Below are 142,563 nucleotides of genomic sequence, written 5' to 3' on the forward strand. Positions count from 1 at the left end.
AATGAAAATTATAAACCGACAGAGGCTGAATTCAAAGACACCTCGAGACACAGCAAAGCTTCCAGCTATGACACGTGTTCAATGTGCCACAGCTGGAGAAGCTGAACCTGTGCAACCTCTGGAGGGTCCAGTATCACCCAATGCTACCAGTAGAGACACTGACCTTACCAGGATGTCAAACTGGTGAAAACAGACAGAAAAGAAGAGGAGGAAACAATGTCTGAGACTTTCACCTGTAAAACTGTTCCTGTGTTGGAGGTCGTCTCATTGTTGCCCCTCTAAGTACTCCTGCTGCTTAACTGTGCATCAACATCTCACCTGATGCTAGACTCTGAAGTGCTCCTTTAGGTTTGTGGAGCAGTGTACATGATATTAATAAATAGTATGTAGAGTCGATAATGTTTGTTTAATAATTGCATCATGACCTCGGATAATTATTCTTTGTCCTGCTTTTCCAGCCAACCATCATCTGTTTGTTTTGGGGATCCGAGTACTTGTTGTGTTCGTCTGCAGCCTTGTTCTCGTCATCATTTACTTTATTTGGAGACACAAGTCTAAAACACGAGGTGAGTAAAGTAAAACGTGCCCAGAATCTAAAACAAGGTGCTGTGGTTTAGCTGATTTATGTATTTGTTTAGACACTTTATCCTGATCAGTCTCACACCTTTGTTTCATGTTCAGCTGAAGTCTAGTTTAGTTTCCTGCCTTCACTCTGTCTGCTAACAGCTAACACATTAGCCACCTGGGCTAGCACGGTTCAGCTAACAGATCTGAATTTTGTTTACGGGACTTTTTACTCCTTCTTGACATTTTGTTCACCACTGTGCACAGATTTCATTCAGTAAACGAAGAGTTTAATAAAACAAATTTTAAAACTTACAATAAATAAAATATAGGGTGGGTGTGCTGTTAGCAACTTAACTTTGCAGTCAAGCTAAGATAAGGTGACCAAAAAAGAGGACCAGTCATGAGGAACTTTAATGATACTGTTTGCTTAAAGAAAAATTTAACATATTTAAACGAGGCCTTCTCTGTGCGGTTAATGAAAGGTGAAACAAAAAACCTCATATAGGCTTTTATAAGTCAACAAGAGCAAAAAAAAACAACTTAAAAACCTCTGGAATTAAATAATGGTACAGCAATAAGGCCTCATCTGTATAAGAAAAATTTACCAGTACTGGGACAGTACGAGGGAAATTTCTTTTGCAGTTCGTCTGAAAAGCTGCAGTTGCCCTTTGGCATCTTTTAAACATCATCAGGCGCTTTGCTGCGCGCTTTCTGTCCCATCTGAGTGCAGAACAACAACTCCCAAAGCAGCAGCTCGGGGATGACGTCACATATATTTCCTCTGTAGGAAAACATTTTCATCAATCTCAAAAATCCCCCTGGACGCTCCGGACAGAACGTGAAAAGTGGACATGTCCGGGGAAAAGAGTAGTTTTGCATGATTGACTGTCCAAAACGATTCATTTTAATCTCACGCTGGACCTTCTGCAACCCTAACCCACGGCATGAGAACAGGTTGAGATCCAAAATTCTAGGTCACCTTATTCATCAGCTGAAAATGTTCAATATCATTTTAAAAACTGAATGCTGACTCAGTTTAACAGTAAAAGCTTCATAAGCAGCCACAGTCCAGTTTAACTTCAGTTATCAGAGCTTGACGTCATCACAGGCAGCGTGTTTTAAACTTTAAAGGAGGAACTGACTCTGATGTGTCTGCAGGGGATGACAAACAGCTCCACGTCTATGATGAGACACCAGCTGCAGCAGAACTTCATCTTATAAATGGTGAGACGTGAGAGTGAAGCAGCTGTGACTGATCTAAAGCTGAGCCCCACACTTTCATCTTTGCTTCTGTTACACTTACAGTCTGTGTATTATTGCACGATCTACTGTACAATATAAAGCGCCTTCAGCCGACTGTTGTTGTGATTTGGTGCTTTATAAATAAAATTGAATTGTGTAACATCACTGTTTTGAGTTGGTAGTTACTGATTAACAGATTCCAGCAACAAATAAACCGATTAAATTCTTCCTGCTGATAGTTAATCGTGTTAATTAATTCAGCGTTCTTTCTCAGGAGCAGCGCCTGCATCAACACACTGACAGACCCTCCAGGTAAATGTGGAGTTGTTGGTTTGATGCTGCTGTTCATAAAAACACACACTGGATGGTTTATTAACAGTAAAGGATTAAACTGAAGAAAACATAAGGAAAAAATGGATTCGATTTTTTAATATATTCTTTAACACATAGTGAGTGAAGAAGAAACCCCCATTGCATCATGGGAATCCCCGGCAGCCTACGTCTATTGCAGCATAACTAAGGGAGGATTCAGGGTCACCTGGTCCAGCCCTAACTATATGCTTTAGCAAAAAGGAAAGTTTGAAGCCTAATCTTAAAAGTAGAGATAGTGTCTGTCTCCTGAATCCAAACTGGAAGCTGGTTCCACAGAAGAGGGGCCTGAAAACTGAAGGCTCTGCCTCCCATTCTACTTTTAAATACTCTAGGAACAACAAGTAAGCCTGCAGTGTGAGAGCGAAGTGCTCTAATAGGGTGATATGGTACTACAAGGTCATTAAGATAAGATGGGGCCTGATTATTTAAGACCTTGTATGTGAGGAGCAGGATTTTGAATTCTGGATTTAACAGGAAGCCAATGAAGGGAAGTCAATACAGGAGAAATCTGCTCTCTCTTTCTAGTCCCTGAAAATAATCTCTCTTGTTTAATAGTTGTTTCAGTTTTTGAGCAAATCAAATTCAGGACAAACAACATGAGCAGTTATTGATGAGTCTGAGTGCTGCAACCCAGAGAAAAGCACTGAACTGTGAAGTCATGTTATTTATATGATTCTTACACACTCGTCTCACTTTTGCTTATGAATCACTGACTCAGAGTTTAATCTGTGAATATCTTTCAAAATGTACCAAATCTAACAGCTTCTCAGTAATCATGTTTGTGTTTTTATAAACTCCTCTAATCGACTGCAAAGCAAAGAGAGCTTCATGTGGAGCCAAGAAGGAACAGAGTAAAACACAAGTTTGACACATCTCATCATTTAATGTTGTTTGTTTTTACTACACAAACTGAAGACACCAGATACATGAAGCAGGATATCTGAATTATAAAGAAGATAAATCTAAATATGTTTTATATTTCAGATTCCTGGAAGTCGTCACCGTTTGCTTTGAAGTCCGGTTGGTATCATGTCAGTCATCAGTGTGACTCAGTGATGACACACCTACACCACACACAGCCTTTGCTGCTTCTGCTCTCTCATAAATATAGAAAATGACCTCATTTTCCCTCCTTATGGCTGCTGATCTTGGTTTTTGCACCATATTAAAGTCCAGTGTGTTCTGTGCTGACAGATATTTACAGTGAAACTGAAAAATCTTCAGTTTTTTCTTTTGGGGGTTTTATTGTTGTGTAAAATTAAAACACTGAAGCAGTCATGATACTGGCTATCGGGCAAACCGTGCATTTGCCCGGTGGGCCGATGGTGATTTTTCGTTTTTATGGGTCGATGGGTTTTTTTGTCTTTTTTTTTTCTGTAACGGTATAAAAACTGAGAGGTGGTGGATTGGCCAGATGCTGGCCGGTGTGTTAAAAATAACTCAATTGTTTGGTGGTGGCTATGTTGGAGCTTCCACAGAGGCCAGCAGGTGGATGAGGGAAAGGGGAGGCAGGAGGAGGAGAGACCCGAGGCGGCCGCCGGTCCGAGTGTCAGGTGAACTGAACTTCAGGTAAGAAGTTATGACCTGCAGTCTATCTGGGTCAGATATAAACCAAGTTTAGGTGGAGTTTATTTCCATTGTGCTGACTTTTTACAGTCAGTTACAATAACTTGTACTGCGTACTAGCTAGCATGAAGGAGTTTCTATACAGCTGGGTGGGTGCTATGATGTTACTGATAGTGAACTTTATTTTATTCATGAGGTTAGTTAGTAGAGTTGCCAACCGTCCCCTAAAAAGACGGAATCGTCTCGTATTCAGAGAAAATATTACGCGTTTCGTGTTGAGCTGAAAAGGAACACAGTTTGTCCCGGACTTCAGAAACACACAAAGCTGGATTTATTCTGTCTTTGCTGCACAGCTGTCTCTTCTTCTCTCATTCTCTCCCCTCCCTCTCCTGTTGCTACTTCAATCATGAAACTGATTGTGAGAGATACAGATATTGACGGGGTCGGGTTATATTAAAAAGTATAAATTGTTATACTTTGTTCATTGGTTCAAAGGTACCCCACACTTCTTTTTTTGCTTGTTTGTTCTGGTGTATTTTTCATTTGAACTGTTATTCTGCCAGAGCACTCATATTTACAAGACGGCATTGAATGCCTCATGGGTGTGTCAGGAAATCTCTTGTGTACGTATGTTCCTTGAAGGGGTTTTGGAGTCGTTCTTTTTCCACCGCAGCCAAGGGCTAGGAGTTGAAGAGGAGCTGCTGTTTTTGTCATTTATCTGATTGTGAAAATAAAGCACATGCAGTGAGAAAGCAACTCCCGGAGTCATCCCTGCCTTAAAGCTGCAACATATCATGGCGAGCCAGCCAGGAGGAAGGTTTGAAGAACTTCCAGCGCTTGAGTGAAGCAGAGGCCTGGTTAGCACCATTAGCGGCTAAAGTTAGCGCTACCGCACCGCTGAAGAAAAACCTTTCTCCAAGCACCGGACCTAAAATCTAACGGACTAAAGACAAGCTTGTGAGTACCCACAATGGAGGTAGAAGCCCTACGAGATAAGATCACCGCCACACTCTGCCAGCTAAGTCGTGATCAGCTCATAGAAGTGGGTTATAATGTGAAAGGCTTTGCTACACCGCTAGATGAGCCCACAAAAGACACTTCCAGACGCCACCTAATGAAAGTTATAGAACATAAACTGGACGAGGTGGAAAACAGTTATACACAAGACGATGGTGTACAGTTTGTGAAAGAACTTTTATTGTTTTTGGGCGAATATAAAGCTAAAGACAATGCGGCCGAGAGTGATTTTTCCCGCCTTTCAGACGAAAGAGACAAGTATGACGAGCTGCAGGAAGAAATTAGAGCAATAGGGCAGAAACTCAAGATGGCAGACGCTGCCCTGAGCCCCAGCCAGAACCTGCCGTCTTCTAAAGTACCAGAGGTGACAATTCGCAGGGAGTTTCGCATCTGTGGCCAAATAGGAGAGGGAGGGCAGCGCGATTGGCTGTCCTATACCAACCTGCTGCATCAGATGGAAAATGGACTCCGCAAGGGCCACAGTGAGTCAGAAGTTATTGAAGCAGTGATAAGAGCCATCAATCCAGGTCTCAAACTGCGTGATATGCTTGAAATAAAGACTGATTTGACACTCACACAGTTAAAGACAATATTGAAAGGACATTACAGAGAAGATGACACATCTGATTTGTACCAAAAACTGATAAATATTTCTCAAGATCCAAAAGAGTCAGCTCAAGACTTTTTATTCAGAGCCATTGAGCTTAAAGATCGCCTCCTGTATGCATCCAAGGACAAAGAAGCAGAACACTACAGTCGGGACCAGGTAAAAAGGAAGTTTTTGAGATCAGTGGGTACTGGGCTGCAAAATGACAACATAAAGTTCCAGATTAAAGCCCTTCTTGACAACCCAGATGTGACTGATGAAATGCTGATTGAGAAACTAAATGAAGCTGCAAATCTCGAGACGGAAAGACTGAACAAGTTAAAGAGGAACAATACAAACCACCAAGAATCAATGAGCTGCATACTAGAGATGAACCACACAGCAGCTCACAGATCCCCGCCACCAAGCAAGACAAGAAAAATCATCCTCCACCCGAAATGCACGACCTGGTGAAAGAGCTGAGGAACGAGGTTGCAGAGGTGAGGCAGATGGTTCTTGCCTCCCGGAACGCTGGCAAGTCGCAGGCTACAAAGAGGACATCAGATGCTGCCGCGGACACCCGGAGGAAGAAAGGCTGCAGGACCTGCCAGAGCAACGGAGAGGGAGACAACTGCACCCACTGCTTTAAGTGTGGCCAGCCCGGCCACATCTCCAGGGGATGCCGAGCTCCACTTCAGCTGCAGGGAAACGCCAGAGGGCCACTGCCACGGGACCAGCAGTGACCCCACCACCACATCAGGAGTCCCGCCGCTGCGGTTGCTGCCACCAGAGGGAGTCGGTCAGCACCCCACTCCAGAGGTGTGCAGGCTGCTCATCTGTCAGTTACTGTTCTAAAGCCTGTCAGGGACAACACTGGCACCATCACAAACATGTATGTAGAGCGGTGAGGCTAGTTGAACAACATTTGAATGAAAGAGAGAAAAAGGGGTGGTTGTCACACATGGGATATTCTGACCTTCTATCAGATAAGCAAGGACAAAAACTAGTGAAACTGATTGGTAGGCGGAAAATGGTGAGATGCACTTTTGATAATGTACCAGTCACTGCATTGTGGGACACGGGTACACAGGCTACAGTAATAAATGAGAACTGGAGAGTTGAGCACTTACCTCACACCACTATCAGGGGGATTGATGAACTCTTAGGATCAGAACCATTAAATGGGCTTGCAGCTAATCAGACAGAGATACCATTTATGGGGTGGATCCCTGTAGAGTTTAGACTGACTGGGGTGGAGACAGCCAGCTCTAGCCTCCTAGTGCCTGTATTGGTCTCTAGTGACGCAAATGTAGCTCAGGATCCTATTATTGAATATAATGTGATAGAGGAAGTCATCAACGAGCAACTTAAACAACAGGGCGTTAAAAACAGTGACTGTGCTGCAAACATTGTGAGTAGTGCTTTTGGTATTGACACCGGATCTGCTAAGACTTCCAGTTGATAGAGACACATCGAACAGCCGCGGAAGAGATCCAAGTCAAGACAGGGCGGAGTAAAGTTGTCTTAGGCCCTAGTGAAGCTGCTACCATTCGCTGTCGCACACGCATACAGGCTGACGAGGACACTGTAATGTTATTTTGCCCTGTTCTGAACCCCAGCCTGCTTGAGGGGCTTCATTTGCAGGAAGTACTGTTTAAAGTAAAAAGGGGCAACTCAGCCATGGTCCCAGTATCTGTCACAAACACCACATGCCATAATATTACTGTAGATTCGCGTGTTGTCCTGGGGCACATTGAGGGCGTAAAAGCAATATACCCAGCTGCCCTAAAACCTGTAGAAACGCCAACAACTAAAACAGCAGACGATGCAGGTATTGAAGTCCCATTAGCCCCCACAGGTGACACAAGTGGTGTTTGGGATCCTCCTGTAGTTCTAGACCATCTAATGAGCGGGCAACAGGCGGCGGTGAGGATGATGCTCAGGGAGGAATGTAAAGCTTTTGCCAAAGATGAAAATGATGTAGGCTGCATTCCTAGCCTTCGGATGCACATCACTCTCAACGACCAAACACCAGTTCAAAAGACTTACAATAGTGTGCCTAAACCTCTGCATCAGGAAGTAAAAGCTTACCTGCAGGACTTGATCAATAGGGGGTGGGTCACAAAATCAAAGTCGCCTTATCCGTCACCGATAGTCTGTGTTAGGAAAAAGTCCGGTGACCTCAGACTTTGTGTGGATTATCGAGAACTTAATCGCAAATCGGTGCCTGACAGACATCCTATTCCTAGGATACAAGACATGTTGGACAGCCTTACTGGTAGCTCCTGGTTTACAGTACTAGACCAGGGAAAGGCTTATCATCAAGGATTCCTAGACGAAGACAGTCAGCCACTCACTGCATTCATCACCCCCTGGTGTTTGTACCAGTGGGTTAGAATCCCATTTGGACTCAGCTCCGCCCCAGCGGAGTTTCAGAGGAGCATGGAGGAGTGTCTTTGGGGTCTGCGTGATGATATCTGTCTACCGTACCTTGATGACAATTTGGTCCACAGTAAATCTTTTGAGGACCATGTTGAGCATGTAAGAGCCGTGCTACAAAGGTATCAGAAACATGGGGACAAACTTAATGTGAACTGTTCAAGCCTAAGGTCAGGTTTTTGGGTAGAGTGGTGTCAAAAGATGGCCATAGTATGGATCCAGCAGAGGTCGCCTCCGTGATGTCACTTAAAGAGAAACACCCTAGTACAGTGGGGGAAGTGAGACAGATTTTGGGCTTCCTATCTTATTATAGAGCCTATATACAGGACTTTTCATGTATCGCCAAACCCTTGTATGAACTGCTAGCAGTCCAAACAAATGCTAAAAGTAGCCCACAAGACTTAAAAACACAGAACAAGAGAAGGAAGGAGAAAAACAAACAGGCTAAAGGACAGTTGCCTTCATCAGCCCCTGTGAAATGGACAGAGTCACACCATCAGGTTTTGTCTTACTTAGTCAATAAACTGGCCAATCCTCCGATCCTAGGCTACCCTGACCTAAACCAACCATTTGTGCTTCATACTGATGCTTCCCAAGCAGGGTTAGGAGCAGTGCTCTACCAGCACAGTAATGGCAAGTTAAGGGTTATAGCTTATGGATCTAGAACGTTAACCCCGCCAGAAAAAAATTACCATATGCATGCTGGCAAACTAGAGTTTTTAGCTCTCAAATGGGCTGTCTGTGAGCGCTTCAGAGATTATTTGCTGCATGCGCCATCTTTTGTGGTTTATACAGATAATAATCCACTCACCTATGTGTTAACGACAGCAAAGTTGAATGCATCAGGTCAGCGTTGGGTGGCTGAGCTCGCAGATTTCAACTTTACGATAAAATACAGGCCAGGAAAAACAAATGCAGATGCAGATTTTTTATCCAGGATGCCCCTCGATTTTGAGGACTATATGAACTGCTGTACACAAACGGTTAACCAGGACGTGGTTGCAGCCTCACAGCAGGGCGTATTAGTGCAGCAAACAGAAGCTCTGATGTTTAACGCTGTCTCCTTCCACACCCTTCAGCATCACACACGAGCAGAGGAACTGTTGGACATGATTCAGCCAATACCGAGAGAGGAAATCTGTGCAGCACAGCGGCAAGACCCTGTGATAGGTAAAATGTATGAGTCTGTAGTGCAAAACAAAAGGCCCACCACACAGGAAATTAAAACTGAGAGCACTGAGTTTAAAGCATTGGCTAGAGAGTGGAGCAAACTAAAAATCAGAGAGGATGGAACTATGTTCAGAGAGACTCGACACAAAAAACAACTAGTTCTCCCCTCAGTTTACCACCCACTGGTGCTCAATGAACTACACAAACAGATGGGTCACTTGGGATCAGAAAGGACCCTAAATTTAATTCGGGATCGTTTCTTTTGGCCCAAGATGCAAAGAGACATTGAACACTTTGTCAGTAATGTTTGTGAGTGTCTCAAACAGAGGAAGCCAAACAGGCAGGCGAGGGCACCTATGTTGAGCATAGAGACCACTCACCCATTTCAGCTGGTTTCAGTTGACTTTTTGCACCTAGAGGAATGCAAGGGGGGGTGTGAATACATACTTGTAGTTATGGACCACTACACCCGCTTCGCTCAGGCCTACGCAACTACAAATAAGTCAGCTAAGACTGTAGCAGAAAAACTATTCAATGATTATTGTCTCAGGTTTGGTTTTCCAGAAAAATTACACCACGATTTGGGGCGAGAGTTTGAGAATAGACTATTGCACCATTTAAAAGAACTGGCTGGTGTTAAAGGGTCACACACTACTCCTTATCACCCCCAAGGAAATGGGCAGACCGAAAGATTCAACAGGACTCTGCTCTCTATGTTAAGAACCCTAACAGAGGAACAGAAAAGAGACTGGAAAAGCCACCTCCATAAAGTGGTACATGCCTACAATTGTACTGTTAATGAGGCCACTGGCTACCCTCCTTTTCTCCTAATGTTTGGTAGGTCACCACGTTTACCGGTCGACCTTCTCTTTGGCATTGAGCAGGAGGACAGTTCAGGCTCCTACCAGGACTATGTTGACAGATGGAGAAGGAGAATGGCTGAGGCTTACATGGTCGCCTCCAAAAATGCAGCTAAGTCGGCTGATCGAGGTAAAAAGCAGTACAACAAAAGTGTGCATGGTCCATCACTTCAACTAGGGAGTCGTGTCCTTGTTAGAAATGTTGTGGAGAGGGGTGGACCAGGTAAAATCCGCTCCTACTGGGAAGACAACATCTACATCATTAAAAGCCAAAAGGGGCAGGACAGTCCTGTGTTTGAGTTAGAGCCAGAGAATGGTAAAGGCAGGACAAGGATTTTGCACAGGAATATGTTGTTGCCTTGCGATTTCCTTCCACTCCAAGCAGATAAGGAGGCAACTGTAACTAGTACTAAAACGAGGAAAAGATATTATAACAAACGGAAACAAACATGCATGACTCAGACACAAGTGAGGAGGAGGAGGACACAGATGAGTTTTCTGATGCAGTTTTCACCTGGCCTTATCCTGAGCCTCAGTGTTCACCTACATTGGACCCCACAGCAGCAGAGTTTATGCCACTAAGGGACGGGGGTGAGCCAGATGAGTTTCCTCACATGTCAGGAGATGGCCAGGGGGACCCCAGCCAAACTGATGAGGGGAAGATGGACAATATGGAACCAGAGGATGTGGCTATTGTGGGTGCAGGGGAGGTGGACAGCAGCTCTGATGTCGAAGAGGCTTTGGAAACAGACCAGCCAAGTCCACACCCAAAGAGAGAAAGGAGGAGACCACAGACTTTGACCTATAGTAAACTTGGACAACCAAGTCTTGAAGAAAGAATAGTGGCCACCAAATGTGTAAATATTCAAGGTTACTGGCGACCTTGGTAAAAGGGGAAGATATAATGTTTACACTTTGTACCCCTATTTCAGATGGTAACAAATGTACCTATATTGACTGAAATATTGTGACACATGGATTGCAGGCCGAACATGTGTATGAGTAAAGGGAAGATGCTTAGTGTTGAGATGAGATGTCGACAACGTTAATGCCCTTACAGGAGAGTACAAATAGCATGGTAATTTGATAGATTGAATGTTGGACTAAAAAAAAAGCTGTACTGATTATATCAGGAGTATAGTGAACTTTATTTTATTCATGAGGTTAGTTAGTAGAGTTGCCAACCGTCCCCTAAAAAGACGGAATCGTCTCGTATTCAGAGAAAATATTACGCATTTCGTGTTGAGCTGAAAAGGAACACAGTTTGTCCCGGACTTCAGAAACACACAAAGCTGGATTTATTCTGTCTTTGCTGCACAGCTGTCTCTTCTTCTCTCATTCTCTCCCCTCCCTCTCCTGTTGCTACTTCAATCATGAAACTGATTGTGAGAGATACAGATATTGACGGGGTCGGGTTATATTAAAAAGTATAAATTGTTATACTTTGTTCATTGGTTCAAAGGTACCCCACACTTCTTTTTTTGCTTGTTTGTTCTGGTGTATTTTTCATTTGAACTGTTATTCTGCCAGAGCACTCATATTTACAAGACGGCATTGAATGCCTCATGGGTGTGTCAGGAAAACTCTTGTGTACGTATGTTCCTTGAAGGGGTTTTGGAGTCGTTCTTTTTCCACCCCAGCGAAGGGCTAGGAGTTGAAGAGGGGCTGCTGTTTTTGTCATTTATCTGATTGTGAAATAAAGCACATGCAGTGAGAAAGCAACTCCCGGAGTCATCCCTGCCTTAAAGCTGCAACATGATCAATGATCAGCTGATCGTCTCTCTTGCTTGTTTATCGCCCACTTTGCGCCAGAAAGAGGAAACCAGTGGATGTCGCGCTAAACAACAGCACGTTTAAGCTTGATCAGCTGTTGTTAGAATTTATTTAATATTAATTTCTAGTATCAGCTGATGTTTGCTGGAGCCACAGCTGTAAAGCTGCTGGTCATGATGTCGGTTTGGATATGTGGTGAGAGGGAAACATGAAGATGAAACCAGGAGATGTCCTTACTGAATCATCAGAGCTGAACAGGTGATGGAGAAACAGGTTTACCTTTTAGGTGACATGAATGAGTTGAAGTTATGAACTGTTTCTGAGAGACAAATAACACCAGGATCCTTTTCTAAGTAGCTGACAGCTGGTAACTGTGCAGGGGCGGGTCTAGCAAAGTTTAGCCAGGGGGGCCAGGTAGGGCATTAACAGGGAAAGGGGGCACAAAGAAGTACTTTCTTATTCTCATTTAAAATGTCTATATTTTTTTTTTATTAAATAATTATCCGAATCTTACAACAAACGTTTTCATCTGATGTCAAATGTATAGAAATCCATTATTGTACATAATAATTTTTTTTCAGGGTCCCATCATAATTTCTTCAGAAGTAAGTACTGTATATGATGCCGGTATTTTCCCACATTTTCTAGATTCTGTACCAGTACTGTGTGTAAAATGCCATCAAAAAGTCAATTAAGTTTTATTCTTTCTCACCTGTCTTTCTGTCGCCTTTCACTTTTTAAAGGCTGCCATGTTAGAAAAAATATTTTACCCTGCCATGCTGTTTATTGATAAGATAAGATAACCTTTATGATTTCATTCACCATTTTGATGTGGTAAATGAATAGTTTATGAAAATATCTCTAAATCTGTCATTTATTATTTTTAATATTCAGTAATGATCATGTCTCACCTCCAGTCTTCTCTGTCTTAATGTGAGGTTTCCTCCATGTGTTTCCACCAGGAGGTTAACTCGACCAAGCAGTCTTTGGGTTTCGGCCAAGTACTGTTTAGAATACCAGAATAGGGAGGATGGTGTAGGTTTAGGTTTATTAGACTGATACATATATACCAGCAAGACAGTGTACGTCACTGTCACAACAGCGTTTGTTTTCATTCAAAGGCTTTATGGTTTTAATACCTGGTGGGCGGGTCTCTAGTCAAAATGGCCGATTTTTGGTCCCAGTCCAGCCCTGACATCAGCTGTAGTCTAAAGAAATCATTTCTGATCCTTCAGCAAACACATCTGTCTGACATCATCGGAGATCATTTTTTAGGTTCATTTGTTTCCACTGTTGTCAAAGGTGTTGAACTGTCACCAGAAAACAGTGTGGAGCAAACAAGTGTGCATGAGTGTGAGGAAATACACACAACGGGAAAAGCAGAAATGCATCTTTATATTTAGAATTCACACGTCAGAGTCAAAGAAGTCTGTGTGTGGGGTGGAGTGCTATCATTCAAAGACACAAGTCTGCAGCTTCTGTTGTTTAAAATGTGAGCTGAGGATGAGTTTAATTACCACGACACCAGGTGCCATTAACGAGGAGGTTACATTAAAAAGAGCGTCCTGTGTGAAATCTTGGACAAATCACACGTCAGCGATAAAAATGAGGTCATGCCCCGGGGCGGTACTCTTTGCAGGGTCCTGCCTCCAATCAACTCACCTGTGAGTCGTGAGCTCGTCAGCAGCCGCTCCTCCAGGTAGCAGCTGCTGTCAGTGTGACGATCCAGGGAAGACCGTGTCGTTGGTGAAGCCTTGACTCTGGACTCTAATGTTGTTTCTCCTCCCTGTGCAGAGCTTCCCAGGATTTCCCTCCTGACTGGGATGATCCTGCCTGAGCGTTGATACTGGATGTCTGCTTCTCCCTGGAGCACAGCTTCTATTTCCACATTTGTATGAAGCATGTTTTTGGTGAAGTCACTGTAAATAAAGGCTGACTGTGATTCTCCTGAGTGTGAGTCCACTTCAGTGTCCATGACATTATGATACCAATGATAGCCTGTAGAGACCAGACTGATAAAGCTGCTGATATCATGGAGGAAGGTAGATGTGTGATGTGTGGACGGGAAACAAGGCCGACACTGGAGGTGGATGCTAGCTGTTCTTCCATGGTGCAGATAGAAATGGAGTAGGGGAAACTTTGAAGGTGGAGCATGTGAACAGTGTTGTGGAGGGTCAGACAGGATCATATAGCAAGCGCTCCCCGCGGGACGAGTGGTGATTGAAGCAGACCTCTGACATCCAGGTGCAGGGAACAGAGGTGACGCGAGGTGTTGGATGGGCTTGGTGTTGCAGAGAGAAATGCAGAAGGACAGAGGGTGGATTTATGGAAATGACTGTGACGGACATGTTTGTAAGAGGGAGGAACAGGGTGGAGGTGATGTAGGAGGAAGGTGCACACAGGTGGGCTACATCTAATGCAAAAAAAGGAGTGTGAAAACTAGGAGACTGTAAGGTGGTGTCAGGGGAGGATGTATATCTGTGCAGCATTGGAAGGTCGTCTGTAGGATGAAGAAGAGGAAGTGAGTGAAGGTTGATAGCTCGGTGGTAGCTACAGCAAAGACGACGGCTTACAGTGACCTTTATGGAGAACAGAGATTGTATTTGATTGGGTAGACAGAGATCACACTGGAAAGGAAGTGCAGCAGGTTGGAGCGGTCAAGGATGGAGATGGAAATGTGCTAACGAGCGAAGGGAGTGTGCTGAGAGAATGGAGCTAATGAACGAAGAGACAGAGAGAGGAGGACAGATGGAGGATGGATCAGGAAGTTCAGAGGACGAGTAAGGAGGATGTGAGGGCAGCCATGAAGAGGAGGAGGCAGCTGGTCCTCATGACATACCTGTGCAGGTATGGAGGTGTCTGAGAGAGAGGGCAGTGGACTGTTTGACCTGATTATTTAACCTGTTCAGGAGTGAGGAGGTGTACTGGTACACAGAGGGATAAACTGATGGTACCATGAAGATTGTGGGAAACACAGCTGTTGTTGAAGCTACGCTAAGAAGACATGAGTCCTTCTGCATTTCTCTCTGTAACTCCAAACCCACCCAGCACCTCTGTTCCCTTCACATGTGCGACAGTAAAATGGAGCCATCATCACTGCTGCTGGTGCTCCAACTGATGAGGTTTGTGTTGCAACATCATGAGACACAGGCAGCAGCTGACAAAGCAGCATTATGCTGAGCAGGAGATTACCCTTCAAAATAAAGCAGGAAGCACAGTGGGACACAGGAGGAAATGCAGCCACACTCATCGATGTGTGAATCAGTGACTGGTCTGAGTGTCCTTCAGCCCCTCACAGTTTGATTTCTGATACACAAAGATACACACACACACACACACACACACACTGAAGCATACAGCTTTAAAACACAAACCTGTATCGTTTCCAGCGCTGACCTCTGTGACCTCTGTGACCTCTGTGCTGTGGTTGTTTTCTTGCTGCAGTTCTAGATGAACCCACAGGGTTGCAGCTGATAACACTCTGCTTCCTCTCAGTGTGTCATCAGTTTGACTCTTCTAAAGTTCACAGACAGCTGTTGAGAAATCGTTGTGTGTGCTCTCTCACTTTTACACTTTGAGTGTATTAAACTTTGGGTCAGGCTCGGCTGTCGGGGTCCGACCCGAACGCAGGACTCAGAAAGCCAGACATGAAACTCAAAAGCATAAAATTTTCATTGTTGGGCTCGACTACGAGAGCTTTGATGACTCCGAGTTTACAAAAATGCCACATTAAGCTTTTTGTGTCACTTGGATAAGATCTGTGCTCGCTCATGTTCCCGTGGTTTTTCTTCATCTCATCACTTCTGCTTTCCCACACTGTCACACTCTGACATCATCACTCTGATCATCAGACTCTGCTGGTCATTGTCTGATCGTCCTTCATCCCACACTTCACTCTCTTTCTCCTTTAAGACAACTCTCTTCTTATTGGCTGTCCCTCACAGACAGTCATTTAATCAGTGCATGGGCGGGTCATATTATTAAATATGTAAACGCAGCTTAGACACACTGCTGACCTTTGTATGTACACACAGCCCTCCTTCAGCCATCACATTATCCAGTGTCAGTGACCCCTGCCTCACTGACAACATGATTTAAAACAAACCAAAGTTGTGATTTTATTATTATTTTAATATCATGTTTGATCCTCACAGCGCTGCGTGGCGAAAACTCACTGATGTAACTGATCTGGTTTCTACAGTAAGACGGGAGATCAGACCACCCAGAGGACCCCCACCACCCACCACCCACCACCCCACCCTGGATCCTTCTACCTCCGACTACATCATCTTATATCTGTGCATCAGCCAATAACACAAAACTGTCAGAATTTAAATTACGTCATACTCCAGACTATAAAAGGAGCATCTGTATTCATTAACCACAAGAAGTGAGCAGCAGGAAGAAGAACAGGCGTGTTCACAGAGAGTTCCTGTTCTCAGATCACACAGGAACTATTCAGACACTGTGTCAGGATGAAGGTGAACATCTTCTGCTGCCTGTTAGCCTGCACTCTGGGCTCTAACGTCACTGCAGGTGAGACTCTTTGAGCTTCTTCTGAGTCTTGGATGATTTAGAGCGTCGTAATTCTTCCTGATTTCTATCAGAGTTTAATTTTATGAAACTTTCGGGTCGAAACTTGATTTAAAAAAGCAAAACATTAAGGAAGTCTCCAGTTATTTACATGAGGATCCAATTCAAGTGTAATGTTACCGTGTGTCCACAGCATCCGAAGGTTTATGGATTTCTGAAAAACTTTTTTTGCAGGTTTAACCCATGAAGTATTTAAGGAGGGGACACAGGTCACTCTGCGCTGTCCTCACTCTGTGGAGGGTAATGTGACGTGGAGCAGAGAGAGTGGAGGAAGCAGAGCTGACATACTTACAGCTGATGGAGACGGAACTATAAAACACATCAATGATCCACAGAAACGATACGATTCACAGGCTGACGGGTCTCTGATCATCCTCAGAGCTGCTCTCTCAGACTCTGGCAGATACGTCTGTAAAAATCAAACAGCTGTGGAGCTGACAGTGATCCCATCAGGTAACATCAAACATTTTAACAGTTGACCTGTTTCCTATTTAAAAATCATGCGTCTTCCATAAAAAAATAATAACTGACTCAAACTAATTCAGTGATAATGAAAAGCTGCATTTCAGACGTGTTTTTAACTTTAGTTCCAGCTTTGTTTTGTCACATGTGCTTCCTGTAGATGAGTTTCTATATAAAATAATAACTGTAATGTTCTTCATGTGTACACATCAAATACTGCAGTAACCAGTGAGCAGCTGTGAACAGCTACATAATAATAAAAGTATTATCTCTGCTCTCTATAAACTCAAACCACAGTGTATCTGAACTTTAGCTGATCACACTGAAAAATGTTAGTTTGGGTTTTTGTGCAGTGATCAACTTTATGTTGATGATGTCATTCTGTCTTTGCTTTAACATGAAAAACCTAAAATCCCAGCAGAGATAACCGGGATCACCACCGTGGTTATCGAGTCAGAGCGCAGACTTCCTGTTTCAAGTGCCGGCTCACACAGCCTGTAGTAGCTGTGTGCTGCCTCCAGGGGGCAGTGCACAGCTTCTATCACAGATGAACTAAAAATCTAAAACACAACCAGCAGATGTTTCCATTTAAATTGTGACTAAGAAGCAAATTCTAAATCAGACAAGCTGGAAGTTTTTGATAGAGGAGAAATATCTTAATGATCTTCAGATGTGATGAGATTTTTACAAACTACAGCACAGAGATGCTGACTGTGGGCGAGTATCAGTCATTCCAGGACGTTCACAAAGCTCGAGCAGTTCTGGACATCTCCACAGACATCTTTACTGCTCTTAGATTGAACTTTGAAGAAGTAAATGTGACCTTCTGTCCAATAATAAAAGCTGTTACAAAAAGATACAGCTCCACCCACGAGGCTGTTTTTTCTATATGTTTTTAGTTTTCTATGACTCTTAGGTTTTATTCTATTTATTATTATTAGTGCTGTCCTGGGAAACAAATGTCCTTTTTTCATGTTTTCAACATGTTAATGACAACAAAGGACTCAGTCAGCCAGTCTGTCTGTCTGTCTGTTTATTTGTAACTCACCGACACATCTGTGTTTCAAACTGGGCTGTCCACACAGCGCCCAGGCTCTGTGTCATAACTGGTTATAAATACTTTGTGGGGATGAATCAGTAAACTCATAAAGGTCAACCTTCAACACGTTTCCATGACAGCATCAGTCAGACAGCATCCAATCATTGTTTACAAATCACAAAATATTATGTAAAATTCTTCAGTTCAGTTTTTTACTTTTAGTTTTAGATTTTGTGTTTTTTTTATGTGGAGTTTGTTTTTAACCAACTCGTATATTTAAAGTTCAACTGTTGATTTTTAAGCTGTTAATTTCTATGTATCTATATTTTCTTTTTTCTGTACTCAAGAGAATAAGACAACAACAAATACTACAACAACACCATCAATTACTACAACACCACCACCACCAACTACTGCTACATCTCATAAAGCATCAGTAACACCTGCATCACCCACTGAGGCTCCATCAGGTATGATTGCATCGAAGAATCTAAGCAGTGCAGTTTAACAGATTTAACTGTATAACTGTAAACATGTTCATCTCTTCTGGCCTGTAGTATAAATGACAGAGTGAAGTCTGATGTGTTTATATATGAAATATTACAGAGAGTCCATGTATGTGATGCATGATCCATGTTCATCACTCTGACCTTGTCCAGCTTTTCCAGTGCAGACTTTCCTGATAGGAACTGGTCTTCTTCTTCTCTCCATCCTCATCCTCATCACTGTCTACTTCATGTGGAGATGCAGGTCCAACAGACGAGGTGAGTAAAGAGAAACATGACCAGAATCTGTGGTTTACATGATTTATTCATTGGTTTACACACGTTAGTCGCATCATTCTCACATATCTGCTGTGGTCTAGTTTAGCTTCCTTCACTCGGTTCTTTTGAAACATCTGTTAGTGGCTGTGAGCTGCTGTCTGTCTGTCAGCTCAGCTCAAAGGTCATGCTAACACATTAGCCACCTGAGCTAATGCAGTTCAGTCAGCTGTGCTCTAAACTTCATTTACAGGATGTTTTACTACTGTGTGTTAACCCCTGTACACAGGTTCCATTCAGTGAGTGAAGATGTGAATAAAGTAATAAAATAAAATAAATTAGCGTCTGCTGTTAGCAGCTTAGCTAACAATAAAGCTAACACAAGTTCAAAGGTTACAGTTTCTTTTCGGAAGGTCGCCGGTTCGATCCCCGGGCTCTCTGTCCTGGTCCTTGTGTCCTTGGGCAAGACACTTCACCTACCGCCTACTGGTGATGGCCAGAGGGGCTGATGGCGCGATATGGCAGCCTCGCTTCTGTCAGTCTCAGGGCAGCAGTGGCTACAACTGTAGCTGCCTCCACCAGTGTGTGAATGAATAGTGGAACTGAAAAGCGCTATATAAATGCAATCCATTATTATTATTATTAATTTTACATTCTGTGGACTTTGTTCTGGTGCAAACACCAAAGACCAGCCTGTGTTCTTCGAGGTGAGAGCAGGTTGGTCACTGTAAGTATTTCAGGTGAAAGGACAGTCATCAGTATTTCCTAAACTCTGTGCTGACTCGGTTTAACAGTAAAAGCTTCATAAGCAGCCACAGTCCAGTTTAGCTTCACTTTCATTTTCACAGCTTGACTTCATCACAAACTTTAAAGGAGGAACTGACTCTGATGTGTCTGCAGGGGATGACAAACAGCTCCACGTCTATGATGAGATACCAGCTGCAGCAGAACTTCATCTTATAAATGGTGAGACGTGAGAGTGAAGCAGCTGCGACTGAGGCTGATCTACACACTCATCATCGTAGCTGCTTGTAGTATTGAGCTGATAGTTAATCCAGTGTTTGTTCTCAGGAGCTCGACTACGACCTGCACACTGCCTGATGGAGCAGCCAGGTAAATGATTTCCCCTCCTTTTGTTTCCATCATTAGATGTTTTGTAGATAATATTTTAAACTGAAAACTGCACTGAAATCTTGTAAAGCTGATCGTAGCTGTTTTTTATATTATTATTTTTACTCTGTCGTTGTCTTTTAGTTCATTCTGTAATTAAGCTGATAGAAGTTGGGAAGTTTGGGTTGGCTGTAGCTCAGGAGGCAGAGCAGGAGGTCGGTGGTTTGATCCCTCAAAGTGCTGTATAAGAATCAGTACATTTGGATAACTTTACCAATTCTGAGGCTCATCAGCAGTAAAACAGGAGAGTGATGTGTGTCAAATAAAAATGATGTGAACTCTTACTGAGACTGAGACACGACCAGTAACACCTGTGCTGCCATCACTATTTACAGTCCCATGTAAATGAGAGGCTCTGGTGATAAATTTAAATGTTGTATTAATTCAGTATATTTCATTTCCTCCTGCAGATTCTCCATATTCTGTGATTGGTGCCACGTTTAGTGATGGAAATAAAAAAGGTAATTTTAATGATCAGCACCTCATTTTACATAAACTCACTGTGAACACACCAAACCTGCACAGGTGTGTTTGTTACACATACAGCCCACTCAGACTGATAATGTTTATGATCCACAGGTTCTTCACAGCCCGTCGACAACACGTATTTCTTACTGGAGAAACCCAAAGCATCAAGAAGCAGGCCAGACCAGTTTAGTTTCACCTGAATGCTCGGCTGTCAGGAACAATCTCACTCAGCACAGATGTTTATGGGAACACAGTGTTTAACATATGTATAAGGATGGGTATCGTTTAGGTTTTATCCAATACCGGTGCCAAACCGGTACTTTTGAAACGGTGCCGGTGCTTAAACGGTGCTCAAACCGGTGCTTAAAGAATGGAGAACACAAAATTGGTCCAAAAACCTCTCATGTTTAGCTGTTTTTTTTGTAAAAAGATAACAATGTTAGCCTTTTCTGCAGCTATAGGGCATATATGGCATCACTCTATCAAACAAGAAGACAGCTGCATGTAACTACGACGGTGTTTGCTAGTTCACCTTACATGTATTAGTTTAATAACGTGGTTAGCCTACTCAACGTAAATTACACATGAACAACATTAAGCTACTCACGCAGAGAAGAACGGCTGCTGCTGCCATCATCATCCTCATCATTTCTGCTACACTGGCAGGGCTAGGGGCCAGGACTCTACTCTTCGGGTTCTTGGGGGATGTTGCTAACTCCGGGTCCGATAACAGGCACCACACCCGCAGTAGATGTGCCGGTGTGAGGTCTTGCAGCAAGCTATCAAACACGGCGCATTTCTCGGCTTTTAAAAAAACGCTATGCGTTGCCAGGTGTTTCATCAGATTTGAGGTGTTACCTCCTTTGACAGTATCACAGTATCACCTTAAAGCACTTGTTGCAGGCTGTTGAGTTTGCATCTTTTGCTGTGAAGTACAGCCAGACTTTGACCGCTTCACCTTGGGCATTTTTAATCTGTAGCTCTGCTCTAAAAGAACGTACGTACCTGGGCCCGCCTACTATCCTCGGAAACGTAAAATGATTGGCTAGAATCCAAAGTGTATGACATCTCAAGAAAATAAAGCACTGAAATGTGCGCTGCTTTTCGGTCTGGTTACTACCGTTTCTGTCAGAACCATAATGGTTCCATAATGGCACCGGATACTGGTACCCATCCCTACATATGTAGAGTATTATTGTAAAACTGTAGCTGGTGAAATCGACCCAGGAGGCTTTGTTAGTGTGTGTGTCTGTCTTTAAACACTTACACTAAAAAGCTTAAATAAACTCTGATCAAACTGTGCTGAGGTGCAGAGTTCATGGTCACATCCACTTATCCAGCTCAGGGTGGCTGGGGTGGGGGGTGGAGCCTATCGCAGCTTTCTGAGGACTCGTGGTAACGATCCTTTAAAATCTGTCCTCCATCCATCGACGTGTTCGAGGTTCATGATTCATCTGTGGAAAATTGACAAAAAGCTAAAAACCTAGATTCTTACAGTGTGCTGTAGATTTAAATACTGTGTTTGACCTTTGACCTTTCCTCCAAAGTCAGTAGATTGATCTGAAGGTCAAAGTGATAAAAATCCTTTATAGACATATTTATAAAGACAAAAGCTTGTAAGAGAACAAATGTTGGCCTGAGATAGTTTCTGAGTGCAGTTGATTCACGTTCCTGAATAAAACCTTTAACTTAAACTGTTTCACTTGGTATTAATGACTAAACATTTAAATGTCAGACGTCTGCTGTAGTCACATTTAAAACAATGATTATATTCAAATGTAAATCAAGTAAACTTGGAAAAAAGTAAATAGATTTGTGTTGACTGACTTTGTGTTTGACTCATGTTTGTGTGCAGACGAGTGCGCTGAGCTTCACAGACGTTAGCTTCAGCTGTTCACAAAAAGCACAGACGGCTCATCAGCTGCTCAGCTTCCTTCTTGTCTCACCGTCATCGGTCTGTTAATAACACATGAATGAACCATTCAAACACAGAAGCTTCTCGCTGTGTTCTTTGATTATATCACTCTGTGATTCAGGGCTTTCTGCTGCTCTCGTCTCTTCCAGCTCCTTCAGGTATTCCGTAGTATTCTTGGTGATTTCTAGTCTTTAGGTTTTGTTAATGTTCCTCACCTGTGTTTCATGTTACGTCCAGTTATCCTGGTTTCTATATCGGTGTGTTTCCTGTTTTACTTTGACAGTCCTGTGTTAGGTTCAGCTGTGTTGCGTGTTCCCTTGTTAGTATTTACTGTGCGTGGTTTTCTTTGTTCCTCGGCGGGTCGTCTCATCCACTGCGTATCGCTCCTCGTGTCTCCGAGTCCCAGGTTTCTTCAGGTCTCAGGTTCTGGTTGTTCTATGTTTCTCAGGTTCCTGTGTTTAGCTTTTCCCAGTCTAGGTTGTTGTTCCCCTTTGCTTGTTGTTTTTTAGTGTTTTTGTGCAGCCAAACATAAAGACTCACCTTCTGTTAAACGTCCAGCTCCATCTCCGTTTGTCTGCATTTGGGTCGGCACGCTGTCACCTCCACGCTGTCACCTCCACGCCGTCACCTCCACGCCGTCTGCAGACGTGAAACAGGGCTACAAGAATAAAAGAGATAAACCTTCGTTATGCAAGCCAGAGTCACACAATGATGTCATTAAAACGACTTTAATGTTAAACAACTTTAACATTAAAGAAACATACATGTCAGGTTTAAATGATTTTTAATGCAGTGAAGTTAGAAAAACAACAGGAAACTTTTAAACTTCACACATTTGTAGCTTAAAGATTCAGGATTGTGGGACCTGAATGTGGAAACTAGTTGGACAGTCTGAGTTCATGAATAATAAATAAAGAAGTCCTGATGTCACATGACTGCAGCGTCCACGGCCTGAGTGCTTCATCTGTTTCTAATCATTCAAACAGAGACAGTGAGCGCAGCAAACACGTGATCATGTATGTTTCTGACATTTATCAACACTGACCGACGAACACGCTGAGCTGATCAGAAACATGTTGATGTTCCTGTTGTGAGCCCATCACAGAGTGTGTTCATGTTCCTGTGAGCTGATGACGTCAGTCAGGATGAAGCTGGACGTGTGCTGCTGCCTGTTAGCAGCCGCTGCTCTGGGCTCTAACGTCACTGCAAGTAAGGAGACTCACGTTTCCTGACTTTATTCACCTGTCAGCAAACACCACACTATAAGGTATCCATGGTAACAGACGTTTATTTCATTGCTCCACAGATTTCATCCATAAAATCCCTGAAGAGAAGCAGCTCATCACTCTGCGCTGTCCTCACTCTGTGGAGGGTAAAGTGAGGTGGAGCAGAGAGAGTGGAGGAAGCAGAGCTGACATACTTACAGCTGATGGAGACGGAGACACGAAACACATCAATGATCCACAGAAACGATACGATTCACAGGCTGACGGGTCTCTGATCATCCTCAGAGCTGCTCTCTCAGACTCTGGCAGATACGTCTGTAACCATGAAGCAGCTGTGGAGCTGACAGTGATCCATCAGGTAACATCTGGCTGCTTTATCTGGTTTCCACATTAAATGTTTCATGTAGAAGTGTGACTTAGATTTACAGTCAAGCTCAAAAGTCTGACAAATAATCCTGATAAATCCATGTAAAGTGGAAACAATCAGGAAGTTTCAGAAACAAAGATACAAACAGTTCACAGCAGTCTGACTGATTATTGTTGGTATTTGATGCTGACCGCTGGTTTGTAAAGCTCAGATTTCCCTCTGTGAGTCCATCTGTTAAAAACGTGACTAATGTGAAGATCTTGAAGTTTATTGAACTTTCTGAGGAATCAAATCGACATCAGTTTGCATACATGAGCTCTGATTTGTAACATTTTTGCTCACAGTTTCTTTATGTCAAACAAACAAGAGGCTCAGGCTGAGAAACAGACATGATTGTTGGTTTCTAATGTGGGACTCTGCTGCACATACAGTTTGCTGACTGCTGTAAAAAATTTTGTGAGCAGCTAAAAACATGAACCGTGATGGAGATTTGATCCCAAACCACCTCCATGATGACTGTAACAGACACAGTAATAATCTCTGAGCTCAGCACTGAGCTGATGATGGTGAAACACTCTCTTTGTATTCATGTACAGGAACTACAACCCTGAGCGCCACAGTAAGGAGCAGCGTCTCTCTGCAATGTCCTGCAGACGTGTCCGAGTCTCCAACATGGACCAGGCGGATCGGTGCAGACACCACGACCATCTTTGGTCACAGCGAGATGGAGGAGCGCGCTCAGCGTTCACCCGTCGAGAACACGCTGACTTTAAGAGACGTTCAGCTCGGCGTCTCTGGTCTGTCCTCCTGTGCTGGGAGAGCAGCGGTTTATCTGAATGTGACCAAAGACCTGACTGACACATCGGAGAAAGGTGCTGTGGCTGCTTTAAAGAGCAAATATGATTGGCCGAAGCTTTAATGTGTCTAACAATGACACATAAAGATGTTTATTTGAAAAACTCTCCCAAAAATGAATCAAGTTTCATTGTTTTGTCTCCTTTTTTAAAATCAGCAGATGTAAATGAAAGCATGTTTATTCAGCCTCTAATATCAGGCACATCAGTAACAAGCTTAACGTGTGGCTGCTTCTTTGGTGCTTTCAGGTGCATCACGTTGATCTGAGCTGCGTTACTGTGTTTTCTTCCAGGGGCTCATTTTGAGCAGCCCCCTCATCTTCATCACGCTCATCCTCCTCTTCATCACGTGGAGATGCAGAAATAAAAGAAAAGGTGAACGAGGGAGATGAATTCAAAAACAGTTCAGTTTGTCAGAGAAAGTCTAACCCTGCTGATCCTGGTTCATCACTGATCCTGTTGTTTCACAGAACGAAGTGAAAGTGTTTGTGCTGAGATGAAGCTGCATGTCTCTGTGTGATGAGACACACTTTAAACTTATGCTAACTTTAAACTGCTGCAAGTCTGAGTGCAGCAAGGTCACGCACAGGAAACCAGTTTGAGATGATGGGAGCTTTGAGTCAATGAAATTCCAGCTTTTCCAGTATTTTTCTCACTTCCATGGAATTAAAAAGAAAAAGACAAAACTGTTGAGTGAACAAAAGCTTGTTTTTTCCTAAAGGTGGATCTCATCAGGGTGATGTCACGTACTCGCTCATCGATCGTCCTCCAGCTCTGGGAAACACACCTGTTAAAGCCTGACTTCATTCAGCTCAGAGATATTTGAGGATATAAGGAAATATTCATGTGTGTCTCCTGCAGCGCCGCGAGCCAACACGTGTGTTTACTCTGTGATCAAACTGCACCGACAGGAAGCCTGAAGGTGACTCTCTCCATGTTTCCATGCATTAGTCCGAGTCGTTGATGTTTTAAAGTGATTCCACTCTGCAGGACTTTCACCTGATGATAACGTCACAGAGTCACAGGTGTTTTCTAACCTTCATCATGTGACTTTTCTCTAATTGCAGGAAATCCTCAGGCTCAAACCGTCCACGCCTCCTGCTGCGAGCTTCTGCGACATGTTTCACTTTCAAAATCATTTTGATTCTTGGAAATCAGTCAAATCAAATTAATATTCATTGTGCTGGTTAATAAAACATAACATCGTGTTAACCCTTTGTTTGACTTTCACACAAACATTCAGAGGAACAAAGAAATATCTGATTAAAATCTCAGCTCGTCCTTTAAATCTTCATCTGAGAGCTTCCAGCTCCTCATCAGATCCATGTGACACAGCAGACCTGCAGCGGGAGCACGCCTCTTTATTTCCAGGCCGCTGACGCTCCCTGAGTCACTGAGGACGAGGAAGGAGAGGAAGAGCGGTGCAGGGACAGACGAGCGGTGCAGGGACAGACGAGCGGTGCAGGGACAGACGGGCTCGAGGCGCATCGACAGCTCTGCAGCTCCACGTTTGTTCTGAACATGTTCACGCTGCTGGTCTCCTGTCACGTTTGGTTCCTGCTCTCAGGTCTGATCGGCTGCACGGAAAACTCCACAGGTACCAAAACCTCCCGTTGTTCTGTCCTCGTCACACTTTCAGGGAACGCTTTGGTCGGGGAACCACGAGGAAACATTAACACACTTATTCTTATTCATGAGTTTCTTTTGTTGGGTTAAAGTTGGACTGTGCGCGCCTCAGTTTACTTTAGTTTTCTACAGTTGTTGTTTCCAGTTTTGCAAACTTGATCAAATTCACAGTTTGTTTGCACTGTAATCAAAACATCTTTTTGTGTCAAATTTCCATAAAAACATTTTTGATTTACTGAAAATGTAATAACTCGCATGTTGTTATAAAAGTGTTCATTGAAAGACGATTATTTCTTTATTGATGCAAAGGAAGTTAAAAATGAAAAAGCTGCTCCTGTAAACATCATAAATCCACAGTTCATAACTTTATACGTGTTTAAAGTCAGTGAGTGTAGATTTCCTCTGACAGAGACATCGTTCATCGTCGTGCTCGATAAAACTCTTTCCAGCAAACATTTTGCACTATTTTTGTGTGTTTCCAGTAACGTTGTAATTTTAGACACAGAGCATGTTTCCATGAGATAAAAGAGGAAATAAACTGAAGCCGGAGCATCAGCAGGATGTGAGTGTCACGCAGCTTCATCACATCATCTAAATATAGAAGACGAATAACTAAATGTGTCAAAAAATGAGAACCTACACGAGACTGTATATAAAAGATGACCACAGCAACATTTAAACCTTTGCACTGTTTTACATTTGACTTTTAAAGTGTTGTGGACGTCGTCATCTTCAAGTCTTTCAGGCAGAAGTTACCTGTGCTAGCTAGCTTGGTTAGCAAACAGCCTCTATGAGAAAGTGATGGACGCTCTGTTAGTGTTTTGTTAACCTCACAGTAAACCACGCTAAGCCTTAATGCAACCTAACCAGGTGAGCTCACCTGTGTCCTGTATTAGTTCAGTCACATTAGAGGACCTGCAGCTGTGTTTAAAGTACATTTACTTTGTCTAAAGTACATTTGTACTGCTTGAGTTTGACAGTTTCAGATGTGTGACCCCGTCCTCTCCCCCAGCAGCGATCTGGTTTTCGGTCCCTGAGAATCACCACGTCTGTCTGCCGTGCAGCAGCTCTGGCAGCTCAGACGTGATCTGGACTCTGCAGGATCAGGAGGTCCTGGTGACCCGACGAGGCGGCTACAAGACCAACAAGGACCGCCAGCGCTACCTCCTCATGGTTAATGGCGGCCTCTGCGTCCTGCATCTGGAGGAGTCGGATCATGGAGGATACCGCTGTAACCAGCAGCTGGTGGCTGAGCTGCAGGTGCTGACAGGTATGCTGGGGGTGGAGCCACCAGGGTGGGTGGGGTTGGGGGTGGGAAACAAATAATAAATCCAGGGAAAGACGAGGAACAGGGAAAAGCTTTACGACAGCCTGGCAGTGAAGGGAAACAGGACAGGCTGCACGGGAGCAGCTGAGGCTGTTTAAGTAGCACAAACACAACCTGGACACCTGCAGTCGTTCAGCCCTCACTCTGCCACATGCTGTTATCTCCTGGTCATTCATAATCGAACTGGGTTTCCTCTCATGTGATTCTGTTCAGGCTTAAATCAGTTTGACGTTTGAAGGCTCGCAGCGACAAAATAATAAATCACCTCAAAACCGTCCAATCAAAAGTAACGAGCTTGTTTTCAAATGTAAGGAGCAGGAAGCACTGATATTTGTTTAAACATGTAGCGAGTAAAAGTGAAAAGTATAAAAGAAAACAACTACTCAAGTAAAGCACAGGAACCTGAAAACTCTACTAGTACAGTAACAAAGTATTTGTACTTGGTTCCCGCCGGGGTACCAGCCGGCTGGGAGCCAATGACTCTGTCCTATCAGAGACAAGTTACACAATGCAAACCCCACCGTCTGCACACAGCAGGCAGATGCATGTGTGGCAAACACTCCTGTGAACTGAGCACTCACTTCTCCATCAGCTCCGTCAGTGCACAAATGTCTGCTTATCGCTGACGCAGCCTCGCCAAAGTAAGGAAGTGAGTGTGAAACCTAAAGTCTGCACACTTACACAGTCACTAACGCTTCAGACTGAAGAATCGATGACAGCACAAAGTGCCTTCACACTGATGCAGACACATTATAACCACAGAGAGGCTCAAAGGAAGCGAGCGGTTTGAAGAAGGACGTGTCGAAATGATCTGTTTTCTATGTAAAAGAGAAGTGGATGGCACGGAGGCACCGAGTGGGAGTGATGTGAAAATAAAAACATTTCCACTGTCTAAATTTGTCACACACACACCTCCAGAAAGATGACTGGATATTAAAGTGGAAACGATAAAAACAGGAAATCTGTGGCCTAAATATGAAACTGAGCGAGCAGAAACAGCCGGCTTATCTCTGCAGAGCAGCTCGTCATTATCACACCATCTTTAAATAGGTCATTGAGTCTGTTTGCGTGTTATTCCATGCTATAATCGGTGACCTGACCGCGAGCTTTAGCAACTCTGCGGTGAAGCATTCACACACCATGGCAGTGTGTGAGGAGCTGCGCTGCTCATCCTCAGATCTATGAGCTCAACACCTCCAGCATGAGTGCAGCTGCAGAGAGGGAGACGAGTCCACTTTAGTTTGCAGAGGCTGTAACGGAGGCGATCATGGCTCAAGAGTTGGGCGTTCGCCTTGTAAACGGAAGGTTGCCGGTTTGAGCCCCGGCTCCAACAGTCTCGGTCGTTGTGTCCTTGGGCAAGGCACTTCACCCGTTGCCTACTGGTGGTGGTCAGAGGGCCCGGTGGCGCCAGTGTCCGGCAGCCTCGCCTCTGTCAGTGCGCCCCAGGGTGGCTGTGGCTACAATGTAGCTTGCCATCACCTGTGTGTGTGAATGGGTGGATGACTAAAGTGCTTTGGGGTCCTTAGGTACTAGTAAAGCGCTATACAAATACAGGCCATTTACCATTTAACCAGCAGACACCACAGCAGCATCCTCTCCAACAAAAACCTGCTCCTCACACAGAAGGTACCACAGCGACGCACAAGCACCACGACAACGTCACTACATCTGAAACTCGTCACTGTAGAATAAAATCGGCGCAGGTCTAACAAGAGGCCATGAACAATATCACAGCTGCTCAAGTACAGAAGGTCAGCAGTGACAGCACGAATGTCTCTGCGTCTTCTCCTCAGGTTGGGACTACACGGTGTCCGCAGGCCGGACGCTGCTGCTCCCCTGCAGCGGCTCCTCCAAACCCAAACAGAGATGGTTCCAGCAGAGGGAGGGCAAGAGGCGCGAGGCCGTCCTCACCAAGTACAGAAACGGTACGGTGAAACCAGAGAGGGGCGGCGGCCGGCTGAGCTTCACCAACGACGCCCTGCAGATCCAGGACCTGCAGCCAGAGGATGCTGGAGAGTACGTCTGCAACGGGGTGCTGCAGGCCAGAGTCACGGTCCTCACAGGTGGGTCACAGGTGGGTCGGTCCAGCCTGGACTCACCTGCTGCTTTCATTTTGTCTGTATTTTACACATGTTCATGTTTTGGTTTTTTATGTGTGTTTACAGGTAAACAGCAAATATTTGAATTGAAATGCATGTTTTATGAGTTTTGTATTCATGTTTGTGTAAAGCAGGATTTAAACATAGAAACTGTTTTTATTCCCAGCACACGCAGAGACGAGCAGCCAGCCTCCGTCCACCAGCACGACTCCATCACCTGCAGTCGTGACAGCAGGTAACACCACACACATCATCATACATCTACACTCAAACATGTAACAGCTGTGAAACAGTGCTGCTGTCTTCAATCGTACATGGATTTAACAAAGCTGTCCCATGTGCTGCGTTATAAATGGATCTACGTCATACTTCCTTAAATCTGTCTGTGGCTGCAAATGTTGTCTTTATTTAGTTGTGTGTGAAATATAATTGACCACAAAGGAAAATACTCCACGGCACACAATCTTAATCCTAAAGTTAGATTTCTTTGTTTTATTCATTGTGATAATTTGGATATACTTTCACATGATCTTTAACTTTTAAACGTGGTAAGTGTGTGACCAGTGTGGGTGTGTGCGTCCTCTCGTTCTCTTTATTAGAAGTGGAAGAAATAAAGAAGAAGAGCAACACGAGACCTGAGAACGGTCAGTCCTGCTATAAATCACGTGTAGTTTTCTGCCAGATGTGTCACATGTTCATGGACCAGATGTTGTGTGTGCTCTCAGTTCTGCTGCTGGTTGCTGTCGTCAGTGTGGGCTTGATGATCATCTTCTTAGCTGCTGTGTGTGTGTTGCTGACCAGCATGAAGTGCAGGAGGAAGAAACGCAGAGCTGCAGGTGAACGTTTGTGTTTCACTTCATTTTAACTGGAAACGTTTGGATTTAAGTTCCTGGGTTTAAATAATCGGCCAGCACAGCTCAGGGTGTGTGCAGGTGGATGCTGTTAGAAGTAATCCTGCCTGAGACTATGACACTGCGCCACCTTCTGGCACAGACTGGTATTACACAGAGTGCGGCCGTTTCCTCTTGTTTAATTTTAGTTTGAGTGAATTTAATGAAAGAGTAAGTTATTTTAAATGTCATGATAAAAAAAGAAGAAACTATGATTTTAGGGACGTGAGAAAGTTTTTATCATCAAAGGTTTTTTGATGAATTCATTCATTTATTTATATCGAATATTTGATTTAAAATATTTATATTTGATATCTTCAGATTATTCACCTTCACTGCTTCAGTTTTTCATACTGAACTTTTTTCATGTATCATTATCAGTATTTTTAATTATTATTTATTATTCAGTGAAAGTCGACATGTTTATTATATTTCATGCAGTTTGAAGCGTGTTGGCTGATTCATTTATATGTTTAAAAGGATTTGATTGATGAGAGCTGACTGATTCTTTTCTGCAGCTTCAGATAAACAAAGCTGTGTTTGTCTTTAAAACATGAATCCGCACATGTAAAAATATGGATGTTGCTATGGTAATAGAATCCAGTATTAGACTCAGCGTGTTTTCTGATGATGCTGCGCTCTTCATCTCTTCATCATCACCTCTCCATGCAGCAGCACCGACACGTGACGACACGGAGCTGCAGCCGTGGACGACGTCCAGCGCACCGACAGGTAACCTCACCAGGTGTTTGATGTCCTCGCATCAGTCTATGAGGGATTAAAACGGTGTGTCCGTCTGCAGAGGGTGAGGACTTAGAGACCCCGCCCCTCTGTGGAGAGACGATCCACTACGCCTCTCTGGGCCGACAGAACTGGAGGGAGAGACCCAGCAGGAGTCCGCCGGAGCAGAGCCACCACAGCGTCATCTACTCCTCTGTCATCAGCAGACCTGCAGCGAGAGCTGAGCACAAACTCTGAAAGCTAAAGTCTGAATGTACAGTCGTGTGACGGGAAGCTTTAAAATCACATCCCTGTGTGAAAGTGCAGCTTACTTTCACTTTGGCAAAAATACACCTGTAACACAAGCTGTTAAAATCCTGTCAGTCAGTTTGGTTTGCATGTTTCACTTTCACCCTCTGCTTCAGCAGAGCTGGTTTCACCGAGACTTTACATGTTACACCGAGGAGTCGTTTACAGGCGTCCACGTGTGGAGCGTCTTTGTAAGCAGAGGTCAGGACAGATCGTGGTGTCAGAATCAGTTTATTAGTAAAAGACAAAGTGTGGAATCTGTTCATGCAAGCAGAGGAACTCACACAGACTCAGAGCAGCACAGCAAACATATTTACAGCAGCAATATTCAGACAGATGTTTAAACACAGCAATAAAACAAACTCACAGACATGAAGATTAAAAACTGACCCGAGGGAACTATTCACACATTTATGGGTAAAAAGCAAGTCTCCCTGCTGTGGCAGCATTTACATTTATGGCTGTTACTTTATTATTAACAGGAATGTTTTACAAACATTTTATTTTCTTTGCAACTTTCAGGATATTTAACATTTAAAGGTTCTTAAACTCTCTGAGGTTTTCTGCTCACTGAAAAAGAAATCTTCATTGTTTCCACAAAAAACACAAAAAAATAAACTAAAATCTAGATTTTGAAATCTACTAATCAAATATATTTTCACAGTTTTATTAATTTAAAAAATTCATTTACGCTCATTTAAAGTGCTTCTATCTGTGGTCATGTGATGCCTTTGAGTTCTTGCACATGTTCACTGTTGAGTACAGGACCTTCTCTTCAGCCAATCCGGTTCCTCTCCTGGTGGTGGGGCGGGGCTTGTCTGGATGCTTCAGGCTGGAATAATGCAAAGACTCTTCCTGCAGAGATACAAAGAGTAAAAAATCTGATTAAACTGCAGGTTTGCTGCCAAACTAACATGATGAGTGAGTTCATGTGTGAGGTCACTGCATTTGGCTTCCCTGCACTTGGTCGTGCTCAGCACAGACCTGTGAATCCTCTGAATCTCAGAGTTCAGCCTGTGCTGAAGAAAAAAGCTGCCAAATATTTGTGTACATGTCTCAGTGAAAGCACCTTTTCCTATTTTACTGGCAAAACATAAAGAAATGAGGGTTGGCTCAAGACTTTTGCACAGGTCTGCATATGGAGCTTGTTTTTAGACTGCAATAATAAAACAGAATAAATGTTTGAAACTCACAGACTGAGAGATTCACTCATTTTAATTATTTGCTCGTAAAGTAGGTAACGTGATTTTTAAAGATTGTTCGTGTGAATCGACACTCGTGACCTCCCACTGACCTCTGTGACCCGGTGATCGGCGTCCTGTCTCCGTGGGTTACAGCAGGAGCAAACAGACGGTTTACCTGCAGAGGAAACGAGACGTGGGACAGGTGAGGAAGACGAAGCTGACACAGAGCGAGCGATGTGACTGTGAGGACATCAGAACATGTGATCGGCCCTGATGTACGCCCACATCAGAGCTCAGCACAGGCAGCATAATTAACTCAATATTAAATCAATGAAGGGATTTTATCCTGTTCCACTTGTGTCACACATGACCAGCTCCTGTACAGGTCCTTCTCAAAAAATATTAATATTGATGATTTTGGCATACATAACTCATGAAAACCCAAAATTCCTGTCTCAAAAAATTAGCATATCATGAAAAGGTTCTCTAAACGAGCTATTAACCTAATCATCTGAATCAACGAATTAACTCTAAACACCTGCAAAAGATTCCTGAGGCTTTTAAAAACTCCCAGCCTGGTTCATTACTCAAAACCGCAATCATGGGTAAGACTGCCGACCTGACTGCTGTCCAGAAGGCCATCATTGACACCCTCAAGTAAGAGGGTAAGACACAGAAAGAAATTTCTGAACGAATAGGCTGTTCCCAGAGTGCTGTATCAAGGCCCCTCAGTGGGAAGTCTGTGGGAAGGAAAAAGTGTGGCAGAAAATGCTGCACAACGAGAAGTGGTGACCGGACCCTGAGGAAGATTGTGGAGAAGAACCGATTCCAGACCTTGGGGGACCTGCGGAAGAAGTGGACTGAGTCTGGAGTAGAAACATCCAGAGCCACCGTGTACAGGCGTGTGCAGGAAATGGGCTACAGGTGCCGCATTCCCCAGGTCAAGCCACTTTTGAACCAGAAACAGCGGCAGAAGCGCCTGACCTGGGCTACAGAGAAGCAGCACTGGACTGTTGCTCAGTGGTCCAAAGTACTTTTTTCGGATGAAAGCAACTTTTGCATGTCATTCGGAAATCAAGGTGCCAGAGTCTGGAGGAAGACTGGGGAGAGGGAAATGCCAAAATGCCTGAAGTCCAGTGTCAAGTACCCACAGTCAGTGATGGTCTGGGGTGCCATGTCAGCTGCTGGTGTTGGTCCACTGTGTTTTATCAAGGGCAGGGTCAATGCAGCTAGCTATCAGGAGATTTTGGAGCACTTCATGCTTCCATCTGCTGAAAAGCTTTATGGAGATGAAGATTTCATTTTACAGCACGACCTGGCACCTGCTCACAGTGCCAAAACCACTGGTAAATGGTTTACTGACCATGGTATTACTGTGCTCAATTGGCCTGCCAACTCTCCTGACCTGAACCCCATAGAGAATCTGTGGGATATTGTGAAGAGAAAGTTTTGAGACGCAAGACCCAACACTCTGGATGAGCTTAAGGCCGCTATCGAAGCATCCTGGGCCTCCATAACACCTCAGCAGTGCCACAGGCTGATTGCCTCCATGCCACGCCGCATTGAAGCAGTCATTTCTGCAAAAGGATTCCCGACCAAGTATTGAGTGCATAACTGAACATAATTATTTGAAGGTTGACTTTTTTTGTATTAAAAACACTTTTCTTTTATTGGTCGGATGAAATATGCTAATTTTTTGAGATAGGAATTTTGGGTTTTCATGAGTTATGTATGCCAAAATCATCAATATTAAAACAATGAAAGGCTTGAACTACTTCAGTTGTGTGTAATGAATCTAAAATATATGAAAATCTAATGTTTATCAGTACATTACAGGAAATAATGAACTTTATCACAATATGCTAATTTTTTGAGAAGGACCTGTATTTTGATTGGCTCTGGTTTATCAAATCGAACCATGTGACTCCCTACTGACACCCACAGGTGACCCGCAGAGGTGACAGAGTTACATGCGTGACTTCATCCTCCAGCATGACCCCCACAGTCAGCTTGTACTGTGCCAAAATAAGACTCAACACAAGGGGGCGCTATAGCTGCCCTCACAGCAAACAGTGACTTTTTGTCATGATAACGGAGATAGAGATAACTATTTATTACTGTGACAATACAACAACTCATGATGATGAGTTTCAGTGTACACCCCCTCCATCCAAAAACGAAAAAGGTGTGTTTGCCTTCAGTGAAACTGTATGTTAAGCCCCGCCCCCGCCCCGCCCCCCGGCTGTGTGTAAGTGAAAGCGAAAGTTTGGGGAGTCCGGGGGGCAGACGTCGAGCTTCTCTTCTGTCTCTGCTCGTTTTTCAGCTCGGTTCCGACCTTTGGGTCCTCAGAGGGGGGCAGATATTTGTCCTGTGAAGCCGGAGGACCCCGCCTGCTGTCACACCGTCCTCTCAGCAGCAGCATGCCGGACGTCAGGCTGTGCCTGGAGGCCGTCTCTGCGCTCCTGGGCTGCAGAGCCGAAGCGACCACCGGAAGCTCCCAGTTCACCCCGCAAGACCTGGCCAACGTCGTGGCCCTCAAAGAGTTTTACAAGCAGGAGGGCTTTAAAGAGCTGGAGTACCCCAGCTTGGGGACGCTGTCTCTGCACGAGTTAGACGAAGCCGACATGTACAGCTCCCCCCCGGCCCTGGAGGCGCCTCCGGACAGATCCCAGTTCACTGTGGAAATCAACACGGAGAACTTCTTCCATCCTCAGTACGACTACGACTTCACCAACGTAAAGGTGAGCTGCACGGGCCTCTCGGGTTTCTCACACAGCTGATTTTCCTCTCAGACTCACCTGCAAGATGATCTTTAACTACACGGTGACATTCACACTGCAGGTCTTAATGCTGAATTTCTGTCTGCTTGTTCACACTACAAATAAAACAGCAAACGCTCTCCAGTGTGAACCCTCAAAGCGCAAAAGATGTCACACACAACGCGTTCTGTTTGGACCCAGAGCAAACAGGATTGTTTGACTGATGGCCTTAATATAAAGACTTCGGACTTCACGTTTCCCAATTTTTGCTTTAAGTTATTTTGTTATTTACATAATAATGTAAATAACCTAATAATGATCCTTATTGCTGTTTTAGAGGAGCGGTGCTTCTAGTTGCAGATTTCTGTCAGAATCTGCAGATTATACAGGACAAATAAAATGTTCACGTTTCTCCAACGTTGTCTTCCCAACAGTTTCATTAACATCTGCACCGGATGGCCAGGAAGCGTTCGCGATGTCTTATCGGGCGCTGATAATTGGCGTCTGTCTTGTGTCAGTGACGTAAAAGACGGATTTAATGCGACCTGACCGTTCAAACAGCAGTCGCTTTGTAAAACATCGGATATGTATCGGATTCAGGACCACATACGAAAGTGACCCAGATCGGATTTGAAAATATCGGATTTGTGCCGTTCACACTGTCATACCATGATCGGATATGGGTCGCATAGGGTCAAAAACTTGCGCTTTCGCCTGCAGTGTGAACGTAGCCTATTCAGCACAGATCTGTGCTTGCTGTTAAACACGGAAGTGACAGAGGGAGGGTCACATTCAGCGTGGAAAAAAACAAACCCATAAAAATAAAATACCTGAGCTTTAAACAAAGGCAGGAAGGTCAAAGGTCGAGCTTAAAGGGCCAGACTCACACGTTCTCTGTGATTGTCATTTTAAACAGAGCGCTGGAATAAACTCTGACAATCTGATCAACTCTAGATCGATGGTCAACTTTTAGAAGTAAACAAATGAAAGCAGCTCAAAGTGAAACTCAACCCTGATTCCTGAGCAGCTCCAGACTTTCTGGAAATGCTGCTGCACTGAAACTGAAAGTGTGTGTGTGTGTGTGTGTGTGTGTGTGTGTGTGTGTGTGTGTGTGTGTGTGTGTGTGTGTGTGCAGACTGAGAGCGTTTGATACTCAGAAGACAAATTTAAACGTAGACAGCTCCTCTGCTGCCTGCAGCACTGAGCTGTGTCTAACACACCTGTGTAAGTGTGTGATAAAGCTGCACAAACAGAGCGAGCAGCCTTCATCAGCAGCTCGGTGTAAACTTCATCGTTCAGACTTTAGTTACAGAGTCGTGCTGTTAGAAACAACCTTCAATGAATTACATTAAAAAGAAAAGACCATCTTGTTGTCATGGTGACGGCGTTTGCTGCTGTTCGTATCATGTCTAAATATAATTTGTTGTTCCTGTTGTCAGGCAGATGTGAGCTTTAAATGATTTCTGACTGATTAGTCTGGTCACAGGTTTGATTCTGCTGTGGGTTACATATGTCACAATGATAAGGAGTGTGTCTGCATGCAAACACGCTTTGATTCTCGCCATGCTGATCAGATGTTGTCCTGAAACTGACTTCAGCTCTGACCTTTGACCCCTCTGTTCACCTCCAGGATGGAGATAAGAAGTTCACGCGTGGTAACGAGCAGTACGTCCGCCCCTGCGGGTGGAACCGCGTCGCCCTGCGGGTCGTGCAGAAGTACAGCGACGGGGACAAGTGGCTGGGGACGGGGCGGGACGCCTGGCCCGTGTCCTACCAGGGGAAAAACATGGACGGCTCCCTCATCCTGACCCACGGCGGCAAGCCCGACGACCAGCCACAGTTTCTGGATGCCGCCGCCGCCTCTTTGTTAACGGAAGGGACGAAGGGCCGAGGGGTGTACTCCACGCCGGACATCAGGATCGCAGAGAAGTACTGCAAGAAGTTCAAGTCCGGAGTGGACGGGAAGACGTACCAGGTGGTCCTCCAGAACCGCATAAACCCAGAGAAAAGGAAGTCGTGCCAGAGGCAAGGCGTCTGGTTGGTGTACATCCCCGAGGACAGCAGCGACGTGAGGATGAGGGCCATCGTGCAGGAGTCCATCCGCCCGTACGGGCTGCTGCTGAAGCAGGTGTGATGCAGCTGTAACGACCTGCCGTCACTTCAGCTTCAGGATTTTCACATTGTTAACAAAACACTGAGAACATGCTTCAAATTCCCACGCGTGGGACTAATACAGGTATCTTATCTTATGCTTACTCCGGGCTCGTGGGAAGACGGGCTCCTGAAAGCTCTTTATTGGGAGGGTGTGGGAATAATAAGCAGAGGTCACAGTATCGTCTCTTTATCCTCACAGTTTAGTAAAAATACGACTGTCTGATCAAACCTCTCTGATCCGAGCTGCCTTTGAGTCTCCTCACAGCTCCGAAAATTCCACAAATCACAACATTAGATCCAAACCCCCATTAAATAATCTATCATATCAAACACAGGAGGCGGGAACTGGCAGCACGGTTAGCGGCGTCCTGCCTCACGCTGGGATCCTTTCACTCGGTGTCAGGGTTGGAGGTCAGACCTCTGAATCCCAAACTTCTTCACATTCCTAGTTTTTAAGACTCGATAGTGAGGCCGGATCAGAGGGGCAGACACCTGTCAGTCACAGGTGAGCGCACACACACCGGCTTTAAGATTTTACTAATTAAACTTCATGTTGTTATTTTTAATAAGGCTAAGATACAATAGATGGATCCAGCAACGACTGCAGGTTTCATTTTTCGGACCTCAGAGCTACATCCAGGTGTGTTTCCAGTATAGGCTGAGGGTCGTCTGCAGAGACGCTGAAACTGCTGATAATAAGTGGCATTAGTTTGAATTCTCGTCCTGTTTTCCTTCCTGTCTGATCAGCAGCACTGGATCCACTCTTTTATTTGATGTGTCAGAGATGGAGATGATTTTGTTTCAGTGTTGTTCTTATTTCATGTATCTGAAAATGTTGCTGTGAGGTGTGACGCCACAGGTCTGATGTTTTTCATGGCATCATTTTAAATGTAAGAATGTTAATGATAAAGAATCACTTATGTTTAGCTTGTTCGGGGTCTCCACACTGCCATCAGCTGTGAGAACAGACGTTGTCCTTGTACATGTGAATTTGATTTGTTTGAATGGAATTAAACTGAGAGTGCACTCATCTGTGTGTGAAGCCTCTTTTTATGATATTTATAAATCTGAAAACCAGGGGTGTCAAACATAAGGGCCGGGGGCCAGAATCGGCCTGGCAAAGACGCCAGTCCGGCCCCCTGGATGGTTTGGAAACGTGAAAAATGATTAACTGAATTTAAGTTTAACAGCTTTTCCTTTAAATAAAGAGACCTGCACTCATGCACGGATCCTTCCAGAACACAAAGGTCCTTCACAGTGTTTGTTTGATCGAGCTGGTAAAACCTGTTCATGCAGGACGCTGTCACCACGATCACACACACCTGACCTACAGACCTGCCACACATCGTTTCAGTTTTCATTTTTAAGCTTCAGTTAAGTTTCATTTTGCAGGATTTGTTATTAGCTTTCCATCTGCATCATAATCTGAAGCTGAGTGACAGTGTTAGCGTGATATTTAAAAACACTACATTTGTGTCAGTACTGCAAACACCTGTGTAAGCATCGTGTTTGTCAGCCGACTCCACAGACTCGTGTCCCGAGTTTAATTTAACAAACATGCAACAAACAATAAACCTGTAATATTCATATACGCACCTTTGAATACAGACAGGAAGTTAGACTCACATCACATTATGAGTGAAGCTGCTTCATTACCACACGCTGTTGATATGTTTGCTCATTACCTGCAGATTCAGTGTGAACTGTTTTATGGGCAAAGTGCTGTAACTCCTGCCTACCACCAGAGGGCAGTGCAGCTCCAAGTAAAAGTGCAACAATCCCACCTGAACTTTCACCTCAGATAAACTGAGCTTGACAAACGTGCCACAGCTGAGCTGAGGAAGCATTACAGGATACATGAAACACACCTGACCACAGGTAGCATCCAGCCACGCAGACGAAGCAGAGGGCGAGCAGCGCCGGGAGAAGGCAGAGCCCCAGACTCAAACACGGCTGCCTCATCCGGTCTGTGGACGACCGCCCGGCACCTGCAAACACACAAATACACACACACCATCATTTATTCCCCGATCCTGCTTCTTTTCACATCGTTGTGCCAGCCGTATAAACCCACACACTGGCTCACTGTGTGGGTTTGAAAGGTTTCACACTGATTACAGGAAACTCATAACTGGAGGAAAAATGAGCTGCGGTGGTGCCATGGGGGCGGAGACTCGTCTTTAAAGGTCAGCGGGAAATCCTAAAAAGGCCTTGGTGGTGTTTCTGAGAACATTAAAGCTCCTCCTGGTGCTGTGATAAAACAAACCACGAGTGACGGTCAGCTGAGCGCCCGACTATCAAGAGAAAATACATTAAAATATATCAAACTAAAAACCATTAAATACATAAAAACTATCAGATCAATACAACAAAAATAGAATATAACATGTAGTTTTATTTCACAGTATATCCTGATGTAACATCTCATTGCAGTTTCTTTCACACCTTTGTTCCAATGACACAAACTCTTATGATATTCATGGAGATATTAAAGGTGTCAGCGCGCACACGGAAAGCTTCACGTGTTCATGTTCAGCTGCTCGGCTGCAGACACGTGGACTCTTGGTGTGAACATTCAGGGGGGGGTGACTCAAACCCTCGGTGCTGTCCTGCCTCTTCACCCCACTCGTTTTTCCACACGCGTGTGACGTGTAGCATGTTTGTCACAAAATGTCAGTTCATGAGACCCCGGCCCCGGGGGCCCCGGGGGCCCCGAGGGGAACGCTGCCTCCGTTCTGCTGTGGGGGGCAGCTTGCTGTCCCATCAGCTGATAGACAACACAAAAATCCTAAAACAGAAGTCCTACTGCTCCTCTGCATCAAACTTTGTCAACATCAAGTTTTCTTCTGATCCACGCGCCAAAAAGTAAAATCGGTGCGTTCGTGGTCGGAAACAAGTCTGTGTTTTTGAACATTGCAACATTTCGACTTTTAGACACAGGAACGGTCCCCGCCTTCTTCAGATCAAACAAAATTGAAGTCAAATGTTTGTGTTGGTTTGTGATGAACGAGCTTTTATTTATGGAGTTATTGTAAACTTGAGACTCGACAGTTTCAGGTCTTTAGCTGCTCTGAGAGGAAACGTGCCAACATTGTTCTGATGGTTTGTTTTTTTCTGAATGCATACTGTAGTTTATTGGAAGTATTAAAAATATTTTAAGTTAACCCCGTTTTTTACTTTAAGAGTGTGATCATGATAAAAACTATCCAGCACTGGTTTATGTTTCACAACATTTTCATAGTAAAGAAACGGGCAGGGTGACTTTGGATGAACCTAGAAACTTTTGTTAATGTCTTTAAAACAAAATCAGCACAAATGCAGCGCACACGTTTCACATCAATTTTGTTTGATCTGAAGAAGGTGGGGGCCAACTTCACTCAGGTCTCCAGCAGAGATCCACAGACCCGGAGGATCGATGCCAAGAACTGAAGCTCGCTCTAGCCTAACTAGACTGAGACACAGAGACGCCGACTGAAGGAAAAACTCAGTGAAGACAAAAAAAAGTTTGGGATCGAATCCCCAGCTGTGACCACAGCCGGACAGCTGCACATGCTGCAAACAGAAACACGACATCCAGCTGAAGCTCTGTAAGAGATCAGGAGGTCACGGTCTCAAAGCATAATGCTTACTGACTGGCGCCACCTACAGGTCCACGCTTGATATCTGCTCCTCTGAGCCAGAAATCATACAGAACATCTGATTCCTGGGAAGTGTTCATAAATCATTTTAAAGAAAGAATCCACGGTCACTGCCTCACTTTTACAAACATTGGTCCCAGCGCTCACTCTCATGTTCCACTGATCTGTTCCCATAGTCATCCTCAACTCAACATCTAAACATTTGATCAAATACTCTCAAAACTGTTTTAGAAAATCCAGAAAATGATTTTAAATCTTTCAGCCTCCTGACCAAGCCTGACAGCCTGGACCAGGAGGCAGAACAACACAAACATTTGAAAAAGGAAATCTTAGATCTTCATCGTGTATCATGAAATGTTCCTGCTGTTTAAAAATCTTCATCCTCAACAAAGTTTCTGAGCACAGCTCAGCTCGAGCTGACAGGAGAAACATCTGATCGTCTTACCGTCCACAGTCAGCTGAATTCCTCTGTTAACGTGCATCTCATGTGCAAACCTCCCGATGCAGAAGTACAGCCCAGCATCCTCCTCCTCCACCTCCTGGATCTCCAGGCTGACCAGGCCGGTCTGCAGCGTCCCGTCACAGTTCATGCGATGGTGGCTGTTTAGGTGATGGTCAGTGGTGTTACCAATCCTCCCCTCTTTAACAGTTAACAGAGGCAGCAGCTGCTCTGAGCGCAGCAGGTACCAGGTGATCTCATCGCTGGGCGTCACGTTGCAGGGCAGAGAGACGTCGTGGCCCACCTGCACCACCCGGGTGGAGCTGTGAACAGGTGAGGCTGAAGACAGGTGACATCCCACAGCACCTGAGGAGTGAGCACAGGTTAGGACAGCGTGCACCTGAAGGCTCCTTCATATCACAGAAAACACAACAGGAACAGGTCACAGGTGTGCGCTCCACAGCTCGATGGAGCTCACAGTTCCTGCTTTATGGTTTTTCACAGAGAAACCGTTTTCCCATGAATACTGTTAATTTTACTGCACATGCTCACAATGAGTCAGGCTGAGGGTCGTGATCGACATGGAAACTGCTGTGACTCCCTTAGTGCATATTTACAGCTTTAGAAATCTTTTTTATTACAAAAACATTTTTTGACAGACTAAAATTGATCTGAAATTATATTATCACACAGAAAATAACTGTCCAGCCTCTAAAAATGTTCCCGTTACTCCAGATAAACATGTTTCGTTATAAAAAAAATAATAATATGGATAATATAAAATAATAAAAATAAAAAACACAATTTTCCATAATTCACAAAGTCTCATCAGCAGCTTTGAGCCACAAAAAGATGCTGAATGATGCTGTTCAGGTCCAATAAAACATCAATAACTTTAAATACTAAAATCCATCACAGTCTGAAATGCTGCCCTACAAAAACTCAACTGCAAATATAAACAAACATTTATAAAATTAATTTCTCATCACAAAAGATAAAAATAAAAACAGGAAGACTGTGCAGACACAAGTATTAGTATGTCTTTATTAATATTACTATAACAATAATAATTATACATATTTTCAGTACAATTACTATGATGAATATGAGCATACTTTCCTTTAAAACCCTGAGGATCGCTTTCTATTTGTTTATCTGTTTATCAATCTAAATAAATACATGTACACATCAAAAAACAAATTTACAATATCTAACTATAGTTTAAGATTTTTTCAATGCTAAAGTCTGAAAAAACAAAAAAATCAAAAACACCATCAGGTTATCGAACACAACAGGAAACGAGCGAAACGAGATTATTAATCCAAAGAAATGAAAACAGATCCTCGTCCAACCTACCCGAGTCTTTTAGTATTATTATTATTAGTAGTAGTATTGTTGTTGTTGTTGTTGTTGGACAAAGCCTCCAAAAGAACAAGCGCAAATCTAAAACTTGTGAAACTTGGAATTTCTCGGTAAAGATAAGTGAAAGAAAAACGCGTCCAGCTACAGGGAGGGGTGAGCCCCAGGACACCCAGGAGGCCTCAGGTCTGCACCGGGGTCAGGGACCAAAGTCAGCCTGCAACCCCTCCGTGTGGGGCGTGTCCCGATTCACACCTGTCCGCTCCTTTCACTGGTCATTTAACGCAAACACGCGATCACCACGGGACAAACTAACGAGCAGAAACACAACAAACACCTGCAGGAGACCCGGATCCCTCAGGCCCTGGAAGGTCTGCATTCTGACCTGGAGACTCACTGACACACCCAGGAATTCCATAACGAGCCTGGAATTCCGCAGCCATTCTGAGAGAGTGAGTCCTGGGGTCCGTTCTTCGTACCTCGCTTACTACATCCAAGATCAAATCATCGCGCTAACCTTGAGCTCGCTAATCCGGTTCTCCGAACACACCTGTTGTTGACGATTAGTATAGCTGGATGAAGTAATCTGAGATCACTGGGTGGCTTAAAAGGGGCTACGCATCGATAGTAGAAACATTGATCGGCAACCCTGTGATTGGTCGGCGAAGATGTCGAAGGAGCGCACTCAGTATTTCACGGCAGCAGAGCAAGAACTCTTGATTGAGGGATTTCAGGAGTTTCAGAGTTTAATTAAAACGCAAGGGAACACTGCAAAGACTGCAAAAGCAAGGAGAGAGGGCTGGCAGAAAGTTGCTGACAAATTAAACTCGTAAGTAATCTATTATATCATATTACATGATACCATATTATATTATATCATATTATATTATATTACATTATCCTCTTTCACATTAGAGCCACAACAGGACCCACTAGAACATGGGAACAAGTAAAAGTGAAATATAAGAATATTCTACAGAATGGTAATATTTATCACTTATATTGCTTTTAGTCTCTTGAAAAGAGACCCTGCAATAATCTGTTTGTTTGTTTATAACAGCAACCAAGAAAAGGGCAGAGCAAATAAAGACAGGTGGTGGTCCTGCACCCCCTCGTCACACCCCGGCAGAGGAGCTGGCCCTAGGGTTGAATGCCACCAGACCCATTGTGGAGGGCATCCCTGGGGGCAGCTCTTCCTTAGACCAGCAGCCGGGGTGCAGTAGCAGCAGCACCTTCATAACTGGTAAATGAGCTCATAATTCTATTTGTACAATGTAAAATATTTGGTTGTTGCCTTAATTAAAATGCTTTTTGTACTGTGTAATTTATTGGCATTGTGTGTTTTTTGTGTGTAGTTTCACATAACACTCCATCACTTTTACCTGTTCCTGAAACGTGCCACTCGCAAAGAAACGCAAGGCAATGCACACAGTTTGTGCAGTTGTTAATGCCCGACTACGGTGAGTGGAACTCTTAACATAGGGATCCAACAAGTTGGTTAAGTAAATAATACCCTCACGGGAAAATCGATATGTCTCTATGAGCACACTGTCGCGCTGAGCTAAAGGATCCTGTCTATCCCGCAATATACGCTGAATTCTGAAAACTCTTCTTATCAATCTTGCACCTTCCGCAATGGGTTGCTCGCGTACAAACGGACAGGACATGGCTGCGACAGACTTCCCAAATCCACCTTCGCTTTTATAGCCGTGGTCTCTCATCTTGATTACACGAAGTAATTTACTATTACTACTCTAAAATATGAATTACATCTGAAATAATCAAATACATGAAATAGAATGATTAATAATACATTTCCCTTTTTTTTCGGAAATGACCTGTATGTATCTGTATGAAATCAATAAAAGCATCAAATGCTGCATTATATTTAGTTACATTGATAATATTTATTTATGGTAAAACAGTGGCGAAATATCGCTGTTGCTTTCATATAACTGCAGCGGACATACCTGAGTGGCCGCGATCTAATCCTGTTTACATAAAGTAAGCCTGCTCCCGAGCAGGTTTACGCTTACGGATCTGTTGCTATGACAGCAAGTCCCAGATGAGCTTCGGAGAACCGAACGATCCAAGATCACGCGAAATCGTCAACAATCAAATCCGGCTAACTTACTTAGCGAGGTACGAAGAACGGACCCCTGGACAGAAATCGAAATAAAAACAAACATAAATAAAATAAAACTCACACAGAACGGTCAGGATCCACGTGACACCCGCCATCATTTAGATACAGATCAGTTTTCTCCAGGTGTGCTGCACGAGCTGTGTGCAGCGCGAGGAGCGGTCAGCTCACAGACACACAGACACACAGACACACACAGACAGACGGCGGAAAGTGTTTTTAATGTGGGACGGGAAGTGAGCGGGACTTGACTGAGCAGCAGCAGAGACCACCAACATTTCTGCTGGAGCGTCAAACGGAAGGCACGCGCTGTTCCCGCGAACTCACACCGAGGCGTCAGCAGCTTCACGCGCTCCGCTCAGCTGAGCCGGTAAGTTTCGTTTCTGCAGAGCTGCGCGCCACAGCTGCACTGTGAGCCTTACGTTTGCTTCAAAATAAAAGCCCAGTGATAATATGAATCAGATAATCTTCTTTTCTCCGCTTTTTTACAACGTTTTTCACAAAATGTGAACTACAAGCAAGAATGCTATAATAATGATGATGATGATGAACAGCACTCGGCACCGAATTGGATTCCGTGCTTTTATTTTGACAGGTTATCGCAGGAAATCGAAACGCACGCGCTGGGTTGATAAGCCGTCAGAGGACCCGAGAGTAAACAGAGTGGAGAAACCGCACGCGGGGGACGCAGAAGAAGACTGAACAGAGTTTCCACGAAGCGGACATCATGAAAACGGTCACCGAGCGGCTCCGGTACGACACACTGCACTTCCGGTCTGAGCAACAGCTGCTCCTGTTTATTTTATTATTTATTTTATTTAATTTTTATTCAGCAAACATGCAGGGTAATATCTAAACATGTTGTTATTCAGATATGAAAGCATGAGTGAATTCAGACTGCGTTTAAGGGGCATTCTGCAGGAGAAATAACCATAAAAATATGATTATTAATATTATTATTATTATTATTATCATTAATGATGATGATGCTGTGTGAATGCCTGCTGCGGACCTGCAGGGCGGGACCTGCAGGGAGATCGCTGCGCATGGCAGTTTCGTTACTGAGGAAACGAGTCCGTGGGTAGAAATGAAACTTTGCCTGGTCACGTGATCCGATCATGTGGAAGCTGAGTTTCGTTTCTGAGCGCCGGTCAGAGTTAAGTTTCAGGTGTCACTGCAGCTCACACACAGGACAGGTGCAAACAGCTGGCTGGACAGATTCCACATTACAGGCGTTATAGGAAGTGTATGGCATGTGGACTTCTCATGTCTCTAATGTGTCTCTAATGAGCATTTAATGTGAATAAAGAGAGCCTCATGACTAAGCTCATCGTCTAACCCCGTTATGATGTATTTTCTTGTGTTTTTTTAGGTTTTTCATACTCATACAGTGTCTCCAGACTGGAGCTTTAGTTGGTGAGTATCAGCGTCACTCTCTGAGGTCAGAACTGGTCAATCCCACAGACTGTATAAAAAAGATGCACATCCGTGTTCACGAGGATGTTCTTACTGTGTTTCTTTCTGCAGACTCCTCTTCTCTTTCCTCCGCCATGCTGTCCATCTCCTACATGGCGGGGGACCAGGCGATCCTTCCCTGCAGCTGGAAGTCCCACCTGGGTGAGGCGGCTCTGCCCGTCTGCCACGTCCAGTGGGTGACCCCGTCCGACACGGTGTTCGAACAGCGCGGGAACGAGAAGTGGCAGGCGCCGGAGTTCGAGGGCCGGGTGAGGGTGCCCGAGGAGAAGCTGGGGTCGGGGAATTGTTCCCTGATCATCAGCGACGTTCAGCTCGGAGACACAGGGCGCTACGACAGCTTCATGGTGGTGGACGGAAAGAGGTCCAAAAGGACTCGGGTCTTCATTCAGGGCGTCAGGCTGCTTGTGAGCGGTTAGTGTTTCACATCGTCTCCTTGGAGTCTCGACAGTCTCCTTCTGCTGTCGTTCCTGGAATATTTCATCTGTTTATTGATGACTCTTTTGTTTCAGATCATAAATCCTATCAGTTCCATCAGCCGGGCGAGGACATGGTCCTGCAGCTCTACACCCGTCACTCTGTCAGAGTGGTCTTCCAGGCCAGGTGAGCTGCTCACCTGCTGACAGGTGGAGACGCTGGTGGTGGATTTGTTGGTTTTGTTTTGTCTTTTTTATCATCTCCCACCCTCACGCGTCCTCCCCTCAGCTCTTTATTTCCCCCGCTGACGTAAAAGCTCGCCTACTGCTTAATAAAACGACAGTTTGTGTCTCGAATCAAAGGCTACTGGCTGCTCTGACTCATCCTGTAATTTGTGCTGACAGAGACAGAATGTGGCGTTTGGGGAAAATGATTCGTGCAAAGCAGAAACAGATTTCATTTTGGGATAAACCCACAGATGTGCTGCTGCACGGAGCATGCAGGATGCAAGGGGAGGGCGGGGGTGGGGGAGCTTTCTTGTCAGATTGCTCCGGCTCATCTTCTTACAGGGAGGCAGACGTTTGTGGCTCGGTGGGCAGACTGATCGCGTTGCTATTTCTTGTGAACTCTGAGGACGACGCAGCGTTTTTGTTCTGACAGCATTTACATTCTCCACAGAAACGGCTCGGAGTGGTCGGACCTGTGGATGAGGGGCGATAACAACAGTCAGCGCCTGGAGAAACACCTGCTGCTGGAGCAGCTGACGGTGAAGAGGTTAAAACCATCAGATGAAGGAATCTACAAAGTCCTGGACCAACATGGCCTCGCCGTCAGCACCGTGCAGCTCTCTGTGGATGGTGAGCCTATCGAATGATCTTAAATAGGATTACCTAGATTACTTTAAATGAGTTAGTACTGCAGGTTGTACTCCTGAGAGTCGCTGAGTGCACGCCCTGTGGACAAAAAAACTCTGACAGCAGCTGCTCGGCCGTGGAAACTCAAACCGTGAAGTTCTTGTGTGTGAACGCCACAGGGCTGAAACGCTTGTTTGTCCACACGGTGAATCTGAGCACCAGCGTCGTCTACGATTAACAGCCCTCGACACTGAAGCGTGGGAACGCTCCAGTTCGCCGAAAACAGAGAATTCAATTACAAACTTAAAACAGGAAATGGTTTTTTTGGACCGCGTCGGCGTTTCTGCTGAAGAAGCAGAAATAGAGAAAGTTGAGCCCCGAGCGTCCAACAGAGTCGCGCTGACGACATAGAATAACTGAAGCAGCTTAACCTGTGCTTTTACTGGAACCATCATGTGCATCATCATCACATGTACCTGTCTGTCCCACAGCCCGTCCTGACCGGAGAGTCCAGGAGAAGCTGGAATACTTTCCCACAGGTGAGGAAAGCAGCTGCATGGTGCCCATGAAACAGGGTCTGCATCTGAAGAGTGATTTTTAAGGACATTAAATAAAAAAAGCCTCTGTGTTCTCACTTTGATGTCTTTCCAGATGTTGCTGCCAAAAGCAGCTGTTCAGCTCTTCTCACCCTGGCGGTTCTCGTCCTGAGTTTCCAGACTCTTCAGCTTCTCTGAGTCTCGTCTGTACGAGCTGCACACGTGACTCCTGCACATTACAGCCAGCAGATGGTGACAGTTCACCAGTTTGAGAGCTGTGAATCTAAACTGAGCCGTGTGTGTGTGTGTGTGTGTGTGTGTGTGTGTGTGCGCGTGCAGTGCCCGGTGTTCAAAATGAGTGTGACAAGAAAAGACGAGTGTGTTCATTTTTTCTTGTGACCCTCAATCATCGGCCGGCTTCTTAGAAACGCAGCCGCGGCTCAGACTGCGACGCAGGAGGTTTGTTCTTAGATGTGAAGTCAGATCGTGTAGATTGACACTACGATGGATGGAAACCTGCAGCCTGCCTCTGTTTGTTCACCTCTAAATAAGCCGCGCTCCGATCCTGATAAGGCATCATTTATAAAAGGCACCTTTTAGGTTGCCAGAGTTGAGAAAATCCTCCTCCATCATGACTCTTTGCCTTTTTAGCTCTTTATTTTATCATGGAGACCCCTGCAGTGGAGTGATCACCTCTGTTCTAGAGAAGCACCGAACCTCGTCACCACGGAAACCACTGCCGATCCAACAGAGACACAGATGGAACAGTTTCAGTCACTTTCCAAGCAAACGAGTGAAAGATTCAAAACAACATATCAATGAATCAGAAACTCTGACCTGTTTCAGCACAAAACAGTCAAACAGCTCAGTGTGAACGTCTGCATCTACAGATCCCGTTAATAATGAAAGCACCACCACATAGCAGAGTCTGATCCAGACTGTAAAGTCATCGGAGCTCTAAAACACTCAGAAGACGAGCAGAAAATGACCTGAAACGTTTATGTTTGGGTCTCCTTCACTGACCGTGGGAAATCAGCACTGCCCAGGGGTCAGAGTTTATTGGGGGGGGGTGTCACCGTGATAAAGAGGTAAATGAATGAGACAAAGTGTGATGACGGAGGGTGGAGCACGTCAGCAGCTCATTAACCTTTTGGAAATGGTGCCTTATGAGGAAGTGACTGCTCCGGCCGAGGATTTCAACAGTTAAGAATGTAAAGATATATATATATATATATATGTAACATGTAAAATATGTTTTGTTAAATGTATTAAATGGACAAAAACCACTGTCAGATTCATCTACGTGTGAAGACTGTCTAAGCACAAAGGGCGGAGCCACTGCAGATCAAACGGTCAGATAAATCCAGAGAAGATGAAAAGAATTTCAATGAAAGTATTAAGTTCAGAATAAAACTCGAGTGTTTCTGGAAACGTTACATTTGCAACAAAACGATCTTTTTTTAATCGCTCGTTGCCCCGTGTCCAACACGACCATGGCGCCAAAGACGCCGCCCGCTGTGGATGAACACATCAGCTGGTGTTTCGGGCTCAGAGGCGTCTGTGGTGTGATGAGCTTCGTCCAGCCTCATTGTTATCCACTAAAAAACACTTAAAGTTATTTTAATCTTCTTTTGCCTTTTCTCGTCACTTCCAGGACATCTCTGCACTTAGAAAGGCCTCGATGAGCTTCACAGGAAGCCTTTATCGATGTGGTTGATCAGATTTGTTGTCCTGCTGTAGCTTTGGGTCGTAGCTTTAAACAGTCTTTGATTCTGTGTCCAGTCAGACGTAGTTACATATAATCAAACGATGTCCGAGAGCTTCAGTTATCAGTCTAGTCACACCGTGGTGCGTTTGAGGACGCTGTGATATTTGCTGTGTTGTGGTGTTGGTGACATTCAGACTGCTTTCCATAGTGAACTATAATCATTTAAATTATTACAATGATCTTTGTGAGATGAATAACAACAATAAATAAAGCACGCAGACAGACTGGTGTTGCACTCTCATTGTTAGACTTCACAGATTCACATCAGTAACACGACAGCACCAACACACTGTCTGCAGGAGGATCCTCATCTCCTCACCAACAAATCTATTAAAACACTCTCCTGCTCCCACACGGTCAGAGAACCACATGTGGATTCATCCGCCGCTGTAAATAGTTCCCATAAAACCGCACCATTCCCCAGATTGTACAGTATATAACGAGATCAGTATATAGATGAAAGATGGATGATGGAGTGGGATCATGTGACGAAGCTTAAATATGATTGTTGGATAAAAGCATGGAGCCACAGCACACAGGTAGCTGCAGATTAGTGATCAATAACATTCAATCTGAAAATCTTAGAGTTTCACTCAGCAGATCTGGAGCTCAGACTTCTTGGACGCCTGTGAGCACGATAACCTCATTGGTCCAGAAGGCCGACGGCCCAGACACGGTCCAGAGGTCCAGTCAGTCAAAGAGGCCACGCCCCTAATCAATTAGAGTTTAAACAGGTGAGTTATAAAATACAGTTTTGTAAACCTGTAACACGGTGCTCACTGCTGGGAGTCGGCCTGTGGTGGTCGTGGGAGGAACTGCAGTTTTTCACAGCTCCACACTGGCTGGAGGTTGAACTAAGCAGACCTGCTAATCTAGTTTAACTATAGTTTTTATAATGAAGCTGGTGGGCGGAGCCACACAGACAGACGGTGGGTGGAGTCAGATGGTTCGAGTCTAAACACTGGACCTGCTGAACAAACGTTTTGTCCTTTCAGCGTCAGTCTCAGTAACATGTTCCACAGACGTTCTCCCATCTGATTAGAGCAGCGTTGCTAATCAAAGGAACCAATCAAAACAGCTGATAGATTATTGATCGTCTCACAAACAGCTGACTGAAGCTCAGTTACTGCTCACTGAAAGCTGCACAGCCTTCATCGCTTCTATCAGGGATCATTTCTACTGCTTTTACTCCAGTTTTATTCTTCATTCACGTGATTATTAGACATTCATTTACATTAGGTTGAATTAGCATTGAATTGGAAGTTTTTGCTGTTGCCTGTAACAGAAGCCAAAAAACCCTGCACACACCCACAGTCACTGTAGAGCCAGGAGGGCCAAACGTTTCCCTGACAGTGACAAAGTGGCCGAGAGCGTCCGTGGTTCACTGGTTTCTTCACAGTTTTTAAAGTCATGGAATTAAAATTCCCTCTCCTCCTCTGACCTGTGACTCGGCTCCTTCATCTGGAGACAAAAGTCTTTCTTAACGCTCTGCAAACTTCACAGAAAAGAAGATGAAGCAGCGGTCGGCTGCAGAGAACTGTCACCTCCACCCGCAGGAGCGTCGGTGCGTTCGCCGGCTCTCTGACCCCGACCCCGACATCCCGTTAGAAGTTGGGTTTGTGCTTCTTGACCTCCACCATGAGGTGGTGGAGGTTGATGAGCTCGGAGCGGACGGCCAGGCTGCGGAACGTGGGCTGGTTCAGGACTTTGTGGAAGCCGTGGTAGTACTGGATGAGCTGCGTCAGGGCGCCCTGCGGGAGGAGGATGTGACTCACGTTAGTAAAACTAAACACATAAGCTGAAGTTCAAACCGATTCTTTACAGCGTGTTTCTTCTCTGCTGGAAGAAAAAACAAGCAGCTTGTGAAGCTGAACTAGAACCACAGGTTTGTGTTCCCACTGTGTCTGAAGCAGGCGTCACATCCTCTTATTAATGTGAGCGCGCTCAGAGCCTGAAGCAGAGAGCCGGCGAATTAGAGCCCGGCTGTGCTGGTCGTGCATCCCGCTGGTGTTCAAGGTCAACGAGACAAAAAGATTAAAATGAACTGTAAACTTATGATAACGTGTCACAGCTGTGCCCATCGCTGCCTCTCAGCGTGTCCCTCAGGCTGATCCACTCCAGCACTGATGTTGCTGTGACTGTGCAGTGAGACACATTCATGTTTACAAACATCGCGCTCATTGTTCCAGTTTTTTATTCACTGATTTCTGCTTCTCAAATATGAAAATGTGCATGTTTTGTTCTCAGTTTAATGTCCTTTAACATTGTTTAGTGTGTCTCGTTTCACTCTCACACGCCTCTGCAGGTTATTTTATACTTTTCTGACCATTTTCTTCACTGTCTCACTGTTTTGCATTCGTTTGGAGACATTTTCTCCCTTTTTTGGACATTTTGTGTCGTTTTTGTCGTCGTTTTAAATCTTTGTTTTAAATTTTGTGTCACTTTGTAGCCAGTTTGTATGTTTTTGTCCCTTTGTGACCCTTTGGAAACCTGGTGTCACAGCACAGTTAGCCCACAGAGGCTGTGTGGCACACCTGCCGCCCGGCTCACCTGGATGATGCTGGTTCCATTTTTGAAGTTGGTGAAGGACCTCATGACGTCCTGACTCATCGCCTCCACCGACTGTTTCCATGTGCTGGAAAACCCCCGAACCAGCTGAGTGATTCGAGCTGCACACACACAGACACACACACACACGTTAAGTTTCAGTTTCAGTGTGCATGCTGACTCTCGGTTTCCTCGCCATCATGTTGCTGGGGTCAGCTTCCTGTTAAACATGCTGGTCAAACAAAACAAAGAAACACAGCGAGCACACACGACGTGGTGAACAGGAAGTGGGAACCTGACTCTGACTGACACGAAAGCACAAAGACTGAAAGAGAAATAAAGCTGCTGGTTACTCTGGAAAACAAAACCAAAGGCTGAGGTGAGAGAAGCACGCTCGCTCTGCCGCTCAGACACAACCAACTGAGCGACTCTTTATATTCACAGAAACATGAAACACACAGGGCGGGCTGGGACTTCCTCTAAACGTGTCACAGATTCAGAGCTCAGGGTGGAAAACACCTGTGGTGCAGGTATGCAGGAAGTTGAACTAAACGAAGCCGCCTGCAGCTCAGAGGTACGTCCCAGAAAGCTTCATGTTTGGTGACAGCAGCAGACGTAGGAGGTGATGCAGAAACGACGAGCAAATTAATAACAGCTCGATTTAATCCTGAATCTAATCTGGTCACATCATCGTTTTAGATTCTGACATCATGGTGAGCTAACTGCCCACATTTGTAGAAATAACAGACAGAGAGGAATTGGCCAATCAGACGAGAGCTTTCCTCACATCCTCTTTCAAACACAGCAGGGCAAAGCACACCTTGTCACAGGTAACACCTGAACCTTCACAGCAAAGGTAAAGATATTTTCTCACCTTCTTCGTTCTTCAGCCGGTCCAGCTGCCCTTTCTCCATCAGCGCCTCGGCCTCCTTCACAAAGGCGATCATCCCTCCGAAAGGTGGAGAGAGAATCTCCTCGATGAACTCCTGCAGAGGACGAGAGGAGGAAGACGACAGGATCAGGAACTAAAGTGTTACAAAGTTACCTAGAAATCTAGTAAAAGTACTTTTCAAAGCTTAAAACAGCGTCCAAGTGCACGCTGACTAAAACTGTAACAAGTTTATAAAGTGTGAAAATAGTCGTTTCACCACAGCAGATCACCTGCTGCCTCCACCTCCAACCCTCTGCATGTCCTCCTTCACTACATCCTCTGAGGTCCTCCTCGTCTCCTCCTGCCTGGCAGCTCCATCATATCCACCCTCCCTCCTCTGCACATGCTCAGATGCTCAGTCCCTCTGATGGACTCATCTCCATCGTTCTCACTCTCAGTGAACATCTGAATATCTTCAGCCCGGCCTCCACCGTCTCCAAATCCCCACAGCAGGTCTCACCACCATCTTTAAACAGTCTCTCACCCTTGCTGCTCTCGTTCTGTCACTCGTCTCCACCCGCTCCACCCTACCTGCACTCTGTTCTTTGTCTTTCTTTGGAAAGTTGAACCCAGGTATTTAAACTCATCCACCTTCTCTACCTCTGCTACCTGCATGCTCATCTCTCCACTCTGGCTACACATCACAGTGTCGTCTGCTCCACCCTCACAGACTTCGTAACGTGCTTCGTACTTCCTCTGTCAGCAGCCAAACTGAATTATTATACAGCAATGCCAGTGTTCACAAGATGCTTCCAAAGGAAACACACACACACACACACACACACTTTAAACAAAAGGGACATAAAACTATTCAACTATTCAAAGTTATTACTTGCCGAATAGAAATATGAAAGCCTTCTGAAATAACCATGACATCAGAAACCTGAGTGAAACAGCAGAGTGATCCACGGTGATGATGATGTTTATATTTACCTGAGTTCTAGCCAGCAGCAGCTGCTGGAAGCCTTCCACCTCTTTACTGTCGTCTGCTGCCCTCTCCTGGACACAGCAGAGAAACACCAGTAGCACCATCAGCCACAGAAATCCAACTTTTCTTTTCCATAAACAGAATATTTTCCCCACATCAGCACAGATCCTGAGGGGAGTGTCGTGTTGTTGACGGTTGTGGCGCTCACCATGAGGACGCTGAGCATCATGTCGTAGTTGTTGATGAGGAAGATGAGCTGATCTCTCCTCGACGGGAACTCTGCCGCCATCTTCAGCACGAAGTTTTCAACCTCGATCTGGAAACAGAATCACAACAAATCACTGAACACAAATTCAGTCTGTCTGTCTCTGTGTGTGTCTGTCTGTGTGTCTGTGTGTCTGTCTGTCTGTCTGTGTGTGTCTGTCTGTGTGTCTGTCTGTCTGTGTGTGTCTGTCTGTGTGTGTCTGTCTGTGTGTCTGTCTGTCTGTGTGTGTGTGTGTCTGTGTGTCTGTTTGTGTGTGTCTGTGTGTGTGTGTTTGTGTGTGTGTGTCTGTGTGTGTGTGTTTGTGTGTGTGTGTGTGTGTCTGTGTGTGTGTCTGTGTGTGTCTGTTTGTGTGTGTGTCTGTGTCTGTTTGTCTGTGTGTCTGTTTGTCTGTGTGTGTGTCTGTTTGTGTGTGTGTGTGTGTGTGTGTGTGTGTGTCTGTGTGTGTCTGTCTTTGTGTGTCTGTCTGTGTGTGTCTGTTTATGTGTGTGTGTGTGTGTCTGTGCGTGTCTGTCTGTGTGTGTCTGTGCGTGTCTGTCTGTGTGTGTGTGCTTTTGTGTGTGTGTGCGCGTGTGTGCTTTTGTGTGTGTCTGTCTGTGTGTGTCTGTGCGTGTCTGTGTGTGTCTGTCTGTGTGTGTCTGTGTCTGTGTGTGTCTGTGTGTCTGTCTGTCTGTCTGTGTGTGTGTGTGTGTGTGTGTGTGTGTGTGTGTGTGTGTGTGTCTCTGTCTGTGCGTGTGTCTGTGTGTGTCTGTGTGTGTGTGTTACCTGCAGCTGTCCCAACAGAGCGTTGGTCCTCTCGTTGGGGAACGTCTGGTTGATGCTGACGATGGCTGAGGAGAACTCTGCGTAACGGCGAGTGATCTGAAACCACACACACACACACACACACACACACACACACAGAGCTGTGTGAGTGGAGTGTGCAGCAAACACAGTGCTGTAGGATGTGCAGTGTGTGTACGTACGTAGTGCGGTCTGGTGTCCAGCACTCCCAGTTTCTGAGGGTCTGTGTTTCTGATGCTGCTGATGTTCATCTCCAGAATGAGCTCAAACCTCGGCCACAGCAGCTCCAGCACCGCCTCCCAGTACCTGACAAACAGCACCAACACCATCAGCCTCCATCAATCTGAACACCTCCCTCTCTGCAGAGGAAGCGTCTGTACGCCGCCCAGCAGCAAACAGCCGCGTGACACCAGCTGACGTAACCACGAGCTAAACAGGAGATGGTGTGTTCAGGAGGAGGTGGAGACACTGAAAGAGTCAGAGTACAGCAACACTACAGGAACAGAGGAGACTGACTTGTCGAGAGCTGGGATGCTCCTCTTGGCCGTGATGGCTCTGAACCGGAGGATGATGTGGATGCAGAGGAAGACGGCGATGCTGTCGTAGCAGTCGGACACGTAGGTGGACATGCTCTTCTGCAGGAGGAGACAGAGAGCGGGCTGACACACGCTGCGACCACACGCTGCACGACTGTCGCTCAGGAGCTTTTTTGGTTTTTATGACTTTAAGTTTGGTTTCATGTAACCTGAACTCTGACCCCCAGAAGTGTTACCTACAGGAACAGCAGCATCTTCAGTAACACCGTGGCTCCACTTAAAAACATCACTGTAAACTCTTTCCAGGACTGAGACGTTTGCAGATTGCAGAGTAAAACTCAACATTTCCCTCCTCTCTGCTGAACATGTGTTTAGTTTATCACACGAGGATTCTGCTTGGTGACAAACTCACGGAGAACACAGCTGTTTATACGCAGCGCGTCCTGTTACATCACTGCTTTGAATATCTGTGATAGCAAAACATAACACGCTGCTCATGATCCAAAGTCTGATATTTGTTTATGATGAAGTCAGGTAATAAATGTGGTTTGAATTGACCAAAGAAACGTTTCTGCTGGAGAGGAAAGCCTGCAGCTCTGACAGGAGGCGGGGTTCTCACCAGGAACATGCTGAGAGTCTTTCCCATGATGCTGTTGAAGAGGTCGAGGGCGGAGTTTCCAGCCACCATGAAGAAGTCAGACAGGAAGAGGTATTCTCTGCAGCCGTTGTCGAGCAGAGCGTAGTGCTGGCTGCGAAACAGCGTCTCATAGGGATACTGTGAGAGAGAGGGAGAGTTAGACCTCAGACGACCTCTGTGGCACCGATCGGCTCCACAGACTGTAGATAAACGATGGACGCGCTGTGATGTCACTCATTAGTTTGTGAAGTCTCGTGTTCAGCGGCGTGACTGTCACCATCTTGGAGTCTGAAACACAATTTGCTGAGCACAACAACAAAAACTACACGTTTCTACGGCAATGACTTGTCAATTACAGAGGACACGCCCCTGAGCTGTCGTCCCCTTCAGGTGACTACAAAGACTGCAGACCTCTGCAGCTGTTTCCATCTTTGTCTATGACGAGGTCACTGCTCCCAAACTTTCCCAGCAGTGAAAATTAAACATCTCTTAATCTGCCACAAGATGTCAGCGCTGAGCAACAGAGCTCAGCTCAGCTGTAATTTAAACTGGATCCTAAAATTATTCACATCTCATTAAAAGTGAGGACGTGCATCCTGTTTGTCCTGAAGGGGGCGTGTCTCGTGTTACAGACGCTGGTTTGGTCACTGAGAATTTTATTTTCTTGTAAATGGCAGATCTGCAGAACGCGTTTGGGTTGAGCGGCTCGGTCTGTGACGGCTCCGTCTCTCACCCTGCTGTCTCCTCTCTGAGCCGTGTGCGGGACCAGGATGGGCCCCTCCAGCTCGGCCGGGCTCAGGATGGCCCCCCTCTGGCCCAGAGTGAAGATGGTGTTCCTGCTCTTCAGAGACGGTTTGGAGAAGAAACCTGCGGCCGCGAGTCAAGGAGCTTCAAACAATCTGAAAATGTGAAGCAGGCAGAGCGCCCGAGCGCAGCGCACACGGTGAGCAGGCGTGACACAAACCACAGACCGTGAAGGATATCTTTCTTGGCTGTGTCCTCGACTCCCATCAGGTCGTCTTTGTCTGCCACCTCCTCGTACTGCGGGACACACAAACATCAGCTGTTATCCACACGAAGACGGCGTGCAGCCGCATCGACACAAACGCAGCGAGGGCGTGACCCCGCTGCTCACCCACCTGCACTTTGAGCAGCCTGCCGCTGTACGACTTGAAGTAACTGTAGTAAATCTTGCTCATGGTGTCCACGTACTCGTCTCTGATCTCCTTGGCGACCGTTCTCTCATTGGCCAGAAGGAACTGGTAGAAGAACCTGCAGTGAAAACAACGACAGCATCGATCAGCATGTTCACTTTTCAAAGTTTAGGTCAGAATGGTAAATGGTAAATGGCCTGTATTTATATAGCGCTTTACTAGTCCCTAAGGACCCCAAAGTGCTTTACATATCCAGTCATCCACCCATTCACACACACATTCACACACTGGTGATGGCAAGCTACGTTGCAGCCACAGCCACCCTGGGGCGCACTGACAGAGGCGAGGCTGCCGGACACTGGCGCCACCGGGCCCTCTGACCACCACCAGTAGGCAACGGGTGAAGTGTCTTGCCCAAGGACACAACGACTGAGACTGTCCAAGCCGGGGCTCGAACCGGCAACCTTCCGATTACAAGGCGAACTCCCAACTCTTGAGCCACGATCGTCATTGTGTCGAGAAATAACTCGACACAATGACGAAAATGTGTCGAGTTATTTCTAACGCACAATTAAAAACAAGTTCAACACAACAAAAAAAATAACAAACAGATGGTAAAAAGATGGGTGGAGCTTCCAGGTCAGGAAACAGAAGGTGGAAACGTGATGTCAGCGAGTGATGTCGCCATGACTACGTCCACCTTTAAGTTTAAAACCTCACCTCAAATAAAAAACTAATGCAGACGTGTGCACAGATTTATTAACAGTCTAACATATCGAATAATTAAAATCAATTAAAAAATAACAGAATTTAAACAGATTTACTAAGTGTAGTGGTGGGAAACAGATGAATACACCTGAGCGGAGAACAGAGGAGTCTGCACAGACCTCACCTGGATCAGCGAACGATGCGGAGCGCTCAGGATTCTCCGTCATGTGACAAACGAGACGCGTAACAGAAACAAGTGTTTTTAAAGACGTTTCAGTTACTCGAGTGTAAAAATGGACTTCTTGCTCTTTAAATGGACAGAAGCAACAAAGAAAAGACGTCTGCAGGTTCAGTGTGATGCAGACTCGCTGCTTTACCTGTGAGTGGACCCAAACGCTCATATTTATGTCAGAAATGTGCTGAAGCTCAGCTGTGCTCACCGGTACTTCAGCAGAGTGTTCTGTGGGATCTGGTAGTTGGTCATCGGTTTCCTGAAGGAGTAAATCTTCTGAAGAATGAACTCTCTGATCTTTGACACCGCCTGAGGGGAACAAAGTGTGTGGATATAATCACAAAGATATAAAACCTGATTACTAGACAGAGGAATGAGTTAAACGCCTTCGTGTGGCGCGGGTACATTAAGCGCTCTGCCCTGAAACACCTCAGGAGAGCAGCTCAGCAGGATCTCTGACTTATTAATGAGGATTTTCCCTCATTTCCTGTTTGTTATGGACTGTAAACGTGATTCCAAAGAGTCGGGAACTTTCCTCCTCGGGCACCTCCCGCCCGTCTCTCACCTTGAGTTTGAGGCGGTCGACGATGTCCTGGATGTCGGAGCAGGCCAGCGTCTCTCTGAAGCTCAGCTCTTTGGCAAAGTTGATCTTAGTGTTGAGCTCGTGGAGCTGCTCCAGAAACTCCTGCTCCGTCACAGGACTGTCCAGGATGGTGCTGCCAACACACACGACCAGCAGATAAGTCATGCAATCACCACAAACCACTGATGGCTGGTTAATCCATCAGGAACAATTCTGAGGTCTCTGCAAACTGAGTGCAGCGACAGCCGTCAAACCTACGAGATCATGGCTCCGGGCACCACCAGCTCGTCCACCAGCTGGCTGAGGTGGCTGCGCACGGCCTGCCGGTTCTTCAGCCGCACGTTCATGCTGACCGACTGCTGCTGCAGGGTCTGGATCTCACTGCTGATGGAGGACAGGTCGCTCTGGAAGCCGCTCAGCATGCCCTCCATACGCTGAGAGACACACAGCCGTGAGGTTAGACTGAATCTGCTTTAACACCAGGAAGAGGACAGCGCTCCGATGACGGTTTGAAAAAGTGCCCGCCTCTCATTTCCCCACTTGAACTGGACCCACCTAAAAACTTAACTCAGCACTGAGGACAGAAAAGAATCCACTCAGATGCAGAGAGGCCGAGTAACCACAGCAGCCGTGCTGCTTTTAGTGAGCACACTGTGACGTAAAGCACCTTTATTAAAGCCTTTTATTACTTTAAGCTTGTGTGCAGAAAACTGAAGTAAGGGTGCAAACTGACAGGAACGTGTGTCTCGGGTACATCTGTCCCGCCTCTGCACAGCTCCACAGTGACGACGTGTTCTTCTGCTGACGCTTCTGTGAGAACTCAGCTCAGAAAATGTGACAGGGAAACAAAACACGTCTCGACTCATTCACACTTGAATCATTCTCAAATATCCACAAGAGTCCGTCCCAGCATCCCTCTGTTACCTGAGTTTTCTGGACATTTTGTATAAATGTCACACACATGATTATTTTTAAGCCTGTCTGTCTCAGTCCTCTCACCTCCAGGATGGAGTCACAGGCAGTGATCTGGTTGTGCAGCAGGGCGATGTTCTGACTCTCTTTGATATCTGCAGGACGAGCGCTCAGGAAAACATCATCAGTGACGGGTGTTAGTGTGTGGTTATACATTATTAGGTGACACTGTGAAGGATACAGTCTTTGATGGAGGCTTGTTCAATCCTCTGCAGCTCTGCCTCCACCTGTTTGGAGTACTGACGGAGGTCGACACCCTGAAAACCGACGGGAGGAAACTGAAATGTTTTATCTGTGCTTTGAAAGAGGAAGTGTGGAGGTAACAATTATTTTATAGTACCTTTCAAAAGAAAAGTAACAAATCCCTTCACATTAAAAGCAGCAGTTTAACTCTTTGTTGCCCCGAGGAGCTCGGAGGCTGTCGAGTCGTCTTCTTCCTCGCAGCTTCAAAAGCAGACGTTAACTGTCACAGCTGACCTGCCATGAGGCTAAACGTTATCTTTCAGCTGAACAGGTTCATCTCAGAGATGTGGACTAACAAACTACTACAGCACACAGCGGTCGAACAGCAAGATCACAGCAGAAGGTGTGAATTTGAATTACAAAAGCACTCTGGATGGTCCCCACCCTCTGCTGCACAGGCTCAGAGATATGAGGCTGACAAACTGACAGCCAACAGGCCAAATCCTCCCACAGAGAAAGAAAAACACCTGGCCTGATGTGTCCCCTCCACACAGCAGCAAACCAACAACATCACTGCTGCAAAGAAACCACAACTGAGGGAGACCGAGAAGAAGCAAGACACAGGAAGGACGGGACATCAGCCGAGGACGTGTCATATATTATCTATCTGTTAGACTCGTGACTCTTTCAGTTCTCACCGTTTTGAGCGCTTCCTTCACCAGGTCGTCTTCCAGGTTGGCCTGAATGTGAACTGCAGCAGACAAAAGGGAACAACAGTTAGTGACAAGCGAAACCTTTGAGCAAGGCAGCACCGAGAAGCTCCAGTATCACCCAGGAAGCTGTAACAAGCGCCACCTCAGCCGAGCTTTAATATGAAGTCTTTTCCTTACTGTCCACTTCATCCAGGATAAACTCGTCCGTAGTGATGTCCAGCTCTCCCAGGTTCAGGTTAGCCATGTCTGCTTCAGTCTTCTGGGGGAAACACAACCAGTGTGTCTTCAGTGGTGATAATTAACAGGATTTATTCCAACCAATGAGAAAACATACAATTACGGGCCACTTTGTTAGGTACACCTGTTTGTCTGTCCTTTAACTCAAATATCTAATCAACCAATTGCATGGCAGCAACTCAGTGCATGTAAACCTGTGGACATGGACCTGCTGAAGTTCAAACTAAGCATCAGAATGTGGAAGAAAGGTGATCCAAGCGACTGTGAGGATGTTGGGCTGAGTGTTTCAGAAACTGCTGATCTGCCGGGATTGTCCCACATAAATATCTGCAGAGTTTACACAGAAGCTCTGAAAAAGAGAAAATATTCAGCGCGCGGCAGTTCACTGGAGGAAAATGTCTTTGTGAGGTCAGAGGAGAACGGCCAGACAGCTTTGAGCCTGACTTACAACCAAGGAACAGCATAAGCAAATGGGCTACAGGAGCAGAAGACCACAGCTGGTGTCACTCATGTCAACTAAGAGGAGGAAACTGAGGCTACAGTTCACACAGACTCACCAATACTGGACACAGAAGATGAAAAAACATTTCCTGGTCTGAGAAGTCTCAATTTCTTGAAGGTTTCTGGAAGTCAGAATTTGGTATAAACTAGAGATCCGATATTACATATCTGTCCGATACTGTCCTAAATTACTGGATCGGATATCGGAGAGAAATAAAAAATGTAATCTGATCCATTAAATATCACAAAAGCACCTCACAAAACTTGCGACATGGCGTAACTCAGCTCATAGCCTTAGCACGTCGGAGGAGCATGCGTCACATGATAGAGCAGCTGTGGCGTGCGAGACCTGTCGGCGGTCTGGTGGAGCATTTGGCTTTCGAGAAAGTTATCCCAGAGAAGCAAAGCAAGTGTGTAAGTTCATCTCTGAATGTTTGTAAAGCATTCCCACGTTAAGCTTAACAACCGATATATGGAGCGACTGCCTCTCATTCTCTCCCCCTCCCTCTCCTGTTGCTACTTCAATCATGAAACTGATCAATGATCAGCTGATCGGCTTGATAAGCTGTTGTTAGAATGTATTTAATATTACTTTCTACACCAGGATCCTTTTCTACGTAGCTGACAGCTGGTAACTGTGCAGGGGCGGGTCTAGCAAAGTTTAGCCAGGGGGACAGGTAGGGCATTAACATGGAAAGGGGGGCACAAAGACATACTTTTCTTTCTAATTGTCATGTCGAGCTTTTAATAAATAATTATCTGAATCTTACAACCAAAGTTTTCATCTGATGTAAAATGTATAGAAGTCCATTACTGCATATAGTAACTATTAACTCTAATATATCCTAGTAAGCTATAGTACTTTTTCCTTTGGGAAAAAGCAGTCTGCAATTCTGTTGAAGAAAGATGTTGAATCTATTTAATGATTGTAGAAAAATTGTTGATTTCTGTGCATTTTTTTTTTCAAACATGTGCATTAAATGAAAGTCGATTACATCATTTAAGCATCACTAGGCAGAGGGCGGGGGCTGGTTCCCTTTTTTTTTTTCCTGGGAGTTGGCAGCCCTATTAGTTAAGTTGCTTAATATTTCTTTAAAATACCAGAATGGGAGATTCTCATCATGGGTGGAGCTGACAAGTCTGCAGCAACTCTGTGGTGATGTCATAATGATGTCATGTCAACATGGACCAAAATCTCGGTTACCAACAGCTGAATGTGAAGACTTAAACCGACTGAAGGAAAAAAGAGGTCCATCCCGGTTACATCAAGGTGTACCTAATAAAATGTCCGATGAGCGTTTTTACACAGAGAGAAGTTGATTGAATAACCATCTGTTTTCTAGCTGCTGCACACACCACCTCACATTCATTTGTGTGACAGACAAAGTAGCATCCATAATCGGGATTATTAATGCAGGACCAGAGCGACAATTGATAAACCTGACGTGATTACTTGAAATTAATCGCCTTTTCCTCCTCACATTAAGGAAGTCAGTGCTTCCCATTAGCATCCAGCAGCATCAGCACTCTGTAGAATGATTCCACCTGCTAACAGCTTCTTTGAGCTTCACGCAGCTAAAAGCTCGCGCTCACCGGTGATTCCCTCCGTGAAACTGAACGCAGCCGTCACGCAGAAGAAGAACATCTTACCTCGTCCTGTAAATACGCCATGGCGACTTCTGTCGGGTTCCCAGCTGTGTTTACATCGGGCCCAGCTCCAGCAGTGGTCGCGGTTCCCTCCGCCATTGCGGCGAATATACGCTAACGTCAGAGAAAAATACAAATCTAAAGTTCCACCTCGTAGTTAGCTAAAATATCCGTTTTTTAAACGAGCGCGGTATTAGCACGATCAAGTGCAGTGGGTGATAAATGAACGGGACTCAATAAACATTTATTTCGCGTGAAACTAACCGCGTTAAGCCACGTATTTGCTTGTTTCTTTTGAGCACAGTTTTTTTCCCAGTCGGACGACTCGATAGTGGTGTACCAACTTCCGTTCGCGAAAGGAATCAAACTCTCGCGAGAGCCTTACGGCTTCCTCTTCGCACGGAACCTGCTTCCAAGATGGTGAGTTTCTTTTCTGGCAGACTGAACTATCTCAGAAATCCGTGATCATCCAGCTTTAGTCGCGCTTGTTTGTCACATTTATACATCCGATAAATCCTCCACAGCCTACGTGATGGGGCTGGTGCGGAATTGTCGGTTTATAGCGGGTAATTTGACATTTTAGCCCAGTTTGCTTTGGGATGTGAGTGGAGCTGTATTGACGAGCCCCAACAGTTAACTTCGTTTTTTCCTCCCGGTTATAAAGCCTCCACATGCCCGGCTCCTGCTCCTGGAACTAACTGTGGATGGAGCCTGTGTGCCGCTTTAAACTTTAAGAAGCAGTCATAGTTTGAGGCGGTTAGCCCTCAGAGCTAACAGGCTTTAGCCTTGCTAAGCATGTTGGTCGCCCCTGGCCGAGAGCTGGAAGTACTCTGATGTAAATACACAGTATTTCAAATAGTCGAAGTACTGCTGGGATGTTGTACTCGTGAGCTCTTTTTTTGGCGGGTTTGAACAAACCTGACGGTGTTCAGAGCCGCAGCAGTCCATCTGTTCGGGCTAACGGGGCTAAACTAAGAGAAATCCACATGAACCTCCAGCACACTTTGCAAATACATAGGTTAACATATAAACATACACGTTATACATACAGTGTGAAGCTTGTAACATGTATGTGTATTATTGCGTGATCTTTAAAATAAATACATGTTGCTGTGTGCGACTCACTTTCCCTCTGCATCTCAGTCTCTGGTCATCCCTGAGAAGTTCCAGCACATTCTTCGTGTCCTGAACACGAACATCGATGGCAGGAGGAAGATCGCCTTCGCCATCACTGCCATCAAGGTGAGCTCCTCCCTGAGTCTGTGCCGCTTGTTCCAATTGGCTGTTTTTCATCTTCACATCAGTTGTGCTGTTTTTTGTGATTGTCGGCGTGTTGTTAACACTTTCTCTTCTCAGGGTGTTGGCAGACGTTACGCCCACGTTGTCCTGAGGAAAGCCGACATCGACCTGAACAAGAGAGCCGGAGAGCTGACTGAGGAGGAGGTGAGGATTGTTCAGAGCTTTGACTGAAAACGACGAGTTGTGATGCTGTCGTCTTGTCAGGAGATTTTGTCACTCGGGCTTGAGTGATGGTTGCCTCGTTGAATCAGTGCAACAAGTATCACGGGTATTGATTTGTGAAGCGTTTGGAGGGTCGGTCCTCTGCAGGCCGGTCTCTGAGGCTCAGAGACGATCTGACTATAGAAAGATTTTAATCGTCCTCAGAGCAGCGTGTCTCGTTTTATTGCATGAAGGCAAAGAGACGGCACTTTACTCTGTGAAGAACAGTACTCACAAGTCAGAGGAGTAAAGTGTGGCTACCAGCAGCAGGTTAATGTTGGCACACCTGTGCAGAAGGTGGTCGCATCGCGCCGTATGAGTGTGTATCTGCCACTGCAACGCTCCAGATTTTATGCATTTAGACAAACTAGGGGGTAAAGAAGCACCTCCGGTCACAGAGGGGTGCAGAGTGACGTAATCATTGAGGACATCATTGGTTTAGCTGAGGCGTAATGTTACCATCAGGTGAAAGTGTCTGCTCATTGGACTTTGCTGTCTGCAGAGCATTTCTAAGCATTTTGCTTCACTTGAAGTTTGTCCCGACTTTGATGTAAAGCAGCAGTTGTTTCCTCAGGTGTCACATTTTAGGACGGGTGTCTGTTTCCCAGAGTTGGAGACGCTTCATTAGATCTGGCCTTTCCTGTCGATCACTATATTCAGTTTCCTTGCGTAGTAACCGGAGCTGTTTGGTTGTCAGGTTGAGCGGGTGGTGACCATCATGCAGAATCCTCGCCAGTACAAAATCCCAGACTGGTTCCTCAACAGGCAGAAGGACGTGAAGGACGGCAAATACAGCCAGGTGGGTGACCGGCAGCTGCTGCTTTGTCTTCCATTCTTCAAGAATCTAAATTATGAAATCGATTTTTGGCACAAACCTGAACGAGGTTCACACCAAAGTATTTGATTGGACGGGCTAGTTGGAGGCACCCCGTGACCATCCCTGTGTCTGATTTCAGGTCCTCGCCAACAGCCTGGATAACAAGCTGAGAGAAGATCTGGAGAGGCTGAAGAAGATCAGGGCTCACCGTGGTCTCAGGCACTTCTGGGGGTAAGAGCGCGGTCCTCGTATTCATTCGCACTCCTGTGAGAAGGCTCCGCATCGACGCGTCCTCCGTTTACCCGAGTCTGCACAGATCTGTGAGCGGGACACGTCCTGCAGAGTTCAGAGGCTTCATGAACGTTTGTGTCACACTCGAGAGTAAACGGGACGTCTGCAGAGCGAGCCTGTCCTGAAAAACTTGAACCGTGAGCTCAGAAACACTGATGCAGCCTCGGTGTGCGTCCACACTAACAGGCTAAATTCATGAGTGTGTGACTGTAGAGCATAGATGCGGTGACCTCTACACCAACGCTCTGAGTGTTGGTCCTGTGGGGGCCGGAGTACATCTGAGCTTTGTGGGAGACTTCAGGGATAAAATGGAACATGAATTGAATCTGTAGATTTAAGTTCAGAGCCCTGATGTCTGCCCCTTTAACCCCTCTTGTAATAAAATATATACTTTAATAATGGGCTCAAACATTGTGATGTTTGTTGTCCTGCTGATTTACAGACCAGTTAAATGTCCTGTTTACTTTCCTGAAGCAGATGTTTGAGTTTCCTGATGGTGGAGAGGTTATAGGTTTGTCTTTAAACTGAAACACGTTTCCAGCACGAAGCAGTCGGTCAGATTAAAACCTTTAAAAACAAATGAATTCTGTTTTTTAAGATGAAATCATCAAACATGTTGTTCAGTTGTATTGTTACAGACGTCCTAACCTGGTTTCCGTCTCTCTCCCTGCAGTCTGCGTGTGCGCGGTCAGCACACCAAGACCACCGGCCGTCGTGGTCGCACCGTCGGCGTGTCCAAGAAGAAGTAAACTGCCCCGCTTCCCTTTGTTTCAATAAAACACCACAGTTCACAAAATGTTCTCGTCCCCTGTGCTGCTTTACTTCTCTCACCAACACACCGCTGGGAGCTCCTTGGTAATTTATTTTGAAGGTGGCGTCTCGGGGGATCAGTGATGTAGTTTTAATGTTCAGGAGTAAATGGTAAATGGCCTGTATTTATATAGCGCCTTACTAGTCCCTAAGGACCCCAAAGCACTTTACATATCCAGTCATTCACCCATTCACACACACATTCACACACTGGTGATGGCAAGCTACGTTGTAGCCACAGCCACCCTGGGGCGCACTGACAGAGGCGAGGCTGCCGGACACTGGCGCCACCGGGCCCTCTGACCACCACCGGCAATGGGTGAAGTGTCTTGCCCAAGGACACAACGACCGAGACTGTCCAAGCTGGGGCTCGAACCGGCAACCTTCCGATTACAAGACGAACTCCCAACTCTTGAGCCACGATCGCCGCAGAGTAGTAGTAGATGTGCACAGAACATCTACTGATGTTCTGTAGGATTTCAAATAGAAATCTGATATTTTAGGCTGTTATTACAGATGGAGCCGCCTAGCAGGGGAATGAATCACGAGTAAAATACCCAGTAACATGGATACGAGTGCTCTGAGTACACTTTCATGAGAATGCATCTGCACTTATTTCCCTGCTTTGCCTTAGAGACAGGTTGAGAGCACGAGCCTTCATTGTACAGAATGAAACCAGGATAGAGAAGCCCATTAGAACAGCTGAGCTTTAGTCGATACCCTGTAGTGATGCACAGATGGATGCGCCGGTGTGAAGACCTTGTTTTGTCTAAGTAATATTTCTGAGCCCAGGCAGGTTCGTTACACTTAGACACGATTAAGTCGGAGACAAAAACAGGAGCTGGAGATCGAGTCCAACAGTTTATTGTGCTGCATTGATGACAGGAGGAAAGACAGTATCACACATCAGAAAGGAAATATTGCTTCATTCTAATATAGATATCCCACAGAAACTGAGATGTGGGGAAAATGATATGGCTGCAGGAAGTTTAAAGTGCGTAAGAAGTGGAGCAAAGGCTTGAAGCAGCAGGACCCAAGCGGGCTCGTGACTTTAAGAGAAACGCCTTTTCATGCCAGTGTTTGAAACGTGTTACTGCGCAGCTGCATCTGTAGACGACGTAAACATTCAAGACTAGCAAAATATGGGCTTTTAAACATCTGTGTACAACTTTTTATTAAGGAAATGTTTCAGAAAACTGCTCCCCGCCTTATCTCTGCATTCAAAAGCACCGCTGCTGTAACGAGCAGGGAGAAGAATAAAGAGTTCATCCTGACCGCTACGATAACCTCGAGCAACAGGTTCCACTGAGTGCGCACGCTAAATGCAGAGGAGTTTGTTTTAAGTGCCGAGCTGTCCCCCAGCGGCAAAGCCTGAAGACGCAACGAAGATTTCAGAAATGAAATCGGCCGACGAGTCGCTGTGACTTTTTAATTCATCAGTTTGTAGAAAAGAAGATGAACTCAAAGATGAAATATTCCACTGAAGCCTTTTCAAAGCCTCTGAGCTCTTCTATAGAAAGCAGTAAAAAAAACACTGTCGATCACATGTTTAATTATCATTTGTCTGATTTCATTTGGTAAATCCACCATCGCCGCTGACGATAGAGCAGCAGTTCACTGTGACGTCCCGAGGGTCAGAGTGCCGTGAAACGATCGCTGCTCACAGCCCGCCCCCTTCACCACATCTGGCGACCTCGTGAAAATAAAGCTATCCAGCCCAGCGACCTTTTTCTGACACACGACAACACAGCTCGACACGACCGGCTTCCACCGACAAATCTAAAAAATAGAATAATGCATGAGAAGATGAGCTTTATACTTTCACCTGGTCTCAAAAGCAGAGTGAGTGGGGTGGAGGCGACACTAAGAAAAACACAAGTTTGATCCCAAAGTTGGTCTTACATTTAAAAAAGAAAAAAGAAGCTTTCGACAGATAAACCCTGAACATTTCCATCTGGAAACACTTTCACAAAATTGACTCCAAAAATATTGAAGACTTATTTTTCCTGCTGAAAATGGGCGTCCATAAAGACAGCTCTGTTTTAAACTAGTTTATCATCTTTTGTACAGTTTCCAAAGTTCTGTTTTGGTCATTTCTGCAAAAAGAAAATAAAATGCCTTTTTTTTTTTTTTAATAGTCACATTTAGAATTGGTGCTTTTATTTTGGCACCTCATACATGTAGATATGAGGAAGCCGCTGCAGCTGCTCACTGACACGTCGCTTCTGCGTCTGCGTGTTAGAAGCATGGAGAACATCTGGCTTTGTCCAGCACACACGGCTGACTTGAAAGCATCAAAAACAGCTGGACTCCAGCAGCTGCTGCTTTAGTTTCACTCTGTAGAGTCTCAGATCAGTTTGTCTGCTGAGAAATCAGCTCACATGTTACAGCCAGTTCAGTGAGGAGATGAAGAGATCCCCGTTAATAACAGTAAACTAAGAAAAACATGACGCAGGTTTTCTGTGAAACTGTGGCAGCTGAACTAACTTATCATAAAAAACAGAAAAGAAATCAAAGAGCCACGCTGGAGAGGAAAGCAGTCCACCGCTCCCCCTCAGGCCTCCCTCTGTGGGGTAGGAGGCTGCTGCTGCTGGGGCTGCTGCTGCTCTTTGGTGGGGGCGTAGTACAGCTCCAGAGGCTTCCTGACCTTCCAGTACTTCTCGTTCACCAACTCCAGAGTCAGCGAGCCGTTTAGGGTCTGAGAGGAAGGATGAGCATAAAGGTCAGATCACAAAAAAGCTTCTAATGGAATCGATCAGTCCAGATTTCCTCCATCGTACAACAAAATCACACCAGAAACCAGCCTGACTGCACTATGCAAAGACTTGCCCACTTCCTGTCCTGGGTTTTCACAATAAAAGCCCTAGACACAGTCACTGTAATACAGTCCCGAACAAAAAAAGCTGTAAAACAGCCCGTTTCAGTTTAAGTGTTGTTTCCAATAAAAACTGTTTTGTCTCACTCTCATTTGTTCTTGTTGCATCTTGAAGCTCTACTTGGAACCTCGTTAAGATCCAAACATGCAAAATAGGATGTTGCCATTTTTGAAGTGGTCTTAAACTTTTGATCGGGACTGTTGCTTACCAGAGGTGAGCAACTTAATGCGTTTATTTAGTTACGCTGAATGAACGAACCGCAGTTTCTGGGACGCAAATTTAAAATGAGAAGACTTCAAACTTCCCACTGATTTATATGTATTTTTTTAATCTAAGGCATCTTTTCAAGGAGCGAACGTGTACATCAGTCTGTAAAGATAACAAACTCATCCATAAAAACAGAAGGTTAATGCAGCTTGAATGAAACGTGACTCGTTAACCAGCTCTGAAAGCCCCGAGCCGTGTTCAGCCGCCACTCACAGAGAACTGGCCTCCCCTCGTCATGATGTAGATGGTGTACTGCTTCTCGCTGACGTTGCTCAGACTCGTCCCCTCGCCGCTTCCTGCGGTCCCTCCGTTTTCACCTCCCCCCCCCTCGGCTCGCGCCTCTTCTCCTCCTGCCTCCTCTCGTCCTCGGTCCTCGGGTTCATTCTCGGGCCGTCGGTCCTCCAGAGCGATGCGCAGTGCGAGGTACTTGGACAGATGGTCCACCGTAGCGTTAGCTGTTGTCTTCACATATCTGACAAAGGAAAGGCAGATGATGGCGATGTGCTCTACCTCTGACAAATTAAAAGTTTTCTGAATTTTCTGGCCACTTGGGGACAGACTCACCACTTCACACCATGTTTATGTTCTTATTCACACATTTTTACTGATTTCTAGTCATTTCCCTGGTTTTAGCTGTTTTTGGTCTCTGCCATCTCCCGGAGAGCAGTTTTGCCGAGCACCTGACTAAATGATTCACATTTTCAGTATAAAATGTTTGTTCAGCTACTTCAGAAAAGGTCTGACCTGGTCTGGTTGTAGTCCTGGGCGTGGACCAGCTGTGGGTGTGGTCTGAACACCAGCTCGATCTCGGAGGACAGCCCCTCTTTGTGGCGTCTCAGCGGGGGAGTCGGGCTCCCGCTGTCCACCTCAGGTCCCGAGCCATCATCAGATGGACGTGGCCGCTTGCGGCTCGGCCCGGCCTCCGGAGGGGTCTGACCACAGGGGTGTGGCGTGTGTGAGGGGGCGGAGTCGTGGGAGAGGTGTGAACGGGAGTCCCCATTGTCCTCCCCACCACTGTAGGTGGTGTTATCACTCTCCTGAGTGGGCTTCTTCACCCGGTGATTCCTGCAGCCCCAAGGTAAACACATACAACAGTAATTATCATTCAGAGGGGAGGGGCTTAAACTTACAGGGTGTGGTCAGTTGTAGAGCAGGGTGATATGACCAAAAATATTTATCACGATGTACATTTGAAAATTTGCGATAACGATATAACTGACGATATAATTGACACTAGACAAAATACTTTATAACTCCACAACTTTATTAGTGCAAAAAAAACATCAATGCATTTTCACTTAAACAAGCAGCTGTTTTTTTATGTGCATTAAAGTTATATAAAAATGTAACAGTGCAAATGCAAATTCCTCGCTGACAGTTTAACCAAAAGCCATTTCCAGTGGAAACTGGCCGACATATCCTCAGCATAACCATGTTTAATATCCACAAAACTTAAAAAGAGGTTATACACACACAATACGGTAATATTATGTTGAAGCACAGTACGTATCACTCCGCGAGGCTCCTGCCTACGATAGCCGTAATGCTCCAACAATCCATCAAGCGGTTTGGCTTCGTAGCTTAGCAAAGTCGTACTAAAACATTTGACAGATTTTCGAGTGCAACATAAAATCGTTTCGAGGTCAGTAAACACAACCAGAATTCATACATAAGGCACACGGGATTATAAGGGACACTGTCGATTTTCAGAAAAATCAAAGGATTGATTTTAAGTGTGCCGTATTTTCCAAAAACACGGTAATAATGACGGCCCGCTAGCATGCTCTACCAAAAATAGTGCTTTGTTGTGTATCTGACGGACGAAAGCTAAACCAGTTCCACACCACTGAAGTTGCAGCATTTTTACAAACCAGTTCTGGTTCAACCGTTTCATTCAACAATCCGCTTTCGCCCTCCTCATTCTCCATCGCCGCCATGATTTTTCCACCATGTGCATATGAAGACAAAGGCACTGCGCATGCGCATTTTACCCATATTCTATCACGATATTCCATTTTCTTATCGTTGCCCAACATTATACCGGTATTACCGTGAACGGTATGATATGGCCCGGCCCTAGGCAGTTGTCATCACAGCAGCGGTGTTATTAAGTCAGGAACAGCAAGAAAAGGAGGAGCTGGGGAGAGGGTGGGTTGCAAAGCGGCTTGCAGGCTAAAGAAGCGCAGCATATATGAGCCCTGCGAATATCAGCGGATCTGTTGGGAGTGCGGCTCTGTGCCCCGCCTGAATGCTACGCTGTATTCAGAAGGATCAGTGGCGCTCCCTCGAGCGCATAAGTGTGAAATCATAAAACTGATCCGTGTCACCTCTCGGACCTGTAGCGGGCCTGCTGCCGGAGCCCCTCCTCGATGCTGGAGCTCAGCGCCTCCTTGTTGTGCAGCCGGTTGAGTCGCTCGAGGACGCGGCGTTGGTGGGCTTCATACTCGTCGCGACTCGGGTAGATCTTGGAGATCAGCGCGTCGAAGTTTGAGTCTCTGCGCAGCGAACGTCTAGAAACCAGCTTCTTCCTGCAGGTCGGACACTCCTTGTTCCTGCACAGGGAAAAACAGCCTGAAGCTTTGTATTCACTGAATAATCGGCTTTTGCAGAAATGTGCCGCAATTAAAATCAGTCAGTGAACACATTCAGCTACACAAACGTTACCGCGACGTATTTGTTCTCGTTAGGGACAGTGGCAGCATTTCCACTGCAGAAAACAACTCATCCAAAGTCCCTTAAAAATGTATCTCCAAATTATTTATAATTGGCCAAAACAAGCTATGTGAACACGGCGATCGTGAATCAGGTACAGCGGCAGCTCGTGCTCACCCAGATCGCAGCGCGGTGACGATGCAGTCTGAGCAGAAGCGGTGCAGACACTCTTTGGTGGTCATGGTGTTCTTCAGCATGTCCAGACAGATGGGACACATGAGCTCGCTGTGCAGAGAGCGAGGAGACACGGCTACCTCCGTCCCGTCCACGATGGCCTCCTGAACACACCAAACGTGTGAGAACATTTGCGGTTCTTCATTTCTGCTACATCACAGTTGGTCCTTTTAGCCGAGCTGTTTATTTTCTATATTTCACTATTTCTATATTTCCCTCTGCTCTGGTAATGGGAACAAAGCTTACAAACTCATTTACCCTTCAGCAAACATCACAAATAATTTCCTCACAGTTTCCTAAGACACTGCCTCTATTTTGCAGTGAGTGGCTGGGCACACAGACAGCTTTACCTGAGGGCTCCTGTGCAGCTCGTACAGACTCAGCTCCCAGGTCTTACTGGGAGCCTGGATGTTTACAGGAGCTGCCATGGCTGTGCTTCCCCCCAACCAATCCTCACTGAGAGACAGGAGAGAAAACACAATTAGATGCACTCTTCACATGTCAATCAAATAATAACTTTTATTACAGACTCAAAATAAAAACACAAAGAAATCCACATGAAGACATACGTATATAATTCTTTAAAGAAAGGTGGCTTCAGTAATACCTCCATATGTTGGATTGGCAGAATAACTCAATCTATTTTAAAAGTACAAAGTCGTGCAACAACAAACATTTGAATTTAGTCTCATCAATCATGAGGAGCTGCCCGATAAGCTGTTTTTTTTTTCTATAGTTTGTTTACAAGTGTGCAGATAGATATCCACAATCTGTCGGTTCACTGCTCTGTCTTTAACAATGAACCAAGTTTCTTCTAAATCAGGGGTGCCCAACTCCACGCTTCGAGGGCCTGCTGATGGCTAAATGTCTTCCTCAACATGTTTTCCAGAGGCCTGGTAATGAACTAACCATCTGATTCAGGTGTGCTGACCCATGGTGAGATCTAAAACCTGCCGGCCCTTCAGGCCTGGGGTTCCTCACCCTGCTCTAAATCAGCATCAGTGTTCGTAGCTTTGTGAATGCTGACATTCATGTTACACACACACACACAGTTTCCACTGATATTCACCCACCCTATGTCCACTAATAGGAAAGGTTAAAGCAATCATCACTGCATGTAGACATGGTTAGATGTGATCCATGTGCTCTTTTTGTACACACTACTTTCTATTCACGGTTGAAGTGGGAAATAAACTCCCCACTATCACTCTCCATCCTCTCCTGCTGTGATTACCATTTACTGAGCTTTAACTCTGGCACCGATCGGCACTCCATGTCTGCGGACACCTGAAGTTGTGGGATTCCTGCTAAATCCAGATCCGTTTCCTAAAGTGTGGAAACTGTCTGGTCTCTCCACTCCAAAGATTTTTTTCAGGGTAGTTTCTGTAAAACGATGTGCAAACATTTCATGAAACCTGGTGGAGATGTGAGCAGAAGATGAACCGATTTGATTCGGTCTGGCAGTGATCTTGTAGTTATTCACACTTGCATGTGTAAATATCTCTGCTTTCATCACATGTTCTCATCTTTTTGGATTTTCTTAAGTTTTTTAATTATTACAAACGCACCGGATTTATTCTGAAAACAAGCCCATGTAACTTCACAGCAGCCCCGCGGTCTCTGCTGATGTTCTGTAGGGAACCACAGTTTATTTTTAGTTCCCACAACAGGAACTCACCAACAGCTGCCAGCCTTCAAACTTCCTGCAGGGACCGAACATTGTCTCAAGTTTGCAAACTTTGACTCAATTTTGCGGATTTAACAGCCAAAAGTTTCACATCCCTCGATACACACAGAAAAATGGAGAGGACAAAAAAGAGGAAAGAAGAAACTCACCTGACGTTTAAGTGACGGGCAGCTGACACCGCTGCACAGACACTAGACCGCTACGAACAGCGCGCAGCGGGGCTCGGCTTCCCACCACAGTCTTTACGATGTCGGCGGAGGGCTTTAAGTTGTCAAGTTAAGTTGAGCCTCGGTATAAAACTACAACGACCCAAAACAGCAAAAACGAAACATTTTTCGACAGTGATGAGCTAGCTAACATTAGCCGTGGCCATCTTTTCCCTTCTTCTTCTGCGGCTCCCGGTAAAGCTGCTCACCGCTTCGCGGCGGCAGTGCCCCAAACGGCAGGCTTGAGTATTGCAGTGCAGCCTGTACACTCCCACGTTTTATGTGATTTAAAACAAAAACACAAAATGTTAAAGTAAGAATAACATGTGGAGGCAGATTTCTTTTCTCATGTATTAATCACATATTTAATCATATCACATTAGTTACAGTAATATCACTTTTTTCACTTTACTATAGTAGGAGCACTCCTGTCACCAGTTTACATGCATGTGGAATGTTAACACAGTGAGGCCATTGTAATGGGAGACGTGACGGCCAAGCAGAAAACAAGGTTATAATTCTCTCTGTGAGGGAGGAGGTATAGCCCCCCCCCGTGAGAGGGGCAATGTGTGAGAGTTTGTGGAACGTTCTTTGTCTGTGTCTCTGTATATAAGATGTAAGGGCGGTGGCCACAATTCAGAGATGGTGTTTCACTGGGATGCTCTCTCCACACTGCAATGTGTTTATTAAACCCACTTCAAATCAAGCTCACTGGGTGTGTTGCAGGTTTTGTTTAATTTTCCACAACAAACTAAACATAATAGGAAATAAAAATAACAATCCTAGAGGACGATACTAGAACAAAATCATGTTATGTGCTATATGTGGTATAAGTAATATATGATATTAATTTAATAAAGACAAATTAAAGAGTCATATGACTTTTTAAACTTTACTTGTTAAACTCTGCTTATATATTAATGAAGCGTAGGAAAGTGTTTTGCTATGATTATGGAATTTTTCATAAGTTTTCATACATATATATATATATACATATATATATATATATATATATGTATATATATATATATATATATACATATATATATATATATATATACTAGGGGTGCAACAATACTCGTATCAATATTGAACCGTTCGATACAGTGCTTTCGGTTCGGTACGCATATGTATCGAACAATACAACATTTTTAATTTATTTTATCAACTTTTCTTCTGACGATGCTGTCTGTGTTGAGAGCTCAGTGGATCTGCGTTCGTCTACTGCGCCTAGGCTGCACTGTCGAGCGCAGATCCACTGAGCGCAGAGCAAGCTAGCAAGACAGAAGCTAGCTCATTGCAACATGGCAAATTGAACCTCCACCGCCCGCATTCAGATCTGGCCTTTGGAACTATTTTGGTCTTGATGTGAAGTATGAACCTGAAGGTAAGCGCGTCATGGACAAAAGTAAAACAGTATATCGGATGTGCCACGCAATGCTCAATTACATGGGTGGGAACTACTGCGTTAGCGCAGTTTGCTCGTTAACGTGTTGACGCCGTCCAGCCCCACGCACGGGTCGATCCGCGGTAGCTCGTTAAGGGAGATTTGCCGTGTTGTGGCGTTAACGTCATTTCAGATTAACGCTGACAGCACTAGTGGGAACACAATGAATATGACTGCACATTTACTCCGACATCATCCTAGTGCGAAGACAAGTGGAAGCAGACAAAAACAACAAGCAGGCATGCTACAAACTTTACCCGAGTCATTTAGACAGCCGTTAGCACATGATTCTCCTTATGGGACCTGATATGTTTAATATGCTGCTGAGAATATAGCCCACAAGAAGCGTATAGTAGAGCTTTTATTTTGGAAAGAGCCATTTCTCTGTAATAAAGTCTCTTTTCCAAAGATGAGTGATTTCTCAATCAGATAGATTTATTTTTTTATTACTTTGTTGTTTCAGCAACATTAAATTTAAAAACTGTACTTTTGAGTTAAAATATACATTTATAATTTTAATAAATGACAACTTAAAAAAGCATGAACATTTTTTTGTATCGAAAAAATATCGAACCGTGACACCAAATTATCGAACCGAACCGTGAATTTTGTGTATTGTTGCACCCCTAATATACATATATATATATATATATATATATATATATATTAGGGGTGCAACAATACTCGTATTGGTATTGAACCGTTCGATACAGTGCTTTCGGTTCGGTACGCATATGTATCGAACAATACACTGTAATTTATTTTATCAACTTTTCTTCTGACGATGCTGTCTGTGTTGAGAGCTCAGTGGATCTGTGTTCGACTACTCCGCCTAGGCTGCACTGTCGAGCGCAGATCCACTGAGCAAGCTAGCGAGACAGAAGCTAAGCTCGTTGCAACATGGCAACTGCCTCAATGCTAGCCGAAATTGAACCTCCCCCACCCTCATTCAGATCTGGCGTTTGGAACTATTTTGGTTTTCATGTGAAGTATGACCCTGAAGGTAAGCGCGTCATGGACAAAAGTAAAACAGTATGTTGGATGTGCCACGCAATGCTCAATTACATTGGTGGGAACTAGTGCGTTAGCGCAGTTAGCTCGTTAACGTGTTGACGCCGTCCAGCCCCACACACGGGGCGATCAGCAGTAGCTCGTTAACTGAGATTTGCAGCGTTATGCTGCATTCTTCGGAGGCCGCCAGCTCGAAGCCGACTGGGAGGTCGAGGCACGATGTGCCGAGAGTGCGGTGTTCCCCTTGGCTGTAGTGGGCCTCGACCTCCTGTTAGCTTTGAGATGGTGGGTAAAATGTCGGAAAATGTCGGAGCACTTTTGCAAATATGTGATGTCATGATAAACCGAGCAGATATTTGACATTTACACAGCTACATTCACGCCTCAAAATATCTTAAAAGTTTATTTTGTGCCCCACAAAGAGAATATTAAAACTAAGTAGCTGCTGCCATTGTTGGAAACAAATTGGCTGGGCCGCGCTATGAATTCTGGGATAGGTTGGGTTACGAATGATACACCAACTCAGCCTTCAAGATCTCGCAAAAGTTAATCTGTTACGGCTGCTGTCGTGGGCTGGGGTTCTGACATGTAAATGTGAGTGTGCAGGTGCGCCTCCAGGAGTGGTGGATCCCGAAGATGGTGTGCCAGGATTGGATGCTGCTCTGGAGGCGGAGTACAAGATGGCGTGGTTGAGGACGGCAATCATCCATCCTCGGTTTTACCCCAACCGGCTGGGGCTGCGACATGCCCTGTGTTGCTTTGTGAATCCAGGAGGAAGTAGGGGTGGATCGCCTTTTCAGTTGGGCACAGTTTTCTCATGTTTAGTTAGTCAGGGAGGTAAGTGATTGTTGTTTGGTTATGTTTCTTTGGGGCTAGGTAAGCAGTCGCTCCTCTGAGTTAGTTTCCTTTTGTTTGCTATTTTGGCGTGGGTCCACCCTGAAGCCTGAGTGACTCCTGTGAAACCCATTTTTGTTTCGTGTCTGTAAATAAACCATTTCATATTTTAACTTATGGTGTGATGGGCTGCTTGGGGTTGAGCAGGGGGTGGATCATTCCTCTTGTTGTGGTCGGGTCCCCTAGACCGGCCGTAACATAATCGTAATTTTTTTTTTCTCCCATGGGCTCCGTAGGCACCTGGACCTGGAGTATGGAATATGTTTGGGGAGTGTGATGGTGTGTACAGTGTCCATTTGTCTCTGTCTTTATTGGGTGAGTGCTGAGTATTTGTATATGTGTGTCTGTGTGTGCCTGTTTGTCTGCGTCTATATGTCAGGTTGGATCTTAGACTCCACCTCTCTGGGAACATCTCCAGCCCTCTAAGGTATGGAGACCTATCTCCCCTCACCACCAATGTTCCCTCTAATGTTTCATGTGTCTGAGCGAACACACAAACTCCCTGAGCGGTCCCTTGGACCACTGTGAGCAACAGCAGACGTGTGCACTGTGGTCACGCCAGCATCCAATCCATCCAAGTTACATGGTTTATTAAAGTAATCAAATTACAGCATTTACATTTATATTAGACTACTTTTAATTAACTGCTTTAGCCCACTTACTATGAAAATTAAAACAAAAGTCTTGTTCATGACCTGTGTAGTATGTTAACACTATTGGAAGGAAAAATAACTTGAACTCCAATTTTGAAAACACAACTTTCTTTCTTTTCTTTTTTGTTTATAAAGCTCTGACTTGTATTATGAGTCTGAGTCTGTGGTCTGGGAGAGAGTCCTGTAACTCTTTCTGCAAAATACAGTAAATAATGACCAATGTTGGGCAATTAATTATATAGTTACTTCCTCAAAAAAGTAACTGAGTTTTGCAAACAACAAAGTTTTTTGCAGCTGTTTATCTAAAAATGCAGCCAAGGTGTTTTTTAAATAAACATTTCAAACTATTTACAGAACAATCAGCTGTTCTGCATCAAATTTGATGCCACACAAATTATTTGTGCCACTCCAAAAAATAATTTGTGTCCACTATGAGAAAAAGGAGAACAACAGCCTGATACCTGCAGGCCTGACAACAGGAGATGTATCACTCCTGTAACACCTGTAACATTCAGCAGTCGCCTCCTTGTTCTGACACACACAACAAAACTACTGACTACACTACACACTAACTACACACTAACTACACAAGGTTTGCGCTAAACGTCGCAAATCTCTCACATTTTCTGTTCCTTCATCTTTCTTTCTTGGGTATCTTTGTTGGCCTTCAGACATTGATTCTGATGGCTAAAGAACCAAACGGGACAGGCAAAAAACAAAAACAAAACAATATTCTAAAACTATTCTATTTAAACTATTCTATTAAATAATAGAATAGTTTAAAGAATAGCTGAAAACTAATATTTATAGTGTCGATCTGATGACACCAGCACCCCTACACAGAAAGACTGGATCTTAACCTCTGATCCTATCAGTACTACCCAGAATGCAACGCAGAGTTCAGATGGAGCCAGTGGGTGGTGGGACTCACAGCTGTCCAGGTTTCTGCTTCCTGTGATAAGAAAAACCAGGACCTGAAACTATGCCCCAAGGGTCTGTTACTTTTAAAGGACCAACCTGTAAGAACCATTTAATGTACATTAATACTCAGATTTTGACCTTTACTGTTTCACAGAGTTAAACAGGAAACGCCCACAATTACAACTTTAACTGCAGGATGTTTTATTAAAGCAGTTTAGCAGGAGCAAAGCAAAAGCAAAATCAAATAATAATGAAAACAGAATCAAATGGCCTGAATTACACTCATCTAATGAACCTACTGAGAGCTAATGCTGACTTTGTTATTCTTAACACAGGAAATCCCATTACATATGAACATTCAGTCCCATATCATTGTACTTGACTTCATGTTAAACCACACATTTAAAAAGTCAGACATTATTTCAGATGAGTGACTTGTCGGTGTCTTTTCACTCACACACTCCTTCCTTATTTCTTCAATCACACACACACACACACATACGCACACATTATTCAGCCTGAGTCATTATTATAGATTATATTTTCTTAGCCATCCTCAGACACTAATCTGCCAAGTTCAAAGATGAATGAGGTCCAGGCACACAAAATTTGCACATCAGAACAGACATTTTCAACATTTTCAACAGTCTAACTCATTTCTCACATTAATTTCTCCCCCATATGAATCACACTTATACTTGGATTTATAGCTGTGATTAAAATGAAAGATGCTGTACACACTGCAAACTCTACTTCAGCCCTCTGCATCATTTTCTACAGATAAAGCTGGATGGACTGTTTACCCCCCCTCATATGTGATGACAGGCAGGCTGAGGGGACTTCAACCTCCCTCCGTTCCACTTTCTTTGACTCAAAACGAGCTTTTTCATAAACAATGTTTATGAAAAAGCTTTAGTTTAGTTTCCCTGCCCTGCAGAACCCCTGCTGTGCTTCACACAACTGAGTTCATGAACATTATTATTATTATTATTATTATTATAGAAGATAATAATAATAATAATTTATTATTTTTTGTTATTATATTTATTATATAGTGTAACTTTTTTAGCACTTCATTACTTTGATGTCATGTGAAAATTTGTGAACAAATGCATGATGGGAAAATGAAATAATGATACATCTTATAAAAATCTATCATATTTCACTGGGCTCCACTGATCAGGCCATACTGATGAAGCTCTTTATACAAGTGCAGCAGCTATGACAGTCACTATGACAGAAGTCAGGCTGATTGCATTAATGACTGCAGCCGCTTTGGCAGCTGTAGTTGTTCTTGGGGTAGTTGTAGTTGTCGTTGGGGTAGTTGTAGTTGTCGTTGGGGTAGTTGTAGTTGTTGTTGGGGTAGTTGTAGTTGTCGTTGGAGCAGTTGTAGTTGTTGTTGGGGTAGTTGTTGTTGGTGTAGTTGTAGTTGTTGTTGGAGCAGTTGTAGTTGGAGTAGTTGTCGTTGGAGCAGTTGTGGTTGTTGTTTGAGCAGCTGTAGTTGTCGTTTGGATAGTTGTAGTTGTTGTTGGGGTAGTTGTAGTTGGAGTAGTTGTTGTTGGAGTAGTTGTAGTTGTCGTTGGGGTAGTTGTAGTTGTCGTTTGGGTAGTTGTAGTTGTTGTTGGGGTAGTTGTAGTTGGAGTTGTTGTCGTTGGAGTAGTTGTAGTTGGAGTAGTTGTCGTTGGAGTAGTTGTAGTTGTCGTTGGAGCAGTTGTAGTTGTCGTTGGAGCAGTTGTAGTTGTAGTTATTGTCGTTGGAGTAGTTGTTGTTGGAGTAGTTGTAGTTGTTGTTGGGGTAGTTGTAGTTGTCGTTTGGGTAGTTGTAGTTGTTGTTGGGGTAGTTGTAGTTGGAGTTGTTGTCATTGGAGTAGTTGTAGTTGGAGTAGTTGTAGTTGGAGTAGTTGTCGTTGGAGTAGTTGTAGTTGTCGTTGGAGCAGTTGTAGTTGTCGTTGGAGCAGTTGTAGTTGGAGTTGTTGTCGTTGGAGTAGTTGTAGTTGGAGTAGTTGTAGTTGGAGTAGTTGTAGTTGTCGTTGGAGCAGTTGTAGTTGGAGTAGTTGTCGTTGGAGCAGTTGTGGTTGTTGTTTGAGCAGTTGTAGTTGTTGTTTGATCAGCTGTAGTTGTTGTTTGATCAGTTGTAGTTGTTGTTTGATTAGCTGTAGTTGTTGTTTGATCAGCTGTAGTTGTTGTTTGATCAGCTGTAGTTGTTGTTTGAGCAGTTGTAGTTGTAGTTTGGGTAGTTGTAGTTGTCGTTTGATCAGCTGTAGTTGTTGTTTGATCAGCTGTAGTTGTTGTTTGATCAGTTGTAGTTGTTGTTTGATCAGCTGTAGTTGTTGTTTGATCAGCTGTAGTTGTTGTTTGATCAGTTTTAGTTGAGGCTGTTTCAGAGGGTTAATGATGGATTAATTTTACATTTACACCATATTTCAAATCATCTACATACAGAATGATTTGTGGTTATTTTCTTAAACTTACCCACAAACAGAAGTAGGATGGCACAAATCTTCATCATCATTGTGGAAATGTGCTCGAATGCTTATAAGATAAAATGACAGAGTGTTGTCTGAGTTTAGAGTCTGCACTGATACACAAAATTATATCACATCAAATTTAACAGTATTAAGAAAATATCAAATATATTTACTTAACTAAACTTTTTCGATCAACAGAATTGAATAAAAACGTTAAAAATGTGTTAAACTAAACAGTTTGACTGAGAATATCTGAATAAAAGAAATATAATGACATTAAAATAATATGAAACAAAACATATCAGTAAGGTTGCAGCGCGTGTGAACAGACACGAGTGTAAAATGTGGTGAAACTTTCAGGATGAAGTGACTTACAGTCTGCCCGGTGCTGAGCTGTCTTCTCCTCAGTGACAGAGGCCGTGCCCTTCACCGATTCCAGCTGTTTGTTTAATCAGTGAGTTCTCCACGAAAGCCAGCTTTTATATCCACCCAGGAATCTGCAGGAGCACAGATAAGATCAGGTGCTGAACATAAACACACAAAGTCAAACAGTTGAAGCAAATTTTTTTGCATTTATGGAAGGAAATTTGGTTTTACTTATAACATCTATGCTGCTGTAAAACATTTGTTTATTTATCTGCAGAGCTAACACTTGTTATTCCATTCTGTTCAGGTATCAGTTTTATTTGATTTCTTTGATATGAAAAGAGTGACTACATCCATTTTGAACAAATGCAACTAATGTAGAGGAAGCAGACACACACACACACACACACACACACACACACACACAGGTAAGGAGATGTAGAGGTGAAGAGAGGAAGCAAATTGACAGGACCACTGAGGATGCAGGCGTTAACAGTTCATTTGCATACACCTGTTTCCTGGTTGTGTGTCTGCATGCAATTGTGAGGAGAGGAATGCTACATGTAAGCCTGTCACAGAAGAAGGTGCTTACCCTCTGTCTAAAAGCAAGGAAATGCACAAGAGGGAAGAAAGTATGAGTGTCATGATGAACTGATTTGGAATATATGATGCGTGAGACTTCAGGTGTGCGACTGTCCAGTAGAAGAAAATATTATGTGGGAGTCCATCCCTGTTTGTAGTGTCTGTCTGAGGCATTTTGGAACAAGAGAAGGTTTTCCAGAGAGTGAGGAAAAACCGCCAGTAGTCTTCAGCATCACTCTGAGACAGACTGTTTCTACTTAAGGGAAGACAGCAACACAAAGATCAGCGACTCCACAAGAAACAACAAAACAACTTTCCTGTTCATTTAGTATTTTATTATTAATAATGAGGAAATTTTTGTTCGCTGAAATGTTTCGTTGTTGTAACAAAGCCTCTTCAAAATAAATCTTCTACCATTGCAAAGTCTGCTTACGTCCTCTTAAATGGTGTCACATTTGTAAATAAAGTGTGTTGGTGTGTTGAGCAGCAGAGTTCAGTATGTGGGCTGCAACCATGAAAAACCTGCCAAAGCTTCTCTGCCAAGCAGCGTATTCTGCTCTTGACTCATATTTGGTGTCGTTTATTGGCTGACTGACGTCTGAAGAATGGAAATTGGGTGTGTGCATCATCTGGATAGAGAGCTGTCGGTCACATCTGTCTCCAAACCAGCAGAAGATTGCCGACAGTTCTGACTGGGTGTGGAAATGGTCTTCTTGTGGTGTCGTCTTCTTCGCACTCGTTCTCTAACATCTAAATAATGCTGCGACTTGGTTTTGTGGAGTGCTACCTTGAAGTCATCTATGGCACAGGCCACCTAACCACATTAGTCAGATGTGGCATGCTCAGAGCAGATGCCGACTAACAGCTGTAGTAGCGTCCATGTGCACACATGCTGCTATTCAACCAGGCGCCTGACAGCCAGCACCTGGGGTACCAGAAGCTTAAAACAAGAGTCAACAGGATAAGATGTTGGGCAAGATTTGGCCATTTTTAATGGACGTAACCCACGTATTCAACTCTGCTGCTCAACCCACAAATGTGGCACCATTTAATGTGAAATAAGATTTATTGTGAAGAAGCGTTATTACAACAAAGAATTATCCACTAAATACAAACTTCCTTACTTTTGTGTCCTAAGTTTACATAGTATTATACTGAATAAGCAGGAAAGGTTTTTTGCTCGTGTTTTTTTAATACACAATAAATACAAAAAACACCAGAAACTACCATCGCCTCTATTTCATCACTTGAATCTCCATGTAGTTATAGGGTCATACAATACAGGAGGTGCTAGTAGAAAGTACAGGGAGCGCAGTTGCAGCTAAAACAGTGCAGTGTGCAGATAAAGGTACGTGCAAAATGGATGCATGTTTTGTGTAATTTTGTGCAGACGGTCTGTGTGATCATCAACCACACAATCTGCATCGTGTCTTGTGAAAATGGCAGTGTAGTCAAGGAAGTGTAATTATTTTGTTGTGACAACGCCACCTGGAAAATTCTAACCCTGGGACACTGAACACACTACCAGGTTTGTAACACTCTAAAAGGAAAAGAAAAACTTCAGCGGTTTAACCGTTGGAGTTATCATGGGGTCATTTTTGACCCCATGATAACTCTTTTGGTTTGTGTTTTTTATTCATCAAATGGTCTGAAAATAACAGGATTTATTCAGTACTATGCTATGCATGATTGGAATAAGTTTTAAGTAATTTGATTTATTTATGGGGTTTTTATTGGATTTACTAACACCTGTTGTCCTCGGGGGTCAAAAACTACCCCAAAGTACAAAATGTTGCAAAGGGCCATATTGTCACACCATACTGCTTTTAAACATCTTTGATCTTGGATCACTGATGTGTGGGGTCAAGCAATGGTCATAACAACAACAACAAAACAGGCAGCACAATGAGGAGGCAGGTGCTCTACATTCAATTCGATTTTATTTATGCAGCGCCCAATCACAACAATAGTCACCTCAAGGTGCTTTATATTGTAAGGTAGACCCTACAGGAGGAGCAGGATTTTGAATTCTGGATTTAACAGGAAGCCAATGAAGGGAAGCCAATACAGGAGAAATCTGCTCTCTCTTTCTAGTCCCTGTCAGGACTCTTGCTGCAGCATTTTGGATTAACTGAAGGCTTTTCAGGGAGTTTTTAGGACTGCCTGATAACAATGAATTACAGTAGTCCAGCCTGGAAGTAATAAATGCATGAACTAGTTTTTCAGTGTCACTCTGAAACAGGATATTTCTAACTTTAGAGATGTTGCACAAATGGAAGAAAACAGTCTTACATATTTGTTTAATATGTGCGTTGAAGGACATGTCCTGGTCAAAAATGACTCCAAGACATGGAGTCATTTTACAGTGTTACTGGAGGCCAAGGTAATGCCTATAATCTCTATAGAAAATACACATTTTGCTCACTAGGACTTATATGTCAATATCTCAGTGCACCTGCATGTGCAAGTGCACTTGCATGTAAAATCTTACAGTTGCAGGTAGAGGAAAATGTAAAATGGTTGTAGGTGAATTTCCTTGTCAATTTACATAAAGATCAAAATTTGTGATAAACATCACAAAGTTTGCATCCCTTTCAGATGATTCTAATGTGTTCTCAGAGTGCATGTGATTAGGGCGAAACATTTTGAGATGGCCCGTGGCTGTCAAATTCAAAACAAGTTAATGTTTATCATGAAAAATGTCCCACTTTCAGCTTCCCAACTTTTTTGGAATTGGGTTTGTAAAAGAAAGTCATTAAAAGTTATTATATTGAAAAGTGTTTTTTAATTTGGGGAGCCATGGTGCCATGCCTAGCTTAGTCTAGTTCTAGTTCTGCAGCGCAATTTAATTAAATTTCTTTTAGATAACCTCTGTTTCCATAGTATAATCTTCACGTTCTTCATCCGAAGCAAACTTTCTGTGTACTCACTCCCAATTTATAGCCAAAGTATTCACTCACTGTGTCTTTACTGTTTTCCTAGCTCGTAGCCAACTCGCTAGCAGCATGGCCTCTTCACCTGTCCCTCCTGCACTTTCCTGCTCATTGTGTCAGATGTTTAGCAGTAATGATACTTGTAATAAATGTAGCATATTTGCAGCTCTGGAGGCCAGGATTACTGAATTGGAGACTCCGCTTCGCACCCTTCATTCACCCGTAGCTAGCCAGGCCCCTGTAGCTGGTGCAGCCGAAGATAGCGTAGGCCCCGCTAGCTGTTCCCCTGCAGACCCCAAGCAGCTGGGGAACGAGGGCGGCTGGGTGACGGTGAAGAGGAAGCATAGTCTTAAACAGAAGCCCCAGGTACACCACCAACCTGTTCATGTGTCTAACCGTTTTTCCCCACTCGGCGACACACCCGCCGGGGGTCAAACTCTGGTAATTGGTGATTCTGTTCTCAGACATGTGAAGCTAGAGACACCGGCAACCATAGTCAATTGTCTTCCAGGGGCCAGAGCAGGCGACATTGAAGGAAATTTAAAACTGCTGGCTAAGGGTAAACGTAAATACAGTAAGATCATAATTCACGTCGGCAGTAATGACACCCGGTTACGCCAATCGGAGGTCACTAAAATCAATATTGAATCGGTGTGTAACTTTGCCAAAACAATGTCGGACTCTGTAGTTTTCTCTGGTCCCCTCCCCAATCAGACCAGGAGTGACATGTTTAGCCGCATGTTCTCCTTAAATTGCTGGCTGTCTGAGTGGTGTCCCAGAAACGATGTGGGCTTCATAGATAATTGGCAAACCTTCTGGAGGAAACCTGGTCTTGTTAGGAGAGACGGCATCCATCCCACTTTGGATGGAGCAGCTCTCATTTCTAGAAATATGGACAAGTTTATTAAACCCCCCAAAATATGACTATCCAGAGTTGGGACCAGGAAGCAGAGTTGCAGTCTTACACGCCTCTCTGCAGCTTCTCTCCTCCTGCTACCCCCCCCAAAAACCCATCTCCATAGAGACTGTGTCAGCTCCCAAAAAGACAAAAAACAAACCAAAAACCAGCAATAAAAAACTTAAACATAAAAAATCAAAAAGAAAGAACAATACAGAATCCACATCTGAACCAAAGAGTAAAACAGTGAAATGTGGATTATTAAATATTAGGTCTCTCTCCTCCAAGTCTCTGTTAGTACATGACTTAATAATTGATCAACAAATCGATTTACTCTGCCTTACAGAAACCTGGTTGCAGCAGGATGATTATGTTAGTTTAAATGAATCAACACCCCCGAGTCATTCTAACTACCAGAAACCTCGAAGCACAGGCCGAGGGGGCGGTGTGGCAGCAATTTTTCACACCAGCCTATTAATCAACCAAAGACCCAGACAGACTTTAATTCATTTGAAAGCCTGATGCTTAGCCTTGTCCACCCCAGCTGTAAAACTCAGAAACCAGTCTTACTTGTTATCATCTATCGTCCACCTGGGCCTTACACAGAGTTTCTCTCTGATTTCTCAGACTTTTTATCTGATTTAGTGCTCAGCTCTGATAAAATAATTATTGTGGGTGATTTTAACATCCATGTAGATGCTAAAAATGACAGCCTCAACATTGCATTTAATCTGTTATTAGACTCAATTGGCTTCTGTCAAAATGTAAAAGAACCCACCCACCACTTTAATCACACTCTAGATCTTGTTTTAACATATGGCATAGAAACTGAACATTTAACAGTGTTTCCTGAAAACCCTCTGCTGTCTGATCATTTCCTGATAACATTTACATTTACAATAATTGATTACACAGCAGTGGAGAGTAGACTTTATCAAAGTAGATGTCTTTCTGAAAGTGCTGTAACTAAGTTTAAGAATATAATCCACCCACTGTTATCATCTTCAATGCCCTGTACCAACACAGAGCAGAGCAGCTATCTGAACGCTACTCCAACAGAGGTCGATTATCTTGTTAATAATTTTACCTCCTCACTACGTACGACTCTGGATACTGTAGCTCCAGTGAAAACTAAGGCCTCAAATCAGAAGTACCTGACTCCGTGGTATAATTCTCAAACACGTAGCCTAAAGCAGATAACTCGTAAGCTGGAGAGGAAATGGCGTGTCACAAATTTAGAGGATCATCATTTAGCCTGGAGAAATAGTTTGCTGCTTTATAAGAAAGCCCTCCGCAAAGCCAGAACATCTTACTATTCATCACTGATTGAAGAAAATAAGAACAACCCCAGGTTTCTCTTCAGCACTGTAGCCAGGCTGACAAAAAGTCAGAGCTCTGTTGAGCCAACCATCCCTTTAACGTAAACTAGTAATGACTTCATGAACTTCTTCAGAAATAAAATTTTAATCATTAAAGAAAAAATTACCAATAATCATCCCACAGATGTAATATTATCTACAGCTACTTTCAGTACCATCAATGTTAAGTTAAACTCTTTTTCTCCAATTGATCTTTCTGAGTTAACTTCAATAATTACTTCCTCCAAACCATCAACGTGTCTTTTAGACCCCATTCTAGTGATGTGTCGGCCGCGAATGAAACGGCCCCTAGAGCCGGCTCTCTGAAGTGAACGACGCGAGCCGACTCCTGATTGGGAATGTTTTTTTTTCTTTCTTTTTTGCTCGTTCCGCACGTGAGCCTTGTGCTTACGCTGAGCAGAGGGGGGAGGGGCGGTAGTTACACTCGCAGTAGCACAGGAACAGAGAGAGAAAGAGAGCCAGGGGCAACAACAACAGACAACATCGTCACATTAGAAAGGTGTAGTAATCATCCACAATTATTTTCAGGGACTAGAAAGAGAGAGCAGATTTCTCCTGTATTGGCTTCCTGTTAAATCCAGAATTCAAAATCCTGCTCCTCACATACAAGGTCTTAAATAATCAGGCCCCATCTTATCTTAATGACCTTGTAGTACCATATCACCCTATTAGAGCACTTCGCTCTCACACTGCAGGCTTACTTGTTGTTCCTAGAGTATTTAAAAGTAGAATGGGAGGCAGAGCCTTCAGTTTTCAGGCCCCTCTTCTGTGGAACCAGCTTCCAGTTTGGATTCAGGAGACAGACACTATCTCTATGTGGCAGGATGAATGTTATTCCTCAGTTCAACCCACTTTCAGCCTGGCGCATTAGGGGGCGCTAGTATAAATAGTGGCTATTTGAGCGTCCCTGGATCGCTTACCTGTGATCTCCTTTTTGGTCACCTGACTTCCCTTTGGTGTTGCCGAGATCATTTGCGGGTTACGCTTCTGAAGCCTCCATCGCAGCTGGTAGGTGTTTACTCATTGTAGTGTGTACATTACCTTACTTGGTGGTAAACGGCTGTTGTTTGTAGGTCGTAGCTGTAGAAGCCTCCTCTGAGCCATTCTGCTCATGTTTTATGACGCGGCTTACTCGGTACGTAATCAACTTTTGTTACGATCTCTGCCTTCTATTGTTCTTTTATAGTAATTACTTATTGTGCTTTGCAGGAAGTGTGGGCCTTAGTTTTACGCTACGCGAGCTGAAGTGCTGCTGCTTTGCTTTGCTGTGCTTTTACCGTCTGTTCCCGTTGCGAGATTTCTTTTCCTGCTGCTGCCAGCTTTTACAGTGGACGTCGGCGTGGACAGCGGCCATATGCATGCCGGTTATGGGAGTCAGCTGGCGTGCATATTGATTGACCGTTAACTTGTAGTCGTGCAGACGGCAAGTTGGAGCAATACGGCGATTCCGTTTGCTCCAGATTTTAGAGTTTTATCCAGATTGTATGTTGTTTTACTGTTTTTGATTTGTAGTTTGGATTTTTGTTACGCCACTGGTGGGAGGCCCTTTTTCTAGCTGTAGATCACCAGTGTGGTCCTGCAGTTGGGTTATCCCCCAGCGCTGCATATTAGTTTGTTGTAATATATTAAAATTTTCTTTGTTTCTTTTATTCAGATGCGGAGTGCCGACGTGGAGGAGACTAGGGTGCCTTGGTGGTGGGATCCTTTGCGTGTACACACCTGCCTTGTTTAGTTTATTAGTGTGAGTGTGTGATAGTGTGCTGCACTTGTGTCTTGGTGTGTTTTCTTTTTTTAGTTTGTATGTGGCATCCCTGCCCCTCCACTGGTAAGCCTCAGCTCTGAATACCTTTTTTTAGCATACTTGTACACTGATATTTATGACTGTGCTTTTAAACATTGTTTTAATTAATAAATTGTCAACTTATTTTATCATTGAACCTCGTCTCTGTATTGAGTATTGAGTATTCCCAGGGTGGCGTTGTCTTTTTAAACTGTGAAGCGTACTTACTTTATTTCCACCTCGTGCTGCCACATCTACTTTCAAGATTAGGCTTCAAACTTTCCTTTTTGCTAAAGCATATAGTTAGGGCTGGACCAGGTGACCCTGAATCCTCCCTTAGTTACCCTGCAATAGACGTAGGCTGCCGGGGATTCCCATGATGCACTGGGTTTTTCCTTTCCAGTCACCTTTCTCACTCACTATGTGTTAATAGACCTCTCTGCAGTGAATCATACCTGTTATTAATCTCTGTCTCTCTTCCACAGCATGTCTTTATCCTGTCTTCCTTCTCTCACCCCAACCGGTCGAAGCAGATGGCCCCGCCCCTCCCTGAGCCTGGTTCTGCTGGAGGTTTCTTCCTGTTAAAAGGGAGTTTTTCCTTCCCACTGTCGCCAAAGTGCTTGCTCATAGGGGGTCATATGATTGTTGGGTTTTTCTCTGTATGTATTATTGTGGGATCTACTGTACAATATAAAGCTCCTTGAGGTGACTGTTGTTGTGATTTGGAGCTTTATAAATAAAATAAAACTGGATTGAATTGAATAATTCTGCACTCCTGTGGTTAATGTTATTGACTCTGTTTTCTGTTGTAGGAATAGCAGCTATCACACGTACTAATGGCGTCTCCTGGCCCTCCAGTTGACTCAGACTCAGCGAATCTCCTGACATTGCTGATTTTCTTCAACTGACAATCATTGGCTGTCTTTAAACGTGTGTCTTAGTTTGAATGTCAACATCATTATGGACTTTCCATCTCACTGTGCAGAGAGTGGAGTATTCATTTATGTCTGATGTACAGTTGGTCTTGTAAAGTACAGGGTGGGCCATTTATATGGATACACCGTAATAACATGGGAATGGTTGGTGATATTAAAGTCCTGTTTGTGGCACATTAGTATATGTGAGGGGGCAAACTCCTCAAGATGGGTGGTGACCATGGTGGCCATTTAGAAGTCGGCCATCTTGGATACAACTTTTGTTTTTTCAATAGGAAGAGGGCCATGTGACACATCAAACTTATTGGTAATGTCACAAGAAAAACAATGGTGTGCTTGGTTTCAACGTAACTTTATTCTTTCATGAGTTATTTATAAGTTTCTGACCACTTATAAAATGTGTTCAATGTGCTGCCCATTGTGTTGGATTGTCAATGCAACCCTCTTCTCCCACTCTTCACACACTGATAGCAACACCGCAGGAGAAATGCCAGCACAGGCATCCAGTATCCGTAGTTTCAGGTGCTGCACATCTTGTATCTTCACACCATAGACAATTGCCTTCAGATGACCCCAAAGATAAAAGTCTAAGGGGGTCAGATCGGGAGACCTTGGGGGCCATTCAACTGGCCCACGACGACCAATCCACTTTCCAGGAAACTGTTCATCTAGAAATGCTCGGACCTGGCACCCATAATGTGGTGGTGCACCATCTTGCTGGAAAAACTCAGGGAACGTGCCAGCTTCAGTGCATAAAGAGGGAAACACATCATCATGTAGCAATTTCAAATATCCAGTGGCCTTGAGGTTTCCATTGATGAAGAATGGACCCACTATCGTTGTACCCCATATACCACACCAAACCATCACTTTTGTTGTTCCAACAGTCTTGGAGGGATCCATCCAATGTGGGTTAGTGTCAGACCAATAGCGGTGGTTTTGTTTGTTAACTTCACCATTCACATAAAAGTTTGCCTCATCACTGAACAAAATCTTCTGCGTGAACTGAGGGTCCTGTTCCAATTTTTGTTTTGCCCATTCTGCAAATTCTGTGCGCCGATCTGGGTCATCCTCGCTGAGATGCTGCAGTAGCTGGAGTTTGTAAGGGTGCCATTTGTGAGTAGCTAATATCCGCCGAAGGGATGTTCGACTAATGCCACTCTCCAGTGACATGTGGCGAGTGCTACGCTGTGGGCTCTTGCTGAATGAAGCTAGGACAGCCACTGATGTTTCTTCATTAGTGACAGTTTTCTTGCGTCCACATTTTGGCAAATCCAACACTGAACCAGTTTCACGAAACTTAGCAAGCAGTTTGCTGACTGTAGCATGGGAGATGGGTGGTCTCGTAGGGTGTCTTGCATTGAAATCTGCTGCAATGACCCGGTTACTGCGTTCACCAGATAGCAACACGATTTCGATCCGCTCCTCACGTGTTAACCTCTTCGACATGTCAGTGGCTGTGAACAAAGAGAAACTTGTAAATAACTCATGAAAGAATAAAGTTACGTTGAAACCAAGCACACCATTGTTTTTCTTGTGACATTACCAATAAGTTTGATGTGTCACATGGCCCTCTTCCTATTCATAACTATTCTATAACCTATATCTCGTGAAGGTTATAGATGATGCATATAAAACTGTGGGTAATATTAAATTGATTTTCACATCTGATGTAACCTTGACTCAATTTTCACAAAAATTACTGTACTTTAATTTATTTATATAGCACATTTAATAACAATAAAATGTTGGCCAAAGTGCTGTACAAAGATAAAAAAAACAACAACAAATAAAAAAATAAAAAATAAAAAAAATAAAAAATTACACAGCAACAAATAACATCAATAACAAATACCTGGTAACAGATGACTAAGTGGGTAGATAGGTAACTCTCATGCGGTGTTGAAAGCCAATGAGTAAAAATGTGTTTTAAGATGGGATTTGAAAAGACTGACGGTCGGGGCCTTTCTAATGAGAAGAGGTAAATCATTCCACATTTTCGGCGCCACAACCACAAATGTCCGGTCACCTCTATGAACCAGCCTCGACTTAGAAGTAGCCAAGAGCAAGAGATCACTTGATCTTAGAGCTCTAGGGGTATATAAGGCTGCAGTAAGTCAGACAGACATTCTGGAGCCTGTCCATTCAGCACTTTGTAAGTCATCAATAAAATTTTGTATTTAATTCTAAAGTGGACTGGGAGCCAGTGAAGTCAGGCGAGCACTGGGGAAATATGCTCGTGTCTCTTTGAACGTGTCAGGAAACGAGCTGCAGCATTCTGGACCAGCTGGAGCTGTGCTAGGCAAGACTGGCTAACACCTACATATAGAGAATTACAGTAGTCCAGCTGAGATAAGATAAAAGCGTGAATTGGCTGTTCTAGGTTTTTAAAAGATAAAAAGGATTTCACCTTGGTTAAAAGCCTCAGTTTAAAAAAGGACCGCTGTACAACAGAATTGATCTGTTTCTCAAAGGTTTAACAAAAGGTGCTAAACTGCGCAGGTCAAGATCTGGGGTACTAGAATTGCAACTTGGTCCAAAGATGATCACTTCAGTTTTTTCCTCATTAAAATTAAGAAAATTTGAGGCCATCCAGGTCTTAACTTCACCGAGACACTTAAATAAGGATTTTAGCGAAGCGGAGGTCTAACTCTTTAGCTGGAGATATATCTGAGTGTTGTCAGCAAAAGATGAAAACAGATGTTATATTTCCTGAAGATTAAGGCTAGGGGCAACATATAGATGGAGAACAGAATTGGGTCTGATCCCTGTGGAACACCGCAAGTAAAGGGAGCTGAAGAAGAGATAAAATCTCAGAGGCTCAGAGAAAAAGTCCTATTGGAGAGGTATGACCTGAACCAGTCCAATGGGGTGCCTTTGATACCGCAGTGCTCCAGTCGGGAGATCAAGATGCTGTGATCGACAGTATCAAAGGCAGCGGTCAAGTCTCAGAGCAAAAGCACAGCTGAGTCACCTGAGTGAGTGGCTCCCCCCCCGCCTGTCCCGTTTGGCTCTTTTGCATCAGAATTATTGTCTAAAGGCAAAGAAAGATGCCCAACGGATTTACTTTACCAAAATGGACCATCCCAGCCTTGCCGTAATGGTCTATTTGATTCAGCTTTTACTGTTTATTTTATTTTATTTTATTTTCACTTGCTACACACGGGACAGACATGACTGGGGGAAAGAAAAGGGAGAAAGAAAGAGGGAAATATAAACAGCAGGGAAAAGGGACGGTGATAAAGGGCAAAAAACAAAAACCAACAAAACAAACAGACAAAAAATACATCTATCAATCACCTGGATCACCTGCTGAGAAAGAAAACAGAGAGAACAAGTAAAAATAGAGCAATATAATAAACAACATCATCGCGATGATCTATGTGAATATAACAGTAAATACTAAATATTAAACATTATTGTGCAGCACGTAAGATCGACAGCGCACAGTGTGCTTTGAGGTAGGAGCCAAAAAGGGTGTAGTTTGTGTGTGTGATCACCTGTGTGTACACCTGTGAGCATGAGCGCGCTTGTATTTAAAAGGTTCCTTCATGTAATGATCTGCTATTAGCCACTGACCTGAGTCAGTGGCTTAGAGATAGGTCTAAAATTTGCAAGGACAGAGGAGTCAAGGTTAGGTTTCTTGAGTACAGGCTGCACGACAGCATGTTTAAAAAAGGCTGGCACCACTCCAGAACTAAGACTGCTATTAAAAATTGCTAAAATGTCAGAACTGACAACCTTAAAAATCTTTTTTAAGAAACGTGTTGGCACAACATTAATAGGACAAGATGATGTCTTTATACCATTACAAAGTTCTACCAGATTGAAACATACAGACTCAAACTGGCCAAAGGCAGGAGAGCAGGTAAATTTCGTAGAAGCGTCATGAGGGGCCATGGCAGTCGCAGAGCAAAGTAGTTCTATCTCGTAAATGAAGAACTGCAGATGCAAACGGATGTGAATTTGAAATTAAATGAATGAGTGGAAAAAAGAAATCCGAAAGCCACGAGGAATCACCGGGAAACACTAGAGGGAGGACAAAGGACAACGAGAGTTTGAGATGATTTATACAAAAGGTAATGAGTAGAGTGGGAACTAGGACTGCTCCTGGCGTTCCATAGGGAACAGGTGGGAAACAGCTAAACCAAACTGGGGTGGCTGTAACTCAGGTGGTAGAGCAGGTCACCTACTAACTGGAAGGTTGGTGGTTTGATCCCAGGCTCATCCAATCTGCATGCCAAATATCCTTGGGCAAGATACTAACTGCTCTCCAATGCATCCATGGGAGTATGAATGTCAGATAGAAAGCACTTAACAACTTAGAAAAATTGGTGTGAATCAATTAGTTGTATAAAGCACTTTGAGTGCTCATTTTATTTTGTATCACCACAAAATTATCATCTTGTTCAAATTCTAATTCTAACATAGCTTCTGTGCTGTCTGCTGCCATTAATGGAAATATAAACAGGTAGGCATTTATGTCTGAGGAATTCGTTGATCAGTGTCCGTGTCCTCCAAGCATGAGAGGAAAAGGAAGACTGGTTACACAGAATGCTTTCATTGTCCATTTCCTGAAAAATCAGCATATCATTTGCACCTTCTCTGTGTGAATGCTAATAATGGCCCTGTTCGTGACATGCTGTTTTTATACTGTGGACTCTAAAGCACGATAAAGGCAAAAGAATTAACCGTGTTTATTATAAGCAGTCCAAGACAATTCAAACAAGAATGTGCTGGGAAACAGGGGCAGAATCCAGGGAAGTGCTTTCTACAACAAGCCATGTATACTTTGCTTTCAGCCCAATAAAAGGTTAGTGTTAGTTTACTTTGCCTCTGAGAGTCTCAGCTTTGGTCCTCACGCCACAATTCATCGCGTGCTTCCTTTACGGCTATTCAATTCAGTTTTATTTATACAGCGCCAAATCACAACAACAGTCCCCTCATGGAGCTTTACGATACATACAGAGAAAAACCTCAAAATCATATGATGTGAATATGTCTCTGAACTGAACTTATGGAGTTGGCAGAACAGAGACAGATTTCTGTGTCAGTGGCTGTTCCTGCATAAATTTAACTTTGACCACTTTGATTTTGTTTCTTTTTGCTCTCTCGCACTTTACTACTATCAATTCTATAGTTCTTATTAGGGATGCTGTGACGAAACCCACCTATGTGGTGAAGGAAGATGTGCGTTTATGTTCTGCACTTTGTTATCTGTTCTCAGTGCACTGCTCTTCTGATTTAGTTCAAGGAAAAAACATTAGCGACAATAGGTCGGACATATTTTTTAGTGTACCTGTAACCTCTCCAGTGTCTACAACACATGGACAAATGAACATAAACAAAATCAGTACAATAAATCTTTTTCTGGTTTTGCTAAAAATTCACACAAATTACATTTAATATAGAATAATACAAAGAAATAAACTGTTTTTAATTGCTCTTTAGTCGACTGAATTAGAAAGAATAAGGGAAAGATACAGTTATTAATGTAACTTATTGATAAATTCTTCCATATAGGGTTAAATGCAGCTGCTTGTACAGTACACAACAGACAGAAGTTGGGATAAATGATCAAATCTGCTATTTACATAACTGAACATCTTTCTTTCATGGTTAAATATTTCATCTAAATGATGACCCTGCTCTGATGGGACGAATGCAGTTAACTTTTGAACATGCACACTATACAGACCAAGTACACATATTTAACAGCTACGTTTCCCACACTTTTATTAGCATTCCCCTCCTTTTCAACACTTTCATATAAAATGAAAAATATATAGAAAACACGATAAGACTGGAAATGAAAAGATGAATTAGAACTGTAAATATGTCTGCTGTTCAGGGCAGATCTATTTGCAGTAACATGTTGCTCTTTATAGAAGTGCAGCAGCGATGACGGCCACTGTGACAGAAACCAGGCTGATTTCATTAACTGCCGCTGATGCCGCTGCTGTGGTTTTGGTGGTTGCCCCCATGGGTGGTGCTGCTGTGGTTGTTGTTGGAGCAGCTGTAGTTGTGTTTGAAGCAGCTGTAGTTGTGTTTGAAGCAGCTGTGGTTGTGTTTGAAGCAGCTGTGGTTGTGGTTAGCACAGCTGTGGTTGTGTTTGAAGCAGCTGTAGTTGTGGTTGAAGCAGCTGTAGATATGGTTGAAGCAGCTGTAGTTGTGGTTAGAGCAGTTGTGGTTGTGGTTGGAGCAGCTGTAGATATGGTTGAAGCAGCTGTAGATATGGTTGAAGCAGCTGTAGATATGGTTGAAGCAGCTGTAGATATGGTTGAAGCAGCTGTAGATATGGTTGAAGCAGCTGTAGATATGGTTGAAGCAGCTGTGGTTGTGGTTGGAGCAGCTGTAGTTGTGGTTGGAGCAGCTGTGGTTGTGGTTGGAGCAGCTGTAGTTGTGGTTGGAGCAGCTGTGGTTGTGGCTTGTGTGTCGACTGAGGCTGTTCAAGAGCAGCATTGATGAAATTATTTCACATGCCTCCTGTACACAGTAGAATTTGTGATTTCTGCTTAAACTTACCAACAAACAGAAGCAGGATGGCAAAGACCTCGGTCGTCATTGTGGAAAGATGCTTTAAGGTTTTAAAGATTGATCATTGATCATTTTATGATGTCACATGTCACATATGATGTGTTATATTATATTTATTATTATTGCTACTCATACATCATATTATTATTATTATTATTATTATTATTATTATTAAAAATAAAAAGGATAAGACATGAGAGAGACATGCATTTATCCTAACTTTGGAAATTCCCGCGTTAAAACAACCAAAACATTAAACACAACCTATAACAACTTAACTTAACTAAGTTGGAATAACTGAAAAACAGAAAACATATTTATATAGATACAAGGGAAGTAAAATGAATCAAATTTATTGACCAGCTTAATAAGTAATATGTGATTTTTATGACAATCCTTTGTTTAAAAGGACAAAAATAACTCTAGACTTTATTTGCTCTGCCTGTCTCGGTCGCTGTGTCCTTGGACACTTCACCTACTGCCTACTGGTGTTGGCCAGAGGGGCCAATGGCGCGATATGGCAGCCTCGCTTCTGTCAGTCTGCTGCAGGGCAGCTGTGGCTACAACTGTAGCTGCCTCCACCAGTGTGTGAATGTGAGAGTGAATGAATAGTGGAATTGTAAAGCGCTTTGTGTCTCGAAAAGTGCTATATATATGCAATCCATTATTATTATTATTATTATTATTATTATTATTATTATTATTATTATTGTATAAGGTGTAAGAGTATAAAACTTTTTTCTCCCAGAAACATAAGCACACAGTCTGTCATGATAACTAAAGAGGTATTTCTTTCTTTATTTTTCTATTAATTTCTATTTTCTATCATAATATAATGAAACAAAGACAGATCCAGCAGTTTTCACTGAGGGTAAAATTTGGTAAAATATTCAGGATGAATGAACTTACAGGTTTCGTTGGCTTCGCTTCTGAGATAGAAAATGCGATGCTCACAGAGTCCAACTGTTTAGTTGTTGACGTTCTTCAGTCATTTTATACCCACAGAAGGCTGACCGTGACATCAGGTGCTGAACAAAGACACAGGGAGGAAAACTGGTTGGGTGACTTCTCGTATTAATGTGATATTAGATTTACTTTTTTTTACTGATGGCTGTGAACAGAGTGAGCGAGTCTACAGCCATCACACGGCAGAGGCTCTTTCAGGCTCGGTGCTGGGTTTCAGCCAATGGGGTTAGAGATCTTGTCCTTATAGAACTGTAGACGCAGAAAAGTACCATCATGTAAAACCATCTGGAAATAGTTTGATTAGCAATGGCTTCAACTGACAATGCTGTCATAATGCTGTGTGTGGCAGGCAGGTTAGGATCCAAATACAGGACTCTCAGCTGGACTGAACTTCACAGCTTTGTTTCTGGAAAACACAAATAACTAAATCTAACTGGCAGGTCCTCGTGGAAACAAACACTGGAGGCCACACAGCAAGAGGGAGATCGTGACAAGGAACACAAAGAGACACAGACAATATATACATCATTTACACATGAGGACACAGAGGAAACATCTGCGGAACACAGCTGGACGATAATCTAACTAATGAGATGGGGGAACAAACATGACTGTACATGGGGCATTAAAACAGAGGGGAGGTGTGACCTAAGAATACAAATATTAAACAGACGCCATTAGGGATGGTTATCGAAACCCGGTTCTTGTTGAGAACCGGTTCCCACTGTTTCAATTCCTTGGAATTGTTTGCCATTTTTGCAAACGATTCCCTTATCGATTCCAGTCGCCCCAAATGACGTCACCACGTTGCGGAGCGTCATTTACCTGGCAGGAAACATGGCGGCTCAAACGCTAAAAAGTTTGGTTATACTTTACGAGAACGGATGACAACAGGGCAACTTGCAATACTTGCAAAGTAGATATTTCATTTAAGGGAGGAAACACTACGAATATGCAAAAGCATTTGCTCACAAAACACGCGATGACCTTAAATGAATGTCGTGTTTTTAATTCCGCTCCGGACTCGTGAATCTCAACCCAGCAGCAGCGGTAACGTTTGCACGTCCTCTCCCGTTAATGCGGCAGGTAAATAATCAACTAACAGTGCATATTATGTTAGCGCGATCTGCCTTATTACAAAACCTGCCATTACTGTGCATTTAGGTGACCATGATGAGAGAGACAGAGTCTGGCTGGCTCAGATGCTGGCAGTTCTCGCTGCAGTCTACCGGTAGCGTCTCCTTTCAGGCCAGGATAGACGAATGTCACCGAGCAGTGACTAAGTTTGTGGTCAAAGGCTTGCACCCATTTGTCACAGCAGATGCCCCCAATTTTCGGTAAGTGAATGTGTTTAATTGTAGGCAGGGACATTACTGGATATTCTTGTGTAATTGCTACAGAATAATTTATGTTATACTTTGTTATTGCTACAGTAGAATATTTATTTTATTATTTTACATTTACATTTTTTTCCCCCGGGGACCCTGTGACACCCCATTGAAGAGCCGTAGGCTGTGGATCTCTTAAGATCTCACTGTTGGGTTTGTAAGGCCATGTTACTCCTAAATTTCTATCTTGTTCAAAGAGAAGATATAAAACAAAGTTCTAAGCTAGTCGACCTTAGTGTTCTCCTTTTTAAAAAGAATCGATAAAGAATCGATAAAGAATCGAATCGTTAAACAGAATCGAAAATGGAATCGGAATCGTGAAAATCTTATCAATACCCATCCCTAGACGCCATAACAGCTAAAATAACCAAAACAAGGAACAGAATCTTAACCTTGGAATATTTAATAAACCAAAAGTCCAAACACATAGACGCTAGTTGACAGACCCAGGACTGTGACGAGTACATGGAGTGAAAAAAACACAGTGGAATGACTGGAATTATTGAAATGGCAACAAAAGGCAGACCTAAAGAAGCCTGGAGACATTATCCTAAAAACTACTTACAGAAATGACAGAAATCTTCCTCAAAGGGTTCGTTATGCTGAAAAATAAAGGAATTCAACATGTTGATTTCCAAGCTTGTTAGAACCGTACAAACTCTGTTTTTGCCTTTTTATTCTGTATTTCTATGTATGGCTGCACATAATTCAATAAGGTGTTGCACTTTGTTCAATTTTCAAGCAAAATATAAAGACATGAAGGGTGACTCATGACCTGTGTTGGGGTTGTTAATCAAAAAGGTAATGTATTACTCATTACCTTTCTTAAATGTAATGCGGTTCATTACTTAATTACTCATTGATGTAAAAAGCATGCTAGTCTGGTGAAGCTATAATTTTTGGAGAGCCTGGTACCAAGACTGTTTCTCCATTTTTTATTATTTTTGTTTCTGTAATGTAATCTGAGATTTTCCTTTTTTCTAGTTATCATGTTTTCTTCGTTAAGCTTGCAGTCACAACTGAAAAACATAAACATGAAAACATTGATATCTCCCACTTCTGCAGAATGTTCTTGGACACTATCTCAGCTCAAGTTTGAATATTAATGTATTCTGAATCTGACTACTATAATCTCAGTGATTCCTTCAGTTCATCTTTAATCTTTTATTTCATTTATTTATTTATAATTTCAATGGCATCAGTTTCATTTCTTCCACAAAGAAATCCAGAACTCAAAACACTGATCAAACTATTTCTTTATTGATTCTGCATGATATTATTTCACTGCCTCTCTGTTGTAAAAACTAATCGTAAGGTATGTTTTTCTGGTTGTTTATTATAAAACTCTGAGACTATATTTAAAAACATGAAACTAACAGAAACTATGCCAGACGTTTGTTGTTTCATTTCCATCAGAGCTGCAGTCACAGACTGTGTCTCCCTTTATGCTCCGGCTGATTAACTCCTGACATGTGGTGAAAGAGGATATGGGATTCATTAGCTCGCAAAAATGATTCCTTTGTCATTTGAGTCAATGTTTGAGAGCAATCTGTTGCGCAGGTTCACTTTGTTTGCTTGTCTCCAATGGAGAGTTTCTCATAGACGGTGTGTTTACCCATCCAACCACTCATCGATGAACATCGCTGTGATGGTTCAGTCAGAAATGTCGAGCAGGTTCAGGACTGAATAAAACCAGCTGGGCTGTCTTATTATCATTTTGTTTGTTTGTTTTTTAATAGACACATCAAACACCCACACATATCTGTCTATATATCCTTTAAAAAACAATTCTTTCAAACCACCATTAACTTAACCTCAGCTAGGAGCCTGTGCCAGCTATCATCGGATGAAAAGTGTGTGTGTGTTTACGAGAAAATCAATAATAATAAAGTGGCTAAATGTGTGTTAAGAGATGTCACAGTGCAGGCTCGAATTATTTGAAGTAGTTTGAGTGCCTCATCTACAACGTCATAAAACCTCCTCACGGTCCTGGGTCTGTGGCTCAGTGTTATGATTTGTTTATTATTTATTTGTGGGGTTATTGCTGTCTGTGTTTTGGTTTTGTATTTCTAGAGCTTTGGTTTTAGTCCCATTGGTTCTCTCTGTTTTCAAGTCAGTCGTGTCCCTGTGTGAAGCCCGTGTCCTTGAGTCTGTGTACTTCCTGTTTTACTTTGGTAGTCTTCAGTCTGTGTGCGTCAAGTTCTGTTTTTCTGTCCTCTGTCTCGTCTTTGTAATTGGTGTCAGTTGTGTCTCCCAGGTGTTTGTTCTTTGCCCTGTTCCCCTTTTGTATTTAGTGTCTGCGTCTTCTCCTGCTCGTCGTTGCATCGCTGTGACGTCATTGCCTCCAAATACAGCATTTGAAGCATCTTTTCCCTGAATTTGGACACAGCCTGCGTCCCTCAACCAGCTGTGTGTTCTGCCTGTCTTTCTGCCTGCATATTTAGTTTGTATTCCCAGTTTAGCTCCGTTTGTTTACAGCAATAAAGCTGTTTTTTCAGTTCACCATCCGCCTCTGTGATTCTGCATATTGGGTCCTTTTCCTGCCTGCCTGCACACAGCCTTGACAGTTATTTATTCAGGGAATAAACTGTTAAACCGTGGAGTGCATTTATGCAAATAAGTCCATGTTAATGTGACCCGTCTCACTGTTGTGCTGTTTCATGCAGTGCTAATCAAATGATCGCTGACTGTGCTCAGGCATTCAGGGAAACAACGTGTGTGCTGTGTTTCTATAGAAAAGATGCACAAGGTTTTTTTAATGTTAGTTTTTTGAAGCCGTAAGCAGCTTTGTTTGTGGGAGACGAAGCACAGCCCAGAAGTCCACTTCAGTTAGCTGAAGTCTGGCCAATCAGACCAGAAGTCCAGAATGCACTATTACAAAAATATTGTTTTCCTGCCAGTTTAAGTGAACCAGTTACCAAATACTGGTTAAGCTCATCTGAGCAGAACTGTTTGATGGTGCTTGAAAAAAGCCTGGGTGACAGTGCTGTAAGTCATGTCTCCACCATCACCCTGTGTGAATGTGGACGTCACACTGCACCGATGCCAAACAACACTGGCAGAAAAACAGTATTTAATGTCCTGGAATAAGAACTGGTTGTTTGGTGGTTGTGATTGACTAATGTCAAGCAGACAGACTTCAGACCCGTGTCCTGTTGTTGTTAATAAAAAGCAGAAGAAACTGCTGTGATCTGGATCTTTCTTCACGTTGTCCCTGCCGATTGAACACTGACTCCACAGTGAAACAGGAGATGAGTCACGGGGACAATGATCTTTTTGTCATTCAAGCTTTGGTTTGAGAGAAATACGATGAGCAGGTGCACATTGTTTGTTCGTCCCCAGCGGAAAATTGCTGTGACGTTTCAGTGTGTTGCATATGCTGCTGCTCCTTTGACAGTCCCAGGTCTGACTGATGTGTCAGACACATCCAGGTCTCCTCTGTGTCAATTTTAATCTTTAAAGAACAAGAATCATTTCAGCTTAAATGTTTCCAGTTTAGTTTAGACATTGTGTTGTGACAGCTTTACAGCACTCAGGCTTTCTTTCATTTTTGGTTCTCCTGTGCCTAAAGCTTCGCTGAATGTCACGTAACAGCATATGTCATTGTTCAGTGTGGCACCTCAGCTAGAACATGCAGCGAGCAAACATCCACTGCCTTTTGTAGTGCTACAAAGGGTCATTTAAACATGCAGAGCAGTAAGAGGATATTAATGATGGTGAAAAAGTCCCTGCACAGGACACTGATCTGTAAGACAGCACTGACAGACAGAGAAAACTGCTTTTTTAGCCTTTCTCAAAATTTGAATAAGATCTTCGAGGACTCATAAATGGAGGGATTTGAGGAAGCAACACACTCTCGGGGGCCACACCAAGTTTCTTTTTCTTTTCTTTTTAGATTTAAATGTTTATTGAAGTTATGCATAAAATAAAATGTACATCATTTGATGGCTTCCTTTGTTCTAAGACTCATATATGTACAGGGGAGCATAGTCTAGGTGTCTGCCATCACTTCAAGTACTTTTCCTTCACATTTGTGTGAAAAAAAGAGAGGGAGAAAAAACCACAAACAAACAAACAAACATATGTACAGATAGATACAGTTTGGAACTATATACATCCAGAGAGAGGGCAATTGCAAAGCCACCACACTCAGTAGCAGATGGTGACACAGCATTAGTACATGTTATATGTATATATATATATATATAACATAACAATAACCGGCCTTATAGAACTCACATAGCAAAGCCATTTTTCCCAGTGTTTTACAATTTTCTCATACTTAAAATTCACTAAAAAAGCAATCTTTTTCATCTTATAAATCTCTAAGTTTACATAAATCCAGCTGTTTAATGTTGGTGGTTCCTGTGTTCAGTGCGTTTTTACTTAAACTCCTTCCATACATGTGATTTTTTACTTTTCCAATGAAAAGAACAAATGATTTGCCAAATCTCTAACAAGCATTTATAAAGAGTTGGATAAATGGCCTCGCTGCAGTGGGTATTTGGTTTGTAATGTTTCGAGTAGAAAAGTTTCTTAACTGGAGATATCTATAGTGGTCTTGGTTTTCTAAATGAAAGATTTGCTTTAAAGTTTGGAAACTCATAATTTCATCTTCCTTTATAATACCACATATCGATATGATCCCTTTTTCTATCCAGACAAGTTTATGTTTCAATGAAAATACATTGATAATGGCTTAAACCCTGTCTTGCCTGTCAGCTTTTGCAGTTCTCGGCTTGTGCCAGGGTGGCCGGCCTCTGACGGGGATCAGCTGCTCGTTGCCTCTGGTTCTCTGGTCCTCTCCCCTCTGCTGGGATGGATCCACAGTTGTTATCGAGATGTGAGAGCACAGGTCTTCGAGACTCTTGGGGGCTGCAGCTGCTCTCTGTATGCGTCTGGATCCTGGGGGGTGTTATTGTGGCTTCCCACCCTCATTATCAAGTACATGTTGTCAAAAAAAGACACACACACACACACGTGCTCAAACATGCATGCATGCGCACACACACACACACACACGCACACACACTGTTGGAGTCAAATTGTTAAATGTTGCCATTATTGTACTTAAATTTGTAAGTCTTGGTTCAAACTATATGATCAAGGACATTCCTCTGTTTCTGAGCCCCTCCCCAGCCTGTTGAATGGTGCAGGAGGCTGTAGTGTTTTATTACAGGGACACATCCTATGTGAGGGTTCTGTTTTCTTGTTTAGTAAACCTCCTGCCTTTATGACCCTTTTGGTGAGCAGGAGGTCACACAAACGCACCCCCAAACACAAACACACACACAGTGCCTTAGTTTTATGCAGCACCACAGGGGTTTTATGATGGGTGTTTGTGAAACTGTTTGTCACTGAATAAAAGGTGAAAAGGGGACACTGGGAGTCGGAGTCGTCTGAGGTCGGGTGCTGCTCTGAGATTCCGACTGGGCTCCCTTGCGCAGGGTAAAACGATCGATCACTGTTTGTCTTGCTTTGTTCACGGTGATAAGTCTCTGAATCAGCGGGGCCTGCAAGCGCAGACCTAACACCCAGGACCGCTTACCAATATTTTTGGCTTTGGTTTGGCTTTTGTGTTTACTGACAAACTCAATATTAATAAAAAATGAAAAACAAAATATTTATGAGCTTTCTTTGTTTTCTGTGACATCAGAATTGCTGTACAGCTGAAAATCACCTCAGTGTCTTTATGAAGCGCTCTGGTGTAACCACAGGAGCGTGCTTAGTTCCTTTTGTTTGTCATGAAGAAACCACAAACAAACCTTTGGTACTGAGTCTCGTCTGTCAGCGGAGCCTCGTTGGTATGCTGTCGCTTCTCCAACTCAGTACTGCTCAGCAGGTTTAGGTAGCAGAAAAGAAATGTGATACCAAACCAGCCTGCAGGGTAATATGATACAGCTCTGTGCAGTATAACCTGTAATGATAATTAGTATGGTCAAAGAATGGTGGCTCTGGGTGATATTTTTCAATGTCTTTTTGGTCTTACATTAAGATTATTTTCCAAATTCCAATTCCAATAAAAGGTGTGAGAGAAAAATCATTACATTCAAGATGACTTATGTAAGATTCAGTGTTTATTATCTTCTTAAAGAAAAAAAACAGCCTCACATTTGATTAATGGCTGCCATAAAATGGAATTTAAACCTACTGTGTTGGTGCCTTTCTGTTTACATCATATTTCAAATGTTAAATACAATTGAAGTCATATTTCTTTTTTTTGCCTGTCCCGTTTGGTTCTTTTGCCATCAGAATTATTGTCTAAAGGCAAAGAAAGATGCCCAACGGATTTACTTTACCAAATGGACCATCCCAGCCTTGCCGTAATGGTCTATTTGATTCACCTTTTATTGTTTCTTTTATTTTATTTTAACCTGCTAAACACGGGACAGACTTGACTGGGGAAAAGAAAGGGGAGAAAAAAAGAGGGAAAGAACAACAGCGGGGAAGAGGGACGGGGATAAAGGGCAAAAAACAAAAACCAACAAAATAAGCAGACAAAAAATACATATATCGATCACCTGGATCACCTGCTGAGAAAGAAAAAAGAAAACAAGCAGAAGAAAACGAGAGTAATAGAATAAACAACATCACAATGATATATGGGAATATAACAGTAAATACTTAATATTAAACATTATTGTGCAGCACGTAAGATCGACAGCGCACAGTGTGCTTTGAGGTAGGAGCCAAAAAGGGTGTAGTTTGTGTGTGTGAACACCCGTGTGTACACCTGTGAGCATGAGCGCGCTTGTTTTTAAAAGGTTCCTTCATGTAATGATCTGCTAGAGGGTGTGGGGGGCCACAGCCCCATCCTCCAGGGCATGAAGCAGGTATGGAGGAGATCAAAACTCCAGACATCCAGAGGACCTCAGAGCACAAGAGACCAAGGAAGACCAACAGAGGGGCAGCCGCGCCACTATCCCAGAAAGAGCTGAGGAGAGTCCCAGATGAGGGGTCACTCAGCAGCCGCGGAGCAGAAGCCAGGGGGGGTTGCAGTGACGTGCCCGTGAGCTCTGCTGGCAGCCAGCCGTGCCCGAGTGACCGAGCTCCAGGCTCCAGGCCCCGATAAGCAGCCACCAAGGAGTGAGCCGGTGTGTACCTGGACGCCCATCCCCGGACACAAAGAACCACCAACGCACCGATGTCTGAGGGCGTCCGCCACCGGCAGGGGAAGTGGTGGGGGGAGATAGGCCTCCATACCTTGGAGGATCTGAGATGTCCCCAGAGAGGTGGCGTCTGATACCCAACCTGACATATAGACACAGACATACAGACACACACAGATACAAACATCCATTCCCACCCTCATGCTCTCATATGCAATTACTCAACACTCACCCAACGTGGAGACATAAAGAGACGCTGTACACACAATCACACTCCCCAAGCGTACTCTAAGAACCGGGTCTAGGTACCCTTGCCCCTGGAGGGGGAAACTGCACCCAGACCCAGGTAGTGTTACCCTTTTCCCTGCGGTGGAGAGAAGCAGACTGCCCCGACTCCGCAGCAGCAGCAGGGAGGCCCCACACCCCAGACCCCAGTCGGACGGCCAACTCCTCCTCCTAGCCCCCCCGCTCCAGCAGGCAACAGAGAATAGGGGTGTGTGTGTGAAGTCATTTTAAAGTTTAAAGTACTTTGTTTGAACTCCATATTGTCAAACTGCTGTGTTAACCTTTTATCCACCCAGAAATGACACTAATGACACAACACTAACATCAGTGTTATAAACTTTAGATAAAGTGTTACTTTGTGTTACTTTGGGTCATAACGCAGCTTTTCTTGATACAGAAAAAATGTGTTTGCATATGCGTGTGTGTAACCTAAGTGAAATCTTTGTTTGTATTCTGCCCACTTAGAGTTGCACACACCCTCTACACACCCACACACACACACACACACACACACACAGAGGTCAGCAGGTAACAGCAGACAGAACTACAGTTAATACTTCAGGATTAATGTTGACGCTTTGTTCTCAATAGCATGCACATGTTCATGGAAAAGAAAATATGACACAAATATCATTAAACCGAGCACTGATCATTTTGGCCCCACCCGGACTCCTACCCAGCATCCACCTCCACCTGCTTCAGCTCACCACCAGGTGGAGACAAGTTGACAGCACAGCTCCTCTCTTCAAGCTGCCTGCTGCGTATCTGGTCACACAATTACAAAACTGCATCACCAACTGGCTCTCAACTGCTTTAAAGATGCATATTTATTGAACTACTACTAGTACTTACTACTTACTTGTACCATTGTATCATATTTGCATATACATAGATACTTGTATCTTTACATATGTAGTTATTTATATATATATATATATATATATATATATATACGTACCTGTTAATAAAAAGCAGAAGAAAAAACAGAAATTATATGCCATACACACACACACACACATATCTATCTCTCTCTCTCTCTCTCTCTCTATATATATATATATATATATAAATAAATCTACCTTGAATATCATATAATTTCTTCTATTTTCTTCTATTAGGTATGCTGCGCCTATTTACTTATTCCTGCCCCGCCTAAGATATGAATTTGAAATCTCTGGGATTATTAAAGGTCATCTTATCTTTGTTCTGTTAACGTGAGAAAGAAATGATTAAGAAAACTGTAAACAGGCTGAACCTGTCAGCTGCCACAGTGACTCTAATTTGTCTTTGAGAGGTGGGAGGTGCCACAGCTTTGGCATTGCATAATAAGATGTGACCTAATGTGACCCGACCACTGAGCTCTGACATTTTGGAACATCACTCATGATTTCCTGCAGCTTTGTAACAAAAGCCTGTAGCTGAGGTGGGATTTCATGCTTTATGAAACCATATTTTTTAAATGGACTAGCCTGTTTATGACACAGATAATTATCACTCGTTTTCATTTTGATTAATTATTGTTTGAGACGGCTGAGAGTAGTTTACTTTCCAGGTTCAGAGATCACGCCAAAGGCTTACCACACAACCCACAACCTGGAACACCCATTAATAAAGCCACCACAAAGCACTGTGTATAGTTTATTCTATTTATTGTGAGTCATTCTCACATAAAATGTGTTTGTTTATTAAACTCAGAGCTGAAAACAGGCTGATCCTTAAACATTTTTTAGTCTTTTAGTTAAAAGAAGATGATTATTTTCATCTGCACTTACATTTATACTTGGAGGTGTGGTTGTTGGTGGACTTCCCCTTTAAAATGCAAACATTGGAAAGCTGGATGTCAGAGCAATCTTTTTCCACTGATCTCACCTATTCAAATAAAAAAAAGGTAGTAGCATTCTGTTTGTAAACACGAATTCTGAATAAACCAAGTTGCATAAAGTGTTCCGAGTGCTCAGGTAGAGTAGAAAAGAAAACAGACTCGTTCTTTTATAGAAAAGCAACAATTTATCAGCTGAAAACTGACAAAATGCCTATTGACTTAGAAACCATGATTCTTACAGTTGGTGTGTATTTTCAGCATATAAAATTATTTTTTAAAGATTTAAAATATCATGTCATATTTGACCTCTGACCTCTCCTTCAAGGCCAACAGATTGATCTGAAGATCAAAGTGATAATAATGCTATACATAGCTATTTCTGTCATGTAAACAATAATAGGAAAAATGTTTCTTATTGACATTGTTTGTATTCACATCAATAAAAGACTATAATAAACGATAAAACAGATAAAAGCAATAAAAAGAAAGACTTTAGTTATTAATGTTTAAGTTGTCTCACACAAAATACCAAAGTGAAAAAGTTTGTTTTAAATTCTTGTAAATTTATTCAAATGATAAGATAAAAATACAATATTTACATAATCATTTACAGCCCAAACTGTTTTTGAGTCTGAGACATTTCCTTGGACTTCATGGCTTGGTTAGTTCTCTGACGTGGACAGTCTGTTATGGGACCTTATATGGACAGGTGTGTGCTTTTCCTAATCATCCTAAATGCCCATCATCTACTAAATTTTGTAGGATTTTCAGGTGATAATAAATCCATAAGAATGTAACATGATCATCTATCTGTGGAACAAGTGAAGCACTGTGTATACTTTCCGGATACACTGTATGTAAATACTTTACCTCTTTGTTGACGGTGCGATGGAACCAAACCTGTTTTGTGTGACATAAAAAAAAGTTGGACAGTTGGAATCAGTGGGCATTACAACTTTAATAACAGCACCAAAGACAACCCAGAACCACAAGTAACTTGTAAGTAAATAAATCTTGAATATATGTCCTAATTTCACAATAATGATCCAGTTATTTGTTACAAAATGTTAAATATATTCTATAAATATATTCAGTTGTTTATTATTTTTTATATTTATTAATTATCTTTGACCAGTTGAGTAATTTTCTGCGAAAAAAAGATAATATAAAAGGTCTCCAAAAGTGTTCTTATAAAGACCAAACATGCTGAGGCATTTAGGGCATTAGCTGCACTTTAGCTTGTTTTGTTTTTTTAAAAAGGTGTTTCTCTTTAGATATGGCACTGTAGCGTTTTAGAAGCTTGTAATTTTCACGAGCAGATTGTACAGTTATAAAGAAAATTAGAGATAAGCATACGAGGACAAATTCAGAATGCTGTTGTAATTATGATTAGGAGCTTATAAAATATATTTTATTATGAAATATATGATAATTTAAATATTGAAGTGTTGATTCTACATTTGAAGGTTTGGAACATTTTCCCAAAATGATGGTGAGGGTCGTTGTCATCTTATTTCTGTTTGTTGGTAAGTTAATTATAAAAAACCTTACAGATTATTAATGAATAAAAAAAGAAAGTGTGAAAACAATATCAATCTCAAACTGGCTTAGGTGGTGCAAACGCTACAACAACAAACACAGCTACAGAAACTACAACTGAAACATCACCAACCACAGCTACAACAGCTCCACCAACTACAACTACAGCTGCACCAACTACAACTACAGCTGCACCAACTACAACCACAGCTCCACCAACTACAACCACAGCTGCACCAACTACAACCACAGTTTCATTAACAACAACAGCTGAACCAAATACAACCACAGCTGCACCAACTACAACTACAGCTGCACCAACTACAACCACAGCTTCACCAAGTACAACTACAGCTGCACCAACTACAACTACAGCTCCACCAACTACAACCACAGTTTCATTAACAACCACAGCTGCACCAACTACAACCACAGCTCCACCAAGTACAACTACAGCTGCACCAACTACAACTACAGCTCCACCAACTACAACCACAGTTTCATTAACAACAACAGCTGAACCAACTACAACCATAGCTTCATCAACTACAAAAACAGCTGCACCAACTATAACCACAGCTCCACCAACTACAACTACAGCTCCACCAACTACAACTATAGCTTCACCAACTACAATAACAGCTGCACCAACTATAACGACAGCTCCACCAACTACAACTACAGCTGCACCAACTACAACCACAGTTTCATTAACAACAACAGCTGAACCAACTACAACTTCAGTCACACCAACTACAACCATAACTTCATCAACTACAAAAACAGCTGCACCAACTATAACCACAGCTCCACCAACTACAACAACAGCTGAACCAACTACAACCACAGCTCCACAAACTACAACTTCAGTCACACCAACTACAACAATAGCTTCATCAACTACAACACCAGCTGCAAAAACTACAACCACAGCTCCACCAAGTACAACCACATCTCCGCCAACTACAACAACAGCTGCACCCACTACAACCACAGCTCCACCAACTACAACCACAGTGACAACAACTACATCCACGACTTCACCAAATACAACCACAGCTCCACCAACTACAACAACAGCTGCACCAACTACAACCACAGCTCCACCAACTACAACCACAGCTCCACCAGCTACAACCACAGCTCCACCAACTACAACCACAGCTCCACCAGCTACAACTACAGCTCCACCAACTACAACTACAGCTCCACCAACTACAACTTCAGTCACACCAACTACAACCACAGTTTCACAAACTACAACTACAGTGACACCAGCTACAACCACAGCTTCATCAACTACAACCACAGCTTCACTGACTACAACCACAGCTGCACCCACTACAACCACAGGTCAACCAACTACAACCTCAGGTTCAGCAACTACAACCACAGCTGCACCAACTACAACCACAGCTTCATCAACTACAACCACAGCTTCACTGACTACAACCACAGCTGCACCCACTACAACCACAGGTCAACCATCTACAACCACAGGTTCAGCTCCACGAAGTACAACTACAGCTCCACCAAGTACAACCATAGCTTCATCAACTACAAAAACAGCTCCACCAACTACAACTACAATTTCATTAACAACAACAGCTGAACCAACTACAACCACAGCTCCACCAACTACAACTTCAGTCACACCAACTACAACCATAGCTTCATCAACTACAAAAACAGCTGCACCAACTATAACCACAGCTCCACCAACTACAACTACAGCTCCAACAACTACAACTATAGCTTCACCAACTACAATAACAGCTGCACCAACTATAACCACAGCTCCACCAACTACAACTACAGCTGCACCAACTACAACCACAGTTTCATTAACAACAACAGCTGAACCAACTACAACTTCAGTCACACCAACTACAACCATAGCTTCATCAACTACAAAAACAGCTGCACCAACAATAACCACAGCTCCACCAACTACAACAACAGCTGAACCAACTACAACCACAGCTCCACCAACTACAACTTCAGTCACACCAACTACAACCATAGCTTCACCAACTACAATAACAGCTGCACCAACTATAACCACAGCTCCACCAGCTACAACTACAGCTGCAGCAACTACAACCACAGTTTCATTAACAACAACAGCTGAACCAACTACAACTTCAGTCACACCAACTACAACCATAGCTCCACCAACTACAACCACAGCTCCACCAGCTACAACCACAGCTCCACCAACTACAACAACAGCTGAACCAACTACAACCACAGCTCCACCAACTACAACTTCAGTCACACCAACTACAACCATAGCTTCATCAACTACAAAAACAGCTGCACCCACAACCACAGCTCCACCAACTACAGCTCCACCAACTACAACCACAGATCCACCAACTACAACTACAGTCACACCAACTACAACCACAGCTTCATCAACTACAAAAACTACAGCTCCACCAACTACAACCACAGCTGCACCAACTACAGCCACAGTTTCATTAACAACAACAGCTGAACCAACTACAACCACAGATTCATCAACTACAACAACAACTCCACCAACTTCAACCACATCTCCGCCAACTACAACAACAGCTGCACCCACTACAACCACAGCACCACCAATTACAACTACAGTGACACCAGCTACATCCACAGCCTCACCAAGTATAACTACAGCTCCACCAACTACAGTCACAACAACTACATCCACGCCTTCACCAACTACAACTACAGCTCTAACAACTACAACCACAGCTCCACCAACTACAACAACAGCTGCAACCACTACAACTACAGTGACACCAGCTACAACCACAGCTCCACCAACTACAACTACAGTGACACCAACTACAACCACAGCTCCACCAATGACGACAACAGCTTCAACCACAACAATTACAGTCACATCAACATCAACAACAACCATAGCTGCACCACCTACAACTACAGCTCCACCAACTACAACTATAGCTTCATCAACTACAACTACAGCTGCACCAACTATAACCACAGCTCCACCAACTACAACCACAGCTCCACAAACTACAACCACAGCTCCACAAACTACAACCACAGCTTCATCAATTACAACAACAGCTGCACCAACTACAACCACAGCTTCATCAATTACAACAACAGCTGCACCAACTACAACCACAGCTTCATCAATTACAACAACAGCTGCACCAACTACAACCACAGCTCCACCAACTACAACCACAGCTCCACCAACTACAACCACTGCTGCACCAACTACAACCACAGCTTCATCAACTACAACTACAGCTGCACCCACTACATCCACAGTCACATCAACAAAAACCTTGTCTCCAACTACAACCACAGCTTCATCAACTACAACAACAGCTGCACCAACTACAACCACAGCTGCACGAACTAGAACCACAGCTTCATCAACTACAACCACAGCTACACCAACTACAACCACTGTTGCACCAACTACAACCACTGCTGCACCAACTGCAACCACAGCTCCACCAACTACAACAACAGCTGCAACCACTACACCTACAGTCACAACAACATCAACAACAAGCACAGCTTCCACAAAAACTACAGCCTCAGCTGCACCAACTACAACCACAGCTTCACCAACTACAACTACAGCTCCACCAGCTACAACCACAGTCCCACCAGCTACAACCACAGTCACAACAACTACATCCACGGCTTCACCAACTGCAACAACAGCTTCACCCACAACAACCACAGCTCCACCAACTACAGCTACAGTCACAACAACTACAACAAGAGCTGCAACCACTACAACTACAGTCACATCAACATCAACAACAACCACAGCTTCCACAAAAACTACAACCACAGCGGCACCAACTACAACCACCGCTTCACCAACTACAACTACAGTGACACCAGCTACAACCACAGCTCCACCAGGTACAACCACAGCTCCACCAGGTACAACCTCAGTCACACCAACTACAACCACAGTTTCACCAACTACAACTACAGTGACACCAGCTACAACCACAGCTTCATCAACTAAAACCACAGCTTCACTGACTACAACCACAGCTGCACCCACTACAACCACAGGTCAACCAACTACAACCTCAAGTTCAGCCACTACAACCACAGCTGCACCAACTACAACCACAGCTTCATCAACTACAACCACAGCTGCACCCACTACAACCACAGCTGCACCCACTACAACCACAGGTCAACCATCTACAACCACAGGTTCAGCAACTACAACCACAGCTGCACCAACTACAACCACGGCTCCACGAAGTACAACTACAGCTCCACCAAGTACAACCATAGCTTCATCAACTACAAAAACAGCTCCACCAACTACAACTACAATTTCATTAACAACAACAGCTGAACCAACTACAACCACAGCTCCACCAATTACAACTACAGTCACACCAACTACAACCACAGCTTCATCAATTACAACAACAGCTGCACCAACTACAACCACAGCTTCATCAATTACAACAACAGCTGCACCAACTACAACTATAGCTTCATCAACTACAAAAATAGCTGCACCAAGTACAACTACAGTCACACCAACTACAACAACAGCTGCACCAACTACAACCACAGCTCCACCAATTACAACTACAGTGACACCAGCTACAACCACAGCTCCACCAACTACAACCACAGCTCCACCAACTACAGCTCCACCAACTACACAAACAGCTGCACCAACTACAACCACAGTTTCATTAATAACAACAGCTGAACCAACTACAATCACAGCTCCACCAACTACAACCACAGCTGCACCAACTACAACCACAGCTGCACCAACTACAACCACTGCTGCACCAAGTACAACCACAGCTCCACCAAGTATAACCACAGCTTCATCAACTACAACTACAGCTGCACCCAGTACATCCACAGTCACATCAACAAAAACCTTGTCTCCAGCAAGTACAACCACAGCTTCATCAACTACAACAACAGCTGCATCAACTACAACCACAGCTGCACCAACTACAACCACAGCTTCATCAACTACAACCACTGCTGCACCAAGTACAACCACAGCTCCACCAAGTATAACCACAGCTTCATCAACTACAACTACAGCTGCACCCAGTACATCCACAGTCACATCAACAAAAACCTTGTCTCCAGCAAGTACAACCATAGCTTCATCAACTACAACTACAGCAGCTGCAGCAAGAACTCAACCTGCAGCAACATCCACAACTGCTACAACCACAGATGCAGTAAGAACAATTGAAACTTCAACAACAGTGACTGCAATTACTACAACCACTCCACCACCAACAACCACAGCTTCACAAGCAAAAACTGCTTCATCTTCAGTCATCAACCAATCAAGCTTCCTTTTAGTCATAACAATAGTTACAGCTGCCATTTGGATCTAAGCTCTGGAATGGAAGTGGTCCTTCATCATCTGCCACATTGTTGCATTTTGTACAGTTCAACATCTGATAGGGATGAGTATTTAATCTCATTTATGAATAATGATCCTTTCTGTGCCTGTATTTCTATAGTATTATCTCTATGTTTGTTCAAGTGAATCATTCCACAATGTCTTCTATGAGATATTTTATAATTATTTTACTTTGTCTTCTTTTAAATGTGTATATGTTCTTTGAGAAAAGAAACACATTGCTATAACTTTCACTTACTGCTTTAAACGTTCACACAAAACTAACGGTTTACACAAACATTCATATACATTTATCTAGATGTTTAAGAGTTAACGTTTGGAATTTGGTATTTCACTGGAATATACTTGGATAGGTACTATGAAGAGGAGGATGCTAGTGATAGGGTGAAATAGAGGCAGATGATCTGCTGTGGTGGGCAGCATAAAGAAGAAGATGATGGTGAAGCAAACTGTAGTGACTATTCTGTAGCATTTATTTAGTTGTGCAAGTGAATAAGTCATGAACATATTAAATTATTCAATTAAATGAACCAGACTTAGTGTTTCAACAGTGAACCAATACTGCCCCTCAGTGGAAAAATTATTTCACCCTGTATACAACAATCACTATTACACCCTCCTTCTTGTCATGTAGAAGAAGCAAAGGTGTAATACAAAGCAGGAAGCACGCAGAATGGATACCATTAATTCACTTACCAGACTGGACGTTACTGATATGTCCCGGTCTAGGGGTACAGGAGCACAACATAAGGGTTTGAAAGGAAGGTGACCCCGCCCTGGTCCCCAAAACCATACCCAGACGCCAATTTACAATTAAGACAGTTTTATTGTTACTAAACTGAAAGCTTTAACTCTGGGTTGAACAAAGGCCAAAATAACAAACAAAACAAAAAGGGAGGTGCTATCTAAACCCTGGGTGAAACAAAAACCAAAGAAAAGACAAGCGCTACCTTTAACTCCCTAATTAAATAAACAAAAGAAAAAAGTACAGAAAATAATAAGGCCGTTCAGCCCTTCTGCTTCAGTGCCTATTTACAAATGACACGTATCTACACACTATGTAAAAAACTTAGCAATTCTCAGAAATCTCACAGAAAGGTTTGTTACAATTAGTTTGGAGGTCCAGGATGGGTTGCTGCTGGGGGACAACTGCTGGAGATCGTTTTTAAAATAGGCACTTGATCATGGAACCAATCAGCAGCTGCCAGCTCTCCAATCAGGAAGGACCTGCAGAGACTCTTAAAGGCACAGCACACAAAATCCAGCCACTGTGACTGTCACTACCCGATCCGTACCAGAAACCTGATCCGTACCACGCTTGTGCAAAAGATGTCTTCTTCCACTCGAAGCATTTTACGATAGTTACAGGTCAGAGTATCTGTTCAGATGTTAACAATAATAAGTATCTCTTAAAATGTTTGCAGTAATGAAACATTTCAATGTAATTTAGACAAAAGCGAAAAAAAAAGATAGTTACGGATCAGGACTCCCCGATCTGTACTGGGCATGTGCAAAGTTGGACCGTACAAATAGGGTCTACCCGATCCGTACCGCGCATGTGCAGATGTTCTCTCTAAATCGTGTTTGTGTATGCGTGTTAAATTTGATTTAGTGATGGTCGAGTGTGTTTATGCTTCTCTGTGTGGAGAGGATTGTTGTAATAGTGATGATGATGTCCGCTATTACTGTCAATTGTCAGTCAACACTTAATCTGCCGGATGAATCTTCACGTGACATTCGAGCCATTCTTCTTATTTTACGGCGCTGTTACTCAATCGGGGGAAGCTCTCCGTTGAGGAGATAAGCATGAATTTGTTTGTATACGGATTATCCATTGTTTAAATGTCCAGGGCAGTCAAAAAGGAGGCAGAGCTGTCGAGAAATGCTAGGAGTCATTCAAATATAATAACTGCTGCAATGTTGGCAAGAAGAGGAAGTGACGTAAGATTAACGCATGCGTGGTACGAATCAGGTTTCTGGTACGGATCGGGTAGTAACAGTGACCAAACATATGACCATAAAAAATTCTGTTTCAGCACACTTTGGGGTGTCTTTGATTTCCTTCCTTTCTTTTTTAATTGAAATGACCCAGTTTACACAAGTACACTTTTAAGCACTTTTTAAAAGAAAACATACAGATTTAGCAAACTGTGCGCCTGAGTATAGGTATGAACTCTTTGAATACTTTCTAGTTTTGTGTAAAAAAGATCCTACACCATATCTATTTTCTTAAAACATTTGTTTGTACAGCCAAATATCATCCGGTTGCGCCGTAAGATGGCTGCACCGACGAGAGCTCCCAGTCATCTCAGCAAAAATGTTATTATTTATTTTGTACTGCTTTCTATTTCTGTGCGCACAGCACGATCATACACTCGGTATGACAGACAAACGCTTTTGGAGGTACGTTCGTCAGCCAGTTCGGACTTTACAGCAGGTTTCGACTCCGTGGACGCTCTGCTGCCTGGGATCCTTTGTTTACTCGCGCGACGTCAAGGGAAAACAAAGAGGGGGAAATGCGCCGGAGTTTTGTGCCGAACGCGACAGAGAAACAGCAAGCCACCTCTGCCCAGCATCCTGCTTGTGAATCTCCAGTCTCTTGACAACAAACTTGACGAGCTGCGTGCACGGATTAAACACCAACAAGACATCAGGAACTGCTGCGTTCTGGCCTTCACAGAGACATGGCTGGAGCCCAGCGTCCCCGACTGTGCCGTCACGCCGGATGGATTCACTGTTTACCGGGGGGACCGAACAAAGGACTCAGGCAAGAAAAGGGGAGGAGGGGTGTGCTTTATGGTTAACTCTTTGTGGGCTAGAGATGTGTGTATCTTAAAAACTTACTGCTCTCAGAGCCTCGAGCTGCTGACCATTAAAGTCAGGCCTTTTTACCTCCCGAGGGAGTTCAGTTCAGTTCTCCTTTCAGCTGTTTACATTCCCCCACATGCTGATAAAGCTACGGCTATGGTCGAACTACATAATATCATTATTGGACTTGAGAACAAAAATCCAGAAGCTGCCTTTATTGTGCTGAGACTTCAACAGAGCCAACATGAAGAAGGTTCTCCCCAAATACTATCAGCACATCTCCTTCCCCACAAGAGGTGATCAAACACTGGACCACTGTTACACTCCATTCAAAGAGTGCTACAACCCCCCCCCAGCTGACTGGCAGATATTTGTGGATGCAGCTGATGGCAACATCAATGAACTCACAGACTCTGTCATTGGATATATTGGAAAGTGCATGGATGATATCATCACAAAAACCACTGTCCGCATATATCCAAATCAGAAACCCTGGGTAAATAAAGACGTTCGTGCCAAGCTAAAAGTGCGGACCTCTGCCTTTAACTCCGGGGATGCTGATGCATACAAAGCAGCCAGGTATGACCTCCGAAAGTCCATAAAAAAGGCCAGAAAGGACTACAGGGACAAAATGGAGTCCAGCTACCACAGCTTTGACACCAGGCGACTGTGGAATGGACTGCGCTGCATCACTGACTACAAGAAGGACAACAACGGCAGTGTTCAGCCCACTGCATCTCTCGCAGACGAGCTTAACAACTTCTATGCTCGTTTTGACGCAGACAACAGAGAGGAGATCCTCTACCCTCAGGAGGACAGTGAGGCTGTAACTTTAACTCTGAAAACAGAAGCTGTGAGATGGACTTTCAAAAAGGTCAATCCTCACAAAGCTCCGGGACGGCATCCCAGGCCGGCTTCTCAGAGGTGTTCACCAACATCTTCAACCTCTCCCTGAGGCAGTCAGTGGTCCCCACGTCCCTCAAAACATCCACCATCATTCCTGTTCCCAAAAAATCAGTGGCCTCCTGTCTGAATGACTACCGTCCTGTTGCACTGACATCAGTCATCATGAAGTGCCTGGAGCGGCTGGTCAAAGGTCACATCTGCTCCTCCCTCCCTGACACACTGGACCCTCTTCAGTTTGCCTATCGGACAAACAGAGCCACAGAGGATGCCATCGCCCTGGCAACGCACACCACCCTCACTCAGCTGGAAAAAGGGAATACATATGCAAGGATGCTCTTCATCGACTACAGCTCGGCATTTAACACCATCATCCCCTCAAAACTTGCCACGAAGCTCATCGACCTTGGGCTGGAAACACCAATCTGCAGATGGATTCTAAACTTCCTCACAAACAGGCCCCAGGTGGTGAGAGTTGGTAAGCACACCTCCTCATCACTCATCCTAAACACAGGTACGCCACAGGGTTGTGTGCTTAGCCCCCTCCTATATTCCCTGTTCACACACGACTGTGTTGCTAAACACGAGTCCAACATCATCATCAAGTTTGCGGATGACACAACCATCATAGGCCTCATCACAGACAATGATGAGACGGCCTACAGAGAGGAGGTGATGGCACTGTACGAGTGGCGCCTGGAAAATAACCTGACTCTCAACATCAGCAAAACTAGAGAAATGATAGTGGACTAGCGGAAACGACCAGTCGGGGAACACCAGCCCATCCACATGAACAGTATAAGGTCGAAAGGGTCAGCAGCTTCAAATTCCTTGGAGTCAACATCACCGAGGACTTCTCCTGGAGCCTTCACACAGACACTGCTATCAGGAAAGCTCGCCAGTGACTTTACTTCCTGAGGAGGCTGAGGAAGTTTGGCATGAACGCCAACATCACCTCAAATTTCTACAGGTGTGCAATCGAGAGCTTGCTGACGAGCTGCATTACAGTTTGGTACGAAAGCTGCTCTGCCAGCAGCCGTAAATCACTACAGAGGGTGGTGAAGGCAGCAGAGCACATCACTGGCATGAGGCTTCCTGCCATTCAGGACATTTATCTTCAGCGATGCCTCCGTAAAGCACACAGCATCATCAAGGAGCACAGCCACCCAGCACATCAGCTGTTCTCCTTGTTGCCATCTGGCAGACGTTACAGGAGTCTGTCTGCTCGGACTACAAGACTTAAAAACAGTTTTTACCATCAAGCCATACGACACCTCAACCACAACACTTAAACACACACAACACACTCCACAGGACGCACTCAGAAGCTACCCTGCAGCTTCACAAGTACTCTGTATTTATATTAGGAAAAAAATGTGCAATACTGTACTAACTGCAAAAATTTTTTTGTACTGTTCAGTCTGTACTGCTGCTCATTCCTGCCACTGTGCAATATCCCATCTGCCCCCCTCCCTCCCCCCGTCACATTCCTATTTAAGATTTTCTTTATTTAATCACTAGTGTGTACATATATTCATATATACATATATATATTTAGTCTGTTAAATGTTAATCTTTTTTTCTTTTACTATATTTTATTAATATTTTGCTCTTTACTATTTTTTTTACTATACCATTCTGCTGAGTGACTGTCTTCTGCTCGTCAAATACATTTCATTGTGATGTGTGCTAACTTGCATATGACAAATAAAACTGAAAACTGAAAATGTGATATTTTAAAAATAGCAAAAGGAAGGCAAAATATCAAACTAACAAGAAGGTGGAGAATATTGTATGAAAGCAACCTTGTGTTCAGCTAAAACTTGCCTTCAGTGAGTTTGCATGGGTCAATATTTTTACAGCTCAGTTTTGCACGTTGAAGCATGCATGATCACAGCTTTGTGCTCTTCTTCATACTTGAACTAAAAATATTTATTTTGTGTGAACTTCTGATGCTTTGGATTCTAGATTGTGCTGCCTCCAGTCCAGACCTGTCACCGACTGAAACCATTTAGAGCTATATTAGTGCAGTGAAAACCTATACAAACGAATAAAAGTACCAACACTGGCACATTTACTCTTTCAGGATTATCAAGATGATGTCCATTTCCACAATATCCACCAATACCTGCAAGAAAATATCATTTTTCTTTAAATAAACTTGCCTATTTTGAACATTTTTTACTGCAACTCATTCACTTTTATGTAAAAATTGATTTTAGAACTCCGAGTCCGAAGCTTTTTAAGAGAAATCTGTGCCTCAAAAGAAAGATCATGTCATCTACTAATCAGAAGGTGCTTTAATTCTTGGGTCTTCGGGTTTTGTTCTTGAGCCAGACTGACAAAACTTCAAGCAGTGGAATCCATCTGGCTTAGTTGGGTTAGATCTTGAGGCACAAAAGGATTAGGGGACTAAGTGTTTCATGAGTTATTGCAGACGCTTAAAAACAGAATGAATGTCGAAGAACAATCAGAGCAAACCATTGGCTGACTTGGCATGAGGTTCAGTTTCAGCTAACCTTACTAAGCTCTGTGTATGGAGTGCTATCTTGTTTGATTGGTTACACAATATAGTTTAGCATAGTTAGACACCTTGGATAATGTATAATAATGTAAGTCTTGTTAAATGTGAGTGTTGTGCCACCCTGCTGTAAAAGCAATAAAAGAAACATTCCTTGAGTTGCAATTGGCAAAAAACCATCGTCACTACATTCCTTCAGACGATACTTTGAAGGCGCCTGTAACATGGACACATGTGAGAGTTACTTTAATTGACTAGAAATTCATTTGGTTTCACCCACAGCTTTCACTACAACAAGAACTACAACTGCACCAACAACCACACCTTCACCCAGTACTAGGTGGGTGTGATTTATGTTAAAAATGAGACAAAGAAGCTCCGAAGAATCTTTAAAATTTTAAATTTGACTTCCACATCTTGAAAAACAGAAATCAAGAAATGCAAATCTGAAGTGCAGCTAGTTTTCAACATTGTTGTAGAAAAGTTGCTGTTTATTTTATTTTATTTTCACTTGCTACACACGGGACAGACATGACTGGGGAAAAGAAAAGGGAGAAAGAGAGGCAGGGAAATAAAAACAGCGGGAAAGAGGAACAGTGATAAAGGGCAAAAACCAACAAAACAAACAGACAAAAAATACATCTATCAATCACCTGGATCACCTGTTGAGAAAGAAAAAAGAAAACAAGCAGAAGAAAACGAGAGTAATAGAATAAACAACATCACAATGATCTATGTGAATATAACAGTAAATATTAAATATTAAACATTATTGTGCAGCACGTAAGATCGACAGCGCACAGTGTGCTTTGAGGTAGGAGCCAAAAAGGGTGTAGTTTGTGTGTGTGAGCACCCGTGTGTACACCTGTGAGCATGAGCGCGCTTGTTTTTAAAAGGTTCCTTCATGTAATGATCTGCTAGGGGGGGGGGCACAGTCCCATCCTCCAGGGCATGAAGTAGGTATGGAGGAGATCAAGACTCCAGACATCCAGAGGCCCCCAGAACACAAGAGACCAAGGAAGACCAACAGAGGGGCAGCCGCGCCACTGTCCCAGAAAGAGCTGAGGAGAGTCCCAGATGAGGGGTCACTCAGCAGCCGCGGAGCAGAAGCCAGGGGGGGTTGCAGTGACGTGCCCGTGAGCTCCGCCGGCAGCCAGCTGTGCCTGAGTGACCGAGCCCCAGGACGAGAGGCCGAGGGCACCCCACCCCCGAAGTGGCCCGAGCGAGCCCCAGGCTCCAGGCCCCGACAAGCAGCCACCAGGAGTGAGCCGGTGTGTACCTGGACGCCCATCCCCGGACACAAAGAACCACCAACGCACCGATGTCTGAGGGCGTCCGCCACCAGCAGGGGGAGTGGTGGGGGGAGATAGGCCTCCATACCTTGGAGGATCTGAGATGTCCCCAGAGAGGTGGCGTCTGATACCCAACATGACATACAGACACACACAGATACAAACATCTATTCCCACCCTCATGCTCTCATATGCAATTACTCAGCACTCACCCAACGTGGAGACAGACATAAATAGACACTGTACACACAATCACACTCCCCAAGCGTACTCTAAGCCCCAGGTCTAGGTACCCTTGCCCCTGGAGGGGGAAACTGCACCCAGACCCAGGTAGTGTTACCCTTTTCCCTGTGGTGGGGAGAAGACCGCCATGACTCTGCAGCATATTCCAGACCCCAATCGGAGTATAAAAGCAAAAAAATAAATTAAAAAAATGAGCTTTTATGAGAAAGGGCTGCAACAATTTTACTTCATGGAGAAGCCAAGACTGCCATGATGTTGGGCTCCTAGTAAGTCAATTCAATTTAATTCAATTCGGTATATATAGCACCAAATCACAACAACAATCAACTCAAAGTGCCTTATATTGTAACGTAAAGCCTCTACAACATTACAAAAAATAACCCAACAATTACACCACCTTCGTGAGCAGGCACCTGGTGACAGTGGGAAGGAAAAACTCTATTTTAACAGGAAGAAAACTCCAGCAGAACCAGAGTCAGGGAGGGGGAGCCATCTGCTGCTACTGGTTGGGGGAGAGGGGAAGAAGACAGAACAAAAGACACAGAGTCAGAGATTAATATTAACTAATGATTAAAGAGAGAGAGAGCAGAGATTTAAAAAAAAGTTAGTGCAGAAGAAACACTCATGGGAGTCCTCATAGAAACGTCCAGCAGCCACAGCCTATTTCAGTGTGACTAAGGGAGGGTTCAGGGTCACCTGATCCAGTCCTAACTATAAGCGTTGTCAAAAAGGAAAGTTTTAGGCCCAATTTTAAAAGTAGAGATGGCTCCAAACTGGGAGCTGGTTCTACAGAAGAGGGCCCTGAAAGCTGAAGGCTTTTCTATTTAAGGCCATTCTATTTTAACCACCCTAGAGACCACAAGGAAGCCTGAGAGTGAAGTACTCTATTAGGGTCTTATAGTACTGTGAGGTCTTTAAGATGGGGCCTGATTATTCAAGATATTTCTTCCTGCTTTATTTTTTTTAGTCAGTTTACACTGTTGGCATTTTTACTTCTTTTCTTTATTAGTTTTCTCTCCTTCATGATTGCTCCACCAATATCAGTGTCACTTGTTTCCATTTAAACCATCACTCTCAGTGAAAATGACTCCACTTGTTCACTTCCACTTGTCATATTGCACTGTTCCTCCGACAGTAAAGTCACCCAGGCCTTTCTTATATTTCTAGTCTTCTTTGTTTTGCTCATGTTTTTCTTGTTTTTATCCCTCGCATGTTCATTTCTTTGTATGTGACCATCGGGGTGTTTTATGGACCTTGACTTTGGCCTGCTTCTCATTGGAACTGTTTATCATCACTGTTCTCTGTGTATGACTATCACCGGTTTTTAGTAGCAAAGGCTGAATTATGGTCTTTTATGTGTATCTTGTGTTTGAATTCTCTTCCTCCACTGACTGTCATAATAACACTTTGACATGGAGAGACACTCTTTTCTAGAGAGTTTCAACAACGATTGTAAATATGTCCAGAAACATTGAAGATCAACAGCAACATACCTTGACACATCTTTGTGAGCCCTGAGCAGTAAGAAAAGGGCACTAAAATATTGCACCCTCTCCGTGGTGAATATGCCTCAAAATCTTTACCTTCTAACTCTGTTGAACAAAACCAGGTGATATGAGGTGTGTGTTGCTTACAAATTATGGTGCTTTGATTCTTGTGGGAATTGTTATCATTTTTTTTGAGATAACATAAAAAACATCTGTGTAATAGTGATGCATGCTAACTTAACCATGACACATGCTAACACTAAGTTAGCGAAGAACCCAGAGTGGTGTTAAAGCGGTGTAAATTCATTTAAAAGCATGTTGTCTTTGATATGCTGCTTAGCAATGGTGGTGGCTCTCAAAACGGACCTAATGAGAATTAACAAGAAATTGAATTGATAAGTGATACTGATCATGAATTCTGAATCATTAGACGCTTATCAATTCTGATCCCTCTGATCTGACAGAACAGCATTTTATTCCCTGGCATGAAAAAAAGAGAAAAAAGAAGAAAGAAAAAAAAGAAAAGAAAAGTTGCTGTTTCCTAAGCTGGACATGTTGGGCATCTTGATAGCTATTGTGGATTACAGTTTTCTTGATCGTCTGGCTCAGTTCTCTCAGCAGAAATGTAATTGTAATCCACTGCCATGATGCAGTTCTCAAATCAGTAGAGTATTTCCTCGCCCACATTAGACATTCTCGTTGGGTTTACACACATTGCTATTGTTTCTACACAGACTTCACTATGAAAAATACGTGTTAGCCTGTCGATGCACTCCTCACTTGAATCTCACAACTCATCCAAACAGTTTGCACTTTTGTCAGGTACAGTTCGAAATCGCTCACTTTCCTGCACTGACTCTGCAACCCAGTGTTTTGTGTCTGATTACTGTTATTCACAGTTTTGAGCTCTCTTGATGGTTTTCTGGTCATGTTAAATTTGTTGTTTTTTAGCTTCTCGTTTCAGTCACTGCGTCCTCTCTGTGTTCCACGGTTCATAATCAGTCAGTCATGTCTTCGTGTCAAGTCCGTGTCGTGTGTATACGTCATGTGAATCATGACACTAGCATTGCACTAATGTTTTCAGTCAAATTACTTTAGCTGCTCTCCAAATTTCTTTTTCAAGCACATCGCAAGGATGCTCTACTGGACTGAGATCTGGTGTCTGTGGAGTCTATTGGAGTGTTTTTCAGTCTTCTGTTGTTTAATTTTGGTGAGTCGGTATTACATGTAGCCTTAGATTCCTCTTCCTGTTCCTCAGTGTAGTCTTCTGTTGGTGTAGACCAGACCTTCCCAAAGTGTGGGGCCCGCCCCCTAGGGGGGGCGCAGAGCCATTGCAGGGGGGGCGTGGCATGAAAAGGGGAAAAAAAAAAACAACGCTACCACGGGGCTCCCACACAAACGCAAAGCAGGAGATGAAGCATCGCTGAATATGTTTCCAAACCAGCTTCATTCCAAGCCAAAGACTAGAAAATATGGTGAAGCATATCTTCCCTTTGGCTTCACCTGCACAAGTGCCGAGGTAGGTCTCCCCTGCAGAATTGGTTTTCCCTGCGTCGGGAGCAGCGCTGGGCTCTTCAAATCACGGACAAACAGCATCCCACAGCTGTTCATGTTTTTAAACCCATTTTGCACAGAGAGGCATTTTTTGAAAAATGTATTGATAGCAATGTTGAATATTATTACACAGGAAAAAAACAACTACACGTAAAATAATTACGCCGTGACGCCTCTGCCTTTTTAAATAGAGGGACAGTAACTGCGTGTGTATGTAAGCGTGTAAAACCTGCAGATAGAGACAAAATACTGTTAATCTGACTATCTGCCATTCTGCAATTCATCTCATGTAAACAATAACGTGGCGCACAGCATGACGCGGAAAAAGGCACATACCTTTAACATTGCGTGACGAACTCTGTATTCCTCGTCCACACATAAACCCAAAACAGGAGTTTTAAAAAATCTCCGTTTTCGGTGATTCCAAACGCCGTTTACGTGTGGACGAAACAGCTGCGCTTTCAAAATCGCCCGTGTAGGTGCGGACGCAGCGTAAAAGAGTTAGTAGTTTATTTTCTTACTACCTGCAGATTACTTGTATTTGCTTAATTGTTTACTAAATGTTTGAGGTGTGAAATAAACCGCAATGGAGCAAAATATGGGTGTGTGTGGTTGGAGGATGTGTTTGTACGCAGCGCGCGAGGGGGGCGAATATTTATCTTGTAAAACACAGGGGGGCCCAGCAAAAAAAGTTTGGGAACCACTGGTGTAGACAATTGTCAGGGTCAGGTGTGTCATGCTTTCAGGGATGCTATTTTGCAAAGCTTGTTTGTAACGACTGGTTTAAGTTCCTGCTGCCTTCCAGTGCCACATTTTAGCTGAATTCTTTCCAGAGTCAGTTGGATTTTGAGTAAAAATCTAAATGTTTAGATGACTCAGACTTCAAAGGGTGGTGAAGTGATTGACTTTTCATGCTTTGACAAATGTGACAGATTGTTTGACTCTGACTGTTTTGAGAACTGCATGAAGATTGGTGAGAATGACTTTTCTTCTGTGAGAGCTGAACCAAATTGAGAAAAACTGTAATGTACTTGTGATTAAAATCGTTACTTTCTCAGTCCAGCACGTTGCCTATTCCAAAGCTAAATGGGAGGCCGAGCGTTCAGTTGTCAGGCCCCTCGCCTGTGGAATCTGTTCCCAGCCTGGGTTCAGTAGACAAACAGCCTCTCTACTTTTCAGATTAGACTTTCGTTTTTATTTTATGATTAGAATTACAAGCTCAAATGATGCTTAACCATGCCTTATTAGGTTGGTATAGGTTCAAGTTTCCTATGACTTCTCCTCCACCCCTTCTTTTCACTCCTCATTCATTTAATTGCATACCATTTTCTTTTGTCCACCCTCTCCTGTGGTGTATGTTTTGTCCTGTTTGTTCTGTGTTTCATGGTTCTTTGGTTTCCCCTCAGCCACTAAATGACATGACGGATTGCTGCCTCTCCCTGAGCCTCGGTCTGTAGGTAAAAGAGCTCTTCTTTCTCACTATCGTCAAGTACGTGTACTTGGTTGGTTGACTGATTACTTCACAGTTTGCTGCATCTTGGACTGGTATACGAATACAATTTCAGTTCAAAACTGATTGAACCATTATTGTTTAAAATATTCATATAGCTGGAGTGACAACAAGGCTCTAACAGTATGTAGCCTACTTTTTTTTTAATTATTAACATGGGATACAGGCTGCCTATGTGAGAGGAAGGTGGTGATGTGGGTCAGTGTAGCAGGGAGAAGCCAGAATTTTTTTTTAAATCAGTAGGAAAACTGTCAGCGTTATACTGGCCAGTATTACGGATGAGTTGTACAAATGTAAAAAAAAAAAAGTTTTGTGAGTTTATTTACTTACTTTACAAAATTTGCTAAAGTTTGCAGTAAACTTAAGTAGTGCTGTTATACAATACTGTACAAAAGAAAAGAAATCACTTAAAATGGGTCCTACAGACACAACACTAATTCACCCCTTGAGTTGGGAACCTTTGTGCTTGAATGCTTCACAAGTCAGTTTAAGTGGCTTAACACACGCACTACGCACACACAAACACACACACACACACACACACACAGAGTCAGGCAGTTAGTCAGGTAAAAGGCTAGAAACTGAAAAAAACCATCAATGCACAAAGAAGAACTTTGAAAGACCTTCAGAAAGCAGCAGTACTGCTGCTCAGGACTAACTAAAAACTGAAGTCTGGCTGCTTGGGAGCAAAATATCAAGAAATCAGGGGTGGCTCAAGACTTTTGCACAGTACTGTATCTCTTTCTGCTATAGGGTTAGCTTCATTCTGTTTGCTTCATATTTATGATTTAATAAAGATTAAAAAACTACAATTGGATTTTTTTTTATTTCTTTGAAGCTTGCTGGTGCAACAAAGCAACGTGAGTTGAGACAATCACCAGCAAACACTTGAGAATATTTCCATGAGCAAAGGTGTGTTATGTTGGGCATACATCATCAGAATTGCAAAACAACACTGTCTATTTATCAAATACAAAACATCAGAATGTTTCTGATGTTTTCGCTCCTGAGCCGTCACTGATGTGACGCCAGCAGCGGCTGCACCCTTTAATGCAAACAGCGATGTGGTGTCTCTGAAACATTTCTCCCTTCAGCGTAACTGAAAAAGAAAACATTTCCTCAATAAGAGTCAATTATGCAAGCCTGGTGCACAAAGGACAGTTTGCCAAAATTCCCCAATGCTGAAAAGAAGGCTGTCCACTGAGCTGTCACGAGTTTCTCCTTTTCTCCTTGTCGTTCTCCACTTTTTCCATTTTTGTCTGTCTGTGTTCCAAACTTTAGGTTTTACATTGTTACAATGTCGAGATACTATTTTAAGGGGATCATCGACTTGAAATAACTTGCCTCGTATTGCATTCTGTTCCTACTGCCATTTTATTTGTTGCTGCAGTTGTCATGCTACTGAAACTTCTGGAGCCTGAACACAAAGATCACTGGCTTCACAGTCATATCAAAGTGTATTAAGGCGTATTTCTTTGGGCACACCTATAAACTCAAAAATAGTTGTTCTAACTGCACGACAAATAAAACCTTCACACACTCAACCAGTTTTTTTTCACCGAATTCTAGGTCAAGGCAATTATTATGTTCATTGTTTATTTTTACAAAACACTGCTGAGTGTCATATATTGCTGTGTGAGGCAGGCAGAAATGGATCCAAAGATGCAGGACTCACAGGCAAAACTAACCTTCAATGCAGATTTCTTGCTGAATTCCCAAGTACATAAACCAAAGAAGACATAAGAAACCTAAAGTGAGATACACTAACCATATGGAACACACAGCTGGAGGATGAGGGAGATCGCGGCAAGGAACACAAGGACACATATATCCACACAAGGGAATCGGAGCAGAGGCGGAACACCCGAGAAACACAGCTGCACAAGTAAACAGAGAGAGAGCGAGGGACACACTGAAAATATAGACAACCAGAGAGACATGACTGTACATGGATGCATGACCTAAGAACACAAATATGAAACAACCAACACAAGGAACAGAATCTTAACCTCACAATATTAAATAAGCAAAAATCAAAAGTCCAAAGACAAAAAGCGGGTCACAGACCGAGGAGTGTGACAGTGGGCTTCAAAAGCAGGGGTGGGGAACTCCAGGCCCGGTGTCCTGCAGGTTTTAGATCTCACCCTGGGTCAACACACCTGAATCATATGATTAGTTCATTACCAGCCTCTGGAGAACTTCAAGACATGTTGAGGAAGTAATTTAGCCATTTAAATCAGCTGTGTTGGATCAAGGACACATCTAAAACCTGCAGGACACCGGCCCTCGAGGCCCGGAGTTCCCCACCCCTGTTCTAAAGGAAAACCCAACAATATTTGTTTAATGTTGAAATGATATCAGTCAGATAAGTTTACCCAGTTATCATGTATTTTAATAATCAACTTGATACTTTTAAGTAGTAGCTTGTATTTATTTCTTTATTTGAAAAGGGACCATGTACAACGTTAGCATTAATGCTGCCATTTGATACACAGTACCAGAGTTGGGCGAAAGCTCATTTGCATCTGCAGACTCTGTGGGCATCAATTGATTTATTGATTGATTTTTAAATAACCTGTCACGTGGGGCAGCATGGTCTGAATGCTTTGTTGTTCCAAACACATTTGCGTTGCCACCAAGAGCACTGTAGAACCTCTTAAGGCTCCTCTTGTTAGTGTTTTGATTTAATTCATTGATTTAATTTTATTACTCACATTTTTATCAGAGTGGGTAGCATGCCGGAGCGGGCGGGGTGAAGGCCAGCTTGGCAAAAGAGGAGAAGAAGCTGGAGGAATAGGAAAAGAAATGGAACAGAAAGAGAGAGAGAGCATGAGAGTGTGTATGAAAACCCCAGCAACAGTGCCAAAACACCCAGCCAGGTGGCCCACAACCAGCAAGCGCCCACATCCTGAGAGGAGCAGCAATGACCGGTGTGGAGTGGCAGAGGGGGCAATCAACCCACCTTTAATAACAGTGATGCCCAGAATTAATCTTTAATCTTTAAAAGCAACAGCCATCTTAAGCACAGTCCACACACTGCAGTAGTTGCACAACCTTAATATCTGCACATTTTCTACAGAGAAAATAACAAAGTCAGTATGACAGGAAGGGCACCTCAGTGTATATTCAATTTTGTGTAACATACTGGGATATTTAAAAACAAAGCTATTTGTATATATTAATCTTTATTATTGTATGACTGAATTTGGTTTTTTCATGCTTGACCTGTTGGTTCAGTAAGATTTTGCTTCAGTGCAAACAATGAAAGAACGTGTGGGAGTATTGTTTGTAGAGTATGAAAGACCGATACTCACATTTGATGATATATTGGCCAAAATTATTTATTGGTTGTTTTTTTTCAGTCACATGAAACATAAAGAGAAATTTGTCAGAGGTTGTTATTTATGAGTCCTTAATAAGATCATATGATATTGTAGTTCAAGGATAACTTTGATTTAATGTCACTTCTAGTCGTATATTACTGGTTCACACTCTGCTCGACTCTGCTCGGATCAGCTGATTGTTGTTGCCGACAGTGAAACTGAAATGAAAACATTAGGTCAAAAGATGCATTTGCTCATGTTTAAATCACAATCATTAAAAAAAACTATTAGAAATACAAAACTTTTCCCTTCTGGATTAAAAATAGAGTTGTTCTTGGAAACAGCAAAGCGGCTGCAGTAACCCCCCCCCCCCCCCCCCCCTCCCTTCTACTGACTTATCTGTGACGAAAAGAACCTTCAAATATTGCAGCAAAATTTCATGGGCGGTATAATACCTGGCTAACGCAGTGAATGCAGGGTTGGTCCTGGCACAGTCTAAAGTCTGTACAGGAAAAACCCGAATGGATAATGCACGGTTTTATTAAAGTTCCTTTGGTTCAGCCTCCTATTATTCTATTAAGCATGGCCTGCAGAAACTGGTTGCTCAACATTCCTTTGAATACTTCTTTAATAAAAAGAGGAATGTTGACTCACTCACTAAATAGTGGAGAACTGACTCATTTGAATCTCCACCCTGTAATAAAAGCACCAATAAGTCCTTATATACATAAGGTAAGACCTTAGTGGTATTTGTCTTCTATACAAATCATGCAATAAAATTAATAAATAATTGCAATAAAAAAATTATTATTATTATTATAACCACATAAGCCTAATATCTAGCCTAAACCACATCTAGCCTAATAATAAATGGATCCTGTGTCAGAATCTATTTTTAACTTATGACTTTATTACCTGCATTTGAAGCCCTTGTCTGCAAAATATGATGAATCATATATTCAGTGTTGTTTTGGCACAAACAGGAAAAGGTTCATGTGGATCCCACTGTTACCAGATCTACCACATGCAAGCTGGAATTTAGCACCCCATGATTTCCCCTTATTCATTTTTGCAAAAGTGCTAAACGTGAAATACACGGGGTCAAGTCCAAACTCAAGTTTCATGATATATTTTTCAGTTTATTCGCAGGACAAGAACAAGAAAAAAGATACTGGTGCAAGTTTTGAGCATTATAAGCTTTCATCACCAAAAACAGTGAAATTCTGTCCCTTCCATAAACGCTGCTGCTAGAAAGAAAAAAAGCACAGTTGTATATGGTTTGGATCCAAAATGCTGCCCTTTGTCAGACAGACCAGGAACTCTTTATTGTCTTAGCAAATAAGACGCTAACAAACTAATACTGATCCATCCAGTTTGTTTGCGAGTTGTGAGTGCTCGTTCAGCAGTGACAGGGTACTTTTATTTTGAAAAGGTTGTATGCCATAAATTGAAAATGAAGCTTATGTGCAAGTTCAGTAAGGAAGATCTATGGCCTCACATTTGTCTGCTCCCAGGTGCTCCCAGCTAAATCTAAGCTTCACATCACTTCCACTTTCCCACGCTGTCAAGCTGCTTGTGACATCACTGGTCCAGTCCTATCATCTTTCTGCCGGCCTTCTTCAGGCCAAGCAGCCTTCATGCCTCGTACTTTTAATCTCACTGCGCATCTGTCATTCTCCTTTGCAGGCACCTTTGTGAAACCACCTTCTCCCCATCACCTCCATTCAAGCCTCCATCTTCACCTCCACCACCAGTGTCTAGATTCTAGGGGTCCTCCCCTAATGCCTGTGGCCTATCCCTGGGGTTCCGTTCCACCAAGACGGCCATCAAAGTCTAACTGCCAAACACCTCTATCTAAATTCTGTACATCAATAAATCGTGTTCATGTCTTACTAATAATCTCTCAGGTGGTAGAGTAGGTCATCTGCTAATTAGAAGGTTGGTGGTTCCATCCTTCCAGTCTGCAAAGCCAAATATCCTCGGGCAAGATACTAACCCTAAATTGCTCTTCGATGCGTCCATCTCTCTCAGTGTGAATGTGTGTGAATGTCAGGTGGAAAGCACTTAGTTCGACAAAGTGCTGGTGTGATTGGGTGAATGAGCCAAGTTGTGTAAAGTGCTTTGAGTGCTCAGATAGAGTAGAAAAATAAGAACCAGTCCAAATGCTGTTGACCATTTGCTTATTGAACTGAGAATCGCACACAACAGGTTTGGCATTTACTTAATCTGTCGTGCTTCATATTTTACCATTATATTTCCCAGATAAAAGTAAATACAATAAACATATATGGAAGCTTTTATTTAGTCTAATGAAATATACTAAGAGTCATAGCCTTCCTTGTTACGATAACATGAATCTGTGTATTAGACATGCATATTTATTTATAGCATATACATATATTTTAGATTTAAAACACATACATATATAACCATTAGGTTTTCTGAGAGTTTCTGTTATATATGGCTAAAATCCATATTGGTTGTGATTTCTTAGTTATTCACAAGTTTAAGCTATATGCTATGGTAATCTGGGATATTGTGTCTCTTTATGGGATATGGCAATAAGTGAGAAAAAAAGGCTGTGTGGTTCCACATCAAATGGGGCAATTAGTCACTGTCCTGACAAACCTTAGCGTCTATGCATATGTGTTGTATTCTATTTTTATCCTATTGTATATTTTATTCTATTTTATTCTACTGTATATAGTATTCTATTTTTATTCTATTCTGTACAGTTGTGTACTGTATTTATTCTTATTTTATTTTATTCTAATTGTCCTTCATAACTTTTGCACTGTCCACTTCCTGCTGTGACAAAATAAATTTCCCACGTGTGGGACTAATAAAGGTTATCTTATCTTTTTTTTTTTTTTTAAACCTGTCCCGTTTGGTTCTTTTGCCATCAGAATTATTGTCTAAAGGCGAAGAAAGATGCCCAACGGATTTACTTTACCAAATGGACCATCCCAGCCTTGCCGTAATGGTCCATTTGATTTACCTTTTATTGTTTATTTTATTTTATTTTATTTTATTTTTTTTACTTGCTAGATACGGGACAGGGGAAAAGAAAAGGGAGAAAGAAAGAGGGGGGAAAAAACAAAACAAAACAAACAAAAAAAAAACAGCGGAGAAGAGGGATCTCCTCCATACCTGCTTCATGCCCTGGAGGACGGGACTGTGGCCCCCCCACACCCTCTAGCAGATCATTACATGAAGGAACCTTTTAAATACAAGCGCGCTCATGCTCACAGGTGTACACACAGGTGATTACACACACAAACTACACCCTTTTTGGCTCCTACCTCAAAGCACACTGTGCGCTGTCGATCTTACGTGCTGCACAATAATGTTTAATATTAAGTATTTAGTGTTATATTCCCATATATCATTGTGATGTTGTTTATTCTATTACTCTCGTTTTCTTCTGCTTGTTTTCTTTTTTCTTTCTCAACAGGTGATCCAGGTGATCGATATATGTATTTTTTGTCTGCTTATTTTGTTGGTTTTTGCCCTTTAAGGTTATCTTATCTTATCTTATCTTTGCAGGCGTTGCCATCAGACTGGGAGGAAAAAATATCAAAATAAGTTGAATTACTCCAAAACATAATAAATAACAAAAATATAAATCTCCAAAAGTTGATTCTGTTCATCTGGACGTAGCGTCAAAAACAAAACTATAACTAGTTCAAGGGGTTAAAGTGGACTATTAAAGGGGCGACCTTCTAAACCTTGTCCTGTGTAAATGTGCAATGGGAAAGAAGTGAAGAAAAAAAGAAAAAGACTTTGTGAGCTCCAATAGTTTGGTTTCTTTTGCGGCCAGGCTGTGTTCAGCTGACATGCTGCCGATCCAGCTCTGAGGTTTAGTGCTCTTTGTGGAGTTAGCCGACTGCACAATACAAAACAGGGAAGCCGCAGGCACCTGCAGCCATTACTGCAGTTCACAATTATAAACTGTAGCACTCGTGTAAACTGTTTGGTGTTCTTAAAGGTTTCGATAGCAATAAATGATCATCAATAAATTTGAATTCCAAAATATTTTGTAGATATTCAGAAAAGTTTTTGTTTTTCTCTTTCTGGGACACAATGAACTTAAACAAATATGTTTGTAAATGAGCATCAAGCAAATCTAAAAACCATCATATGTACGCTGGCTGGAGTCTTTAGTTTAGACGATTACGTGAGGATTCTGATAGTTCCGTCAACTCATATGTTTCTTTATTTCTTCTATAGCAATACGATAAAAAAATTGTCATGGTCCTGGGTCATTTGACCCAGCCTTTTGTGTTTTCTATTATTGTAATATATTCTGGTCATGGTTTCTTGCGCGTTGGTTTTGGTTCGGTTCTTTCTCAGTTCTGTTTTCGGCACCCTCGCCTTTCTTGTATGTTCCCTCTCCATAAATAAAGCTCCCTCACATCAGTAGTGCCTGCATCTTGAGTCCTTTAATAATTCCACACGGTTTGCCCTGCTAATCATGACAGTACGAACTATTATTGTAATATATTCTGGTCGTGGTTTCTAGCTCGTTGGTTTTGGTTCAGTTCTTCCTCAGTTTAGTGTTAGTCATCCCTGCCTGTGTGTTCCCTCCGTGTAAGTCTGTTTTTCTTTGAATGTGTGAGTTCCTGTTTTATTTTGAAGGTCAGTGTCTCTTTGTCTCTTTGTGTATATAAGCCCTGTGTTGTCTGGTGTGTGTTGCTGGTTCGTCTGTGTTCAATTCAATTCAATTCCATTTTATTTATATAGCGCCAAATCACAACAACAGTCGCCTCAAGGCGCTTTATATTGTACCCCAACAATCATATGACCCCCTGTGAGCAAGCACTTTGGCGACAGTGGGAAGGAAAAACTCCCTTTCAACAGGAAGAAACCTCCGGCAGAACCAGGCTCAGGGAGGGGCGGAGCCAATGTTCCCTCTAAGCTGCGCATGTGCGCAATTGCGCACTGCTGGCACAGTCTCTGCGGACAGAAAATCTGCGTTGCGCACAAAAAAAAAATCTAACCTGAATTGAAATTAAAACTTTAACAATTCTGTTCTGCAGTGTTAGTCAGTAAGTGACTGGCTGCTCCCGTATGGGATTAGAACGATGCCACCTTATCCCATAGTCCAGCCAATGATGCGATTCACATTCGTATATACGCAGCTAATCAACGTCGTTGACAGGCTATGACAGCGTCCTTATGTGCCGACACCGGTGTTTTAGCTAGCAAAGCGGCGTGGCTGATGTGGAGTGAAGCCACGTTAATGACAACGTATACAACCACTGGAGATGTGAGCAGCACAGACGGAACAACTGACGGGAAAAGTGTGGACTTTATACCAGTTTTTAAATTGTGTTGATCGGCCACGTAAAACCAGAGTTATGATAAAAATATCTGTAATGTTTGTTTTTCTTCCTGAATACTATCGTTGTTTATATTTACTGCGGGAAGAAACTGTAAAAACTGCATTTTTTTTTTAAGGAAAACGCTCGAAAGCGCTCTCCACCTGTGAGCAAAAACAAAACCAAAAAAACCCCCACCCTTTCCTATTGGTCGAAAAATGTACCATGTCGACCAATCAAAAAATGATATGGCAACATGGCATTTAGTTGTTTAGAAAGGGGGAAGTTTTAGGAGTGACGGCGGTGTTTTGAGATGTGAGAGATTTGCGACGTTTAGCACAAATCTTGTGTAGGTAGTGTGTAGCAGGGCTCTAGAGTGCGACCAGATTTTTCAGTGGTGCGACTAAAAAAAAATATTTGGTCGCACCGGTGCGACCAACTGTTCGGGTAACAAAAAAAAAAAAAAAACCTCTGCAACTCTCCGTGTGGTCAACAACAGACACACATTATGTCCCTATCGTGGACTAAACCAATCAGAGATAGTCAGGGGCGGGACCTCTCTGATTGGCCGTGGTCCAGTTGAAAGTGCATTTGGAAGAGGGAGGTGAGTAGCTTGAAAAAGGCGATATCGATTCATTAAATCCTGAATTGACTTTTAAATATAACCTGTGTTTTGCCAGAAACGCCAGATTCTCAGATTAAAGCTCACAAAACTATTTCAACAACCACCAAACAGCAAACGAGAGCAGCTACACGGACTCCACACAAAGACGTAAACACAGACCCGACGCATCAGAATCAGCTTTCTCTTTCTCTTTCTCGGCTTTCTCACCTGACGGCCTGTACACGGACACGCTGTCGGAGCTCAGCGATTCTGATGCGTCGGGTCCGCTCTGTGTTTACGTCTTTTTGCGCTGATTCTGAGCTGCAGGTTTTGTCTCTCTCCAACCAAAATTCGCTGAGCCAGCAGCAAAAGAAGCAGCAAAATACGCTTCACATGAATTCGCTCTGAGTTTTGCTGTTTTGCTTCCACCACGATAAAAATCACACTTCATGCACAGCTCTCTCTCTCTGTACTTCAAGAACAGTTTCCCGTCTCAAATCTCTGTTTTCTGCATTATTCATTCGCTTATTACCCACCAGTCTACCGTTGTTTACAGCGCTGTCGGCCGCTGTCTTTTTCTTTTTTTTCTTTTTTCACTTAAATGACCTCAGACAAGAAAGCCTAATTTCTGCTGTTCAATACTGAAGAAATTTAAACTTTTTAAAATTGTGCAAAATTACAGAATATTGCAGAATATTTTTAAGGTTATCTGCTATAAAAAGCCAGACCAGAAAAATCTCCTTCATGTTTTTCTGTGTTTTATTCTCAGTTACTTTCACACAAAGGCATCTGCTGTGATGTTCACAATTCTGATGAAGTCTCACATGTATCAGTACTGATAAATGATCAGAATTATAATATTTCTGACTGTCTGAGGCTAAATTGAATCGAATCGGGACTTTGAGAACCGGAATCGAATGGATTATAGAAATCAGTGATGATACCCAGCCCTAGTGAGCAGCCTAGGCCCGACAGAAGTGGATGTAGCTGTGGGTAATAAGAACAGATGAAAAGAACTATTGATAACTTTTTTGTTAAGTTAAGGCCTGATCCGTCTGAAATTCATAGCCAGCTCTGACACAGTGCCATCAATCTTTGAATGCTGAAAAAGCAGCAGTGTATCCAGAAAACACATTATATGCTGCAATAAATGCACTGCCCTCTCCCTGTGTCCCCTCTCCCCACTGCCTTTCAGCAGCAGGCAGCAGCAAACAGGTCGTCAGGCCAAGATGATGATTAAGTTTAACATTTTCTACAATATTGACAAAGCACTTTAAGCACAAGATTGTTAGTTAATAATTTAGAAATGAATATTGTCTGTATGGACTGCAACTCCCCCCCAAAAAAGTGCACATGTAAAACTGCGGTGTTAAGCGATGTGGTTGAAAAATTTGAGTGCGCCTAACTTTTGTGCTGGTGCGCCTAAATTTTTAAAGTTAGGCGCACCGGTGCGCCCATGTCAAAGAGTTAGTCTAGAGCCCTGTATAACTAAAGATGAACCAAACTGTTCACAATTTTATCTAGTTCTCAGTTTTAAAAAAGGCTGGTGACCCCTGTTATAGAGTCTGACAGCTGCAGGGATTATATACAAATATTCAACTGGTTCTATACCAGAATTAAACCAGGTCTAAATAAAACAAAACAATGTCTTTATAAGATAGACCTTCTGAGTATCACTACAAAGATTAACCCACAGTGGTCCTCATACCAGTTTGATATCAGCACCGAGAGCATACACTGATAGACACCACAGCCATGCTATCATTGCTAACACTGATAACAGCATAAATCGAATTAAATCGGGACTTGATGAGACCTTTTGAGTATCACTAGAAATATTATAAACAGTCGTCTCCATACCACAGTTTGCTATCAGTAAACACCAACGGCATAGTATTTTATTTTATTCTATTCTGTACAGTTGTATACTGTATTTATTCTTATTTTATTTTATTCTAATTTTTGCTTCATAACTTTTGCACTGTCCACTTCCTGCTGTGACAAAACAAATTTCCCACGTGTGGGACTAATAAAGGTTATCTTATCTTATCTTATCTTATCATTCACTGATAGCATAGCACATCCATGTTAGCAGTGTAGAAACGGATGGTTTAGCATATATTAGCACAGGTATCAATAAAGGACTACCTTATTAAACACTTTTACTAACCGCAGGCAGATGGACAGGCGCTCTGCAGGTGGGATTGAGCGCCTGTAGTTGGTGTCGAGGCGGGCGATGCTTGGACCGACGCCGGACAGCAGCTCCTCAAACTGGGCGAGGGACAGACGGTGGTACCGCTGAAAGCGGCCGTCATCCAGACGCAGCTTCTGGAGCAACTGGCGAAACTCACCAAACTGCTCACATTTCTGGATGACCCAGGTACGGTGAGGACGTCCTTTACGCCGCTGCTCTGCTTTCCACAGTAAATAGACAAAGGGAGACTCTCTCTTCAAACGCTAGATCGACAGCTGCCATCTTGCAAACATACGGTCTGGTACTACTTCCTCCCACATTTCCGCTTCACGGCGTTGGTCACGCGTCGAGGTGCAAATGTGCACATGACCAGCTAGGGCCGTCTGGCGGTTTTTGGTCGCATCTATCGCGTTTGGTGTGAACGCACCGCAAGACTGCAACTCTGCTTCCTGGTCCCAACTCTGGATGGTCATATTTTGGGGGCTTTAATAAATTTGTCCATATTTCTAGAAATGAGAGCTGCTCCATCCAAAGTGGGATGGATGCCGTCTCTCCTAACAAGACCAGGTTTCCTCCAGAAGGTTTGCCAATTATCTATGAAGCCCACATCGTTTCTGGGACACCACTCAGACAGCCAGCAATTTAAGGAGAACATGTGGCTAAACATGTCACTCCTGGTCTGATTGGGGAGGGGACCAGAGAAAACGACAGAGTCCCACATTGTTTTGGCAAAGTTACACACCGATTCAATATTGATTTTAGTGACCTCCGACTGGCGTAACCGGGTGTCATTACTGCCCACGTGAATTATGATTTTACTGAATTTACGTTTACCCTTAGCCAGCAGTTGTAAATGTCCTCCCTTGTAAAAGTCCTCCCTGTGTGTTTGAGCAGAGACAAGAGGTGATACTCTACCGCAGAGAGAGCGAACACCAAGTGACAGCGCCACCAACAGCTGCAAGTCTCTTTCCCTGTGTCATCCTGCATCATTTTCTGTGTCTCCCCGCATCTCCGTTTCATGTTTCAAGGTTTTAAGGTTTCAGGTTTGTTTTTGCTTAGTTTTCCCAGTTTAGGTTTTCTCAGTTCTGTTTTCGTCACCCTCACCTTTGTTGTATGTTCCCTCTCCATAAATAGAGCTCCCTCACCATCAGTAGTGCCTGCATCTTGGGTCCTTCAATAATTCCACACGGTTTGCCCTGCTAACCGTGACAAAAATGTAACTTCAGACAAAAAGAAAAAAATCCTGGCCCACATTGGGTTTAGTCGCTCATTTCATTATTGGAAGTTCTACATTTATTTTTTTGTACTATTTTAGTATGAATTCTTTTGTTGTTTTCAACATGGCTGTGTTTTTAGGGCTTAGGACTAAAAGCTCTGGATAGACACACTACAAACAAACTGATGCGAGGCCAGCTGATTCACTATCAACTATTCTTTTCAGCTTCAACGTTTGCTCCAACAAATATATACATACATCATATACATATTTTCAACTGAAAAAGTAAATCCTTTTCAGCACTAGTGATGGGAATTCCGGCTCTTTTTGGAGAACCGGCTCTTTCGGCTCGGCTCACTAAAAAGATCCGGTGCTTTCGGCTCCGAACCGGCTCTTCAGGTTGTTTTGTTGCTCTAATTAATGTATTTATCAAGAACAATATAAAATTATGCACAAAAGAAATTACTAATGTAAAAAAAGTGGTTTTATTTATATGTTTATATATAAATATATACGGTGGCCCCTAGAGACAAAGCATGTACAAACTCCAAAACACATTTCTAGCGTTAACTGAACTTCCCAAACAGAGCTACCTAGATCACTTAAATTACACAATTGAAAGCATATGTGTATTGTTTGTGTATTTATACACAAGCACTTATATATATTCAAATAATTTTAAAAAAATTTTCATTTACCTGTTACTACCACACACAAAATCCGGTCGTTGGTACTTCTTGGCTTGTGTAGCCTCTAGGTAACAAAAGCTCAACACTGCCCCCTAGCATCCTGGAGCACTTCTGTTGTGTTTTGGAGTTTGTACTTGCTTCTGAGTTTGTACGTGCTTCTGAGTTTGTACGTGTTTTGGAGTTTGTACGTGCTTCTGAGTTTGTACGTGTTTTGGAGTTTGTACGTGTTTTGGAGTTTGTACGTGCTTCTGAGTTTGTACGTGTTTTGGAGTTTGTACGTGTTTTGGAGTTTGTATGTGCTTCTGAGTTTGTACGTGCTTCTGAGTTTTTATGTGCTTCTGAGTTTGTACGTGCTTCTGAGTTTTTATGTGCTTCTGAGTTTGTACGTGCTTCCGAGTTTGTACGTGTTTTGGAGTTTGTACGTGTTTTGGAGTTTGTACGTGCTTCTGAGTTTGTACGTGTTTTGGAGTTTGTATGTGCTTCTGAGTTTGTACGTGTTTTGGAGTTTGTACGTGTTTTGGAGTTTGTACGTGC

The 142,563-nt window shown here is 43.4% G+C and overlaps 9 protein-coding genes across 12 annotated transcripts in view; 6 read left to right on the plus strand and 3 right to left on the minus strand.

Annotated features, from left to right (window-relative positions):
* Window positions 1-1,860, plus strand: part of LOC134615899 (uncharacterized) — a 5,336-nt gene extending 3,476 nt beyond the window's left edge. The window contains exons 4-5 of the mRNA XM_063460585.1: window positions 459-566; window positions 1,726-1,860. Coding sequence (XP_063316655.1) covers window positions 459-566; window positions 1,726-1,802 — 185 coding nt within the window. The 3' untranslated portion in view covers window positions 1,803-1,860. The remainder of the gene's footprint in view (window positions 1-458; window positions 567-1,725) is intronic.
* A 14,150-nt stretch (window positions 1,861-16,010) lies between these two features.
* Window positions 16,011-20,285, plus strand: LOC134620633 (uncharacterized). Its single transcript, XM_063466868.1, has 8 exons — window positions 16,011-16,128; window positions 16,360-16,638; window positions 18,034-18,156; window positions 18,346-18,450; window positions 19,348-19,413; window positions 19,519-19,560; window positions 20,028-20,078; window positions 20,197-20,285. The coding sequence occupies exons 1-8, from the start codon at window positions 16,068-16,070 to the stop codon at window positions 20,283-20,285; spliced, it is 816 nt and encodes a 271-aa protein (XP_063322938.1). The 5' UTR covers window positions 16,011-16,067.
* A 5,611-nt stretch (window positions 20,286-25,896) lies between these two features.
* On the plus strand, window positions 25,897-31,371 carry LOC134624231 (uncharacterized). 3 transcript variants are annotated; one of them, XM_063469190.1, is made up of 8 exons: window positions 25,897-26,044; window positions 27,086-27,343; window positions 29,194-29,463; window positions 29,666-29,734; window positions 30,099-30,143; window positions 30,225-30,335; window positions 31,062-31,121; window positions 31,192-31,371. In XM_063469190.1, the coding sequence occupies exons 1-8, from the start codon at window positions 25,969-25,971 to the stop codon at window positions 31,365-31,367; spliced, it is 1,065 nt and encodes a 354-aa protein (XP_063325260.1). In that variant the 5' UTR covers window positions 25,897-25,968; the 3' UTR covers window positions 31,368-31,371. The 3 variants fall into 3 exon arrangements, with proteins under 3 accessions (XP_063325260.1, XP_063325262.1, XP_063325261.1); XM_063469192.1 differs by having other exon boundaries at window positions 31,065-31,121; XM_063469191.1 differs by having other exon boundaries at window positions 27,089-27,343.
* Window positions 31,372-32,107: 736 nt separating this feature from the next.
* On the minus strand, window positions 32,108-45,260 carry LOC134624233 (uncharacterized). Its single transcript, XM_063469195.1, has 5 exons — window positions 45,159-45,260; window positions 41,599-41,958; window positions 39,384-39,503; window positions 32,713-32,777; window positions 32,108-32,273 (listed from the first exon to the last, which is right to left on the minus strand). Exons 1-5 carry the CDS (start codon window positions 45,193-45,195, stop codon window positions 32,127-32,129), a joined length of 729 nt encoding a protein of 242 aa, XP_063325265.1. The 5' UTR covers window positions 45,196-45,260; the 3' UTR covers window positions 32,108-32,126.
* Window positions 34,859-38,536, plus strand: LOC134615910 (uncharacterized). Its single transcript, XM_063460595.1, has 2 exons — window positions 34,859-35,343; window positions 36,992-38,536. Exons 1-2 carry the CDS (start codon window positions 35,023-35,025, stop codon window positions 37,493-37,495), a joined length of 825 nt encoding a protein of 274 aa, XP_063316665.1. The 5' UTR covers window positions 34,859-35,022; the 3' UTR covers window positions 37,496-38,536.
* Window positions 45,261-45,353: 93 nt separating the features above from the next.
* LOC134624232 (uncharacterized) lies at window positions 45,354-50,270 on the plus strand. Its single transcript, XM_063469193.1, has 8 exons — window positions 45,354-45,464; window positions 45,690-45,847; window positions 46,467-46,510; window positions 46,622-46,981; window positions 47,080-47,170; window positions 47,663-47,841; window positions 48,330-48,377; window positions 48,490-50,270. Exons 2-8 carry the CDS (start codon window positions 45,822-45,824, stop codon window positions 48,570-48,572), a joined length of 831 nt encoding a protein of 276 aa, XP_063325263.1. The 5' UTR covers window positions 45,354-45,464; window positions 45,690-45,821; the 3' UTR covers window positions 48,573-50,270.
* Window positions 50,271-50,367: 97 nt separating this feature from the next.
* LOC134624227 (vacuolar protein sorting-associated protein 52 homolog) lies at window positions 50,368-63,991 on the minus strand. Its single transcript, XM_063469187.1, has 20 exons — window positions 63,700-63,991; window positions 61,489-61,570; window positions 61,297-61,349; window positions 60,597-60,672; window positions 60,443-60,510; window positions 59,702-59,877; window positions 59,426-59,576; window positions 59,069-59,169; window positions 57,906-58,038; window positions 57,750-57,807; window positions 57,500-57,633; window positions 56,749-56,904; window positions 56,110-56,228; window positions 55,776-55,899; window positions 55,576-55,671; window positions 54,757-54,864; window positions 54,554-54,619; window positions 53,564-53,675; window positions 52,693-52,811; window positions 50,368-51,893 (listed from the first exon to the last, which is right to left on the minus strand). Exons 1-20 carry the CDS (start codon window positions 63,793-63,795, stop codon window positions 51,747-51,749), a joined length of 2,175 nt encoding a protein of 724 aa, XP_063325257.1. The 5' UTR covers window positions 63,796-63,991; the 3' UTR covers window positions 50,368-51,746.
* Window positions 63,992-64,024: 33 nt separating this feature from the next.
* Window positions 64,025-67,100, plus strand: LOC134624234 (small ribosomal subunit protein uS13). Its single transcript, XM_063469196.1, has 6 exons — window positions 64,025-64,116; window positions 64,840-64,938; window positions 65,053-65,139; window positions 65,894-65,995; window positions 66,153-66,244; window positions 66,978-67,100. Exons 1-6 carry the CDS (start codon window positions 64,114-64,116, stop codon window positions 67,051-67,053), a joined length of 459 nt encoding a protein of 152 aa, XP_063325266.1. The 5' UTR covers window positions 64,025-64,113; the 3' UTR covers window positions 67,054-67,100.
* Window positions 67,101-67,671: 571 nt separating this feature from the next.
* LOC134624228 (E3 ubiquitin-protein ligase RING2-A-like) lies at window positions 67,672-75,218 on the minus strand. 2 transcript variants are annotated; one of them, XM_063469189.1, is made up of 7 exons: window positions 74,980-75,218; window positions 73,494-73,599; window positions 73,087-73,247; window positions 72,594-72,809; window positions 71,002-71,322; window positions 70,471-70,729; window positions 67,672-69,812 (listed from the first exon to the last, which is right to left on the minus strand). In XM_063469189.1, the coding sequence occupies exons 2-7, from the start codon at window positions 73,569-73,571 to the stop codon at window positions 69,669-69,671; spliced, it is 1,179 nt and encodes a 392-aa protein (XP_063325259.1). In that variant the 5' UTR covers window positions 73,572-73,599; window positions 74,980-75,218; the 3' UTR covers window positions 67,672-69,668. The 2 variants fall into 2 exon arrangements, with proteins under 2 accessions (XP_063325259.1, XP_063325258.1); XM_063469188.1 differs by having other exon boundaries at window positions 72,585-72,809.
* Between the last annotated feature and the right edge of the window lie 67,345 nt (window positions 75,219-142,563).

This window comes from Pelmatolapia mariae, linkage group LG3_W, assembly GCF_036321145.2.
Source record: "Pelmatolapia mariae isolate MD_Pm_ZW linkage group LG3_W, Pm_UMD_F_2, whole genome shotgun sequence".
Classification (NCBI taxonomy): Eukaryota; Metazoa; Chordata; class Actinopteri; order Cichliformes; family Cichlidae; genus Pelmatolapia; species Pelmatolapia mariae.

Coding starts and splice junctions, on each gene's coding strand:
- LOC134620633 (XM_063466868.1), top strand. CDS start 16,068: ATGAAGGTGAACATCTTCTGCTGCCTGTTAGCCTGCACTCTGGGCTCT. Junction 16,129..16,359: donor GGGCTCTAACGTCACTGCAG/GTGAGACTCTTT, acceptor CTTTTTTTGCAG/GTTTAACCCATGAAGTATTT. Junction 18,157..18,345: donor ACCCACTGAGGCTCCATCAG/GTATGATTGCAT, acceptor GACCTTGTCCAG/CTTTTCCAGTGCAGACTTTC.
- LOC134624231 (XM_063469190.1), top strand. CDS start 25,969: ATGTTCACGCTGCTGGTCTCCTGTCACGTTTGGTTCCTGCTCTCAGGT. Junction 29,464..29,665: donor CAGAGTCACGGTCCTCACAG/GTGGGTCACAGG, acceptor TTTTATTCCCAG/CACACGCAGAGACGAGCAGC. Junction 31,122..31,191: donor GACGTCCAGCGCACCGACAG/GTAACCTCACCA, acceptor GTCCGTCTGCAG/AGGGTGAGGACTTAGAGACC.
- LOC134615910 (XM_063460595.1), top strand. CDS start 35,023: ATGCCGGACGTCAGGCTGTGCCTGGAGGCCGTCTCTGCGCTCCTGGGC. Junction 35,344..36,991: donor ACGACTTCACCAACGTAAAG/GTGAGCTGCACG, acceptor GTTCACCTCCAG/GATGGAGATAAGAAGTTCAC.
- LOC134624233 (XM_063469195.1), bottom strand. CDS start 45,195: ATGATGGCGGGTGTCACGTGGATCCTGACCGTTCTGT. Junction 39,504..41,598: donor AATTCAGCTGACTGTGGACG/GTAAGACGATCA, acceptor GTGTGTTTGCAG/GTGCCGGGCGGTCGTCCACA. Junction 32,274..32,712: donor CCGATCACCGGGTCACAGAG/GTCAGTGGGAGG, acceptor GTATCTCTGCAG/GAAGAGTCTTTGCATTATTC.
- LOC134624232 (XM_063469193.1), top strand. CDS start 45,822: ATGAAAACGGTCACCGAGCGGCTCCG. Junction 46,511..46,621: donor CCAGACTGGAGCTTTAGTTG/GTGAGTATCAGC, acceptor TTCTTTCTGCAG/ACTCCTCTTCTCTTTCCTCC. Junction 47,842..48,329: donor CGTGCAGCTCTCTGTGGATG/GTGAGCCTATCG, acceptor TCTGTCCCACAG/CCCGTCCTGACCGGAGAGTC.
- LOC134624227 (XM_063469187.1), bottom strand. CDS start 63,795: ATGGCGGAGGGAACCGCGACCACTGCTGGAGCTGGGCCCGATGTAAAC. Junction 57,808..57,905: donor GCAGGCTGCTCAAAGTGCAG/GTGGGTGAGCAG, acceptor TGTGTCCCGCAG/TACGAGGAGGTGGCAGACAA. Junction 54,865..55,575: donor CTCTGTTGGGACAGCTGCAG/GTAACACACACA, acceptor TTCTGTTTCCAG/ATCGAGGTTGAAAACTTCGT.
- LOC134624234 (XM_063469196.1), top strand. Junction 65,996..66,152: donor AGGACGGCAAATACAGCCAG/GTGGGTGACCGG, acceptor GTCTGATTTCAG/GTCCTCGCCAACAGCCTGGA. Junction 66,245..66,977: donor GGTCTCAGGCACTTCTGGGG/GTAAGAGCGCGG, acceptor CTCTCCCTGCAG/TCTGCGTGTGCGCGGTCAGC.
- LOC134624228 (XM_063469188.1), bottom strand. CDS start 73,571: ATGGCAGCTCCTGTAAACATCCAGGCTCCCAGTAAGACCTGGGAGCTG. Junction 72,810..73,086: donor GTCACCGCGCTGCGATCTGG/GTGAGCACGAGC, acceptor TTCCCTGTGCAG/GAACAAGGAGTGTCCGACCT. Junction 69,813..70,470: donor CGAGGGGAGGCCAGTTCTCT/GTGAGTGGCGGC, acceptor CCTTCCTCTCAG/ACCCTAAACGGCTCGCTGAC.